Raw genomic sequence first — 144179 nt, 5'->3', positions numbered from 1 at the left:
GGCCTCAATCAAGAGATGGATGCATCAGGACAACACTTAAATCAAGGTCCATGTTGCCAGATTTTACCAAGAAATCACAATGCAAAGTTGGTGTTTGAGAGCTGGACACAAACAGATGAAAAAGAAATGTACGTATGTAAATAATGTAAAAACACACACTCATTGGTTGTGGTTGGTTGGAGAGAAGGGTGCGTGTGGAGCTAGAAGTGCAACCACCCCCTCGTTTTGAGATCTGGGTTGTTTAAATAGTGTCATACAATATCTAAACAAGCGAAGAGCTTCACAATGTAACAAAAAAATGAGATAACTAAATGTTTTTTAATTTTTTAAAATGATCAAAAATTTCAAATTTTTATAGATTTTGACTGACCTTGCGGAATCGGAAAATATCCGTTAAATGCGTAAAACAATTTTTTTTAGTACTCAACCATGCAAAGGGTAAATAAATTTTACTATAACGATAAATAAAACATACTCGAAGGATAAATAAAAATTTTTGAAAAAAGGTAAAATTTCATTTTTTTCATAATTTTTAGGTCCGTTGCGGGATCGGAAGATAGTGTCCGATTTGAATAATTATTTTTTTGTTTTTCTTGTAATTACCAATCGCAACTTTTTCGCACTATAGCGATACGGAATGATCAACTTGACTTTTTTCGCACCACCCTAATATACAACTACCCATGAAGACTTATTTATTGCTGTTGAATAGTGTTCAGTTAAAGTAAATTTAACTTGGAAAAAAATAGTAAGCATTTTACTACGAATGGTTGTCCTAGCTTAACAGGGAAAAATGCGGGCTTACTTAAAAGGAACGAGCGACGAAGTAAAAGAGTTGCAGCCAGAAAAAGATATATTATTTTTACACTGCATTGTGACAACAGTTGTGAATTTTATCCTGGGACGTGCCTAAAATCATCGACAGTTTGTTGAATTTTTGAGAGAAATTGAAAGTGACTTTTACGAAATTCCTTATTACACTGAAGTGAGATGGCTTAGCCCTTAGCATCGATAAAGTTTTGGACAGGTTTCAATATTAATTTGATTGATAAAATAGCATTCTTGTCAATAAAATAAAAACTACATAATTTTCCTGAATTGCAAAATGAGGCATGGCTAAACGATTTCTCATTTTCTGTAGATATCGTAAAATATTTGAATGAACTAAATAATCTACAAGGAAAAAACCAGTTCGCTTTTAATATGCACTCATACTCCAGGCTGTGGGTGAAAAAACGTGATATAATTCAGGAATTTTTGAAACCAATCAGGTGTTGTAAAGGACGACGCCAGGAATAATTTCTACTAAAATGTGACCAAAAATATTGTGAGCTTTTTTTTTATTGCGATTTTCATTTGTTAAATTTGCATGTTTTAAAGATTTTTAATTCTGCAGCTTAGGATATTGATTCTAGAGAAAAATTTTTTTATAAAAAATTGTAGTAAATTAAAAAACCTATAATTTGAGCTATGGTAAGTTTAATTTTGTTTATTGGTTATTGCAAAACAGCCTGCGAAATGTCCAAAATGGCCGTTTTTTACAATTGCGGTATTTATTGTACAAATAATTTTTTTTTAATTTTTAAAGCTTTTAAATGAAGAACTTTCAATTCCAAACATAAAAAAAAATTGTAAGGCCGGATTAACGAACTTGTTGCTTAGATATTATAAATTGTTTATCCCAAAAGGTCAAATGTCGAACGCTAAAACTTTTTGAAAAAAAATCGTAGGGAGTTAGTGAAATATCCAATCTCCTTCTAAAGAGTTATATTTTCATATTCTGATGTAAATAAATGCGTAAAACATTTTTAAACCTCTACTTTTTGGGTTTGAAAATAAGGGGGCAAATTTCGTTATAAACATTTAGAGCTGAAGCGGCCCTGTACATCCTATGAGTTTTTAACTTAAAGATTATTGTTGCTGAAGACGAAACAAAGATTTATAAAAAAATAAAAAATTTCTACGACCAACTGAAGCCGAGCTAAATGTTGGGCTTGAAAATAAGGGGCAAATTTCGTTAAAAACATTCAGAGCTGAAGCGGCCCTGTACATCCTATGAGTTTATAATTTACTGATTTTTGTTGCTGAAGACGAAACGAAGATTTATAAAAAATAAAAATTTTCTACAACCAACTGAAACCGAGATAATTGTTTCTTTTTTCTTAAATCGTAGTGCCTTTATTTGTAACAATTAAGAAATTATTTTACAGTCATTGACTAAAGAAAGACTTATATTATATTAAAATAAAAATTACTATAAAATATAGTTACATTTAATTGTTAAAAGTTATTTTTAAAATCGGTGCTTTTGCGAGCGGCCGAATTTTGCAAATCGCCCGGCTCGCTTCAAATCCGCGCGCTCGGAAAATTTTTACGTAACTTGTATTAAATTTTGACCGAAAACAATTTAATAATATTACCATTTTAATATACAGCCTATTTACCACTGTATTTGTTTTTCCTGATAAACTTTTATATGTGAAATCCCATTCCTGAAGAAATAATATTACAAAAATGATAGATATATATGAAATATATAACTATATTTTTAATTTTTTCATTGTTATATAAATATAATAATAATAATAATGTTACTTCTTATTATACAATATAAAACTTTTTCTTCTTGTAATGACTATCCGTTTTGGATGTTGACCACCATCATGGCAATTTGGCAAACCCCATTTGGAAACTGAGAACCAGGAAGGCGAAGGATTACCTTGCTAGAAAATTTACGTACGTCGTTCAACACAACAACTACAAATCTTAGAGCAGCAGTACCGATTTAGTGTGCAAGTAGAGATTGCCATGATGGTCGCCAACATCCAAAACGGATAGTCACTACAAGAAGAAAAAGTTTTATATTGCATAATAAGAAGTAACATTATTATTATTATATTTATATAACAATGAAAAAATTAAGAATATAATTATATATTTCATATATATGTATCATTTTTGTAATATTACTTCTTCAGAAATGAGATTTCACATATAAAAGTTCATCAAGAAAAACAAATACAGTGGTAAATAGACTGTATATTATAATGGTAATATTATTAAATTGTTTTCGGTCAAAATTTAATACAAGTTACGTGAACATTTTCCGAGCGCGCGGATTTGAAGCGAGCCGGGCGATTTGCAAAATTCGGCCGCTCGCAAGAGCACCGATTTTAAAAATAATTTTTAATATTTAAATGTAACTATATTTTATAATAATTTTTATTTTAAGATAATATAAGTCTTTCTTTAGTCAACGACTGTAAAATAATTTCTTAATTGTTATAAATAAAGGCACTACGATTTAAGAAAAAAGAAACAATTATCTCGGCTTCAGTTGGTTGTAGAAAATTTTTATTTTTTTATAAATCTTCGTTTAGTCTTCAGTAACAATAATCTGTAAGTTAGAAACTCATGGGATGTACAGGGCCGCTTCAGCTCTAAATGTTTATAACGAAATTTGCCCCCTTATTTTCAATCCCAACATTTAGCTCGGCTTCAGTTGGTCGTAGAAATTTTTTATTTTTTTATAAATCTTCGTTTCGTCTAATCTGTAAGTTAAAAACTCATAGGATGTACAGGGCCGTTTCAACTCTAAATGATTATAACGATATTTGCCCCCTTATTTTCAAACCCAAAAATTAGAGGTTTAAAAATGTTTTACGCATTTATTTACATCAGAATATGAAAATATAACTCTTTAGAAGGAGATTGGATGTTTCACCAACTTTCTACGATTTTTTTTCAAAAAGTTATAGCCTTCGACATTTGACCTCTTGGGATAAACAATTTATAATATCTAAGCAACAAATTCGCTTATCCGGCCTTACAATTTTTTTTATGTTAGGAATTGAAAGATCTTGAATTTAAAGCTTTAAAAAATAAAAAAAATTATTTGTACAATACATAACGCAATTGTAAAAAACGGCCATTTTGGACTTTTGGAAGGCTGTTTTGCAATAACCAGTAAACGTAATTAAACTTACCATAGCTCAAATTGTATGTGATTTAATTTACTACAACTTTCTATTAAAAAGTTTTTCTCTAGAATCAATATCCTAAGCTGCAAAATTAAAAATCTTTAAAAATTGTAAATTTAACAAATGAAAATCGTAATTAAAAAAAAAGCTCACAATATTTTTGGTCACATTTTAGTATAAGTTATTCCTGGCATCGTCCTTTACAACACCTGATAGGTTTCAAAAATTCCTGAATTATATCCTGAAATCGACCTATTTTTCACCCACAGCCTGGAGTATCAAACGTCAAACCATTTATGACAAAACTCAATTTATTTGCTGAAAACTTTAATAAGAAATTACTAAATAATTTTCCCCTCATTACAAACACTACGAGAATAATTGAAAAATACTGATTTTCTTAAATATAGTGCAATAATCAGCTGCACCAACTCGTACTTATCACTTCTAAGAATGTGCTCCAAATATGCTGTCTGTCTCCTTTTATGGTGGTCAAAAGTTCTCTTCCCATTCTGTGCAACACCATTTCGTTCGCAATATTATCGGTCAATGGTATTTTCAAAATTATCCTAAAACATCTCAAAATCTACCAGCTTTCTCATTTAGTCAACATTAACAGTATCCTTCGGCACCATAAAAAAGAATAGAGTGGATATAACATTTTACCATCTGATATCGGATTTGCAGATTGAGTCTTTGGTTATTCAAAAATTTCCTCATATTCAAAAAGACTGACATAATCGAATTTCTGATTTCGGATTTAGATCTTCCGTAATCCAGACTAGGGATGGGAAAACCTACCGGTTTAAACCTAAAACCGGTTTTTTTACTTCGCTATAACCGGTTTTACCGGTTGTTTTTTTGTCCAGGTTTTCCGGTTTTTCTTTTTAAAGTAAAAACCGGTTATTAGGTTTTCACGGTGATTAGGATTAGGTTAGGTATTATGTTGGATCCAAATCATAATTATTATTCTCAAGTAATTATTCCAAACAAAACCGTTCAAATTTTATTTTATTTTATAAATACAGAAGCACACTGAAAGTGCAATCTCACATCAGCCAGAAACAATTTATAAGTTTTATTATAATATTTTCTTGAAAAGGTATTTGTAATCATAATATTTACACATATTTGTACATAAGAAATGATCTGGTTGAAGACGCAGACATCATCTATTTTTCACACTTAACTCTTGACATTGAAAGTGGGTGAATTACTTTTTCTGATTACCAAAAATAATGCCCTGACTATGAATATCAAATTACTGATTACGAATACGAATCTAAAAGAATTTCCCTACGTTTTCAAAACGATACACCCATACAGGAAGTATTAAATGAGTTAAAATGTACCTATTCTACAAATATACAAACGTGTTAAAAGTAATACATGATCATTTTTTTTGATGGTAGTAAAAATAGAAGATAAATTGCATTATCCAATTTATTTTTAAGTAAAATATTTATGTTGATATTATTTTTTTAAATCCCATTTCAAAGAGTCTGGGAAATTTTTTATAAGTTGAAATGGTTGGGGATTTTTTTGGTTTGGGAGGAGAGGAAAATTGGTGGGTATTTTAGAGGATTATATTTTTAAATGGTAAATTAAATTTGCGTCATTAATTGAATACAATAATTGCATATTATATTCTACTCCCATAATATTCAATGACGATAGAACCTGAATTATTTCAGCGCTCTCTGTTGAGCAGTAGTATAATAATAATTTTGGTTTACTGTTCTCTACATCTGACTACTGAAATTCACAAATCTTTGGGATTCACACAAATCAAATTTTATTTCGATCCAATGTATATATTAATCCTACGCTATATTTTATTTAATAATATTCAATAAATATATAATAATAATAAAATAATTAATAAATATAATATTTAATAGAATAAACTGGTTTTATTAAAAATTGTGTTTTATTTTTATTAATATTTATGTTCTTTCGATAGTACTAATTTTGATCATATTGATATCGAGTCGAATGGAGTATCGCAAACTAAAGTGCATTATAAATATAACTTTGTGACCCATTGGATTAAAAAAACCGAAAACCGGTTTTTCCAAAAACCGGTTTTTGTGGCCGGTTAGAACCGCCAGGTTAAACCGTAAGCAAAAAAAACCGGTATAACCGAAAACCGGTGTTTTGTCAAAAACCGCCATCCCTAATCCAGACTCCTAAGTATTTAATTTTGTGCCCTTGTTCAATATCTCCATTTTTTATCCGGATCTTTGTTATGACTAAATAATATGATTGACCATATTTATTTAAAAATGACGTGACATATTTTTTACTGGGCACAAATTGTTTGCATGTACACCCAAGTAAGACAACTCTATTGTCCAAATGCTTTACAATGATACTTATAGTATTTTTGCCAAAAACATTTCTTGGGCAGAAAAAAAACTCCACCAAAAACGCGATACACGGTATAGTCCTCTGGCCCGGAAGACATTTTGAAATTTCATTTTGGCCCGCGCTTAAAAGTATTTGCCCACCCCTGCTTTAAACACTCGATGATTTGAATCGCCAAGAAATCTTCTTCTTCTTGCAGTTTCTATCCATTACGGATATTGGCGATCATCATGGCAACATATACTTTGAACATTGAGGCTATAAAAAGAATTTGTTTTTCTGTGGAACTATGGACGTAGATTTTTCAGCCAGGAAATCCTTCGCCTTCCTGGTCCTCGTTTTCCTTTTACTTTTTCCTGCAAGATTAGTTGCAGCAGTCCATATCTTTCGTTGTTCCTCATGATGTGACCGAGGTATTCGATTTTGGCTGTTTTTATTGTAGTTAATAGCTCTTTTTCTTTTTGAATGAACAAATTGGCCTCAGAAGTACAAAACATGGTAGGTTTGTTGCTTTTTAGTGATTCATTTCCTCGCCTAAAAATAGTGGTTCAAAAATTGAATTTAACGTGTGTAAAGCTGTTTAAAAAAAAACGAAAAACCCAATATCATTATATTATTCATTACTCGTCTATGCTTTTATGTGAATATAAAATTTTAATACAAAAATGGTTAACGGTTCAATAAAAACATAATATCAAAAATGAATAACCATTTTCAATTTCGTTGCAAAACGAAAATACAGCCGCGCCATATTCTAGTCCAATCAGAGAGTGCAGCAAGCACCTCTACCGGTTTCGAAACTTATTAGTCTCTCATCAGGAGGCACATATGCTGCTCTCTCTGACCCAAGTAGGACAAACCCCGGCTTGCAGTCACGGATTGCAACGAACGAAATGACAGGGATGCCCTAGCGGCAACTGCTTGCAAAAGACTAAGTTTTCAATCAAATGGCATATAAAACAATATAATGCTATTCTACATCCCACCAGACTGAAAACAATGGGAACCATCTCTGGTTACACCTACGAGGCTTCTACAATTTGCAATCCATAACGGATGCTGAGAGTAAGGAAGATGAGGGAATTTTACAATTTATATTTCACGTCCCATCTGCTCAGTGCAGTAAAGTTCCAACGAGAAAAACATAATAATAAAAACATAATGTTTGAAAATGCGTTTTTCATAATAAAGCTTAAGAGCTTTTATAAACTGAAAGTCCGACTAGTCAACGAGTGTATGTACCATACCAGAGAGTTTTACGATACATAATTAAAAACAGCCTCTAGTGAGTGTAAATTTCACGCATTTATTATACATGGAATTGAACTGCGCTAGGAGCAATAGACGTAGGTAACATTTTAGAGCAATATTATATTTCGACTGATTTTGAGTAAAAGTAACATAAAACTCCAGGATACGAGGTCCACTCTAGTCTCCAGGTAGCTCGAGGACTATCGTCATCGTCATTATCATATTCGTGTTCAGGCAGAGGCGGCTTTACCTATTGTGCAAGGTGTGCGGTGCACACGGGGGCCGGGATGTTGGGGGCGCCGAGCACCAAAGAGCGGGTCCTTTACTTTGTTTCAAAATAAAATACGCTTAAAAACGATTAATAAAAAATTACATTGGCACTTAAGCGCGATTTATAGATTGCCACCACCCGCCCGGATGTCCATCCAACGGGCGGGTGGTGGCAATCTTGGTTTGAAGACATACCAACTACCAACAGTTGATTCCGAAATCGTTTGTTGAACCATTAATGGTCAAATTGCTTGGGACTTGCCGGGCATTTTCAAAGGCGTTTGTACACATGTCGCGGGGTATTACCTATTGTATAGTATAGTTGATCTAAAAGATGGCATAACCCAGACATCCAAAGTGAAAGTTATCCTTCAACACTAAATTGTTCTATATGGTCCACACAATGTCCAGAAAAAAGTCACACCATTTTGAGCGTCGGGTTTGGGGGGAGAGGGGGGAGAAATCGGTAAATTCGTAGTTTTTTAAGTTTTTCGCCAATATTTCTAAAACTATGCGGTTTAACATGAACAACCTTCTATACAAAATTGTTCTACATTAAATTTGAAATCAAAAAGGCCCTATGCATAATCTTTCTAAAATGAATGGTTCCAAAGTTACGGAGGTAGTATAGTATAACTGGTCCAAAAAAAGGCCTAACCCAAACATCCAAAGTAAAAGTTTTCCTCCAACACCAAAATGTTCTATATGGTCCACATATTGTTCAGTAAAAAGTTACACCATTTTGAGCGTCCGGTTTGGGAGGGAGATGGGAGAGAAGCCGGTAAATTAGTAGCTTTTTTAAGTCTTTCGTCAATATTTCTAAAACTATGCTTTAGCGTAAACATTGTTATATACCAAAATATTCTACATGAAATTTAAAACAAAAAATGTTCACACAATACATAATTGTTATAAAATCAACGGTTCCAGAGTTACAGAGGGTGAAAAGTCGAGGTTTTCGATACTTTTTATATTTTTTGGGCAATATTTATGATATAACTATACCAAAAACCCAGACATCCAAAGTGAAAGTTATCCTTCAACACCAAATTGTTCTATATGGTCCACATAATGTTCAGAAAAAAGTCACACCATTTTGAGCGTCGGGTTTGGGGGGGAGAGGGGGGATAAATCGGTAAATATAAAAAGTACTCCACTTTTCACCCTCCGTAACTCTGGAACCGTTGATTTTATAACAATTATGTATAGAACCTTTTTTGTTTTAAATTTTATGTAGAACGTTTTTCTATAGAACATTCCTTACGCTACAGCATAGTTTTAGAAATATTGACGAAAAACCTAAAAAAAACTACTAATTTACCGAATTCTCCCCATCTACACCCCAAACCGGACGTTCAAAATGGTGTAACTTTTTACTGAACAATATGTGGACCATATAGAATAATTTGGTGTTGAAGGAAAACTTTTACTTTGGATGTCTGGGTTAGGCCTTTTTTTGGACCAATTCGCTCTTGCGCGTGCAAACGGAGTTAAGTCTGAAAATATACAAATGGAGATAACTTCATAAATGAACACGTTTTAGATCGAAATTTTATTGGGCAAAAGGATTTATCTCTGTTGTTTAATATTACGAGCAAAACTTATTAGTGGTACCGAAGATAACTCATTTTGAAATGTGTTCAAGGAATTTATGTCAAATAGACTCTGTTGACACTATAATGTCGGTCAGTGCCAGTGGAGTTAAGTCTATTTGTATTACCATTTGGGTTATAATAAAATGGTTGCTTATTGTTCAAGTCTTATTTTGAGACAGGAACAAAAGACAATGAAACTTAATTCATCAAAAACAAGAGCCTGTAGCTATCAGTATCACTTCAAGATCGCTGATGAGCTCGTTGAAGTTTGTAAACAGTGCTTTCAAAAAACATTTGATTTGTCGAATAAGTTTATAGAAAATGTTATTACAAAAACTAGCTTTTCCGGTATAACAAAAGAAGATAAAAGGGGAAGCCATCTACCTGCGAATAAAATAAGTTCAAACATAATTGACATGATAAAGCAACATACGTCTTATACCTATGTACATACAAAAGTCATTATTGTCGTGAAAAACTAGAGATAGACATTTTTTACCTTCTTTTTAGACATTCACCAGAATGTATATTGAATATAAAACCTGGATCCAACCTCAAAGTCCCGTAAGTAGAAAGATATATGAGACTACTTTTCATACAATGAACATTTCAATAAAAAATATAGTAAGGATACATGTCAAACTTGTGACAAGTTACATAACACTATAGTGCATGAAAAGAAAGAAGAACAAAAGGAAAAAATAAGAAGAGAACTAAATCGGCATCAAGAAGAAGCAGAAGCTGCATATGGAGCAAAAAGAAAAAAAAATAATTTGTCAAGATGACAAGACCCAGAGAGTTTTTTCTTTTGATTTGCAGCAGTGTTTACCCATACCCAGCCTAAACACTTCAGTAGGTTTTTATAAAAGGCAACTATGGACGTACAACCTTACAATTCATTATTGTGGTAATAACAAAACTACTTGTATGTGGTATGAAACCATTTCTGGTCGTGGAGCCAATCAAATAGCTTCTTGTTTATATAAAGAGCTCTTAGAAATCCCACCAGAAGTAAGAAAAATAACATTGTATTTGGACACTTGTGAAGGGCAGAATAAAAACTCACATCTCATTGCAATTTTTACGGTCTTAATGTTTAATTCTGGTCTCGATACATTGGATCATAAATTTTTAATTCCAGGACACACAAGAATGGAGTGTGATAGCGACCATTCGATAATTGAAAAAAAAAAGAAAAAATATGAAAGCCAAATTGAACATCCAAGAGACTGGTATCGACTTGTTCGTCTGTGTGGTAAAAGATATCCCTTTAAGGTTCAGAAATGACTAGAAATAATTTTATTGATTTTGCAAGTTTACTAAAGAGTTCATTACAAGTAAGAAAGGTAGATATGACGGTAACCGCTTTATTTGGAAAGATGTTAAATGGATTAGATATCAAAAAGAATTTGGACTGTTTTCATATAAAAATAGTTACAAAGAGGATGAACCATTTAAAACAATGAATTTTCTTAGAAGAGGTTTCTCATCTCCTCCATTAAATCTACCAAAATATAAATATATCTCCAAATCCAATTTCTTCAGAAAATATTCTAATGGATTTATTACCACACATAGATGACGTATTTCGCGATTTCTATAAAAACTTACCTGCACAGAACGATGAAGAACGATGTTGCAGACTACTCTACTGTTCAGAAGAGGAAGAAGATACACTAGATGAATATTAGTGCAGATAGGATTATGTACGCTAAAGTTTTGTGCATTTGGATATAATTATTTTTTTTCTCGTGTTATCATGATTTTCAAAATTACAGTTTAATATTTTCTTTTAGTTTGTAAAATTAAATAAAGTTTTTAATTCATCTTTAATTAGATTTAAGTTGTTTTATTTAAAATTTGCTTATAAATTCATAAAAATCTTTAAACGTTTATATCTCAAAATGGCAGTTTTGGACTTATCTCCCTTTGCACGCGCAAGGGCGAATTATACTATACTACCTCCGTAACTTTGGAACCGTTCATTTTAGAAGGGTTATGCATAGGGCCTTTTTTATTTCAAATTTAATGTAGAACAATTTTTTGTAGAGGGTTGTTTAAGCTAAACCGCTTAGTTTTAGAAATATTGACGAAAAACTTAAAAAACTAGGAATTTGCAGATTTCTCCCCCCTCTCCCCCCCCCCCCAAACCCGACGCTCAAAATGGTGTGACTGTTTTCTGAACATTATGTGGACCATATAGAACAATTTGATGTTGGAGGATAACTTTCACTTTGGATGTCTGGGTTTGGGTCTAACTATACCATACTACTATTAGATACTGCAATTACTAAGTTTGACGAACGCTTCGAAATTTTAAAGCAAAATAATGACACTTTTTCGTTTCTTCAAAAATTAACACACTGGAAGGATTTAGAGCTAGCTACAAAAGGAGAATATTGTTCTAATTTGGAAAATAAATTGTGTCATGTTGGCTCTTCAGACGTAGATAGGGTTGAGCTCTTTAATGAAATATAATTATTACCAATGTTTATTGATGATTCTACCATGGGCGCACATATAAAAATTTGTATGGGGGGGCAGACGTGAAGATGTTGCACATTACATTTTGTATACTTTGGATGACAATATATAGTTTAAAGCACCCGAAAAGCCATGGGGGCCGCGGCCCCCTCTGGTTGATTCTACTACACCTTTGGGTATTTTAAATTATTTGTATACAAATAAATTACTTTCAGTGTTCCCAAATTTGTTCACTGCTCTTAGAATTTACCTCACATTGCCAGTGACAGTAGCGCACAGTGAAAGATCATTTTCTAAATTAAAACTAATTAAAAATTATCTAAGGTCAACATTGTCCCAAAGTCGATTGACAAATTTATCACTAGTAACTATTGAACATGAAATAAAAATTGAAGTAAGTGATATTATTCAAGATTTTGCTAATGCAAAAGCACGAAAAGTATCTTTTTTATAATTATAATATGTTGTAGTATGTGCGTCCTGTAATAATTCGTTAATAAATTATTATTTTTTTTTTAAATAATCACGTTGTTCTTTTTTATTCATCTAACCAATTCCTTCATAAAAGTACTATTTACTCGTAGGTATACTCAAACCTGTCAAATTTCCTCAACCAGTTTTAAACCTTACCTCATAGATAAATAAAGTTCATTTTTAATTAAATATTTTTAACAGATTTGGGTAAGTTGTTCTGACGCCGTGAATCCCTATTGGCTCCCGACATCATTTAATATTGCACTATTGGCATCTGGTTTTTTGTTTACATTATAAGCGTACCTAATACCCTCTAATAACCTATGTATCTTCTAGTACTAGATAGGCACCTATTCGACTATTCCATTTTGACAGCGCGTCTACCAAAGGGCGCCAGAGCATCGACTGCACACGGGCGCTACATGGGCTAGAGCCGCCTTTGTGTTCAGGGACCTCAATAATCCCCGTGTAAAGACTTTCGACTTACTTTGAATGAAAATAACATAAAACTCTAGTAGACGAGGTTCACTTTGGGCATCAGGTAGCTGGAGGATAATCGTAGTTATCACATTTGTGTTCAGCTACCTCGAAAACCCCCGGAGTAATGACTAATCACCCTGTTGGGTATAGGTTGCTCGAAAACCACCGAGTGACAAAATTGAACACATTTTTATCGATATTTTGCAAGGTGGACTTTGTCTTCACTTTGGAGATGCTTTTTCCTTTTGAACCAAATTAAATTTGTGCAGAAAATTATGCGAAAAATTGGTAGGTTTGTTGCTTTTTAGTGATTCATTTCCTCGTCTAAAAATAGTGGTTCAAAAATTGAATTTACCGTATGTAAAGCTATTTAAAAAAAACAAAAAAACACAATATCATTATATTATTCATTACTCGTCTATGCTTTTATGTGAATATAAAATTTTAATATAAAAATGGTTAACGGTTCAATAAAAACATATGTTTGAAAATGCGTTTTTCATAATAAAGCTTAACAACTTTCATAAACTGAAAGCCCGACTAGTCAACGAATGCATGTACCTGAGAGTTTTACGATAAATTAAAAGCTGCCTCTAGGGAATGTAAATTCCACGTATTTATTATACATGAAATTGAACTGCGCTAGGAGCTTTAGACATAACATTTTATAGCAATATTATGAAAAAAGTTTGAGCTTTGTTCCGCTTTAAAACTCCCAGTAAAATCGAGTCAGGAACTAAACAATTGAGTGTAGATAGTGATATTTGAAAAACTTTTAATCACCTACTGAACATGTATCTCTTTAAATATGTATTTTATTATGTTACCAGACGTTACAAAAATTGCAGATAACAAAGAAATATTCCTGCAAAATATAACCTGTATACTAGACGGAGAACTAGAACCGAAAAATCATCGTCATAAGTAATATGGAGTTTTTCCTGTGAAATGTGTCCATTGTATATTGACAATTATGACCCCTTTCAGGCTGACACCTCAGTGGATACAGGAAGTAGCAATAAGGAAGGATGAAAGGGGAAAGTTAGTGCAATCATTAAAGGTTTTCACCTCCTATTTTGTTAAACCTCCATCGATTTGCATGAAAATTGGTGACTAGTTAGAGCATACCTCAAGAAACAAAACTGATTTGGTGCACTTGCACTTTTACCCTGATGGTGAATACCACCTCTTCCCGCGGGTGAAAACTATTTTATTAAAAATAACCCCACAAATCGATAGAGGGACAAATTTTAAGTAAAATTTATTACAGTCGAACCCGCTTATTAGAATAGCCTTAGTGCCAAGCAAAAATATTCTTATAAGCGGGATATTCTAATAACCGATCATTGGTGGCTAGGTGAAATAAATGTACCTACCAAATATACGTTATAATAGTACATACTATGTCAATATATATATGCATATGGTTTTAGGTCTATTTATATCAATAAAAATTTATAATCTATTTACAAAAATCATTACGAAACGATTAGACAATATATAAGGATCCCGCGTATGAAAAAAGTTGATTAATAGCAAGCTCAAAATTTGTTAATAGCTTAAGGGTGTCTAGTCGGACAAACTTTGATATATGGGAACACTGGAACAGGGGAAGTTTTAATTGTGGAACAGGTTAAAAATTTGGAACGGTCAGACCACGAAAACGGAACATGTATTTTTCCGACAAAACAAACTTAAACTCTCCGAACAGAGATTAAACTGTCATGCAAAAATCAGACTGCTATTTATCACCAAATGGGCGGTTTAATGAGTGGAACATGTAGAACATGTCAAATGACAGGAATTATGACAGGTGATAAATAGCAGTCTGAGTTTTGCATGAGTTTAATCTCTGTTCGGAGAGTTTAAGTCTGTTCTGTCGGACAAAATAAATGTGCTGTTTTCGTGGTCTGATCGTTCCAAATTTTTAACCTGTTCCACAATTAAAACTGCCCCTGTTCCAGTGTTCCCATATATCAAAGTTTATCCGACTAGACACCCTTAAGCTATTAACAAATTTTCAGCTTGCTATTAATCAACTTTTTTTTACGCGGGATCCAGACCTAATAAATTGGAATTGGGTTTTAGAGAAGACCTCCAAACAAACAATCAACTATTGGTAATAAATAATCTTATAGAAAAATGCTGTTTTTAAAAACATCCAAGTGTGTGGCAGTGTACCTATAGAAATTTGTAGACAAATGAAATTATTTTATGACCTTGTCGGCATACGATTGAATTTTCTGTGGGAGAGAAGCGTTTACTCATCATAGCACAGTAATAAAGTGTTTATTCGGTAGGTACCTGAGAAACCGTAATAATATACAAAACGACAAACCATTAGATCAGGCAAATTTAAAATTTCTAGGAAATTGTACAATTGTACGTAAAAAGTTATTTGTTGACTTGAAAAATTTATTCTAAAAAGCGGTATTAGGTTACTAAACCATATTACAATAAACGGATAAATTTATTAAAGGGTAAATGGAAACGTTTTGGGACCTCGAATTTATATTACATAAACCGGGATATTCCTATAACCGGTACTCTAATAAGCGGGTTCGACTGTATATCATGTTATTAAAATAAAGCAATACCTTTTGAGTTACTAAAGATCAAAGATTTGTGTATTTAAGAGCATATGCGGGAAGTTACGGATGATAAAAAGAACATGTTAATTAATTGTATGTTAGTAAAATATTATTTTTATATTATTTCGATATTTAATTAAATTGTTTTTTCATTATAAACTGAATATGTCCAAGAACTGGGGGTGTCCAATAACGGGTACATTTGACATATTCGAATACACTTTTGCTAAATTTATAATATCGAAATACTATAAAAATAATATTTTAGTAACATACAATTAATTATTATGTTCTTTTTATCATCTGGAACTACCCGCATGTGCTCTTAAACAGACAAATATTTGATCTTTAATAACTCAAAAAGTATTGATTTATTTTAATAACATGATATAACAAATTTTACTTATAATTTGTCCCTCTATCGATTTGTGGGGTTATTTTTAATAAAATCATTTTGACCCCCAGAAGGGGTGCTATCTACCCCCAGGATAAAAGTGCAAGTTAACACCAAATCATTTTTATTTCCTGAGGTATGTTCTAACTAGTCACCAATTTTCATGCCAATCGATGGAGGTTTAACAAAATAGGAGATGAAAACCTTTAAAGACTACACTAACTTTCCCCTTTCATTCCTTATTGCTACTTCCTGTATCCACTGAGGTGTCAGCCTGAAAGGGGTCATAATTATCAATATACAATAGACACATTTCACATGCCAAACTCCATATTACTTATGACGATTATTTTTCGGTTCTAGCTCTTAGACTATACCTACTGAGTAACCTACAATGGTAGGGAAGCAAAGTATGCTAAATATGCAGTCACTCGAGCGCTTTGGATACCTACCCTAATAACACAAAACATTCCAGGAATGTTCCTAGAAGGTACACACAGGACATTGAAAACATTCCTGGAATGTCCCCAAAAGCACACGAACATCCCTGGAAAGTCCCAGGAAAGTGCTGTGTCAGCATTTTAAACATTCCTTGAATGTCTTGTTGGAACATTCCATGAATGTCTACGAATGTTCTTTGAACATTCACAGTATATTGTTTAGACTGGATGTCTTGTTGAAACATTCCATGAATGTTCTTAGGACATTCAAAGTATATTTTTTAGACATTCTCTGAAATATATCGTCAGTGATGTGACAATACCTCCTATATGTTTTTTCATGAGTTTTGCAGGAGACGAAAAACATTTTTTACGGTCACCTCCTGTTTTCATACGTAAGTTTTGACTTGTTTTGTAGTAAATAGATAGTTGAATTTACTACAAAACAAATCAAAAAATATATGAAAACACGAGGTGGCCCAAACAAGTTTTTCATCTCCTACAAAATTCATGAAAAAGCAGATAGGAGGTATTGTCACATCACCGACGATATACCAGAAGTACAAAATGAAAGAATACCCATGAACAAACATATAAAACACGCTGTATTTTCCTGTCACCGTGTCACACAAAAAACTGGTCAGCACAAGTACATGTAATAATTATTGTTATTTGCACTGGACAATTTTCTTTGTGACACAGTGACAGGAAAATACAGCGTTTTTTATATGTTCATTCATGGGTATTCTTTCATTTTTCCGACTGTATATGTAGCCATACCAAATAATACATCCTTGATAAATATAAACATTTTTATTGCACAAAATCTTGTCATATATTTTTTTCCATAATCATCACTACGATGATGATTCATTGTATTGAATTGTTCATTAGAATTACAATCTGGTCATAACTCTGAGCAATGAGCAATTTTAATTTAACCTAAATTACTACTGTTCCTTAAAATGAAGAGCTTACCCATAGCGTCTCTTATCTAATCTAACAGGCACACAAGCACTATGCTCTGCTTTTCTAACCGCACTATTCTAACATACACATGCACACAAGCATTATGCTCTGCTTTTCACTATCACTCAAACTAGTTCAAAAGGCTTTGTCCTCTTCAATCTTCTAGTTTGCCCAGTAGTATCCAGGAGATGGATTTCCTCAATATTCTTGTAGGTACTTACGAAGTTGTTGCTTGTGACTTCCAACTTTACTCCAACTTTAAAAACAAATCCAGCTGTAAAATATTTATGTGCCTGAAGGTTTTTGTATGCTTTCATCTATAATAGTAATTTGGTGGAATGCACTTTATGGTAAAATCCAATTCTGACTGAATTGTACATGGATCTAAATCCCCAATTATTTTCAGCTTCAATAAATATCTAAAACAATAAAAGAAATAATGTTATTGCTTGCAAAATTCATCAATATTGATAAATATCAGAGAAAAATGAACATCGTGTGTGTGTGTGAAAAAATGGCTTGGATGCGGGTCCGTTAGCCACAGATTTTTATTTTATTTTTACCTCAATTTATTAGTTTTGTTATATTCCCACCTATCTGACTCAAATGACTATATTTGTTTCTTTCAAGTAGTTTATGAGTAATTTAAATATTTCCATTTTATGACAACTTAGTAGATATTCTATACTAATTGGAAAATGAACTTGTGTTTGTCGTAAATTGTAATACAATTGATTTATATATCTCTCGTTAATTTTGCATTCAAAGAAAATATGGTTCAAATCTCTAATCAAAACATTATCACAAAAACAGAATGATGAATTTACTATTCCTAATGTGTACAGATATGTCTCATATTTTCCGTGTTAAGTTTTAATCTGACGATAGTAGAAATATCTTGCTTTGGCAAGTTATACTTAAATATGTATTCAGGTGGCGGAGGAAGTTCTTGATGTAAAGAAAAATATAAATTTTTTGATATGCTTGAAATATTTTTCCATTGTTTTTTCCATATTTTATTTATTCTATCTTTGACGTCATTTATTGCATCTAAAAATGAACATTGATAAAAATTGTTTGCCCTACCTTTCTCCAAACATCTGGTGTCTCCAATAATAATTTCCTTAAATAATCACTTTGCAGTGTGGTAAAGTTTATAAAGTTCACAAAATACAGCAAACGAAATCCAAATGAATCCAAAATATGACGATAAACAGTGAAATGATGAAATGAAATGATATTACAAACATAACCTCTGTAACCTGTATGCCATGCCAACCCAGAAGTCACGTGGTTTGGATTGCCTAAATACATATACACGCGCAGCAAATTTGAAAATGAGTGCAAATTGAATAGTAAATGGCCTCTCTTAAAATATAGGACATTGGTAGTATGTTCATAGAATGTCTTGTGGTAACATTCCACGAATAACTTAATCAGATATTCACCGAATGTTCCTTGAATGTCCAGTGCATTCAAACATTAATAGAACTTTGATAGTACATTCCTGGATTGTTTTGTGTTGTTAGGATATTAGGTTGTGAAGAGTAGGTCCTAAAACCAAAAAAAGTTAAGTTTAAGTAAAGTTTTCCATTTTAATAGGAACTTTCCATTTTTAATTTAATTTTCCATTTCTAACAATCGTTTTTTTAGATTACAGCGCCATTTATCCATAATTCAAAAAAATATCTCGAATAAAATTTACTTATTTTTACGTAAGAAATCCAAATCTGCAATAAAAAATGGGGGCTCCCATTTAAGATTTTAAAGTAACCCCCACCCCACCTCCGTGGAGGGTAGTATTTGGTGCCATTCGATAGATTTTTCAAAAATATTGAATAAGTGTATTTTTCAGTTTTTCGATCTGATGATCATTTCGCGACATATCGCAGGATTCGTATTTAAAACATTAAATTTGCCCCCCACCCCTCTCCGTGGGAAGTCGTGTCTAGTATCATTCGATAGATCTGGCATTTATTTCACGAAATATTCGCTTTTTTCTTGTGAAACTTTGGGACTCACCCATTTCCTTGCGCCCCCCTCAAATCGTCAGATTTTTTAAATATACACTGTTTTGCATGTACTTAACTTACTTTATCTGACGATTTCGAGTTTTTCTAAGAATAGATTTTTTCTTCGCCCCCCCCCTTAATGAACTCCCCTGCATTAAGAGCCAATATATGCTAGAGGTACGTTTTCAGGATACAAGGTTTCTCCCCATGTAATTATCTGAGGCGTTCGAGTAACTGCAAAAATCCCCGCTTGGGCTCCCCTATCATTAAAAAAAATATAAAAAATAAAAATAAATATAAAAAAGCTCCTTTTGCATGCGTAGAAAAGTGCCCCATAGTCGATTTTAATTTTGACGTATTTTTAATCTACAAGTGATACTACAAGTATAAAGGCAAAAAATAGTTTTCTAGTTTAAATTTTAATTAGATTTTCTATTGAACACCGTGAAATATATAAGGCGTGTAGAGGCCAAGGGATACAAGTGCATTTTTAGCACTTTTGAGAAAATCAAGTAACACCTTTCCTAGATTCTACCGCTTGTTTTTTCAAAATAGTTAGTGATTGGCTGGTCTTTTTAACTTTAAAAACTTTTATGTAATAGCATTGTATAACTAGACCATAGTGTGATATCATAGTGTGATAATATATTTTGAGTGCAACAGTTAACAGTAATTAACTGTATATAAAAAAGTAACTTTTAATAGCAACATACAGTTAATTACTTTGGTCTACCACACATTTCACTCTTTGTTTCTTATTTATTTTTACGTTACCTTCTCCTGTTTCAGATTTCCTTTTTTGACTATACTTTAACAATAGGGTATTGCACACCTAAATTTATCAGCTTACATTCATTCACAGTTCTTTCATATCATATACCTATTTAAGATTATAATTTCATGTATCTCATTCCTTTTTCATTTTGCCACCTTCATATCAGGCAACCCCCATTACTCAGCTATCTTAATTTAATTGCATATTCCTTCTTTCTTACATCAGTCTTAATTCTTTTGGTCATCTCTGTCACGTAAGTTTGTTAACTGTTGCACTCAAAATATATCACACTTGTTTTAGTCTGTCCATTACACTACCAATCACAAAAAACTCATAGCTCGCTATCTCAGATATTTAGTAAATTTGGATTCTCCATTACATATTGACATTAACACACACTTAGACCTATATTGGTTAGCTTTCTTTCCATTATTTACTCATACAATAACCACTTCGTTTGGAAGCCTAGCATGTTATATTTCCTAGAATTTTTTTATTTCATCGAAAATCACATAAATTTTAATTAGATTTTGCTGCCACATATTTCATTTCCCCTTTTTCGTTATTAATTCCATTACATAATTTTATTCATTTCATTATTTAAAATTATTTCTTTAACATTATCATTCCCTTCCGGATCTTTATTTTATTTTAGTTAATTTAACTGCTTCACAAATACTACCCAATCTTAACAGACAGAATTTATTATTACAACAGTATGCAGCTAAATCTAAACACTTCCCATCTTGTTAGGCAACCAATAGCACATTTTCTTAAAACATATAAAAATAAAACTCCACGTCAGGTTATTAATTGTTTACTATGTACAGTCTGTCTAATTTACTTACCGTTGCACGTCATTATCTACAGAGATCTAAGTTGACATTGTTGCCCAATTACAAAAAATTCTTGAATTCATTTTAAAGCAAATACGTCACACAATTTTTGCGGAAGTGGATTATACAGCAAAACAAATTAATATTCAATGTAAATAAATAAAAACTTTAGAAATAGAAAACAAGAATTAAGTTTTAATCTTACATTAAATTACATCATAAAAACAGTAAATATAATGAAACAAATACTTATAGTAAAGAATATAAACAAATATGAAGTGTCATCGCCGCAACTGTCAAATAAATGTTACCAATTTATGCCAAAATATTACCTTCTTTCGATTATAGTTACAGTGTATTCCGAACAAATGTGCTTCATATAAACGCTTTATAATCCATTTATACAAATTAAATGAAACATAATATTAGGTTTGTTCCAACTCGATACAAAACCGTTCTTGAATCGTTACGCGCATGCGCAATAACGAATAATTATGCGCAGTAACACATTTTTCGTTACTGCGCGGTTCACGAACCGTTCAAGAACGGTTTTGTATCGAGTTGGAACAAACCTTATATTGTGTATTTCTTTAAGTTAACATTAATAGAAATCTTTAAATATTATGTCTACGCGTATATAATAAAATATGTCTAGTGGCTGTAATGCCAGTGTACTCGGCAAAGTGATTCTAAAAAAGAACACACGTACCGCCTAAATATTTCTTGTTGGTATCATGTGACGTCACGAGCTATGACGAGGATGACGTGCAACGGTAGGTAAATTAGATGGAGTATAGTATATATCTCTGTTTATTATACTAAATTAAAATGTCACCTTATCATTTTACAACCAATGACGTCACACTTTTAACCATGGATTATACCAACCTTAAATCCTACAATCCAAAAGTTTTTTCTGGAATAGAGAGTTGCTAATTTAGACTTTAAAATAGATTCTAATTTTTATACAAATTTAATTACATTTTCAAGAATTATTAACAATCATTACATTTTAATCAAAATCCGAACTTAAAACTACACTGTTTGAAGTTCTTAACCAAAAATTTACTTTGTCTTACTTTGTCATGTCATATCGAGGGTTTAGTGTCAAACAACGTTATCTACATTTTTTGTGAAATTGAGATATATCTATAATCGAGTTCACCGTTTTCGACTTAATTTAGTAACAAAAACCTGTATCTCTATCTGCAGCAGATTACAAAATACATTAAACGTTAACTACCAATAGGGCTTTTCATCGATTGTCATTTGTTTCGAGCTTCTGTCATGTGTCACATAATATTAATATATCTACATCATACGTCTTTGGTTTGTATCATGGATATATACCAATAAAGTACGACGTAGATATATTAATATTATGTGACACATGACAGAAGCTCGAAACAAATGACTGTGAATGAAAAGGCCATAGAGGTATATATTAACATACAGGGAGCCTACCTTCCGCGCTTCCTGAAGACAAGATCTCATGGACTGGTTTGCTACATCTCTTTCTAACACATTGTATCGAAAATCTATGATGACATTCAGTGTGAATATAGGCACGGAAGAGGAGGACAACTGTAGCAGCTTTCCCATGCGTAAGAGTGAAACAGCACTAATCCAAATAAAAAAGATGGTGTCGTCACTTCGCTCTGAATGACACTCTCTCTATGCTAATATATAACTCTATGGAAAAGGCCTATTGTGAAAAAATTGTTTATGTCAAAAACATCTAAGAGGTGATAACGTTATTTCACAGTGAATTTCGTGGTACATCAAAAACAGTTATCGACTGTTAACAGGGCCGGATTAAGGCACGGGCCAACTGGGCCGCGGCCCAGGGCGGCAAAATTTTGGGGCGGCGGATTTGAGAAAAAAAAAGTGTAATTATTTTTGATTGATTATAAAGCTTTATTATCGATTATCAAGACCAGTGAACCTGAGCATTAAATATTAAAAAACTATTTTATTGTTTATTATTTATTTATAACGCGACACTCTGCGCGGTGTAATGTGTCGCAGTACACTACGCTACGCCACTCTATCCAAGTGAGTCGAAGGGGCGAGGCGGCAGTCTGTATCGTACGCTACGCACGGGAAATTTAGTTGTGGGATCGTAGTAGTTGCTAGCATTGGCTGATGGCAGGCGTCTTGTCGCCTTGCCGCTTCCCTCCCCCCACCAACTCCATCACCGCCACGCGCCATTGTCATTCGGTTGTCTGGTCTCAACTCCACGTACTGCAGTCTGTCTAACTGTTTAGGTTTAACGTTTTTGTAATTTGTTTTGAGCGGAGTAACATTTTGAAATTGTAACTTGTGAGGTAAGAAATATTTATTTGTTTATAGTAATGGTAATGTAAGTTAATATAGACCGCGCTCTAGCGGTCGCAATTTTTGACCGATTTTCTTCAAATTCGGCACACGCACACACTTTCCTTTTTGCAATATCTCGGCTAAGTTATTTAGCCAAAAGAATCCCATAACATTTACCCCCTTTTTGGGGGGGTTTTACCCCAAAATTTTGGTTTTTGGGGCCCGTATGGGAAAAATTCTTCTTTATGTTTTAAATTCGTGTAGAGCATATTTTTCTGAAAATGTTAAGGCAAATTTCGATTTTCTAGCTAATTCCGTTCTCTATAAGGAAAAATGTAATTCGGCATGTTGCCATACGTATAGGTTTCACAATGAGTTGAATAAGTAATGGAAGGAAATTCGCTTCCCTCATTTTTTCGCTTCATTTTTCCTGTCGTATCGTACTACAGTTTTGAATTATACAGATATTCTTTTTTTTACAGTCAGACCTTTACTTCCGATGTCATTGATGCTATAACAAGCAGCTGTACAAATGGATGGACGCAAACGGCTCAGTGGGTGGCAATACAAAAAAGTAGCCGAAGAGAAGAAAAAAAAATTGACAGAAGTTGTAAATAAAACTGCGAAGCTTGATACATTTTTTACAAGAAGTAACCTACCAGTGCCACCAGAACCAGTGCTTTTAGAAAGTGTCAAAGAATTTTGTGAAGTAGAACTAGAAGTATGTTCCATATTAACGCCTTCAGCTTCAACAGCTTCAGCATCAGTGCCTTCAGCTTTAACATCAACCCCTCCAGCTTCAGCATCAGCCCCTTCAGCTTCAACATCAACCCCTTTAGCTTCAGCATCAGCCCCTCCGGTTTCAACAGCAACCCCTTCAGCTTCAGCATCAACCCCTTCAGCTTCACCCTCAACCCCTTCAGCATCAGCACCTTCAGCTTCGTCATGTGTTGATACTGACAAGATCAAACCAGCTATATCCGAATTAACTTTTGTTGTTGACGAGATTGAAGATCAATTAACAGTCTCTGAACCTGACTCTTCTGTCCATTTGAAACCAAATTATGATCCTGCTTTATGGATAGTGAATGAAGAGACGCGGGAATATTTTGTTAAAAATGGATGGAATCAAAATAAAGATTGCGATTTTAAAAAATCTGAAAGGCAATATCCAGACAGGAAAAGAGTGTTGGCTAAATGGCTATTCGACAGAAAACTTGCAAATGGCGAAATTGTAAATAGAGATTTCTTGATTTACTCACCAAGTTTAGGCTCTTTGTTCTGTGGTCCATGCAAATTGTTTAGTTCGACCTCTACTCAGTTTACTGAAAATGGGTTCAGTGATTGGAAACATGCATCAGCGAGAATAAAAGAGCATGAAAACTCGCACGTTCACTACAATAGTGTAATAGTATACAAACAAAGAGCAGAAGCAGCCGGGAGGATCGATAAGCTTCTACAAAACCAAGTGGAAGAAGAAATAAGGTATTGGAAGGCAGTTCTCCAGAGAGTGGTGGCCGTAATAAAAAAACTTGCCTCGCGTGGTCTTGCCTTTAGGGGGACTGACGAAAAATTTGGTTCTTTTTCAAATGGCAACTATATGATGTGCTTGGAGCTGATTGCCGAATTTGATCCATTTTTGAAAGCACACATTGAAAAATATGGGAAAGCGGGTAAAGGCAAACAGTCATACCTATCATCAACCATTTGTGAAGAACTCATCGAAATAATGGCAAAAACCGTTATTGATACAATTTTGAATGATGCTAAGAAAAGCAAGTACTATTCTATAATAGTAGATTCCACCCCTGATGTAACACACATTGATCAATTGTCTTTCATATTAAGGTATGTGAATGAATTGGGAATCCCTGAAGAACATTTTGTTGAATTTATGAAAAATCAAGGTCATACAGGTGAAGAACTAGTGAACTCAGTGCTTTCTTTCCTACAGTCGAAAGGATTGGACATACAAAACTGTAGGGGACAGTCCTATGACAACGCGTCAAATATGTCAGGAATGTACTCGGGGTTGCAGGCAAGACTTAAAGAAAAGAATCCCTTGATATTTTATGTGCCTTGTTCAGCGCATTCACTAAATTTAGTGGGATCAAGCGCAGCAGAATGCTGTTCTCTTGCAAAACATTTCTTTGATCTCTTGCAAGGATTGTACAATTTTTTCTCGTCTTCTACGCACAGGTGGAATCTTCTTCTGTCAAATTTCACGGCCACAGGAAAGGACAAGAACACGTCGTTGAAGTCTCTCAGTGTTACAAGATGGTCTGCAAGGGAAGAAGCTTGCAAAAGCCTTAATAAAGACTACAAACCCATGGTCAAGACGCTGATAGACATGACTTCAAGCAATCATGAAAACAAACAGACACAATCCAAAGCCAAAGGGTTGTTGCGAAAACTAATGTCTCTAGAAACATGTTTCATGGCAGCCCTTTGGGGAGATGTACTTCAAAAATTTAATTCAGTCAGTGAAAAGATCCAGGCTGAAAATATGACCGTGGACAGCGTTGTAATCCTGTACAACTCACTCACAGAGTATGTGATGAACATGAAAGACATGTTTACCCACTATAAGAAAGAGGGCGAAAAAAAACTGCAAATTGCGCAAGGTGAAATGAGACAGAACGATGAGCCAGAACTTCCACAAGAGACGCAGCCGCAGGTGCAGCAAGATTTTGATCGCCCAAAAAGAAAGGCGAAAAGAAAGAGGTTCTTTGATGAATCTTCAGAAGAAGATGAAGAAAGAACTTATGATGAGGATGATGACATTAGGGGAAATTGTCTTCAACAAAGTTATGACATCATCGTGGAAACACTTCAGTTTCAGTTAGACAAAAGGATCTCTGTGTACACAGACTTCGTTGCAAAGTTTTCATTTCTAACAAAATTAAAGACTCTAACTACCGAAGAAATTACTGCTAACGCGACGTCTTTGCAGAAAATCTATATTGAAGACATTGAAGAGTCAGAGTTTATATGCGAGTGCATCCATCTGAAAGGACTTCTGATCCGAGGAAACTACAAAGAAGCCGAAAAAGACTTTTCACTATCAAACTTGTACAGATTTTTGATAGAAAAAAATCTACAGGACTTGTTTCCCAACGTGGCTATTGGTTTGAAAATGTTTTTGACAACTCCTGCTACAAACTGTTCTGCTGAGAGATCGTTTTCGACCTTGAAAAGAGTAAAAAACTATCTGCGTTCAACAGTGACTCAAGAACGACTCGTCAGCCTGGCTGTTTTAGCCATAGAACATGAACTGACAACAAAACTCGATTTCAGTGCAGTTGTTGATGATTTTTCCAATGCACGTGCAAGAAAGAAGAAGTTTTAAGTTATATTTACTTTAACAAAGCTAATTTAGTGAGTAAGTTATTTGTTTGGATATGTGATTTGTATGCTCTGAACAGTTATATTTCGATGTTGTATATATTTGTTATTATCCTATATTCAATACAGAAATTATCATTTATTTTGCAGTCTTACTCTGTACACCTTTTACTAATTTTAGCCCCTTCCTAACTGTCCTGTTTTTGCCCATAAATCGACAGCAATGACCGATTATGGCTCAAAGCCTGCGGGCACATTCACAGGTGAGCCGTCGCCGAGTAACGAAGCCGAATTTTCACTTCACTCCAAATCAATCATTCTCAGCCAAAATAGTCATAAAACTATAAAAGAATTGTTGAGTTTGGGAATTACGAGCTGCATGATGTTTCACAAAATAATATCAACAACGATTTTATTTACTATTATTGTAATCTTAAGTAATGGAATATCACGGTTGTAGAAAATGGTTTCGTAATTAACGGAGTTTTGTCAAATAGTTTATTTTAATTAATAAAACGCAATTTTAGGACATAGTTTCTTGTTTTCATCATGAGAGGTACTAAAACCATTACAATATCAAGAGACAGTTGAGCGCTGGAAAATGTCCCAAAATGCGTTATTTTGCCTCTAAATTTCAATTTTTTTCGGGGGGGGGGCCCCGGACCCCCCCCCCCGGTGTTGCACCCCCGCTAGGGCGGCAGGCAGACCTCTGGCCCATGGGCGGCAAAAGTGTTAATCCGGCCCTGACTGTTAACCGTTTATTCGTTTATTGACACTAATATTTTAAGCTGTAGTGTAGACAGCGTTATTATTATAATTCGTATTTGTTTGAAAAACGCCATTTTGATACTGGATAGCTAAATACATTTGTTTATTTTCGATATGGTTCGATTCTACCATCTGATTACTCATTACATGATTACAATAATCTGATTACTCGTTAAATTTTTTAGTTTTGCCGAAGTTAAAAGAAAACATATATGATATTTTCTTATTGCCGGTTACGTATATATTTGTCGTAATTATTTAATATTTTGATTTTGTCAGTGTTTAACAGAAAAATGTCCAGTCGTAGCACAAAACTTTGTATGACACGAAGCAATAGCGGGTCGTGGATCTTCTGAGGTAGCCTCTTGCCTTACAAATACAATGAAAAGTGAAGTTCGGGCCAAAATGTTTCTGTTTGCTGTTGAAACACTAAATATTTCAAAAATCGACCAGTTATTTTTTGACCCCGAATATTCCCAAATGGAACGTGATATGGTCCATGCCCACATCGAAAACGCGAGTAAAGGCTTGGAAATTTATGATCCATCGGGATGGTATATGTACAGTGATTAAAATGGCTTTAAAGAAATCAAAATATGTACGAAGTAGTTGAAATAGATCAGGAAGACATTTTGAATTATAAAAAACTTCAAATTCAAATGATTAAAAATAAAAAAACTGACATTGAAGGAAATGTTGTCAAATGGTTGAACATAGTTTGGCTACAATATACATACTATAAAAGAAGACACTGCACACAGTTATTTCAAATATAATTTTAAATCAGACAACTTTAGGAAATTAAAAATACAGAGAAGGCAACTTCGAACATTTTCAATTAACAAACTTGTGCCAAGAAGAAAATACGACAAACCGTTAACGATTAATAATAAAAAGTTAAAAGGTTTAGTAGAACTCTGTGAGCAAAAATTAAAGACCAATATCACTTCTTTTACTAGAATCTTCAAGGAAGGGGTAATGATCATAATGAAAATGTTTCAGAAGATGAAGACGTTTAAAGATGGTACCTATAAGTATTTAGACATTTCATAAGTTTAATATTTGTATGTTATTATAAAAATAAAGTTTTTTATTTAAATACACTTATAACATTTTTTATAATACAGGGTTAGTGTGCTGCATTGGATATCCTGAAAATTTTGAAAATATCAGCGAATTTAAGTTAAAGGATATCCTGAAAAAAAAAGGGAAATATCAGTGAAATTTTCTCAACATTTTAGGGAAATTATATTTTTACATTTTTACCCAGCAGTGCTAACCCTGTAGTAAAACTATTATTATCAGGTGCGACGTTAACGGTTACAAAAAATATATATCGGTAATATCAAAAAGCGTTATCAGGTCATTATTAAAAAAAAATCTATTTTTTTCTCTGTAGAATAACAATAACCTGTAATATTTTTTACCATATGTCAAAGAAGCCATAATAATATTATATAAATTTACAAATTTCTATTGTAATGTATTTTGCCTCCGTAATCACAAATTTGTTGGCCGATATTACGTTTCAAAACAGTTTTTCGCATTTTCTGCTACTTTATGTTTTTGTAGTTAACGTTTTTTGATACTAAACCTCGATATTGCCCGTTTGTGCCCATTGAACTGGCAAATACCTAGTTTTTCGAGCAGGGAAGCATGTTGTCCTTTAAGCATGTACTATTTTAATCCTTCAACATCGACTGGTATTCACCTTATGTTATTTAAATATATCATGTAAACCATATATTATAATGTTACCACTCTAATTGGTGTGCAAGTTTCAACTACATACTCAGCAGAATGAAGTATTCTCCACATGTTTTTTTTCTAATTAACAGTCACAATTTTAACTTTTTGCCTTCAACTAACGTGGAAATACTTCATTCTAGGCACTGAAGATGCTCTGAATTAGAACGAAAACCTTTTGCACGACTTTTTAGGAAGTTTTTTAATAAACCATTTTATACCAGTATACAACTTGAAGTTTTTTGGTTTGAGGACCTACTCTTCACAACCCAATAGGTCCCCATAACGCTCGAGTGACTGCACATTTAGGATACTTTGCTCCCCTCTATTACAGTGTTCATCAGTATACCATTTTCAGTCGTAGTAACGTTAAAAATAGAGATCTAACTACAAAAAAATCCTCTCTAATACTGGAAAAATCGAGCTGCCTTAAATAAATAAAAGGTTGAAAAAATTAACGTAAAATATCAATATTTTCATAAAATGTATCTGAAACGAACAGAAAATACACAGCAGGGCGTATGAAATAAAAGATGTGTAAACATTAATTTATCCTGAAAACGACCGTTACTCAACTGCCTTGTTTCAGGAATTTTCAGCTGCTAAAGTGTCGGCTATTTATTTAATGAGTTTTAAAAAGCGCTTGTTAAATTTATGGCCAACAAAATTTTGCAGCCGTTATTTTGTTTCACGCCGAATGTGTTCAACAACGAGGGGTTATACGATAGCTTAAGATCAAACATTTTATCTGAATTTATGAATTCAACTGGAATCAACGTGGATTAAATTTGGTCAGTTAGTAACAGCATTGTAACAGTAATGATTTTGCAGTAAGTATCTCGAAGTATTTTAACATGTACATAATATTATATGAATGCACGTTTTTTGGTGTTTAAATTATACCTAGTTGAATTAATATTAGCCCAGTAAATGAACGGGAAACACGGCGATACCGTGTAATTTTCAGGGTCAACTCCGGGTAGGGATGTTCACAAAAAATTTAATAGTCATTTTACATGTAAAACGATTAAGAAACACCCTAGAAATAATTGTCTAAAATATTAAGAAAATTAAAAAAGCCTTTCTATGAACAAAACTTCATTAGAAATCTAGCATTATTTTAAATTTCAAGAAAACGCTTCTGACGTCACTAGTCGTACTCATATACTTCAGCGCGCGCCATGTCCACAGTATTCTTTCTCTTTTTTTTAACTAAGTTAATGGCACTGGCGTAGCCAAAAGGCCAGTCATGTTTTCTTATAGTTTTATCAACCATTGCTTACTTATACTTACATTTATATACGTGGTAAATTGAGTAACAATAATTTGTATACAATACAATAATGGTATGTTAGTAAATGCCTAATGATTTTGTTTACATATTTTTTTTATTATTTTTTTATGTATTTTTTTTGTTTTTTTTTTTTGTTTTTTTTTGTTTTTTTTTTAATTTTTTTATTTCTCTTTGTTTTATTAGGATTTATGTATATTTTTGTTTATTGTTTTGTTTTTTTATATTAGTATTATTTTTTTATTTTTTAGTACATATTTTATTTTGTTGTTTGTCTTTTTTATTTTTTTTAAATTATTTTTTCGGTTTAGGCTTACAATGAAAAATTTTTTTTGTCTGTCGCAATACTGCTTACAATGTAATGTTAGTAGATTTTACATACTGATATATAATATTATAAATACTATTATCCTCTAATGTCAATAGATTTGAAACATTTATTGGAAATTTCATATTGTAAGATATTAAATTTTGATAAATCTTGTCAATTTCTAATTTTTTTAAAGGACATTTTAAAATAATATGTTGTAAATCGGCAATTTCATCACAAAGACATTTTCCGCAAATCGCCAGGAAATTTTGACATTCCTGTCAAAATTTCTTGAAGAAAAAGTCAGGACTTCCTTACTGTAAGGAAATGTCATTTCCTTACTGTAAGGAAATGATATTTCCGTATTTTTATTATTTTACATCATCACTTATCATTTTACTTTCGAGAACACCAGCAATTAAATTTATAAGCGTCAAGTTTGACAATTCAACCTCAATACGTTTCCATAGTAACCGAAGTAATTTTATTAGGAATTTCAAAGCACCATTTATTTGGGAATAAAATTATCGCGTTTTTTTTAAATCAATCAATATCTGTCGAATTTTAAACGATTTGCGGAAAAATAGTATGTTTACCTCGTAGGAAAAGCCACATTCCTGGACTCTGTGTTGCTAAGTCTCGGCTTGCGCCTCGACTTAGCAATCTTCACAGTCGTCCAGGAATGTTAAGCTTTTCCTACCCGGTAAACAATGTACTATTATTATTATCTAACAAACCTATTTTACATTTATACACGGGAAATAAGGCATGATTACAGCGCATTCGACTTATAATCCGAATAATTGAACGATTACATATCTTCTCAAACCATGGTTTGTCCCTTATTTTTGGTTGTATATTCTTAAAAAACTGTCCCTTCTCTCCTAATTCATATTTTAGCTGCCAATTTTCCTTTAGTTCCTTTCGAAAAATTGTAATAAAGACAGACTCTGGTATTTTTGATCCGAGTATTCTTCCATTTTTCGCACCATTTTTTGCTAAAGAATCCACTTCTTCATTTTCTTCTATACCTGAATGGGCTTTGATCCATGAAATATAAATTTGTTTTCCCATACTTAATACATTGTGATACAATTCCAAAATATCAAGAAGTATATAATTTAAATTAGGATTTAAACAAAGGTTTTTAAGTTTTTCTACAGAACTTTTAGAGTCTGTGAATATAACAAATTTATCATCTTCTTGTTCTAAACACATACTAATTGCTAGTTTTATGGCAATAAGCTCTGCACTGAAAATTGACAACATTTCTGGTAGTTTGTATATTAACTTAATATTTTTAGAAGGGTAATAAACGGCACAACCAACTCCATGTTCCGATTTCGATCCATCAGTATAAATTTTTCCATACTCCTTCCACTTAACTGTACATTCCCGATAATGTTCTTTTTGTATAATATCACTGTTTTGACACAAGTATCTAACATTAATATGAGTCTTTACTGGATATAGAAACATTTCATAGGGATAATTCCATAAAGGGATACCATTGGATTGATAAAGTTGTTCATATCTGTGTACGTTGGTAATAAAACTTTCAACTAATATCGGTGTTTTTTTCTTCTCCCAATATTTAGATGTCAAAACCATATTGGCTAAACTGGATATTTTAGCCAACACCTTAGATTTCTGAGAACTTAACTTTAATACGAATTTGTCAGACAAAAATCTTCTACGCAGGTTCAGTGGTGGTTCACATGTTTCAGCTTCCATGACGTCTATAGGCGTACTTCCCAAGTATCCAATACTGAGTCGAAGACATTTGTTTTTCATTTGATCTATTTTTTTAAGATTTGATTCCGCTGCTGAATGGTAAAATAAAGAACCATAATCTAAAATAGATCTGACAAGTGTTTTATAAAACAGTAACATTATTTTTGGATCCCCTCCCCAGGAGGAATGACTGAAAGTTTTTAATAAATTTACACTATTTTCTGTTCTTTTAATTACATAATTTATGTGTTCTTTCCAATTTAATTTACAATCTAAAATTATTTCTTTCTCTTTGGATACCTGTTTGACGTTAGTTCAGGTCATTTTATTTTTTATTTTGTTGTCTTATTATTTTATCAGGACTAGCGTGGAGTTTTATGGTGAATTTGTTTCTAAGGACATATTTTGGGTGGTACAAATAAATAAATAAAATGAAAGGTTTTAAAATAGCTGATTTGCTTAACCTACGTACTGTACATGTAACAATGGTGTCTGATTTCTTGTCATCTTGTAAAGAAATAAATCAACCACAGAGTAGCGGAATGTTTATTTTAATGTTGTTCTGAAGCTATTTTCTTGTGGCATTTTTACAATTTTAACTATTTATAATGGGAAATAAGCCACAATATTATTTTAGAAAGGTACAGGGGTAAAAAAAAGAGAAAATTTAGTGTGATTTTTAATTTCAAATATTTCATTCAAATGAAACTTTTTGTTTATTATAATAGACTTTCGGCCCTCCGTAATGATGTAATCTTAATTCTGCGTTCAAAGTTTTCAAGAATATTTATTAGTTTTCTCAGGATTCGAAAAAATTAATGTATTTAAATAGCATTTGCATAGATTTTGCCCTACTAATTTAAATGATGTCTAGTTTATAGGATCTGTCGGTAATAAATAGGTACCTGCTTTATTACTATATTATGGACACCAAGTCTTTTAAACCTCCAGACAAATTGAAAGATCATAAACTATATAGGTACTTTTTATTTTTGTAAAAATTTTCTTGCTAACCCATTTCGTTGCCTGGATATTTAGAAACAGATTTTTAGAAGCCAAAATACGAAGTTTTCGACTGTAGGTAGATATTAAGAATTTTTATAATTTATTTTTTTATAACCAAGCTAACTTAAATCTAAAACATATCATAGAATTGGGTAAAAATAAGTACTTAATTTAAAAACCCATTTGTTTAGGAAACGATCCATAACTTACAAAAAAGAAGTGATCTTCGCAAGAGAAAAGTTTAGTTTTTATTGATATAATATATACTTCTTTTTTACGTTTCTTTTTACGATTTAAATTAGCTGGAACTGTAATAATAATCTTGTCAGAATTGTTTTTAGAGGTATTTACATACCAATGAACAAAACACCACTTATTTGGTTTCATTTTTACTAATAAATACGTCAAGAACTGCACACAATCAAATACACTTCGTAAATAAGTATACAAAACTAGTCATCGATAAAAGACGATACGACTGCTGACGTCACAGACCGTAGCCTCGCTGCAGGGTACCGTTTTTTCTAGCCTCCAAGAAAATCAACATTAGGAACTCATTTATCTTAAAAAATATACATTTTTAAACAGTTTTATGATTGTTACGTTTTTATATACCTTATAATCTATTGAATTTAACTACATATATTTAAAAACTAGTGAACATCCCTATTGCATGAAAATTTAACGTTAGGTTCTACTTATCCTCTACTTCAAAGTTTAATTTGTGCCGTTAGTTGCTTTAACTTGGGGGGTTACAGTCACTCCTTCTCAGGGGTGAAAAAACGCGCCTTTAAAATAAGTCCGGAAATGGATAAATTCACTGACTCTAAATAACTTTCGTTCTGAAGACTTTTTTAAGTAATTCAATACTTTGAGTTATTTGCGATTGAAAATGTTTATTTGTCGAAAAAAAAAACACATTTTCAGGCGGTTTTTCGGAAATAACTCAAAAACTAAGTATTTTATCGAAAAAAAAAATTTCTTAGCATAAACGAATGTTGCGTATTCATAAGTCTATACTTCCAACAAAAGCAAAGTTGAAGCTCACGGAAAATACGTTCTTATTCGTTAAATTCCAAATCGGATATTTCAACGTGAAATAACCAAAAAATTTAGCAAGTTTGGGAAAACCCCAAAGTTTTAAAAAAATGTTTAATATGTTTTTCCCTTTAATTGGTAAAAAACCTTTGTTTTTATTTTTTACAAAAGTTGCTAGCATCAAAACTAAGCGAGTTACGCTCAAAATAAAGTAAGCCTCCCTTCCGCCCTTTTTTGGCAAAAAAAAATCGTGAAAATATCCCCCTATTTAGCACCCCAAATGAAATTAATCCTTACCGCTTTACAAACAGTTTACTTTACTTATATAATTTTTTATATGATCTGTAAATTTCACCGAAGGGGAAAGGAAGGAAATGCAAAATTTTGACGCCTGTCAAAATTTTCAATGTATTTGAAAACAATGAAAACTAATAAGTATTTTTGAAAAATTTAAACGCCGAATGAATGATTACTTTATTACCGAGGGCCGAAAGTCCCTTAGAATGAATAAAAAGTTTCTTTTGAATGAGATATTTGAAATTGAAAATCACACTAAATTTTCTCTTAGTTTTTCACCCTTGTAATTTATTAAAATAAACATTATAGAAGTTTTCACGGACTTTCGGCCCTCGGTAATAACGTAATTTTAACAGGATTCGAAAAAAATTAATCCAATTTAAATAGCATTAAAGCCGAAAGTTCGTACCCATCCCCTTAAAATGCTTATTTTTGAAAGAGTTATAGTTGAAAGGGCTTGAACGAGTCAGTAATCACGAGTGTATGCTAACTTTGAACAGCCATATCTTAACTAATTTTTATCTTACAGAAAAACAAAATGAAACTAGCACATTTATAAAATAGGAAATAAGCCACAATATTATTAAAAAATGATTTTTATTAACGTTTCGGCTTATTTCCCATTCTAAATAGTTAAAATTGTAAAAATGCCACAAGAAAATAGCTTCAGAACAACATTTATAAAATACTCTGGGCTAATTAGCAAAATTCATGGAAAAGTTATTTACCAGCAATTTTATTGCTGGAATCGAATTATAAGACTCTATGTATTAATAATATAGGTATGCAAAGTCCGCAGATAGTGTGCTACTTTTTTATAAACAAAATGGCGCCGACAAATCGTATTTTTTTCAATTATTGCTCTATAACTCCGAAGATTTTAATTTTACAACAAAAAGACTCAAATAAAAATTCACCGCAATTAAATTCTGCATAGAGATATGTTTTTCACGATTGGCTCCGACGAAAATTTTCCTCGGAAAATGCGAATTTTCCTAACAAAAGCTATAATTTTCAAATAAAGTTTTAGGTAAGTAATTATTAATCAATAATTAAATAACTTAGTGACATCAAAGATTTCTTGGTATAGATTGTAATTCCAGAAGCCGGTGAAAATTAAACGAATATTTTAGCAACAATTCAATTGTTAATTAATAATTTACGATCGCAATAATAACCAAAATAATCATGATACATTGATCAAACTTATAAAGATTATAATAAAGATGAGATGCTTGTTTAATATTTTATCGACAAAATATAATTTTTTCTTTTTTTTTGCATAATCTTTAAATTTTGAAAAAAAATAGTTATAATACGTTGGTCTAATTAGTAAAGTACAAAGAAAGGTCATTTACCAGCAATTTTATTGCTTTAATCGAATTATAAGATCTTATATATTATTAATATAGGTATGCAAAGTCCACAGATAGTGTGCTACTTTTTTTATAAACAAAATGGCGCCGACAAATCGTATTTTTTTCAATTATTGCTCTATAACTCCGAAGATTTTAACTTTACACCAAAAATACTCAAATAAAAATTCACCCCAATTTAATTCTACATAGAGGCATGTTTTCCCGATTTGCTCAGACGAAAATTTTCCTCGGAAAATGTGGGTTTTCCCAACAAAATCTCGAATTTCCAAATAAATTTTTTGGGACAGTATTTATTTATCAATAATTATATAGCTTGGTGAAATAAAAGCTTCCTTGGTATAGATTATAAATTCAGAAGCCTGTTAAAATGAAACGAATATTTTAGCAACAATTCAATTGTTAATTAACAATTTACAGTCGCAATAACAACCAAAATAATCATGAGACATTGATCAAACTTAGAAAGATTATAAAGGTGTGATGCCTATTTAATATTTTGTCGACAAAATATAAACTTTTCATTTTTTGGCATAATCTTTAAATGTTTAAAAAAATTGTTATAAACAAATTAACATTTCTTAGAAATTGTTTATTATATTCTAATTTTAAAAAATACTTAAAATGCGTATTTCATAGGTCTTGAAAATGAATGCTTTAAAAAAATTTTCCAACCATTTGCAAAAAAGTTAGGAAACAGCAAAATAAATATACGATTTCTCCATTGTTTATAATTTGTTTTAATTGTTTCAAAGCTTAAAAGTGAGTCTATGGTACAATCTAATTACTCACAAAGAATGTCAAAAATTAGTGCAAAGGTTATATTTTAATCCAAGATTAAACATACTTTTTTTTGTAATTTTTAGCGCGAAGTAGGCTTGATACAGAGCCGGAGATAAAATGTTCACTCGAAGCGACTGACACGCTTAAACTCGCGCGAGTTGTGTATGTGAGCGGGTAGCTACGGTACTGTATTATTCTACTTTCGCGCGTGTAAATTACAAAAAAATATATTTATAACCTGTAATTAAAATATAACCATTAAGCTGATAATCGGTATTGTTTTATAAATAATTATCTTGTACTTTAAACTCACTTCTACGCTTTGAAAGGATTAAAAAAAATTATTACCACCATAGTAATAGTATGTTTACTTTGCTGTTTCATAACTTTTTTGCAAATGGTTGCAAAAAAGTTTTAAAGCATTCATTTTCAAGATATTTGAAATGTGCATTTTAGCTATTTTTAAAATTATAATATAATAAAAACTTTCTGAGAAACGTTAATTTGTTTATAACTATTTTTTTTTAACATTTAAAGATTATGCAAAAAAATAAAAAAATTTTATTTTGTCGACAAAATGTTAAATAGGCATCTCATCTTTATAAGATTTCAAAGTTTGATCAGTGCATCATAATTATTTTGGTTCTAATTGCGACCGTAAATTATTAATTAACAATTGAATTGTTGCTAAAATATTCGTTTAATTTTCACCAGCTTCTGGAACTATAATCTAAACCAAGAAATCTTTTAAGTCACCAAATTATTTAATTATTGGTAAATAATTACTTATCTAAAACTTTATTTGAAAATTAAAGATTTTGTTGGGAAACCCGCATTTTCCGAGGAAAATTTTCGTCGGAGCAGATCGGGAAAAACACGTCTCTATGCAGAATTTAATCACGGTGAATTTTTATTTGAGTGTTTTTGTTGTAAAGTTAAAATCTTCGGAGTTCTAGAGCAATAATTGAAAAAAACATGATTTTCGGGCGCCATTTTGTTTATAAAAAAAGTAGCACACCATCTGAAAACTTTGTATACCTATATTATTAATAAATAGGATCTTATAATTCGATTCCAGCAATAAAATTGCTGGTAAATAACTTTTCCCAAAAATGGCCTATTCTCCGATAATCAGCCCAGACTAAAAAGCAAAACCTACATTTTTTTATTCTTTGTGATTTTTCGTATCACTAATACTTTAAGTTATTTAAAAAAAAAAGGTATTTTTCCTAACTTTTTAGAAAACATTTTTTTTTAAAACTAATTGTTTTCAAAAGTAAGTAGTTCGAACAGGTCAAACCTACAGATTGTGTAAACAATACACATACATATAAACAAAATGGTACAGCGGTAAAGATTAATTTTATTAAGTGTCCTAATAGGGGGAGACTTTCACAATTTCTTTTACCGAAAAAAATGGTCCTACTTTATTTTGAGTGTAACTAGCTTAGTTTTGATGCTAAATAAAATTAAAATAAAGCGTTTTTTAAAAACTTTTAAAAAATTTAAGAGGCTGTTCCCAGAAGTTACTTAATTTTGTGGATATGTCACGTTGAAATATTAGATTTGGAATTTGACGAATAAGAATGTATTTTTCATGAACTAAAACTTTGCTTTTACTGCGTTTATAGACTTCGTTAATATACACCATTTTTCGCTTTTTTATAAGCTACTTTTTTGCTAAAAATATTTTTCCCATAAAATCCTTTCTTTTTGAGTTATCTGCGAAAAATCGCCTAAAAACTTAATTTTTTTTTTGTTGAAAAATAAACATCTTCACTCACAAATCACTCGAAAATCTTGACTTACTTAAAAAAACTCTATAGAACGAAAGTCGCTTAGAATTAGTCAATTTATCCATTTCCGGACTTATTTTAAACGCGCGTTTTTTTTACCCTCGAGAGAGAGAGAGAGAGAGAGAGAGAGAGAGAGAGAGAGAGTAACTGTCAGCCCAAGTAAAAACAAATAACAGCACAAGTTCAACTATAGTGTGGAGGGTAAGTAGAACTTAAACCCAAATTTCTATGCAACTCCCGAAATGACCCCGAAAATTACACTCCAAAACGGTCTTTTACTGGGCTAGATAGAAGGTACGGGCATTGTATAACTAGACCATTGTGTAGATAAACAATGGTACGGGTTAGTTTCAGAACTAGTTCAGGTATGTATGTCCTCAGTAACGAATCTTGGCTGTATAGCCCTGGTAACTAAGATTACCAAACGAAAAAGGAAGAAGAAGATAAATCTAAATAATGTGACATTGTCAGTAATATCATTAAGTCTAATTTTCAATACACTATACCTTTTATATTTCGTTAATTTAAAATGTACAAAATTTATCATTGTAGTGCTACTCAAACCTTAACACACTTTTTCAAAAATTTGCCGGAAAAGATACCCGTTTCAAAAGGCTTTTTCAGAAAACTAAATAATGTATCCACAGAGTTCAGGAAGACTAAATATGAACGGATATTCTGCACGTTCAATATCTAATAGAGCGTTTAGTGATGAATACGAAGAACCGGTAAGAGACTCTAGTAGATATAGAAGGGGGGCTATTAATTCACTAGACTATTGTTTCTGCTCAGAAGAAGCAATAGAACTTCCCGCACCAATACCCGTTAAAAGTGATGTTGGCTCTTATGCATCCTCCAGATTTTTTGATGGCAATGGACCTAGCCAATATTCTAGATCACAAGTCATTCCGACAGAAGAAATGGACGATAGTAGTGATAATTTAACTGCAAGAAGCACAAATATTTCTTCTCTTGGACCTTATACAAGCGGTAATCTAAGGAATGGTAGTGGCAAATTTAAAAGGAACCAAAGTGATGTTTTTCGTCTTGGTTCTCAACGAAAACCGGTAGTAAGGCTCAAAGTACATGCTTCGGTACAAACTAGCGAAACTTACCTTAGCACGTGTGTTGGTGTTGAATACTATTCACAACGAAATGGGCAAACTAGGGCAGTCGATACCGGAAGAAGCCAAAGGAAGGTAGTCAGACCTAAAGTCGACAGATCTCTTAGAGAAATAGAAATACCAAGTGATAGAAGCGAAATGAAAAGCCATGTGTGGTTACCTGAAAATGGTAAGTCTATGGCAAGTAATGGTACTAATACAGAGTCGATGGTAAAGCGTCAGGCGTCACTTGGAAGAAAACTATCAAAACTGCGTTCACGGGACCCACTAAGAAAGTCATCCCATTTTACATCACTATCAAAACCTGCACTACGAAATATATCCACTGGTTATATTGATCCCGACAAGTCGTTCATGAGCAGTCGTTCAAGAGATCCAATAAGAAAGTCATCCCAATTTCCAGCAGCATCAAGATCTGTAGTAAGGGATGCATCCACTAGTTATCTTGAATCTGATGATTCATTTGCGCCAAGTTATTCACGAGATCCAGTAAAAATGTCCTCTATCCATTTCGGACCACAACCAAGATCTTCAGTGAGAACTGTACCAAGTAGTTACCCCAGTTATACTTCTCCCAGTTATGTTTCTCCCAGTTTTATTTCCCCTAGCGAATCCAAGCCGTATTACACACCACAAACCAGCAAATTATGTAAAGCTAGAGCAAATATATGTGCGCAAAGATTTAAAATAGCATCCCATGCATCCGTTCACACAATGGAGAACAAGTCTACTATATATTCTTCCTCCGAACTTGTTGGAGGACGTAAATCAAGAGTTTATGAAAACTCAAAATGTAAATGTTTCAACACAAGATGTTTACAAAAAGCAATAAGAAAGTTTGTGAGAGAAGCCATAGAAGAATCTTTAAGGGAATCGGGAATGTCGCAGCTAGATCTAGACGCTTCCATGTTAGATCAAAGAACTCCTTCAAGGCAACAAGGCGTTCAAGTAGTTCCAAGTACAACAGATGGTATAATGATGTATAGGTCAGAAGGAACAAGTGGTTACTTACCTGTTATTACAGACCCTGTGCCCAACGCCTGTGGATGCTTATGTATATGTAACCCTGATCCAGCAAGATCTCTGAGAAACGTTAATAGATCAGATAGGGCAGTAGGCGGTAATTTAGACATGTTATCAGAAATGAGGATCTCTAGGCCAACTGTGTCAATAATAGATCCGAAGATAGCTTCTGCTGTGGCGATGAAAGACCAATATACTGAACATCAAGTTGGGGCAGGTTGTAACTGCTGTCAGACCTCGTCGAAGACTCGGTTATTGTGTTCTCAGAGAAGTAAGTATTTATAATGCCGGATTTATGTTAGGACGGGGCGTGTACGACACGGGCCATGGAACAATAGACGGCACACGTGCCCGCTGTCGCTCCGCCCCGTTGTTCTATAGACTAGCAAATGTCTTTCATATCACACGATTCTTCAACGTGCAACCCGCAACTCAGCCGTGTCATCCACGTCCCGTTCTACGATAAATTATTAGCCTTAAGGGTGCATAAATATTATTGCTCCGCTCTTGATATACATAGATACAGGATTTAGTCGGGAAGAAATTTATTAAATTTTTATTTATATTATATGACTTGTATATATAACTTTTTAACTATTTAAAAGCTTTAAAAGGAAATCCGTTATAAATTGAATTGTAGAGGTTTTAACATTAAACATGTCTTTCGTGTCATACTAGTTCATCATTGTATGTTTATTGCTTACTTACCAACTACTTTATGCTCATGTGGGCATCTTCTTCTACTTCATGTGCCATCTCTTCTAAGAAGCTCGGCAACCATCATGGCAATTCGCACTTTCGATACCGCTGCTCTAAAGAGATCAGCAGAAGTGTAGTTAAACCAAGCTCTCAAATTGTTTTACCAAGCTGGAGATGCATCTTCTTCCACATCTTCTTCCTTCTACCCTCTATTATTCGTTGTAATACTAACTGCAACAAGTTATAACGCTCGCCCCTCATCATATGTCCCAAATATTCCAGTTTTATAACTTTAATTCTATTTAAAACCTCTCTTTCTTTTCCCATTCTTCTCAACACCTCGACATCCGTGACTTTATCCACCCAACTCATTATTCATATCCTTTTGTAGGCCCATAACTCGAAGGCTTCTAACTTTTCCGAAACATCTTTCTTTAATGTCCAAATAAAATGATACGGAGAACACTTAGCATCTCATAAGTCTTATCTTTAAATAAATTGTAATATCCTTGCTACAGAATCCTTTTTTTAGTTTTAGGCCTGGATCCCGCGTATACCAAAAAAAAAAGTTGATTAATAGCAAGCTGAAAATTTTTTAATAGCTTAACGGTGTCCAGTCGGACAAACTTTGATGAAGGGAAACACTGGAACAGGGAAAGTTTTAATTGTGGAACAGGTTACAGGTTTCGAACGTCAGTTTACGAAAACGTCCCATGTATTTTATCGGACAGAACTTCCAATTGATTTGTTAGTTTCATTAAATTCTCATGCAAAAATGAGACTGCTATTTATCGGGCGACTACGAACTCCCCCACGCTACCTAGGTACTTAGATAATAAGGCGCGTTTACATGTATCCAGTAACTGGCGCCAGTCGCACTGGAACGACAGTGCTGGCATCATGTAAACGCTTTTTTGTTCCAGTCCAGCGCTGTCTGCCAGCGCTGTCTCGAATAGAAGGCTGGTCTATTTTTCGTGCCAGTGGTACTCGTCCGCGTCCCCTCTAACCCCGTGCCAGTGGTTGTAGACACGTGTAAACACAGCGTTCCAGTCGCTGGCGCTGTCGTACCTGTGGTTTCAGTGGCCGTATTAGGATTTTTTTTAATAAGAGTGCCAGTGAGCTTGGCGCCAGTTACTGGATACGTGTAAACGAACCTATCCAGCGCTGTCTTAGTCAAGCACTCGCATTTCAGTGAGACTGGCGCCAGTTACTGGATACGTGTAAACGTTACTATATTTTTGTGAACAAATATATGGTTTTTATTTTACTTTATTGTATTCAAAAAGGAACTCAATTCCCAAAGCATGAGCGAAAAATTTAAATGATTAAATAATGAAACTATAACATAATAATCGAATAAAGTTTGTTTATAAATCTACATTAACTTACATACCATAACAAAAACTACAGTTAAACAATAACAATGCTTAATTCTAATGTCTGATTATTGATTAAAATATGTAAGAGTGAACACTATATTTTAGATTTTAAAAGATAGCTGCATAATAATTGCAAACTGACTTAATGAAGTCTAATTTGGTAATGTTTTGATTAACGTGATATTCATTTAGCCTATTTTCAATAAAATCAACTTTTCTTTTTGCCGTTTTATCAAGTTTTTTTGTCTGTAAATGTCTGTAAACGTTAAATGTCTGTAAATTTAAATATGTCAGGATGTGATTTATCAAAACATTCGTTAAATTTCAAGTGAAATGATTCACATGCGTTTGTAGTAAATATAAGAGATGATGAATTTGAAGTCCACATTTAAGATGGAAATCTTCCGTTGAATCTTCCGTTAAATAATTATCACCTAGGTAATCACAAAATTGCAAAACTCTTATCATCTTCTGGCATAATATTAAAAAGTTTCATCAGAAAAAAGTCACCAACATCATTTGGATCTAAATAAGGAATGCCGAAAAACAATTTTAAACGTTGTTCTGAAGCTATTTCCTTGTGGCATTTTTATGATTAATTATTTATATGGGAAATAAGCCACAATTATTATTTATTTATTGTGGCTTATTTCCCATATAAATAATTAATCACAATTTTAAACATTTTCCAATAACAGTTTGATTTTTATATTCCGAGGACAAACCTAAATTTTGAATTTTTCGGTACCAATTTTGTGTTAAATGAAATTTGCAACAAAAATAATATTGTCGGGCCACACTAACTTGGCTGCATTTTGAATTGCTATTTCAAAATCAGAAATTATTCGCTTCGGTTTGAAATTTAAATTCAAATCTATACATATTGTTATTAATGTATCAAAAGTACTTTTGTACGATTGCTGTGATTTATTTGGTAACAAACAAAATACTAGAGGGATATAAAAACCATTTTTGTAGCCATGTCTAAACATCTGACAAAAATATTTAGAACAGTATTGAAAAGTTCCATCTACATACAAAGAATCTACATTACACAAAAAGTAAAGATTTGTGAAACAATTAAAAATTGCGGAATTATTTTTCGTAGATAATAAAAAGTTTTCACCTGTATTTGTTTTTAAATTTAAGTTCTCTAACACTTGTAGAACTTCTTCCTGTGACTTGGGCAATGATGGTGTGGATTTTTGTCTTGCAGCATAGATATTTCTTCGAACGCAAGAAATGTCTTTCGTCGTCAGCGGTAAATTGCTGAAATTTCCCTTCCTCAATTCCTTGTGGAAAATCTTTAAAGGTTTTTCACATATATCTTCTACAGCTTTCCTCTTTGTAGAATTACTAAAAATTGGTCAACGTGGATATCTGGAGCATGATTATGCTCCACCGATGCTTTTTCAAGAATAACTTAATTTTCATCACCTTCCTTTGTGTACACTTTTTGTTGGCACCCTTTTTTGATGCATCGCCATCTAACTTTTCCGTCTTTGTAGACATGAGCCTTTGAATATTTATATTCATTAATTATTAATAAAAGTTCTCCCCTTTGACTAAACATAGTCGTTGGATTCGCCATTTAAAAGTTAAACACTAACGGGCAAAACCGGACACTATACCGTAATACTTGCAACTGAAGTGAATAACTGAAAATATTTATATTCTTACTTTCAACTATAATCAGTTTTGGAATTTCCGGTCATTAAGACTTAATCCCAACTTTGTCGGCGATGGGGCAGCAGGTACTTGGGATTAATGGGCCCAGGTAGTTCGTGGGGCAGTTAGATAACGCCGTATTTATCACCAACATAATTTCTGTCATTTGAAATGTTCTGCGTGTCGGACTTATTAAAACGCCCAATATTATTTTCGGAAAAACATTTTTTCATATATTATATAAAGGTTGTGAAGCTATTGAATAAACTTAAAAACAACCTGCTAGTTTTCACAATCATAAACTTGTCAGGATTTTCAGCTTGCTATTAATCAACTTTTTTGGTACGCGGGATCCAGGCCTATTTCTTGAAAGCATATCTTTCCTGTCCTGTTCTTGTTTTAATCTCTTCTGTGTAGTTATTATTTTCATTAATTATTGTACCTAGATATTTATATTTTTCAACTTTTTTTAAAGTGCACTTAAAGTCAAAAAAATGTTGATAACTTAATAACATTTATATGGTATATGGAATATAGAAAGGAGAAATCCAGAAGCTGTTATCAAGAAAATTACCAAATGGAGACCTGTATCAGGCAGACCATGAGAAAGACCAAAGACCAGATGGGAGAACCAGATAGTGGAGAACTTTAAGAAGATAGGAGTTAGAGAAGGGACAACCATAAGCAAAAACAGGAACAAATGGAGAACTATTGTAGAAAACGCCAAGTCACACAACCAATTGTAAAACCAAAATGTTAATGCGGATTGATTCAAACAAGTTTTTGATCAAATTTTAGTGTAGAAAACGTTAAAATACCGTTTTTTACATTTTCCTCCATTTCCAAAAGACATGTCTTTCGATTTGACTAAAAATTTGCTTAAAGGTAGCCAAAACACAGGACTTTAAGTGGTTAAAAGAATTTGTATCGTTTTACAATACAATAAAATACGTGGAATAATATCAGAGTCAAAAATATAGGCGTCTGCTATAAGTACAATTACTTCGGAAAATATCGACCATGCAAAAAAATGGTTAAGAAAATTATAGTAATTATTGTAAACACAATTTATTTGGATCAATTTCAGTTCCTACCATTTTTGTCGAAAAGTTGATAATTGCGGAGATATTGAACAAAAACCACTGCTATCAAATCAATCAGGGCTTATGCTCGCGCCTTTACTGCATACGTACTACCTGAAATATTGATTTTAGCAAAAACATGAAAGAGATCAAAATTGTATAAAATTTAATTCTCTCCATTTTTGTATAGGTACATTTTTGTTATAAAACTAATAATAAACGGGATAATTCAATAATTATTCTGTAACTGTCACTCTTTCCCCCATAACTCGGAAAATATCGACGGCACAAAAAAATTTATAATAGAATAAATTATACGAAATCATATTTTCCACAACTTCAGTCCTTACACTTGTCGAAAAGTTAAATATGGCGAAGATATTGAGCAAAAACGGTTCTCCATATTCGCGATTTTAAATTTACACTACTATTGACCCCCTTAAGATTAGAAAAATAGAATCTTTCTTGGGTAGCTCGGCATGCAAGATCAAATGCTAACCCGATTGTACTATATAATTTTGACTCTTTATTGCATGTAACTTTTCTTGTATTGTAAAACTATACAAATTCTTTTAACCATTAAATTCCTCTGTTTTGGTTATCGGTGGGCAAATTTTCAGCCAAATAGAAGAACATGTATTTAGGGAATGAAGGAAAATGGAAAAAAAGTATTTTATCGTTTTCTACGCTAAAGTTTGATCAGCAACTTGTTTTAAAACAAAAAACTTGTTTTACTGTAAAATCGCTTAAAATGATATTTTGAGAAAAGAAAAGAAGACGAAACAGACCTTCAATGTCTTATTTCTACCTCCCCCCCCCCCATGTTTTTCATTGGAAGTATGGTAGCAGCAGGGGGTCCACAGAAACCACTATATTTTTTAAAGTGGTCTACGAGAAAAAATAGTTTGGGAACCTCTGATCTAGACTGATCCTTAAAATTACCAATAATGGTTGAGCTATCAAAATACCTACGTAGTTAAAATTGTTTGTGCGATTAACAATTAAGCACAAATTAAAGCAGTTAGGTATAGGGAATTCTTAAGAAATAAAAAAGTACCATAAAATATCATTTCATTACAATACTAAAATACAGGATGTTCCATTTAAGAAAACTCAGAAAATACTAATTTTGAGTTTCGATCAACCCTGTATACTAAAATTAAACATTTAACTATACCAATAATTTTTAACAATAGTAGACTATATTAAAAATTAAACCTCGACACCGTAAGGTACAAGAGGACGGCTTAAGTAAGTAAGTAAGTAAGTATTAAAAATTAATTTGAACAAAAATATAGTTTTTGATGTCAGACTACTACAATTCTACAGGGTGTGAAATTTGCTACGAAATTAATAAAAGAAAACGTAATTATATTTTAAACTACCCTATAAAATATTACAAAACCTTATATTTTAAGAAAGAATTAATCGAGGAGACTCCAAAAATGTAAAAATATATGGGGTGTCCCATTTAAAAAAACTAAGTTACAAGCAACTTCCGGTATAACCAGAAGTAACAAATAGATGAAAATGTTTTCATTAAATAGATCACTCTTCAAAGCCCCTTCATTCAAATTTTCATGATTCTGTTGCTTTTAGTTCTCGAGATATTTCTAATAGGCCGTTTATCTGCCTCACCCTATATTGATCAGCGTAAAGGCGTAAAGGGATTGCAAAGGAGATGTAAAGAATGTGTCAGCATGAATTAAAATGTATAGATATACTAAACCCATTAACATGGGTTTAGTATATCTATTTTTGTTCTTTCTTAATAACCATATAGTGCAGTCAATGAATGTTTTCACCTCCGATTTCGTTGAACCTCCATCGATTTTCATGAAAATTGGTGAGTCGTTAGAGGATATCTCAATGAACAAAGGTGACATGATGCCAACTTGCGCTTTTACCCTGGGAGTGGATGCCACCTCTTCTCGGGGGTGAAAATTATTTCATTAAAAATAATACCATAAATCGATAGAGGGACAAACTATAAGCTAAATTTGTTATATAAAGTTATTAATGTAAATCAATACTTTTTGAGTTATTAAAGATCAAGGATTTTATTTTTTCTTAAAAAATGCATGTTTTAAAGATTTTTTCACGTATAACTCAAAAACTATAAGCTTTTACAAAAAAGTTATAATTACCAAAATTAAAGATAATAAAACATTGAATGCACTTCTCATTTAAAGAACTACACTTATGTTAATTCCAAGTGAGTTATGGGTAATTGAAGGTATATTTTGTTCGAAGAGTACGCAAATCTAAGTATTCAAGCTTAAATAACGGGAAAACGATGCATTTTATAAATTTAATACTTGTCAAAGCACTTTGGAATACCCATCAAATGAGCTCCAGTAGAAGTTAATAGCATCAAAATTAAGCAAGTTATGATGAAAATAAGAGAACCCTTTGGAATTTTTTTGGAAAAAGTGAAAAAGAAAACATACGCCATTTCCACAAAAACTAAAATTTATAGAAATCCTTAAAATAGTTTCTTGATATTAGCATAAGTAATGATTTCAACAATTTTGACCGGTTTAGAACGCATGTTTTTGAAAAAATATGAAATTTTATAAAATCTGAATTTTTCAAATTATCGTAGTTTTCATTTTCTTTTAATAATAACTCCAACAATACTCAATATACGAAAAAAATTATATATAACCAAATTTTAGTTTTTTCTGTAACAAATATTTTTCCGTTTTTACTATTTCTCTTGGGTACAGAATAACCGAGACAGAAACGTTTAAAGCTTAAATTGTACTGCGAAAACCATGTAACCGGGACAATTTAACCTTTTATTTTTAAAAAAAGTAAGGAGTTTAAAAGATCATGTTCAACGTGGTTTAAAATCCCTTAGTTTTAGCTTTCAAGTGGTTTTTAATCGAAACTGATGTCTCAAAATTAACGGAAGTATTAAAAAAAAACAATAACATTTTTTGGAAAAAAATTTTAAAAGATAACTTTTGAAAAAATTTTGGAGCATAAATTTTAATACTATCAACTTGTTCGCAGGCTCATCTGATAGATATTTTTAAATACTTTGACAAATGTTTAATAAGTTTATGTTATAAAATGCATAATTTTCCCGTTATTTAAACTTGAACGCTTAGATTTGGGTAGTCGCCGAAAGAAGTATACATTCAATTACCTATAACTCACTTTTAGTTAATACTAACAGATTTTTCTAATAAGGAATTTATTTCATTTTTTATTAGTTTCAATTTTGGTAATAATAACTTTTTTGTAAAAACTTAGTTTTTGAATTATTTATAAAAAATCGGTTAAAAACATGCATTTTTCTCACTAAAAATTAAAATCTTTTTTCTTTAATAACTCAAAAAGATGATTTATTTCAATAACTTTATATAACAAATTTTGCTTAGACTTATTCCCTCTATCGAATCATGGGGTTATTTTTAATAAAATCATTTTCACCTGCGATGTCACCTTTGTTCCTTGAGATATCCTCTAACCACTCGCCAATTTTCATGCAAATCGATGGAGGTTCAACGAAATCGGAGGTAATAGCTCATATCCACCTTCAGTGACTGCACTGATATTGTTACGGCTATGGGTACATAATTCGCAAATATTTTACGTGTATCCCTACTTTTTCTGTCTTTACACGGCAAATTACGTGTAGTAAAATTCACACTGGTATGGATATGTAAACATTACTAGAATGTCATTCTATTTGAAAATGTCATCATTAATTTAAAGAGATGGCTTTTGAATGTTCTTGGATAAATGTTATTTTTATAATTGCAAATTATTAATTCAGTTAATAAATATGATAATTTTTTTACTAACTATGTATTCAGTGATTGTAATAATTTATATGTACAACAAAAACTAATACTCAATCGAGAAAAGAGGAAAAGTGTTAAAGTAATTTTTTAATAGTATATTGTTATGGAACGCTTACAATTTTGAACATCTTTAACAACAAAATACTTGGATCACAGAATATATTATCCTGATGTATTCTCTGCTTGGATCTTCCACAAATAATACACAATAAATAACTTTTTATTAAGTTGTCACTGATTGTCAGTGTCTGACTGACAATATTATATTCGGCTGAGTGCGTTGTAAGACAAAGATAGATTTGGAAAATATTACCACGGTATTATGTTTATTTTTTTCAAATCCTGAAAAAACCAATAAATATTTTTGAAAAATTTAAACGCAGAATGAAAGACTAAATTATTACCGAGGGCCGAAAGTCCCTTAGAATAAATAAAAAGTTTATTTTGAATGAGATATTTGAAATTAAAAATCACACTAAATTTTCTCTTAGTTTTTCACCCCTGTAACTTATTAAAATAAACATTATAGAAGTTCTAAGGGACTTTCAGCCCTCGCTAATAACGTAATCTTTCATTCTGCGTTTAAATTTTTCAAAAATACTTATTAGTTTTCTCAGGATTCGAAAAAAATGAATCCCCATTTGAATAGCATTGCAGCCGAAAATACGTACCGATCCTCTTAATTTATAAAATGATCGTATATACAGTAATCTTCTTCTTATTCTTAAAGCGCCCTCTCCTAAATGAAGATTGGCTACTACAATTGCAAAGTAACCCTTCAGCTGTTCTTATTAGCTGGTCAAAATTTAGCCGTGTCCATTGTGGAATGTTTCTTAGCCACGACAGTCTTTTTTTCCTGCAATAATAATATAACTATATTCAAATTCTTTTCATAGGAGCAAGAGATATTGAATCACACACAGACGAATCTGCTAAAGTATCCTTCGTTGAGGAGAGCATTCTAAGTGGATCTCTCCAAGATGGAAGGCATGGGATTTTTCATAAGGCAGCTGACGATCGGTTTCCAGATCCATCGATTACCAGATTTCCAAGTCACGGAGCCGTCTCGCATAAAGACGAGCAAAAGGTGAGGAATATTGATCTTCTTCTTCTTTTTGTGTAGACATGACTCTGTCTTCCCACTGATCGTCTTCCTATTGGGGAACCGTCTCTCCATTCTACTATTCTGTTTTTCACCCAGTTATTAATGTTATCCACCTTGCATCTCCGTCAGATATCTGCACTTCTAGCTCTATACCATAGTGTTTTACGATCGATTTTTCAAAGTGTTTGCATCTCTGCTGTTTCTAGCATTCCTTTTGTCCTTTCTGTATCAGGTCGTGTTTCTACCGCGTATGTTATTATTGGTCTGATGACTGTTTTGTAAATTCTGCCTTTCACTTCTTTTCCGATATTATTTCTCCATATTGTTTCGTTCAGGCAACCTGCAACTCTGTTTGCTTTATTCACCTGATCTTCCACTTCTGTTTCGAGCTTTCCGTAGCTAGATAGTATGATGCCTAGTTATTTAAACTTCTTAATTACAGTCGGAAAAATGAAAGAATAGCCATGAACGATCACATCAATCAGATATTTTGTATTATAAATAAAATAAATTTCGACCAAGAGTCAGGATTCTGTTAACCGAGATACGATAGTATCAAGCGGCGCCGCTAGGAGGAGCTTCTCCAACAATGCGTCTCAGAATACCTTAAGAACACTTGGTCATTTTGTACTCTAAACCGAGTAAAGCATGAAAAAGAAAAAGAAAATAATCGTTTTCGTTTTGATTCAATTCGAGTCTCTTGCCATCCTCTGACACAGTGTTTCTGGGTCTCTACCCTTTATCGAAGAGGCTATTGCAAGTAGACTGAATTGAATCAACTCGAGACGAAGAAGAACTGCATCTATTAAAATATCTGCAGTATATTGTGGTTAGACTGTCCTCTAACGGGGAATGACAAAATAAATAAAATAAATTTCGACCAAGAGTCAGGATTCTGTTAACCGAGATACGATAGTATCAAGCAATTATTTTATTTATTTTGTCATTCCCCATTAGAGGACAGTCTAACCACAATATACTGCAGATATTTTAATAGATGCAGTTCTTCTTCGTCTCGAGTTGATTCAATTCAGTCTACTTGCAATAGCCTCTTCGATAAAGGGTAGAGACCCAGAAACACTGTGTCAGAGGATGGCAAGAGACTCGAATTGAATCAAAACGAAAACGATTATTTTCTTTTTCGTTTTCATGCTTTACTCGGTTTAGAGTACAAAATGACCAAGTGTTCTTAAAGTATTCTGAGACGCATTGTTGGAGAAGCTCCTCCTAGCGGCGCCGCTTGATACTATCGTATCTCGGTTAACAGAATCCTGACTCTTGGTCGAAATTTATTTTATTTATTTTGTCATTCCCCGTTAGAGGACAGTCTAACCACAATATACTGCAGATATTTTAATAGATGCAGTTCTTCTTCGTCTCGAGTTGATTCAATTCAGTCTACTTGCAATAGCCTCTTCGATAAAGGGTAGAGACCCAGAAACACTGTGTCAGAGGATGGCAAGAGACTCGAATTGAATCAAAACGAAAACGATTATTTTCTTTTTCTTTTTCATGCTTTACTCGGTTTAGAGTACAAAATGACCAAGTGTTCTTAAGGTATTCTGAGACGCATTGTTGGAGAAGCTCCTCCTAGCGGCGCCGCTTGATACTATCGTATCTCGGTTAACAGAATCCTGACTCTTGGTCGAAATTTATTTTATTTATTTTGTCATTCCCCGTTAGAGGACAGTCTAACCACAATATACTGCAGATATTTTAATAGATGCAGTTCTTCTTCGTCTCGAGTTGATTCAATTCAGTCTACTTGCAATAGCCTCTTCGATAAAGGGTAGAGACCCAGAAACACTGTGTCAGAGGATGGCAAGAGACTCGAATTGAATCAAAACGAAAACGATTATTTTCTTTTTCTTTTTCATGCTTTACTCGGTTTAGAGTACAAAATGACCAAGTGTTCTTAAGGTATTCTGAGACGCATTGTTGGAGAAGCTCCTCCTAGCGGCGCCGCTTGATACTATCGTATCTCGGTTAACAGAATCCTGACTCTTGGTCGAAATTTATTTTATTTATTTTGTCATTCCCCGTTAGAGGACAGTCTAACCACAATATACTGCAGATATTTTAATAGATGCAGTTCTTCTTCGTCTCGAGTTGATTCAATTCAGTCTACTTGCAATAGCCTCTTCGATAAAGGGTAGAGACTCAGAAACACTGTGTCAGAGGATGGCAAGAGACTCGAATTGAATCAAAACGAAAACGATTATTTTCTTTTTCTTTTTCATGCTTTACTCGGTTTAGAGTACAAAATGACCAAGTGTTCTTAAGGTATTCTGAGACGCATTGTTGGAGAAGCTCCTCCTAGCGGCGCCGCTTGATACTATCGTATCTCGGTTAACAGAATCCTGACTCTTGGTCGAAATTTATTTTATTTATTTTGTCATTCCCCGTTAGAGGACAGTCTAACCACAATATACTGCAGATATTTTAATAGATGCAGTTCTTCTTCGTCTCGAGTTGATTCAATTCAGTCTACTTGCAATAGCCTCTTCGATAAAGGGTAGAGACCCAGAAACACTGTGTCAGAGGATGGCAAGAGACTCGAATTGAATCAAAACGAAAACGATTATTTTCTTTTTCTTATTTTGTATTAGCTATCTTTTTCTATAACAAACGTTTGTTATTTATAGAAAAAGACAGCAAATACAAAATAAGTGATTGATGTGATTGTTCATGGGTATTCTTTCATTTTTCCGACTGTAGGCACTTTTAAATACAGTGATGAGCGCGGTAATAACCGGCAAAATAGCTCAAAAGATGGAAAACGTAATACATTGCGAAACAAAAAGAGATGAAACTAGTGGAGGTAGAAATTATCGTTATAAACGTATTAATTAACATTACATTACATAGTTTCCCACCTTTAAACGTATTAGAGGAGTATGACATCTGTCAATGTGACAGTAGATTTGTATATAAAATACTCCTGTCACACACGTCTAAAGGTGGGAAACTATGTAATGTAATTAATACGTTTATAACGATAATTTCCACCTCCACTAATTTCATCTCTTTTTGTTTCGCAATGTATTATGTTTTCCATATTTTGAGCTATTTTGGCGGTTGTTAGTGCGCTCATCACTGTATACATTTTACAAAGGATCTAGTATTTTTGTTTTTGGTACTTTTCCATGAATTTAAAAATTTTTAGGTAACGGTATTTAATATTTAATGACGATTCAGAGACCACTACCATCTCTCTATGGACCATTTCAACCTCTTGGTATCTTCAGGAGAGCCTGTAGTGATGCTCTGACTCGGAATTAAATATTTTCGCGCCGTGTGCCAATTATAATGAAATAATTAACATTTAGACGAAGTAGCGACCTCTATTAAATAAAACGTGAAACCCAAGCGACTCTAGCTTTAAATAAATAAATATTCAAAAATCTTTTGGAATTCTTAAGTCGGAAACAAATTCTCTCTTATACCTATACCCTATCCTTCTAAAATTTGCAAGGAAATGGGTGACGAATTTAGAGACATGGGGAATCTAAAATATGCATTCCACAACACATCAATTTGTCAAGACAAAGATCAACAAATTAGTTTCCTAGTACTCAATACGTGAGTAAAAACGCAGGTAGGTAAGGCATTTAATATTTAATTACGATTCAGAGACCACAACCATCTCTCTATAGACATTTCAACCTCTTGGTATCTTCAGTGGATAAAGTCCCACATGGAAAACTAATCGATATCCTCGTTTGAAACTTATATCTCCAACAAAAAGCAACAGTTCGACTCGAAAATGAACTGTCCGAAATTTTCACAGTCGAAAAAGGAGTCAGACAGGGTTGCATACTGTCACCAGCATTATTTAGCATATACTCTGAAAACATCTTTAGAGAGGCCTTGGACGAATCAGAAGATTGTATTGCAGTAAATGGACCACTTATAAATAATATTAGATATGCAGACGATACAGTATTGCTGGCAGATAGTGCGCAGGGGCTCCAAAGGATCATGGATAATGTAGAATGTAGAAGCATGTAACAAATACAGCCTAAAACTAAACTGTAAGAAGACAAAAATAATGATCATTAGTAAAAACACCAACATAAACGCCCAAATTACGGTAAACAATACACCCCTAGAGAGAGTACAGAAAATATGCTATCTGGGCTGCAACATTAAGGATACTTGGGATCATAGCTACGAAATAAAAACTCGTATTGAAAAAGCCAGAAGCTCTTTTAACAGTCTTAGGAAAATTATGTGCAACTTGTCTTTAAGTATCAATATACGCATAAGAATTCTTAGATGTTACGTCTTTAATGTCCTATACGGAGTTGAAAGCTGGAGCCTGACAGAAGATGCCATAAAACGGTTAGAGGCGTTTGAAATGTGGTGCTACCGACGTATGTTGAGGGTCTCATATATACACCACACAACTAATATAACTATTCTCCAGAGGCTAAGAAAAGACAAAGAAATAATAAGCACCGTAAAGAACAGAAAATTGGATTACTTCGGCCACATTATGCGTAATGAAAAATACCGACTGCTACAGTTGATTCTACAAGGCAAGATTGAGGGCAGGAGAGGCCCTGGACGTAGACGTATATCCTGGCTGGCCAATCTTTGGAAGTGGACTGGTCTAACGTCAACTGATCTATTTCGAGATAGGTACTTTTAGATTCTAAAAGAATAGGCACTTTTAGATTCTTGAAGAAGGTATCTTCAGGGGAGCCTGTAGTAATGTTCTGACTCGAAATTAAATATTTTCGCGCCGTACCTATGCCAATTATATTGAAATAATTAACATTTAGACGCAAATAAAATTAATACGAGGCGAAAATATTTAATTTCGCGTCAGAGCATCACTACAGGCTCTCCTGAAGATACCAAGAGGTTGAAATGGTCCATAGAGAGATGGTAGTGGTCTCTGAATCGTATTTAAATATTAAATGCCTTTACCTACCTGCGTTTTTACTCACGTATTGAGTACTAGGAAACAAATTTGTTGATCTTTGCCTTGATGAATTGATGTGTTGTGGAATGCACATTTTAGATTTGTTTGAAGAGATAATTTGTTTCCGACTTAAGAAATCCAAAAGATTTTATTTTTGAATATTTATTTGTTTAAATAGAGCAAGAGCCCGTGGCCGCTAGGCATTCCATATTTAATAAAAGCTGAAAGTTTCTCTGCGCATGTCCCCAACACAGATAAAAACGATCAGCAAGTACGGACTTTGGATCGTAGTTACTTGACTTTGAGCAGATAACAGGTAGCAATATACATAAGGTGTGTAAATATTATATTACTTTCCTTAAGGTATAAAAGCTCAATTTTATATACCGACGGCTGAAAGGCAAACATGACCAAGCGACATTTGGCTAACTTTACAGTAGATCATTTCAAAAACTCTAGATATTGTTTGTAAAAAATCACTACTCGCCCAAACATTTAAAATGCAATCTAACAAAAATTTACTATAGTATTTTTACTACAAAAACGTTATTACGTAGGACAAAATTTTTGACGTAAGAGAACTGTCAAAACATTAGAATGTGACTTTTCATTATTGCTATGTTTATTATAAACACGGCAATAATGAAAAGTCACATTCTAACGTTTTGACAGTTCTTTTACGTCAAAAATTTTGACCTACGTAATAACGTTTTTGTAGTAAAAATACTATAACTGTAAAGGAGTAAAATGGAATAGGTACCAAATGAAAGTTGTTCTTAAATTTACAAAATTCTAGTCGCTTGGTCTCCGAAAATTGTTAAAAATGTCAATTATTTTAAATTACCAAGCGACAAAAAATTCATCGTAGCTACATGAGGATACAATCAATCGACGCAGAAAAATTTTCTGATTTCAGTGATATATATAACTCTTCTTCTTCTTCTTCTTCTTGTTCTTCTTCTTCTTCTTCTTCTTATTCTTCTTTACGTGCCATCTTCGCGACGAAGGTTGGCAATCATCATTGCTATTCTCACTTTTGACACTACAGCCCGAAAGAGTTCAGTTGAGCTGCATCCAAACCGTTCTCTGAGATTTCTCAGCCAGGACATTTTTCTCCTAAATATGCTGCGCCTTCCTTGAATCTTTCCCTGCATAATTAATTTTAGGAGTTCATATCTGTCACCACGTGTTATATGACCCAAGTATTGAAGTTTTCTTATTTTGATGGAATCCAGTATCTCCCTGCTGTTCTGTATTCTCCTTAGTACGTCCTCATTGGTTATTCTGTCTGTCCAGGAGCATAGGCGTAACCAGGGGGGGGGTTTTGGGGGTTGTAACCCCCCCCCATTGGGATGTACTTTGAGCTCTATACGCTTAACACCATAGCCCTCAGAGACCTTCCAGTAGTTGTAACCCCCCCCTTCAGGTAGTTGTAACCCCCCCTTAGGATCATCCTGGTTACGCCTATGTCCAGGAGATTCTCAGCATTCTTCAATACGTCCACATCTTAAATGCTTCCAATCTATTGAGGCATTGTTTATTGAGAGTCCATGTCTCCACACCATACAAAAGAACTGAAAATACATAACATTTTAGTACTCGCTTTCTAAGATTTAGGCTGAGGTCTCTACTACATAATATTTGTTTCATATTAGTGCATGCACTTCTAGCCTTTTCTATTCTGATTCGGATTTCTTTGGTATAATCTTTTGTTTCACTAATGTTTGTCCCTAAATAGTTATAATTCTGAAGTCGTTCTATCGTTTTATTATTTAGTGTAGATTTATGTTTCTAATATTTTTCTTTGATATAACCATGAATTTCGTTTTCTTTATGTTTAGTGACAGACCAAATTCTTCACTCGTTGCAACAACCTTTTCTAAAATTCTTTGTAGATCTGTAATAGTTTCTGCTATTAGTATTGTGTCATCGGCGTATATAATTTCACATATGGGTAGGCCATTTATTTTTATGCCTGCTACTTCATCTTCTAATGTTTTTTTGAATATTTCTTCGGAGTATGCATTAAACAGTGATGGCGACAAGACGCAGTCCTGTCTAACGCCTCTTTTGATTTTTATTTTATTGGTGTTTAAATTATTTATTCTTATGACAGCTTCTTGTTCATAATACAGATTATTTATTATTCTTATATCCCGTGTGTCGATGTTCTTTGTTCTCACTAGTTTTATTAACAGATTATGTTTCACCGTATCGAATGCCTTGTTATAATCTAGGAAGCAGACATAGATGCCCTGGTTTACATCTAATCTAATATACAGGGTGAGTCATGAGGAACTGTACATACTCCTATCTCGTATAGAGGCCCCTATGGGGAATAACAAATGACCATTAAAAAGTGTCTGCTCCCATTGTTTAATAATATACAGGGCGAGTTTCGCAATTTGACAGAAATTTGTATTCGTCATAATTTTTGAACGGTCAGATCGATGTGTCTCTTATTTTGGTCAATCGTTACACTATTACCACCTAATCAACTGATTTATTCAAACTAGAAAAAAATCAGGTCTGGCTTTAAAAAAACTAGTTCGTTTGGGTCTTAGAAAAAATTTCACCCTGTATAAGCTGTTTGAAAACTCTAATATGAATTTTACAAATTAGACAAGTAGGCAATTAAAATAACGTATTAATTTTTTTCCGCACACGATTGCTTAATTTTTTATAAAAAAATCAAATTTGATTATGAATTAAAAGTTTGGTAAAGTGAACCATAGATTTAACAAAATTAATTTTTATTACCAAAATTAATTTTTTTTAACAAATATTTAATTTATGTTACCATCAATCAACTGATTTATTCAAACAAGAAAAAAATCAGGCCCGGATTTAAAAAATAAGTTCGTTTTGGTCTTAGAAAAAATTTCACCCTGTATAAGCTTTTTGAAAACTCTAATATGATTTTTACAAATTAGACAAATAGGCAATTAAAATGGCATATTTATTTTTTCCCCACACGATTACTTAATTTTTTATTAAAAAATCAAATTTTACTATGAATAATTAAAAGTTGGGTAAAGTGAACCATAGATTTAAAAAAAATAACTTTTATTGCAAAAATGAATTTTTTTTACAAATATTTAATTTATGTTACCACCCAATCAACTGATTTATTCCAACTAGAAAAAAATCAGGCCCGGATTTAAAAAATTAGTTTGTTTGGGTCTTAGAAAAAATTTCAACTTGTATACGTTTTTTGAAAACTCTAATATGAATTTTACAAATAAGACAAATAGGCAATTAAAATGGCATATTTATTTTTTCCCCACACGATTACTTACTTTTTTATTAAAAAATCAAATTTTACTATGCATAAAAAGTTTGGCAAAGTTTTTGCATAGATTTAAAAAAATTAACTTTTTTTACAAAAATTAATTTACAAAAACAACGTTTTTCTTAAAATGAAAAGTTTTACCATTTTTTTTTTTTTTTCTATAATAGGTCTAGATCTAAAACTTCCCATAACACTTCTTTTGGACTCTATAGTTTAACATAGACGTGATCAAATTGATAAATTTTAAATTTTTCCACCTAATTTTTGCGATTTACAAATTTGCAACTTTTACAAGAAGAAGACTGAAAGTCTACAATAATTGTCATAGTCTTCACAATGGTAAGAGGTATGTGCTGTAAAAATTTCAGAAAAAAAAATATTAAAATGGAACAGAGTTGTAGCGAGTTAAACCGTGAGTTCATTTTTTTTTTTTTCATTTTTAGGTTAAAATTCCGATTTTGACAAATTTGATTTTTTAATAAAAAAATAAGTAATCGTGTGGGGAAAAAAATAAATATGTCATTTTAATTGCCTATTTGTCTTATTTGTAAAATTCATATTAGAGTTTTCAAAAAGCATATACAGGGTGAAATTTTTTCTAAGACCAAAACGAACTAATTTTTTAAATCCGGACCTGATTTTTCTCTAGTTTGAATAAATCAGTTGATTGGATGGTAACATAAATTACTTATTTGTGCAAAAAAAAAATAAATTTTTGTAATAAAAGTTATTTTTTTTTAATCTATGGTTCACTTTACTAAACTTTTAATTCATAGTGAAATTTGATTTTTTTATAAAAAATTAAGTAATCGTGTGCGGAAAAAAATAAATATGCCATTTTAATTGCGTATTTGTCTAATTTGTAAAATTCATATTAGAGTTTTTAAAAAGCATATACAGGGTGAAATTTGTTTTAAGACCAAAACGAACTAATTTTTTTAAAGCCGGACCTGATTTTTTTTAGTTTGAATAAATTAGTTGATTAGTTGGTAATAGTGTAACGATTGACCAAAATAAGAGACACATCTATCTGACCGTTCAAAAATTATGACGAATACAAATTTCTGTCAAAATGCGAAACTCGCCCTGTATATTATTAAACAATGGTAGCAGACACTTTTTAATGGTCATTTGTTATTCCCCATAGGAGCCTCTAGACGAGGTAGGAGTATGTACAGTTCCTCATGACTCACCCTGTATAACTCAATATCGCCCAAATTAGCGTTTGGTAACTTTTGCCTTGCAACCGTCGATATGTTATCAAATGATAATATCCCAGTAGCTGGACAGATTCAATGATTTCTTCACCTTGCCGGACGCATTTAAAGTCTACTGCTACTGTAGGTACAAGCGCGAGACAATATTATGGACTCTAGTGTATACGAACGAGTGAGATCGAGATTTCCATCTACTAATTAGACCGTCCGCACATGGGGCGACGCTCGAACTACTCGACTCGATTCCAGTCATGTAGGTCTCTCCCCGCCAATAAAGTTTCTTCGTTGTGGCATTGAGCTCCGTACACGGAGCGTTTAGAATTGCAAATCTCCTCGTCTTGTACGGCTCTCGTCGCTTGCGATCCGTAGTGCACGAGAAAGTTCGAGTGAGACGCACGTTTTTAGTCATAATAGGTAGTTTATTTTATTTGTTTCCTTCGTTTTTTGTTGTTTTTTGAGCTGAATAAAATTTTACATTTATTTAAAAATCGGTGCATGTTATGTTCGTTGATTGTAATACTATTATTAGCTTTGTGGAAATATATATATATATATATATATATATATATATATATATATATATATATATATATATATATATATATATATATTGTTAAGATATGTAAAATTTGAATTAATATGGTTTCGATCTTAATATTTTAGAAAAGTTAAAACATATAATAAAAATATACCAAAATTCATTTCGAAGAAATGAAAGTCAATTATCTTTGGATGGCCGTAGGTAAACAAAATTTAAATAGGGATTAAGTATTTTCTTTGTACAGTTAGTATGATAAGGAAGTGGTTATGTGTTTGGACAATGAGATCGGGTTAGGGAACAAATGTATTTAGAAAATTAAATGAATGTAATCTCCTTAAAAACCGATTGGCATGTAATTAGTTTTAAGAAATTTCTAATGGTAGGAAAAGTTGGTGTTGAATCTGACATTGACAATTTGGAATTTAATTCTTTGGAATCGTTGTCAGTGGACTTTCATAATTTTTTTTTACATAATTTAATTTTACGGTAGAATAATTTTTTTAACGTTACTGTTTAGTGCTGGCCTTTAAACGAATGTGATTCTAGACGATAGTTGTTAAATGATCGTCAAGTCGAATAGTGGTGATCTCTGAGAGTCTCCTGAAGTAGTAAGGCAGATAAATGAATAGCTGTGAGTTTGTTGAAATAAGTGTCCTGACGGAGGCTCATCACGTAAAGCATTGTAAGTTATATTGTTCTACTTATATTCCAAGAGTCACCGTTGCATGCCGGAACGAGAAATAGATTCAGTTTATTGAGAGGAGAAAAGGCTAGCATTGTTTTTTGAAAGATACGTGCATCTGTAGGGGGTCATTGATGACAATAGGCTTGCAATAGTTTGTTGCGAGATTGCTGACTACATAGGGGGCTGCTAAGAGTAAATTGTAGGCGACCAGAGACAAGAATTTGGACAACTCATCATCCGAGAGACAGTTTTATTTTTTTTTGTAGAATTATTCATAACGCAAATTTCAATAAGTACTTTAGATAGTGGTAGGAGTATTTCAATAATCAGAATAGGAGATATTATTTTTAGAGGATATTTTGAGGGTGAATTTATTTCAATAGATGTTTTTGTACCATATATGTGTTTTATTCCGTTAGTCTTTGACCTTATTTATCATATGTAAAGCAAAGGAGATATTGAAGCACGAGAATATAAAACCCTGAGATTAGAGCATTAAATAGTGTGATTAAATCATAAGTGCATCATTAAAATTAAATTTAATTAATTAATTAATTATCTAATCAATTGCTTTGAGCACACCGATCTTTGAATATCACATTAACTGGCGCCCAACGTGGGGCTTAAAAAAATATCGCAGCTTTGCATTTGATGGTAGGGAAAGAGATAAGGAATAACTACAGGTGATCCAGAGATAATTTGACAATTTTTCCAGGTGTAAAAATATTTTGATTTATGGATTGATCGTAGGTAGTTGATATTTACTGCTATTGAATTATTTAATATTTTTACCAATCGTACATTTGATATTTATTTTGAAATTTACTGATTGCATATTTGATATTTGTGGCGAAAATTTATTAAATTTAGGGAGAAATATTTGTCGTGTTCTGCAACTTATAGAGTGTTGTAAAATTTCACATTTGGCGGGGACAAAGAAAACAGTAACAAAAAGAAACAACATGTCGACCACAAGGAGGCAAAGCAAAATGCAAGAAAGCAGAGAGAATAACAGAGAAGAGGAAAAAATTGTTGAAGAAGGATTGGGTAATGAAGGAGATACAACGATTATGGAGAGAAAAGAACAGGAATTAACAGGAATAGAGAAACTATTGCAACTGATGCAACTCCAATCACAACAAATGGATAGAAATCAACAGGAAACAAAAAGGACAATGCAAGAAAATCAACAGGAATCAAAACGAGCCATGGAAGAAACACAACAAAAAATAGAGAAAAATCAACAGGAAGCAAAACGAGCCATGGAAATAACACAACAAAAAATGGAAGAAACACAAAGAGAAATATCACAGAGAATAGAACAGAAATTGGAAGAGAATGATGGCAAATTGGAAAAGCGTTTGGAAAAATATGAAAATGAAGTGAAAGCCTGTTTAGAAAAAGTTAGAGAAGAAACAGAAAGGAAACTGAAGATGCAACGAGAAGAAATAGAAACTAAAATGAAGGATATTAAGACTGTGCAGAAGATGGAATTAGAACAGTTAGAAAGCAAATTTGAAAATGCAATACAAGAAGACAGGCGAGAAATAGAAGAAAAATTTAAGCAAAACGAAAAACAAATTGCGGAACTCAAGAATCAACAGAATTGTGGAGAAAGAAGGGAAATGATTATCCATGGTACAAGCGTCGCGAAAATACAATTTGGCGGGGATATTAGAAAAACACACCCAGTACCATTTGTTAAAAATTTGAAAACCAAATTGCAACATATTAGATATTTTGACGACTGCAAAGAAACAATTAGAAACCATCTGAAAGAAGGAGCAGCGTTATGGTATGAAAGTAAAGAAGATGAGTTTGAAAATTGGACAGATTTCGAAAATAAATTTCTCAACTATTTCTGGGGGAAAGTTAAACAGAGGGAAATCAACCAAGAGCTACAGAATGGAAGATATCACGAGAAAATGGGAATATCGGAAGAAAGATATGCTTTGCAGATATATAACAATTCCAAATATCTAGACTACAAATACTCTACCGAACAACTGGTAGAAATGATAAGCAGACATTTCGAAGAAACGCTGGAGGACCACGTGATTTTGAGAAACTATCAAGATATTGATAGTTTGTGCCAATTCCTTCAAGTAAGGGAAGCAAAAAGAAGAGAAATGCGAAACAGAAGACAACATGAACAATATAATGGACCGGCAAGAAGGTATCAATCAAATTATGACCAGAGAAACCGACATGCCCAATCAACAAACGAAGATAGGCCGAGAGAATACCAAAATTACAATAGACAACAAAATTATGATAACAGGAATCACGCAAAAAATAGAACATATGAAAATCACAACAGAAACAGAGATGCACAAAATCCTCCGACTAGGAATACGAACGAACAAAGGGACGGTAGAAACAATCAGAATTTTCAACGAAGATTGAGACGAAGTGGAGAGAAATATCTCCAAAGGCAAGAGAGGACCCGAAGAAGAAGGCCGGTTACATTCCAGAAAGGGGATAAAGTTTTAGTGAGGGCACTAAGGGTGTCCAATTTACAAAATGGTATTTGTGCTAAATTGATGCCGGTATTTGAAGGTCCATATAGGGTCAATACGGAAAATGGGGTAAATAGTTATGAATTAGCGCATATAGAGACAGGCAAGATACGGGGTATTTTTAACATTCACGACATTTATAAGTATCATGAGTAGAGTTTGGTAACATAATGGAATAATTTGATCCTAAAAAAAACTTGTGTCATTTAAATAAATAACAGAGTTTTTCGGCAAATCAAATGGCGGGGAGTTGTTAAGATATGTAAAATTTGAATTAATATGGTTTCGATCTTAATATTTTAGAAAAGTTAAAACATATAATAAAAATATATCAAAATTCATTTCGAAGAAATGAAAGTCAATTATCTTTGGATGGCCGTAGGTAAACAAAATTTAAATAGGGATTAAGTATTTTCTTTGTACAGTTAGTATGATAAGGAAGTGGTTATGTGTTTGGACAATGAGACCGGGTTAGGGAACAATTGTATTTAGAAAATTAAATGAATGTAATCTCCTTAAAAACCGATTGGCATGTAATTAGTTTTAGGAAATTTCTAATGGTAGGAAAAGTTGGTGTTGAATCTGACATTGACAATTTGGAATTTAATTCTTTGGAATCGTTGTCAGTGGACTTTCATAATTTTTTTTTACATAATTTAATTTTACGGTAGAATAATTTTTTTAACGTTACTGTTTAGTGCTGGCCTTTAAACGAATGTGATTCTAGACGATAGTTGTTAAATGATCGTCAAGTCGAATAGTGGTGATCTCTGAGAGTCTCCTGAAGTAGTAAGGCAGATAAATGAATAGCTGTGAGTTTGTTGAAATAAGTGTCCTGACGGAGGCTCATCACGTAAAGCATTGTAAGTTATATTGTTCTACTTATATTCCAAGAGTCACCGTTGCATGCCGGAACGAGAAATAGATTCAGTTTATTGAGAGGAGAAAAGGCTAGCATTGTTTTTTGAAAGATACGTGCATCTGTAGGGGGTCATTGATGACAATAGGCTTGCAATAGTTTGTTGCGAGATTGCTGACTACATAGGGGGCTGCTAAGAGTAAATTGTAGGCGACCAGAGACAAGAATTTGGACAACTCATCATCCGAGAGACAGTTTTATTTTTTTTTGTAGAATTATTCATAACGCAAATTTCAATAAGTACTTTAGATAGTGGTAGGAGTATTTCAATAATCAGAATAGGAGATATTATTTTTAGAGGATCTTTTGAGGGTGAATTTATTTCAATAGATGTTTTTGTACCATATATGTGTTTTATTCCGTTAGTCTTTGACCTTATTTATCATATGTAAAGCAAAGGAGATATTGAAGCACGAGAATATAAAACCCTGAGATTAGAGCATTAAATAGTGTGATTAAATCATAAGTGCATCATTAAAATTAAATTTAATTAATTAATTAATTATCTAATCAATTGCTTTGAGCACACCGATCTTTGAATATCACATTAATATATATATATATATATATATATATATATATATATATAAAAGATGAAGATCTTTGAAACACACTCAGTGATCAAAAGATCCACAGGTACTGGTTTGGACGACCACTCGTACGAAAACAAACAAATGAAATAGAGAATGCGGAAAAATCCCCTTACGAACAAATAATTGAATTAGTGGATGTGTGAATTGTTCGTAAGGGGATTTTTCCGCATTCTCTATTTCATTTGTTTATATATATATATATATATATATATATATATATATATATATATATATATATATATATATATATATATATATTGTTTTTAATGTAAAATTCTGAAAAGATTGAACTTCTGTTTCTAGGTGTTTAATATAAAATTCGTTGGGGAACTACAAAAATACCCTCAATTGTATAATGCTTATTGTATACAAATTATACTAAAAATGTAACAATTAGTCCAGTCGGGTTAGACGAATAAGAGGCCTAACCTTGCATTAGGAGCTGCCCCAAATTTTATTTTTCTAATCTTTAGGGAGGGTCAATATTAGTATAAATTTAAAATCTCGACTGAATTCCACCGTTGCGTTAGCCGCCATCTTGATTTAAAACGAGATCCGTTTTTGCTCAATATCTCCGCCATTTTCAATTTTTTGACAAAAAGTGTAGAAACTGAAATTGTTGAAAATATGATTTTCTATCATTTCATTTATTATAATTTTTTTCGTGCGGTCGATATTTTCCGAGTTATGAGGGGAGAATAGTGACAGTTGGAGCATAATTATTGAATTATCTCGTTTATTATTAGTTTTACAACAAATATGTACCTGTACAAAAATAAAGAGAATTAAATTCTACACAATTTTGATTTCTTTCATTTTTTTGCTAAAATTAATATTTAAGGAAGTACGTATGCGGTAATGGCGCGAGCGTAAGACCGGATTGATTTTATAGCAATTGTTTTTGTTCAATATCTACGCCATTTTCAACTAAAATTTTTCAAAATATAATTTCCTACAATTTCTTTTTAACAATTTTTTTCATGCGGTTGATATTTTCCGAGTTACATGGGAAAATAGTAAAAAGTGGTGGGGGGAGCATAATTATTGAATTGAATTTTGTATCCGAGCTGCCCCAAATTTTATAATTATATCCTTTAGGAGAGATCAATAGTAGTGTAAATTTAAAATCTCTAAATAAAAACTGTTGTTGCTTAATATCTCCGCCATTTTCAACTTTTCGACATAAATGGTGGGAAAGAAAATTGTTGGAAATGCAATTTCCTACAATTTTTTTGGCACAATTTTTTTATACGATCAATATTCTCCGAGTTAAGGGGGAAAATAATGGAAGCGGAGGGGAAGCATAATTATTGAATTGTCTCATTTATTATTAACTTTACGACATAATTGTACATAAACAAAAATAAAGAGAATTATATTTTATACAATTTTTAAAACTTCCAATGACACATCAACCAAACTAAGTATATAAAAGACATAAAAAGACATTATATACATTAGGTTCACTTAATTTTATTAACTAGCGGGTTTTATTGGTTGAATTTGTCTGTCGATATTTTAAGTTTTATGTCAGCTAATATATTGTGGTGTTCCACCATTTTTTTTTTTAATTTTGGACCCTGTTGGGGGGAATTTTTCCATTTTCCCCCCTTGTAGACCCGCCACTGGTTCTCTCGAAAAATTGTAGTAAATCGTAATTGCAACAATTTCAGTTCTTACACTTTTTGTCGAAAAGTTGAAAATGGCGGAGATATTGAACAAGAACAATTGCTACAAAATCAATCAGGTCTTACGCTCGCACCTTTACCACATACGTACTACCTTAAATATTGATGTTATCAAAAAATGAACGGCATCAAAATTGTACAAAATTTAATTCTCTTCATTTTTGTATAGGTAAATATTTGTTGTAGAACTAATAATAAACGAGATAATTCAATAATTATGCTACAACTGTCACTATTTTCCCCTCATAACTCGGAAAATATCGACAGCACGAAAAAAATTATAATAAATGAAATTATAGAAAATCGCGTTTTCAACAATTTCAGTTTTTACACTTTTTGTCAAAAAATTGAAAATGGCGGAGATATTGAGCAAAAACGGTTCTCGTTTAAAATCATGATGGCGGCTAACGCAACGGTGGAATTCAGTCGAGATTTTAAATTTATACTAATATTGACCCTCCCTAAAGATTAGAAAAATAAAATTTGGGGCAGCTCCTAATGCAAGGTCAAATGCTATCCCGACTGGGCTAAATACCGTACTTTTTACAGATCGAAATAGTCGTTTTGGTTAATATATAAAAAAGGCGTTCTTTCTGGTTGGAAGATATGAGCAAACTGAATCGACAAGTGTACGGAGAGCAATCGCTTGTGCCGCAGGGTTCGTACAAGACGAGCAAGACGCGCGAACTTAGAGACGTGTCTTCGATCGACCCATGTGCGGACGGCCTTATCTACCTACTGCATTCTTTTACTGCGCATCATCAGTTATTTTATATTTATACAGGGTGTAACAAAAATACAGGTCATAAATGTAATCACATATTTTGGGACCAAAAATAGTTCGATTGAACCTAACTTACCTTAGTACAAATGTGCACATAAAAAAAGTTACAGCCCTTTGAAGTTACAAAATGAAAATCGATTTTTTCCAATATATTGAAAACTATTAGAGATTTTTTATTGAAAATGGGCATATGGCATTGTTATGGTAGTAGTATCTTAAGTAAAAATTATAGTGAAATTTGGACACCCCATAAAAATTTTATGGGGGTTTTGTTCCTTTAAACCTCCCCCCCCCCCCCTCCAAACTTTTGTGTACGTTCTAATATAATTATTATTGTAGTACCATTAGTTAAACACCATATTTTAAAAACTTTTTTGCCTCTTAGTACTTTTACGAAAAGTCAGTTTTTATCGAGATATTTAGAATATTTGTCAAACCCACCACATATTTGTATATGGTTAAGTACGATTATGGAGACTTGGTAATAATATGAAAATTTATTTATGATTTATATTTTTAGGTAGATTTTGAACCATATTGAAAAAGAAGCCACATCTCGATAAATGATGCCTTATCGAAAAAATACAAAGAGGCAAAAAAGTTTTAAAAACACTGTGTTTAACTAATGGTATTGCAGTAATAGTTCAATTGGAACGTACACAAACATTTGGGGGGTTTAAAGGAACAAAACCCCCATAAATTTTTTATGTAAGCATATTAAAAAAGAAGCCGCAACTCGATAAAAACTGCCTTATTGAAAAAATACCAAGAGGCAAAAAAGTTTTAGTAATATTGAATGTAACTAATGGTACCACAATAATAATTTAATTGGAACGTCTACAAAAGTTTGGGGGGGTTTAAGGGAACAAAACCCCATAAAATTTTTATGGGGTGCACAAATTTCACTATAATTTTTCTTTAAGATGCTCCTGCCATAAGAATGCCACGTGTCCATTTTCAATAAAAAAATCTCTACTAGTTTCCGATATATTCGAAAAAATCGATTTTCATTTTTTAATTTCAAAGGGCTGTAACTTTTTTTATGCGCATATTTGTAGTAAGGTAAGTTAGGTTCAATCGAACTATTTTTATTTCCAGAATATGCGATCTCATTTATGACCTGTATTTTTGTTACACCCTGTATATTAGATGCGTTCGCGGGTACCTGACAGCAAATCGCATGCGCACTTTAAAATAATATAAATAATACCGTTAATAGATAAATATATAATATACAATTAATTATTAATATTAATTAAGAGCAAATATACCTTGTATATTTATCTATTAACGGTATTATTTATATTAGGTGAGATTAGGAATTGCCGGCGACAAATTGTCCAGGGTACCCGCGAACGCAACTATAATATATGATTGTACAGGGTGTCCCAAAAGTAGCGGGACGGTCGATTACTTCGCGAAATGAACATCAGATCGATAAACTGAAAAATAAGTGTTCAATATGTTTCAAAAGTCTATCGAATGATACCAAACACGCACCTCCGGTATATGGAGTGGGGGTAACTTTAAAATCTTAAATATGAACCCCCGTTTTTTATTGCAGATTTGAATTGCTCATGAAAAAATAAGGAATAATTATTATTCAAGACATTTTTTAGAATTTATAGATGGCGCTGTACTTGGAAAATACGATTTATTAGCGCCATCTATCAACAAATTTACTTACTTTTTTATGAGGTATTTTTAAGATTTTAAAGTTACCCCCACCCCACCTCCAGGGTGTGGAGGAGAGTGTCGTGTTTGGTGTCATTCGATAAATTTTTGAAAAATATTGAACACGGATTTTTCAATTTTTCGACCGGATGTTCATTTCGCGAAATATTCGACCGTCCCGCTACTTTTGGGATACCCTGTATAAAAATATATAACATATAAATATGAATAATACGACTAAGTGCATATTGTCTCGCGCTCGTACCTACAGTCGTACCTACAGCACTTTATTTATTTATCGTATGGCAATTACAACACATTTAGAACAAAATTACAAACACTAGTAATATACTGCCGTGCTAGGCCCAAAAGCGGTAACTAACATTTCACAACCTGGTGGCAAAATCGATTTCAAAATTGAGTGCTAAAATTTTGGCCCGTAAGGGATTTATGGACTAGCTAATAGTTTTTATGCATGGATATATGCCCCAGTTTATTAAGGGAACTATTAATTATGTTTTAAAACAAAGTTTTATATAAAAAGAGGTAGATACCGCTAAAACGTTTTATCAAAACTTACTATAAAACTAAGCCTATTAGCGGTATGTGGTTTACAGTTGTGATTGATATGAAATAAAAAGCTTTTCTGTGTATTACAGTTTATTAAATTGAAAGAATTAAAGTACTATTAAATGTTATTATTTTGTTGAGCTACAATATGACAACAACAAATTGACAATATTTAGTTGTAGTTATATCTGTTTCTTTCAAGAGTCAATAAATACATATTGGTTCATTAATATTAATGTTCTATTTGTGATTCAATAATTTAATAGACCACCAAACAACATAATTTGTGTCTGGTACATATACAAAACCTATTTAGTATTACAATACAATGGTATTACCTCATAATTAACATTTTTTATAAAATCTTTTATAGTGCGTCTAATAATTTGGGCAGAACTGTACTTATACTAAACAGAATTCGTTCAGATTGTTATAGATGTTTAAACATCTGCTGAAGCGTTTTAAAGAATTCTTCAACTGTGAATGTGATTGTAAACCATACTTTTGACTTTCTGAGCTATTTTTATTTTGTTTCTTAGCGACAAAGGTTTGCTATTTTACGACAGGCCTGAGTTATTATAGAGTTTCAAGATTTTTATGATCGCCGACACCTGCCCTAATATTATTATGTATTGTTATATTATTGGGTATTTCACAATATTTTATTTGGGAAAACACCATAATTTACAGTAATTAGGGCAAATTTTAACATTTTATTAGTTGTATTGTACAAACTAGTTATAATATGTTATGATTAAAATATGATGACCATTGTCTTTTAGACCAAAAAATACCTAATTATGGGATATATAAGATTTTTAAAATATGCAAACAAATTTTTGGATTATTATCCAGGTACCTGATGCATTCTTAGAAAATTTATAAAGGAATAAAACCAGCATTTTTGTATAAAACTTACGTAAAGAATTCTCAAAAGATTAAATAAAGATATCCCAAATCTACAATCCCGTATCTATAATAGTATTGTATAATTAGACTACTAGACATTATCTAGTTAAACAATGATATTAGCTTGTATTTAAACAAAAAAAACTGCAATCAATGGGCCTGCTAATTCTAATCCCATGTACGACCAACAAAGGGTTTAAACATACAGAAAACTGAAACAAACCTTGAAACAAAGTATGAAATAAACCTTGCGCCTGTATAGGCTGAACATAGTTTTTTTCACCTCTTGTAATTGCTTTACAATAAATTTTTCTCTTTCTACAATATTGTCTTCAGTGGTATCACCTCGTGGTTCACAACTCTTACTCGACTCTACTTGATTTTCTAAAAAAACATAATACCTATTTTAAGTCTCTTTTTCTAAAAATGTTTGTGGACAGGATGTGGATATAATATTAAGTTTTTAAAACCTAATTTAAAAAAAGACATATTTTTTAAATATGAAAATCTCTTACTGCCTAATTCAAGATATAAAAAATCATCCACTTGGGGCAGATTCATATTGTTTAGGACAACATAATTTGGTTAATTCTTGAAATATTATAAACAAAAATGAAAATACATTTCAATAGATATAATAAACTCGAAAATTTCTTACCATCCTCGCTAATTATTTCTTTTACTAACTATCTAATGCCATCCCCTCTTTGTGAACACACACAACTCTTTAAACTAACACAATAATTTATTGTAAAGTTAGGCCGAATTTACTTTGTAATACTAAGGCGATTTGGCGGTTTCTAAATGTAGGCGTAGCATTCTTGAAAGTACATTAGCGGTAAGTGCAATATGCTAAGGTATATGGACGGCAACTGTAGCAGATACCGTCAAAACGCCATAGTATTTAACATTTGCCGCCAAATGGCTTAGTATTTTAACTGAAAAGTGTAGATACAGCTAACAAAATTGCAATTTTATTTAAAATATAATGCTTCTACAACTCCAAAAACTTTATAAATATATACTAAATACCCTATTTTACTTAAAAATACAAAAATCTCATTTTCGATAAAAAATCAGTTGCCGCCTTTGGGCTTAGCACGGCAGTATAGGTATATGACAAACTTTAAATAGTTACAAACAAACATCAAGTGTATTAATATAATCAATTGACTCTGAAGTTGCAAACAGGAAGTCTTGTAGGAACTTGAGGGATACTCTTCAATACTGTGGTCAATGGTTTGGTTCTCCCCACAGTCACATTGAGGAGACGGGTTCTTTCCCCATTTATGTAGCATGTATGCACATCTGTTAAGTCTGGTTCGGATCCTATTTAGAGTGGACTATGTTTTACGTGGAAAATCAAAACCTGGTCGCTTGTGGGTAATGCGTGTTATTTTGCCATGCGTTCCATTCTTGGGACCATGCATTCGTGATGTTGAACTCCTCATGTATCATTCTTGCCGTTTTTATTGGTGATTTTCTAGAGCGGAGACGGGTATTTCGTGCATCCTCGGTATCTTGGTGGATTGGCAGATTTATATTGTTCATGATCTTTTTGTATTCACGTGTAAGTGCGTCAACTCGTCGTAAATATGGAGGTGGGATGTGACTTAATACTGGAAGTCATTGGGTGGGAGTTGATTTAATTGTACCAGCTATCATCTTCATAGTGCTGTGCAGCTGATTGTCGACCTTTTTTACGTGTGGGCTGTGTAGCCAAAAAATGTTGCCCACTAAAATATTCGTTGTCGCGATAATCTAAAGCAGTCGTATATTCGTGGTATGGACCATATAATATTTTACACACCTTTGCTACCTGTTACCTGCTCAACTAATCACGAACCAAAGTCCGTACTTGCTGATAGTTTTTATCTGTGTTGGAGACATGCGCAGAGAAACTTTCAGCTTTTATTAAGTATGGAATGCCTAGCGGCCACGGGTTCTTGGGCTAAAAGATGGAGTAGCTTGGGTTTCGCGTTTCCTTAAATTTTTTTAATTTCAGGTTATTCCTTTGGGGAAAGATCCTTCATTGTGTGTATTACAACAAGGCAACTTTAAAACATATTTGATGAGGAAATCAGCCGGAATTGAATTGCCCAAGGTTACTGAAGAGGAATTACAGCTTATTAATGAATATATGAAATCATCTCCAATGAAGTCAACCTCCTCAGTGACAATTAACGATAAGCATGATAGACATCATTATCCAACAGAGTCAGACCATAAATTTGATTATAATAGACTGGAAAACATTAGTCACAGATTATCAGACGATACGTTAGACTATCGTTTGTTGAGACAAGAGCTGCCAAAAAAAACTGAAAGTCAAATTATAAGAGAAAGACCACCGACAAGAAAACGGGCTTCTATAGCACCAGATGAAGCATCAGAAGTAAGCTATCTCTCTGTTCTATAGTCTAAAATATATTTAACGAATTTGAGACGGTCTTGGATTATAGCTAGATACTTGACAGCCAATATTTCACTCTACTGTACAGCATAAGAAATCTTCTTCTTCAGCCTGTTTGCATCCACTCCTGGACAAAGGCCTCCCCATAAGTTTTCCACTGTTCTCTGTTTTGTGCTATTTGGTGCCACTTTCTTCCTACTATTGCTTTGATGTCATCTAGCCATGGTTTTTGTGGTCTTCCTCTACTACGACTTTGGTCGCGTGATCTCCAATATACAATGATTCTTGTCCACCTTTCGTTGTTTTTCCGTGCCACGTCTCCTACCCAGTTCCATTTCATTTACGCAATTCTTCCAATTAACATCTTCCATCTTCGTCCTGCTTCACACGTTTTCATATCGTTACACATGTTTTCGCCACATTATGTTCTCTCAGAGATACTCCTAACATAGTTCGTTAGATAGCCCTCTATCTTGTTCTTAATCTATTGGCTGATAACTCTGTATCACAGTGTCCATTAGGCCGGGCCGAAAAAACTTTCTTTTAATTTTTCTACACGGCTAGTTGCCAAAAGTTGGAACTAGTATTTATATAATCCTATACCAAATTTGGGCCGATTTAAAAAAATATTTAACCGGGCCCCCTGGCCCTTAAATTTTTTTGTGGGTTAATTTTTTTTGTTTAATTCTTGTACAAGGCTAGTTGTTAAAAGTTGGAACTAGTATTTATATTATCCTATACTAAATTTGGGCCGGTTTTAAAAGTAATTAACCGGGCCCCCCTGCCCTTAAAGAATTTTTATTTGGTTAAAAAAAACGTTTGAAGCTATTATAAAAGCTTTTGTTGTCATATTCTATTGTTAAGCGAAAGAAAGATAATACAGTCGACAGGAAAAAATACTTAAGCTTTTAAATGCCGTTTTAGAGGATCTAAACTAAATTTCCAAAAATAATGGTGCGCTGGTCATCGGCAGACGGCAACAGACGGCAATTCTAGCATGAGAATAAAAATTTAAACGAGTCAACTGAAGGGCTATACTTTGATGAAAGAAAAGATTAAACCATGGTCTTCGAAAACGCGAGATGAATTATGAAAACTGAAATACACCTAGCTTAAATTGAAGGACCCGGTAGTTTATATTTTGGGTACTTAGCTCTTAGCCGGTCTCGTTTCATAGATATTGTCGAAGGAATATTAGACTACTTACAAAGCCATAATATAGATCTAAGCAAATTAAGTGTTATGGGATGTGATGATACAAATGTCAATACGGGCTGAAAGGTGGAATGATTCGAATTATAGAAAGGAGAGTAAATAAACCATTACAGTGGAGTGTAACCCCGTTGCACGGTAATGAACTTCCCTTGCGATATTTTCTGCAAAAACTAGATGATCACAAAAGAGGTCCCTATTCATATTCTGAGCCGATTTGATCCCTTCTTCCCAATTGCGACAAAATGCCTGTTATTAAATTTAAACCCATAGAAGTTGTCCTGCGTCTTGCAAATGAAAATGATCCAAGATTGGAATATGGTGCCAGGCATCTATGGAAATTAATGCAGGCTTCGAAATATTTTCTGAATACTGTCTCATCAATTCTTATCGATAAAGTTATTCAAGACAATTCTTAATTTGCTCACCCGGAAATCGTTCAAATTTGTATATTAACAGATTCACGTCAACGTATTAGAGAGGCTGCTGTCAGAAGAATTTTAAAATGTAGAAAGGCTGGTATAAAAATTGAGTATTCATATTATCCCAAATCCCTAAATCAATTTCGATGAATAGACTGGATGAATAGTACTGTAACAGGTCCTCCTTTAATAGAGAATTTGACCGACGAGGAATTGTGGGACATGGAGAAACAAGTTCCAAAGTTTGACAATTTTTGTTGCCATACTCAAGCGGTGGAGAGATGTGTGAAGATAATTACTGATGCGTCAATAAAAGTGTGTGGTGAAGAATCTAGAGATGGTTACATCCGAGCTAAGCTTGATGCCAGAAAAAATTAGCCGATATTTGAAAGTACATAAATACATTTATTTCACAGCGCAAAAGTAGTAAATAAATATGCAATGCTTACCCCTCTTTTATATTTTTAGTCCTTGGGCCGGTTAAATATTTTTAGATCATGATGAAAATGTTTTAACGAGATAGTAGCATCGATATTAATATTTTAGACACTAGCTCACCCAAAAAATAATGCAAAAAAAATAATATTTTTTAGGCCCCCGGGGGGCCGGTCAAAAATAATTTAATTCGGCCTATGTTTGGGACACCGTATTAGGACTACCATACACAACTTTTTTTACTAGCCCGTTTAATATTTCCCAAAAAACAATTTTTTGTCCTTTTTCGGCCCGGCCTAGTGTCCATTACATAGGTCAGAACTGGTAGAATACAACTGTTGAATACTCCTTTTTTTAGATTTATTGGCATATTTTTGTTTTTAAACAGATCACTGAGTTCCTACTGCTGCTCAAGTCATTCGGATTCTTCTAGTTATCTCTAGTTTCTGTTTGCCTCACTACTAGGGAACTTGCACATTTTTGTTTTATATTATATAGGGTGTCCCAAAAGTAGTGGAACGGTCGAATATTTCGCGAACTAAACATCGGATCGAAAAACTGAAAAATACGTGTTCAATCATTTTTAAAAATCTATCCAATGACACCAAACACCAACCACCTCTACACCCCCCGGAGGTGGAGTGGGGGGTAACTTTAAAATCTTAAATGGAAACCCCCAGTTTTTCTTGCAGATTTTAATTCGTTACGTAAAAGTGAGCAACTTTTATTCAAGACATTTTTTCGAACTGTGGATAGATGGCGCTATAATTGGGAAAAACAATTTATCCTGGTACCATAGGTAAATTATAGAAACGGTCTAATATCTCACGAAATACACTTCCAAATGAGAAACCAAAAAACAGATTTTTAATCTTTTTCGAAAACCTATCGAATAACACCAAACATGACCCTCCAACCCACCCCCTGGAGGTGGGGGAAGGGGGCAATTTTAAAACCTTAAATAGCAACCCCCACTTTTTATTGCAGATTCGGATTCGCCATAAAAAATTAAGCAACATTTATTCGAAACATTTTTTAAAATTTCTGATAGATGGCGCTAATAAATCGTATTTTTCCAATTAAAGCGCCATCTATTAACCATTCTAAAAAATATTTCGAATAAATGTTGCTTAATTTTTCGTGACGGATCCGAATCTGTAATAAAAAGTGGGGGTTGCTATTTAAGATTTTAAAGTTACCCCCCACCCCACCCCCAGGGGGTGGGTTGGTGGGTCACGTTTGACGTTATTCGAAAGGCTTTCGAAAAAGATTAAAAATCTGTTTTTTAGTTTCGCAGTTGGAAGTGTATTTCGTGAGATATTAGACCGTTTCTATAATTTACCTATGGTATCAGGATAAATCGTTTTTCCCAATTATAGCGCCATCTATCCACAGTTCGAAAAAATGTCTTGAATAAAAGTTGCTTACTTTTACGTAACGAATTAAAATCTGCAAGAAAAACTGGGGTTTTCCATTTAAGATTTTAAAGTTACCCCCCACCCCACCTCCGGGGGGTGTAGAGGGGGTTGGTGTTTGGTGTCATTGGATAGATTTTTGAAAATGATTGAACACGTATTTTTCAGTTTTTCGATCCGATGTTTAGTTCGCGAAATATTCGACCGTTCCACTACTTTTGGGACACCTTGTATATTATAGTATATTATAAAACTATTATAAAACACGTATTTAAAACATAAAACATTATAATAATAATGTTCAGTTTCGTTTAAAATAATATTTGAGGAGCAGACTTTCAAACCGCACTTTGTCCTTATTTTGACATTTTGACTTAGAGGTGGCATTGGATTCGTCAAAACATCATTTATTAATGTATAAACATTTTCAATTTCTTTGCAACACGAAAATGCAGCAGCTGCATTCATAATGCTCTGGTTAAATCGGAGAGTGCAGGAAGGGTCTATACCGGTTTCGGACGTCTTTTCCCCTTCATCAGTAGTCCCATATCCTCTTCTCTCCGATTTCCCCAGGCATCACACTTTGGGCCCTTCCGTATTGCAAAGAAAGAAATGTCACGGATGAACTAGAGCCATCTACCGAAAAACAAAGTAAGTTATCAATCGAAGTAGCACAGAAAACGATAATAAATATCGTTCCTATACCACCAGATTGACAACAGGTGGAATCCTTTTTTGGTTACACCTGAGATTTTCAAAATTTATAAATCGTACAGGATGCCGAGAAAATTAAGATGAGAGAATTTTAGATAATTCACAACTCATCTGCTCAGCGTGGTAAATGTTCCAACAAGAAAGATTCCTTAATACTCCTACAAAAGAGTAAATGAATTAAAAATGTATAAACATTATTGTATAAATGCATAAACAAAACCATTAATAAGACCCGCTATAAACAGCTTCAAAACCAAATAAGAAGAAAAATTAGGGAGGCTAAAGAAACCTACTTCTCTGAAAAATGTAAAGAAATAGAAGAACTGCAAAACACATATGACAACTTCAACCTACATAAAAAAGTCAAAGAACTAGCCGGAATAGGAAATAGAAGAACCTCAAATATATTGCTCGACAAAAATGGAAATATTATAATGGAGACAAAACGAAAACTACGACGATGGAAAGAGTATATCGAGGAACTATTTCATGACCAGAGAGAAGCTAGTACATCCGTAGATAGCCAAACGGGAGATGTAGGCCCAGACATAACCAAATCAGAGGTTAGTCAGGCAATAAACTCTATGAAAACCAATAAATCTGCTGGTCCAGATGAATTGCCTAGCGAGCTGATAAAGTTGGTCAACGAGAAAAACCTGGACATAATAGTAGAACTGTTCAACGCTATCTATACTACAGGAATCATCCCTAGAGAAATGTTGACATCAGCCTTTGTGTGTTTGCCAAAGAAGGTGAATGCAAAAGAATGCAGTGACTACCGAACCATAAGCTTAATGTCACATACCTTGAAAATTCTATTGAAAATTATCCACGCCAGAATACACTCTAAACTGGAGCTGGATATTAGTGACACTCAATATGGGTTCCGCAATGGTATGGGTACCAGAGAGGCATTATTCTCCTTCAACGTGCTGACACAGAGATGTTTGGATGTTAACCATCCTCTTTACGTCTGCTTTATAGACTACAATAAGGCGTTTGATAAAGTAAAACATGATCGACTCATGGAAATCCTAAAAAATAAAAACCTAGATGAAAGAGATTTAAGACTAATAACACACCTCTATTACAATCAGAGAGCAATAGTAAGAATTGAAAAAGAAACATCTGAAGAAATGGAAATAAAGAGAGGAATCAGGCAAGGCTGCATACTATCACCTCTATTATTTAACGCTTTAGTCAGAATCGAAAAAGCACGTTCTAATTTTATAAAAATGAAAAAGGTCCTATGTAGCAAAGATTTAACATTAGCTCTTAAAGTACGCCTAACAAAATGTTACGTCTACAGTGTTCTATACTATGGAGTGGAATCATGGACGTTAAATGTAGAGACAATGAGACGACTTAACGCCTTTGAAATGTGGACCTATAGAAAAATTATGAGGGTTTCCTGGGTAGATAGAGTTACAAACAATGAAGTACTGAGAAGAATAGGTAAAAAAAAGGAAGTTGAACTTACAATTAAAGAAAAGAAGCTACAGTATCTCGGACATGTGATGCGGGGCGAGAAGTATGGTATCCTACGACTCATAATGCAGGGAAAGATAGATGGCAGAAGAAGCATCGGAAGAAGACGAATTTCATGGTTGAAGAACCTGAGAGAGTGGTTTGGATGCAGCTCGCAACAACTATTTAGAGCTACTGCCCCAAAAATTAAAATAGCTATGATGATTGCCAACCTCCGTAGCGGAGATGTCACCTGAAGAAGAAGAAACATTATTTTCAATTTCTTTGCAGTACGAAAATGCAGCAGATGCATAATACTCTGGTTAATTAAAGCGGAGAGTGTAGGAAGAGTCTATACCGGTTTCGGAGGTCTTTTCCCCCTCATTAATAGTCCCATGTCTATGGGACAATTGAATATTGGAATTGGATATGGGACTGCTGATGAGGAGGAAAAGACCTCCGAAACCGGTATATATTCTTCTTGCACTCTTAGATTTAACCAGAGCATTATGTAGCTGCTGCATTTTCGTGTTGCAAGGAAACTGAAAATGTTTATACTTTTTTAATTAATTTACTCCTTTGTAGGAGTACTAAGGAATCTTTCTTGTTGGAACTTTTACCACGCTGAGTTGTGAATTATTTAAAAGTTTGTCTTACAATGCTATTTTACTATGTAACGACCTTATTTTGCATTTAGTGTAGCAGATATTTTAACAAAAACTCCTATTTTTTATACATGGCTTGAGCATGAAGCAAGAAGAGGTGACGTAGAAATAAGTTCCGCTTTGACTGACTTTCTAAAAAAGACTAATTTAAGAAAGGACAAGTGTGCAAGCTAGGCTCTGATTGGACTTTGTTGAGAAAAAGCCTGCAGCACTTTCACTCAAAAAAGTTATATCAGTAAAACCAAAAGAATAATCGTAAAATGCGTTTCTTGGCATTTTTCGGATTTTAAATCGCTTATAACTTTAAAACGATTAACTTTTGAGAAAAATGTCAAGAAACTTATTTTATTTAGAATATCCCAAAGAATCCAAAAAAAATATTTTTCTGAGAAAAATAGGAGATTTTTAAAATAATGCTCGCCGCACCGGCAAAAAAATCGGATAAACACGCATATTTAACAATTAAAAAACAGCGGTATAAATTAAGGTTAGACGCGATTACTCTTCAGAATCTTTGAGCTGAATGTTCCGTCTTCAATTTAAGTATCTGGCAACCTCAAAAATACTAATCTAAATATGAGGTTTTAAGCCTCGAAAATGTGTATTTTCGCATTTTTCAGATTTTAAGTCGCCTATAACTCGAAAACTATCAATTTTTAAGAAAAATTAAAAGATACCTTTCTTGTTTAAAATAACCCACAAAATCTATAAATATATATTCCAGGGCAAAAAAACGTGATCTTTTGTATTTGTTTAAAAAAATTCCCTTGAGATTTGTTTAAAGGGGACATTTTTGAATATGAATCCACAAAGAAATCGAATCAGAATTTTTTCAGACGGGAGCGGTCTCACCACATGGACTAATATGAAAGTGTGCCAAAAAACAGTGCGAAAAAGTAAATCCCATTTAAAATACATTGTTACTTCACGCACAGTTTAAACTCTTCACGCACTGCTATCTATAATGACAGTTTTCACAAACTAAAAGCTTATACATAATAATATGACATATAGTAGATAAAAGTACATTTTTTCATGTTTTGTGTGTTTTTTAACTTTATTAATAACGGAGTGGCAGTTTTTCTCATTTCCTGAAAAATGTAAAAAATGGACAAGTGCGATTTGAAAGTCTGCTCCTCATTTACAAAATTTCACGCCTAAAAAACTCATAACTAATACAAATTAATAAATCAAGTGTATTTTGAACAAAGAGAAAAGAACTTTTGGTATATTTTGGTAGATGTGCATTAGAGATTGAATGATATTTACCTATATAATATTTTTCTGGAACTGTTTTTACTATAAAATTAAAATAAACTAATCATAATTAGTAATAAAATTTTATATTTATAATGGGTAAGTTATCAGACTGCCCTTTAGAAAAACCATCGGTCAATTTTAAAAAATTGTCTTAACAAAAATACTCAAATATGTATTATGAAATATATAGTTCACAGCAACTGTTTAAAGATTTATAAAACTGAGGTATACGCTCTGAGCTTCGCTGGTGTCGCTCCTGGCGGATTACTAATTCAACTTTCACCGGTAATTTTTAAATTTATTATTTAATTACAAGTAAAATTTAATAAAAAATTTTGGTCTTGGTAAAAGGTATATTATTTTTTTTTTTTTATATAATATACCTTTACCAAGACCAAAATTTTTTATTAAATTTTACTTGTAATTAATGGTATACAGCCAGCTACAGGAAATTCTTCCTAGTGGATTATTATTTAATTGTTATCGCTTAATATTTACAACGCTAAAAAGTAATTAAATTGTAATAGATTTTTTTAAGATTTTGCTAATCATTTTGACGTTCAATTGATGAAATATTAATTTCTTACTTCGGATACTTTCACAATTATCGTGTAGATGGCGCTAAGATTAATTTATAATTACATATTACGGAACATTAAAAAAACGTAAATTCAGTATTTAAAACGTAAGTATATTTAAGGTAAAAATATATACCACAGCTTTGACCAACTAATATTTTTTATAATTAATGTTTTTAATTTTAATTTTAAATTAATCACTTTGACATTTATGTCAAATTTCCGGTAAACGTTTACAGACTTGCCACTACTGGCGCTCGCGAATTTATAAATATCCCCTCTACGTACGAGCTCACAGCGTATACCATAAAATGACTATAACAAGTAAACGAATATCAAACGTAATCATTTAATGCGCTGACCTTGTACATTTTTAACTTTATGACGTCACGACCAATGAGGGTGCCTTTTGGACTGGCTGCTATAATATGAATTTTCTCTCGATTTGATTCGTTTTTAGGGGCCAAACGAAAGACAAAAACAACTTTTTTATAGCAGGCAAAGTTTTCAACCTAATGGAAACATTAATAATATTGAAAAATATTAAAAATATTACTAAAAGATTTTTAATTGAAAACTTATTGGTCCATTTCCTTGGTAACACCTCCATGGCTTCTAAAAATTGCAAGCCAGATGGATGCTGAAGCGAAGAAGACAAGAGGGAATTCAAAAACTTACAATTCACGACCCCGTCTGTTCAGCTGGTAAATTCGAACGGAAAATGGACCTAGTTACTCAAGGGAGTAAAGACCAATATAAAAATAAAATAAAAATCCATTTTTATTCAGTTGCAATGCGAAGGCAAAACTATCTTATTTTACACTTAAAACAGGGAGCGCAAACCAGCCCTCTAAATCAACGATTTTCGACTCTATTTGGAGTCATCATCAGAGAGGCGTAGGTTTGCTACTCTCTACTCTCTGCCCGAAGTGACAAAACTACGAAAGCTTATCACCGCATTGCAACTGGCATTTATGGAGTAGGTGACTAGCGTCATCTGGCAACTGAAAGGCAAAGTTTTCAACCTAATAGAAACATTAATAATATTGGAAAATATGACTAAAAGATTTTTAATTGAAAAGTTATTGGTCCATTTCCCTGGTAACACCTCCATGGCTTCTAAAAATTGCAAGCCAGATGGATGCTGAAGCGATCTTCAGCATCCATCTGGCTTCAGCATCCATCTGGCTTCAGCATCCATCTGGCTTCAGCATCCATCTGGCTTGCAATTTTTAGAAGCCATGGAGGTGTTACCATGGAAATGGACCAATAACTTTTCAATTAAAAATCTTTTAGTAATATTTTTAATATTTTCCAATATTATTAATGTTTCTATTAGGTTGAAAACTTTGCCTTGCAGTTGCCAGATGACGCTAGTCACCTACTCCATAAACGTCAGTTGCAATGCAGGGATAAGCTTTCGAAGTTTTGTCACTTCGGGCAGAGAGCAGCAGACCTACGCCTCTCTGATGATGACTCCAAATATAGTCGAAAATCGTCGATTAAGAGTGCTGGTTTGCGTTTCACTGGTTCGAAGTGAAAAATAAGATAGTTTTACCTTCGCATTGCACACACACACACACACACACATGCTCGTATCAACCCCAGCCCCGGGGGACATGTGTGTTCCAATGGAAAAGTGGAACCCACATGTCCGAAGATCAAACCGGTCACACCCCGTAATAGAGTGGTACCTATCTGACCCCCAAGCTATACCTCCACCCCTCCCCATCGAAGGACATACCGAATGGGGAGGCGTTGACTTTAACGTTACTTTGGATGCCCTGGGTAATGGGACATCCTTTGTATTACTTCATGTGGTTAAGCCACCTAGTTTTAGGGGTAGCTAAAAGAGCTTTTCTCCCTATTAATGACTAAATTAATTTTTTACTTTACTTTGGACTTGTGTCGTAAAAAAAATGTGTTCCAGACATCAAGGCACCGATCTAAATCGGTGTCTCGCTGTCCAGACCGTGTGTGCTCGGTCACTCAGCCGGCGAATTGGCAAAATAAATTTTGTTCTCCTCGACGGCTGAGCGCCCGAAAGGTGTGGCCATCAAGCCCACGTCTGTCGGTACGTGACCTCGATGCTCACATTCCGCGGCTATAGTCCATTTGACCTACCTGAAGGGTACTTAGTGCCTGAAGGGCGACATTTGTCTCTCGATATCATGTGGCTATCTCAATTTTTCGTTCTTAAGGGTTTCCTCTATATCCAGTTAATTGCTGTCTAGGCCGTCTATGTACCGTTCTTTGGTTTTCGTCGTAATTAGTCAATTCTCTTAATAATCTGCTAGGATGGTTCCTGATATTGTTAAATATTTCATGTGCTCTTTCGTCTATTATTCTCAGTACTTTCTTTTGTTGCGTATGTCCAAATACGTATCTTAATGGGACATATCTAGGTATATTCAGAGCTTCCCTGATCATGTGGTTTTGGATGGTTTGTATTTTTTTCTTGTTGGTATTACACGTGTGTCCCCATGCGGCTGAGGCGTATGTTAGTGTTGGCAAAATTATACTATTTGCCATCCTAATCTTTGTCTTAAATCTCAGTTTACTCTTTCGACCTATTGGCGATGAGAGTTGACTCCTAAGGGCTTTAGCTTTGTTGATTGTTTGTTTTACGTGTTCTGTAAAGGTCAGCCTTTTGTCCAACATTACGCCTAAGTATTTGGCTTGATTTGACCATTCAGTTTGGGTATCAAATAGGGATAGTACCTCATTTGACCTGCCTCTTCTTTTTTGGTACATGAGGGCCTGTGTTTTGTCAGGATTGATAGCTATTTTCCACTGCACACACCATTCTTGTAGTTCATCAAGAGCTCTTTGTAGATGTCTTGTTGCAAAATCTGGGTGGGTACTGCTAAAAGCTATCGCTGTATCATCTGCGTATAGACTTAGCAACGATCTGGGTTCAGTTGGGGTGTCTGCCGTATATATGGTATATAGATATGGCGACAACACTGCCCCCTGTGGTACACCAGCGCCAGCCTCCATGTTCCCAACTTCGGACAGGGTTGGCCCTATCCGAACTCTGAACCTCCTGTTGGCTAGGTATGACGAGAGAAGACACGTCATCGCCTCACTATAACCATATTGGTTCATTTTATACAGCAGGCCGTCGTGCCAGACCCTGTCGAATGCTTTACTGACGTCTAGAAAGGCGGCCGCTGTATATTTCTTTTCGTTGAACCCTTTCGTGATATTATATTCTGTTAACCTCAGCACTTGAAGTTCACACGAGTGCTCGGATCTGAATCCGAACTGTGCTTCAGGTATTGTTCCGATTGCTTCAGATTCTTCTTTTAGCCTAGCTAATATGACCCGCTCTGCGATTTTGCTTAATGCTGGTATTGCAACTAAATAAAAATGGAATTTTTATTTTACCTTTTTTTTATATTTAAATTATGTTCTGTTCTGATTTATAGCATTTTTATCGAATTTAAAATTTTATTCAAGTTCCCTTTTGTAGGACGAGGGTGGCCCAAGACTCCCTTATGAAACCATGTGGATCCCAAAACATTAGAAGTTCGCCATAACATACCTGCTAGAACGTCCGAAGGAGTCAATTTGGCCCTGAAATTTTGAAGCAATAAAAGCGAAGTTTTAAACAATTAATCATTACAGTATATTATGATCAAATCTGATATTATTTCATTGTTTAGACAATTAAAAAACTATAATTTTGGCTCTTTGCTATTTTCAATTCGATTCAATCACGTAACAGTCCATATACATAGACTCTGTACAAGTGGGCAGATATATATGAAACCACCAAGGTCAGACAGATCGAAAACTTTAGTTACGCGACGTTGCCAGATCAATCGAGTTTCAAAGGTTCTTCGGATTTTCATTTCTTACCTGTTTTGCGCTAAAATTTCCTTTTTAACATTGTGTATAAATTTTAAAACGTTGTGTATGGGTGATTCCATTTCAAATCACTCAATTTTGGATCAAAAAACTTTTGGATCTCCGATTTGTCTGAAAAGTGGTATATAGCATCTGCGGGATGTAGAAATAAAACATTTAAGGTCGAATTGTCTTCTTCTTTTTCTTGTTCTTTTTTTTTTCAAAATGTTATTTTAAGCGATGTTACAGCGATTTGGTATTTATTTAAACAAATTTGCATTTTCTATCATCCTGAAGTACCAATAGAAAATATAATATTTTAATAGAAGGGACTCAAAAATGTCATTATATGGCATTATAACAAGTTATTTTGATTCAAAACTTGTTTTTCATCAAATCTTATAGCGTAGAAAACGTTAAAATGCCGTTTTTTACATTTTCCTCCATTCCCAAAATACATCATAATCGGTTTGGCTGAAAATTTGCCCACAGATATCCAAAACACAGGACTTTAAGTGGTTAGAAGGATTTGAATTATATTACAATACCAAAAAAGTTACATGCAACATCATAGTCAAAAATATAGGCGTCTATTGTAAGTACAATTAACTCGGAAAATATCGACCTGACGACAAAAATTGTTAAAAAGAAATTGTAATAACTGTAAACACGATTTATTTGGAACAATTTCAGTTTCTACCATATTTGTAGAAAAGTTAAAAATGGCGGAGATATTGAGCAAAAACGGTTCTCCTTTAAAATCAAGATGGCGGCTAACGTAACGGAGGAATTCATTCGCGATTTTAAATTTAGGCTACTATTGACTCCCTAAAGATTACAAAAATAAAATTTTGGGCAGCTTGGCATGCAAGATCAAATGCTATCCCGACTGGACTAATATACTTTTGAGTCTGATATTATTGCATGTAACTTTTTTGGTATTGTAATATAATTCAAATCCTTCTAACCACTTAAATTCCTGTTTTGGCTATCTGTGGGCAAATTTTCAGCCAAATCGATTATGATGTATTTTGGGAATGGAGGAAAATGTAAAAAAACGGTATTTTAACGTTTTCTACACTATAAAATTTGATCAAAAACTTGTTTTGAATCAAAATAACTTGAATTTTGAGTCCCTTCTTTTGAGTCCCTTCTATAAAAATAAACTGCTCGTCAAAAGTTAGGGATATAGAAAATTCTGCTGAATTTTTATAGTAGATTTTTTCGTGAACAGATTAACGGATACCGCTATTTTTTTATTATTTTAGACTTTTCTTTAGTATTTGCACAGTTATGCAAAGGTTTACTCAAACTTTTTTTTGTACTTATACCGGGTGGAAGAAAAGAATAGTTTTTCTTGTGTTAAGTTTGAGACGCCCTGTAGGGAGGACGAGGTACAAATGGGAGTATATATCGAAATCATATTGTAGTCTTATGTTTTGTGAACATTTTGTTTTTTGAATGTCCCTGATATCTTTAGAAATAAAAAAATAGACGGTTTTGTAATTTAACATGTATTTTAACTGAAACAAAAGTTTGAGACACCTTGTGGGGAGAAAAAGGCACAAAGGTGAGTATATCTCGATATTTTGTTGTAGTCTCATATTTTGTGAATATTTAATTTTTTTTAATTTCTCTGATATCTTAAATAACAAAGAAACTAGACGATATTACTCTTTAATATGTGTTTTAACTGACGACATGCGTCACATCACACATGTGAAACATAGAAAAACATATTAAAGAGTAATACCGTCTAGTTACTTTGTTATTAAAAATATCAGATAAATTAAAAAAATAAAATATTCAAAATATATGAGACTACAACATAATATCGGGGTATACTCACCTTTGTGCTTTTTTCTCCCTACAAGGTGTCTCAAACTTTTGTTTCGGTTAAAACACATGTTAAATTACAAAACCGTCTTATTTTTTTGTTTCTAAAGATATCAGGGACATTCAAACAACACCATGTTCACACAATAGAAGACTACAATATTATTCTGATGTATACTCACATTTGTACCTCGTTGTCCCTACAGGGTGTCTCAAACTTAACAAAAGAAAAACATTTTATTCTTCCACCCGGTATAAGTACAAAAAATAAGTTTGAGTAAACCTTTGCACAACTGTAAATACTAAAGAAAAGGCTAAAATAAAAAAAAATAGCGGAATCCGTCTGTTCGCGAAAAAATCAACTATGAAAATCAGCAAAATTTTCTATATCTCTAACTTTTGACGAGGAGTTTATTATTTTTTCCATTGATACTTTACGATAGAAAATGCAAATTTGTTTAAATAAACACCAAATCACTGTAAAATTGCATAAAATAACATTTTGAGAAAAAAGAAGAAGAAGATTTTTTGATCTTAAATATCTTGTTTTTGCATCCCGCAGAGGCTATACACCAAGTTTCAGAAAAATCGAAGATCTAAAAGTTTTGCCCGAGTGATTTGACATGGAATGTACCGTAAAATTTCACGGGATTGTGCACATCTCTCTCACTTCAATCCCGCGAAAGGGGAGTAGTGGCCGATGTGATGCGTATATTGTTCGTCTCCAAAGATATCTGTCTCTTTTTATTTCTTTTAACTCATGCATAGGCCTTTTGTATATTCCTGTAATTTGATCGATCCATCTTGTTGAGGATCTTCCTCGTGATCTTCGGCCTTCCACCTCTCCTTGTATAATTAGTCTTTCCATGTTTTCTGTGTTTGCCCTCACAACATGTCCAAAGCATTTTTAATTGTTGGAGATGGACTTAACTGGAGAGTCGTTGGCTAACTTTTAGCTCTCTTAAAAGTGAATTATTTGTTCTATGATCGGTCCATCGAATTCGTAGCATTCGTCTCCAACAGAACATTTCAGTGGCGTCAATCTTTCTTCTTTTCGATTGTCTCAGGGCCTAAGATTCACATCCGTAGGACAGCATTAGGAATATTAAGCAGTTGATCTACCTCATCTTTATAGCGCTATTGAAATTTTTACATTCTTTCCATTATTGTGGTCATTTTTGCTATGGCAACTTTTGCTAGATCACTTATACGTTTAATTTGTTCCTTTAGTGACCCTGTGTTTGTGATTAATGATTCCAGATATAACTATAAGCTCACAACCTCAATCCAGTAAATTGTGGTTATGTGTTGATGATTGTTATGTAGTCTATCCACTATCATGATCTTTGTCTTTGATATGGTTAATAATTGCAGACCAAATATTTGACTTTCGTTTTCGACCAGTAGTATAAGATCAATCAACTCTGCTGGACTATTTGCAGAAAGGGCTTTGTCATCTGCGAAACGTAGGTTGTTTATTTTATGACCATTTATTGAGATGCCCTTTTCTCATCTTTCAAGTACTCTTCTCATAATATGCTCTCGTTTAAATTCGTTTGAAAGTGTGTCAAGCACTTTAACTGATCCTGCACGTAGTGTCAAATTTTTCATGGCACTTGTAATATTCATTTTTATTTAAAAAATATTAAATGTATTCTGAATAAACAACTATTCGACGATTTTATCTGACAATGTCGTAAAACCACTGATTTCATGCACAATGCATTTTAAATGAACGTTTTGCACCAACGCGTTCAACTGAAGTCCCTCTCCTTGATTTGCTACCTGAGTGACCTACGTGATTTCAAATATTTCTGTACAATTGTAACTACATATAAGATATGGTTGAATGCTCGAATATGTGAATTTTAGATATGAAAGGCAGATATTGAGCACTGTAATTTATTAAATCTTTCACAAGTATCCCTTTCGCTCTCAGAGCATGATCAGGAGCATTTCGTCAGAAACAGAAGATATCCCAGAATGTCGTAGAAATGTGCTCAAAACAAATTTAAATATTTGAATGAGGCTACATTGTTGGAAGTTTGGAGGAACAATAATTGTTCATCTAGAAAAACATGAAAACAACCTCAGGGCCAATTTGACCCCTTCGGACGTGTACAGTAGTTCTCTTACTAAAATCAGTTAATATTTTAACAGTAATTTATTAGTACATTCTTTCACGGTTTTTGCTCTAAATTTTAAAGAACTGCTTGGATTGACATGAAATTTGGCATACGCATAGCTTACGTGTCAAAGAAAAAAAGTGATATTGTGCCGATGTGTGCTTTTACCCTGGGGGTGACTTACACCCCCTATTGGGGGTGAAAAAATATATGTCCAAAATAAGCCCAAAAATGGATAAACTGACTAATTTTAAATAACTTTTGTTCTATAGAGCTTTTTGGCCAAGTCAACACTTTTCGAGTTATTTGCGAGTGAATATGTTCATTTTTCAACAAAATAACCACATTTTTAGACGGTTTTTCGCAAATAACTCAAAAAGTAAGTATTTCGTCGAAAAAAACGTTCTTAGCAAAAATATAGCCTGTAAAAAAGTAAAAAAAATGGTGTACGCGTTAGGTCTCTGGACCTCGTAGAACCAGAGTTATAGCCAATGAAAAATAGATTCATATTCACCAAATTTCAAATAGAATATTTCGACGTGAAATATCCAACAAATTAAGTCATTTTTGGGGAAAACCATAACTTTTTTAAAGTGTTTAAAAAAAGATTTATTTCTGTTTTTACAGAAAGTTGGTCCCTTTTGTTTTGGCAAAAAAACCGGGAAGACCACCCCTAATTAGCAACTTAAATGAAATTAATCGTTACCGCTCCACAAATTATTTTACTTATGTTAATATGATCTGTAAGTTTCATCGATTCAAAGTGCTTATTTTTAAAAAAATTGGATTTTAAATTAAAATTTTTAAAAATTTTAATTTTGAAAAATATTCTTTTTTCAAAATAACTTAAAAATTGTTAGAGATACCAAAAATCTCGAAAAACAAAAAAAGTCAGCATTGCTTTTCTGAATATCACGTATTTTTTTGTTTTTCTGTTAGACAAAAATTGATTAAGATTTGATGTTTCTAAATTTGCATACATTCGTGATCACTGACTCGTTCAACCCCTTTTAACTACAGCCCTTTCAAAAATAAGGACTTTGAACCGATGAAATTTACAGATCATATAAACAATACATACACAAGTCAAGAAACTTGTGAAGTCGTAACGATTAAGTTCATTTGAGATACTAATTAGGGGATGATTTTCCCGATTCTTTTACCAAAGAAAACGAGACTAACTTTATTTTGAGCGTAACTTGTTTACTTTTGATGCTATAAATTTTTTTTATAAAACAAAAATGAAGTTTAAATAAGTTGTAAATATGAACACTTTAAATAAGTTGTAATGAGTTTTCCCCGAAATGTGCTTCATTTTTGGTTATTTCACGTTAAAGTATTCCATTTGGAATTTGACGAGTGTGAACCTAATTTTCATTAGCTACAACTCTGCGTCTACTAGGTATAGAGACGTGATATATACACCATTTTTTTAAATTTTTTACAGGCTATAATTTTGCTAAGAATGTTTTTTTGACAAAATACTTACTATTTGAGTTATTTGCGAAAAACCGTCTAAAAGCGTGGTTATTTTGTTGAAAAAATGAACATATTCACTGGCAAATAACTCGAAAATATTGACTTAGTGAAAAAACTCTATAGAACAAAAGTTACTTAAAATTAGTCAGTTTATCCAGTTCCGGACTTACTTTGGACGAAAACCGCCCCCAGGGCAAAAGCACATATCGGCACAATATCACTTTTCTTCTTTGACTTGTTAGCTATGTTTATGCCAAATTTCATGTCAATCCAAGCGGTTCTTTAAAATTTAGAGGTTTTGCAATATTTTACCGCTAAAGAACGTACTATATGATGACAGTAATTTAACAATAGTTTCAAATAGTAACAGGGGTCAAATTGACTCTTCGGACTTCTAGTGTTAAATACCGTATGCGGCAAAATAAACAGTACTGAAATGAATATTGAAATGTTTGTGTAAATTTTTATATTTAGCATACATGATACAGCCTTGCAAACATTATTCATGACGATGTTCCCGGTAAAACAGATGTTAAAGATGCCTTTTGGCACGAAAAACTCGTTAATGCTAGTCCGCAATTCCGGAATGTCAGAGGTGGATCGGTTTGCTTTCTTCAGCATTCCCCGTATGTACGCATCAGTTGGCGTTAGGTCTGGTGAGTGCGATGGGTATGGGAAATTACTGCCACGCGAAATAAGACGACCCTCAAAATGATCGCGCAGTATTCGAAGAGTCTCCCTGGCCGTGTGACAGGTTGCCCCGTCCTGCTGAAACCATTGTCGATTTTAAGCTTTTACCGTTTTTGCGCCTTTTTCCGTATGACCGAAAATAGTACTCCGCGATAAAAATTTTTCTGCAAAACTGTGAACCTTCTTGAAGTACTTAACATTATCACGACATTCACATACGTTATAACGACGTTCGGAAACCACTTAGTACGTTTCGGCGCATGACACATACATGTTTAAGGTATAGGTACGCACTTCAGTACTGTTTATTTTGCCGCATACCGTATTTAGATAAACTATACCTCGTTTTTTTTTAAATAGGGGGAGTAATTCAAACTTACCACGCCGTAATGCTTGTTTATAATTGGTCCAACCACAGGCAAGTTTACTCCACTAATAGTCCAGTCGGGTTAGACGAATAACAGGCCTAACCTTGCATTAGGAGCTGCCCCAAATTTTATTTTTCTAATCTTTAGGGAGGGTCAATATTAGTATAATTTAAAATCTCGACTGAATTCCACCGTTGCGTTAGCCGCCATCTTGATTTTAAACGAGAACCGTTGTTGCTCAATATCTCCGCCATTTTCAATTTTTTGACAAAAAGTGTACAAACTGAAATTGTTTAAAAGACGATTTTCTATAATTTCATTTATTATAATTTTTTTCGTGCGGTCGATATTTTCCGAGTTATGAGGGGAAAATAGTGACAGTTGGAGCATCATTATTGAATCATTGAATTATCTCGTTTATTATTAGTTTTACAAGTATGTACCTGTACAAAAATGAAGAGAATTAAATTCTACACAATTTTGATCTCCTTCATTTTTTTGCTAAAATTAATATTTAAGGTAGTACGTATGCGGTAATGGCTCGAGCGTAAGACCGGATTGATTTTATAGCAATTGTTTTTGTTCAATATCTACGCCATTTTCAACTAAAATTGTTCAAAATATAATTTCCTACAATTTCTTTTTAACAATTTTTTTCATGCAGTTGATATTTTCCGAGTTACATGGGAAAATAGTAAAAGTGGTGGGGGGAGCATAATTATTGAATTGAATTTTGTATCCGAGCTGCCCCAAATTTTATAGTTATTGGAGAACTCAATGGTAGTGTAAATTTAAAATCTCGACTGAATTCCGAGGTTGCATTAGCCGCCATATTGATTTTAAATGAGAACTGTTGTTGCTTAATATCTCCGCCATTTTCAACTTTTCGACATAAATGGTGGGAAAGAAAATTGTTGGAAATACAATTTCCTACAATTTCTTTGGCACAATTTTTTTATACGATCAATATTCTCCGAGTTAAGGGGGAAAATAATGGAAGCGGAGGGGAAGCATAATTATTGAATTGTCTCATTTATTATTAACTTTACGACATAATTGTAAATAAACAAAAATAAAGAGAATTATATTTTATACAATTTTTGAAACCTCCAATGAAATATCAACCAAACTAAGTATATAAAAGACATAAAAAGACATTATATACATTAAGTTCACTTAATTTTATTAACTAGCGGGTTTTATTGGTTGAATTTGTCTGTCGATATTTTAAGTTTTATGTCAGCTAATATATCGTGATGTTCCAACAATTTTTTTTTAAATTTTGGACCCTGTTGGGGGGAATTTTCCCATTTCCCCCCCTTGTAGACACGCCACTGGTTCTCTCGAAAAATTGTAGTAAATCGTAATTGTAACAAATTCAGTTCTTACACTTTTTGTCGAAAAGTTGAAAATGGCGGAGATATTGAACAAAAACAATTGCTACAAAATCAATCAGGTCTTACGCTCGCACATTTACCACATACGTACTACCTTAAATATTTATTTTATCAAAAAAATGAACGGCATCAAAACTGTACAAAATTTAATTATCTTCATTTTTGTATAGGTAAATATTTGTTGTAAAACTAATAATAAACGAGATAATTCAATAATTTAATAATTATGCTACAACTGTCACTATTTTCCCCTCATAACTCGGAAAATATCGACCGCACGAAAAAAATTATAATAAATGGAATTATAGAAAATCGTATTTTCAACAATTTCAGTTTCCACACTTTTTGTCAAAAAATTGAAAATGGCGGAGATATTGAGCAAAAACGGTTCTCGTTTAAAATCAAGATGGCGGCTAACGCAACGGTGGAATTCAGTCAAGATTTTAAATTTATACTAATATTGACCCTCCCTAAAGATTAGAAAAATAAAATTTGGGGCAACTCCTAATGCAAGGTCAAATGCTATTCCGACTGGGCTATAAATTATAAAATTTTGACACTTTTAACATGTATCAGTGCAAAAGGTGGACCTCAAGCAGATATTAAACAGAGAGTACGAAAAGCACAACAAGCTTTTGGAACCCTTGCAAATATATGGAGATCAACACGAATTAGCCAAAATACTAAAATAAGGATATTTAATAGTAACGTGAAAACTGTGCTGCTTTATAAGAGTGAAACGTGGGCAATAACTGACGAAAATGTAATTAAAATCCAAGTGTTCGTAAATAGATGTCTACGTAAAATTTTAAACGTATATTGGCCCAATACCATAACAAATGTAGCATTATGGAGGAAAACCAAACAAGAACCCATCAGAACAACAATAAAGAGGAAAGGGCGGAACTGGCTGAGACACACCCTGAAGAAAGAAAATACAGATGTAACAAAACAAGCACTCAAATGGAGTGCAGTAAAACGAAGAAGCAGAGGACGCCCGACCAAAACATGGAGGAGTACCGTTGAAGAGGACCACAAAAGTATGAAGAAAACCTGTTGAGAAATAGCAACCATGGCCAGAAATAGAGGGGAATGGAGAAGCTTCCTGGATGCCCTATGCTCCTTCACAGAGTAACAGGATTGTATATATCGCACACCTAGTTCAATTGTGCCACAACTGCAAAAAATTCGAATTTTGGGTTAAGGCTGTAAAATATTGCCTATATAATGGCCCATCTAATGCAATACAGCCTGAACTAAAATATTGTTCTGGATAATTATAAATTAAGTTACTTCGGTATTTCACTGTAGGGTTTTTGGAGGTTTTGAAAATGCAATACGGCCATAACTGGGAGATGTGGCGATAATATACACTGCCACAATACAACCGATGTAATTCAATACGTTCAATACGGCCACAACTGCAAAAATCAAGAGAGATGTGGCGATAATATACACTGCCACAATACAACCGGTATAATTCAATACGGCCACAACTGCAAAAATCAATTGATTTTTTCATTATATTGCCGCCGTATCTCCTAAGTATTGTTTTATAAATGACTTTCTTCACAACTCAATATCGCCATAACTATCAAAACAATAATAACGTTTTATTTTTAATAAATTATAATAAGATCCAGCCAATAAGTGTATAATTTACTACCTAAATTGTAATTTTAAAGCCAGTCACTCTCAAAATAAATTACTTACAGGGCATAACGCATTTACTACAGAACGTTTTGCTCATTTCTCGAGAATATTGTGTTTTGCACGTGTGGCACTATTGAACTAGGTGTGCGATATAATAACATTTATTAAATTTTGACACTAATGGCATTTAAAATTCGTCGGTTAATTAAGTTATTATATATCGTCGATTTTTTGTGTTTTCTGTCATGTTCCTTTAATTTTTAGATACCTAGTCTACATTTATATAAAAACAGTTGTTTTTAAAACTCTTTAGCGACGTATTAGTCTAAATATAGTATTTATGGATTACCGTTGAAGCCCGAAATAATCAACCAAAAAAGAGGATGAATCTGGTTATTTTTCTAGTGACATTATTGGGTGTAAATCTGTCTTTTGAGTTTACTCCTCCTATTTAAAAAATGAACCATAGGCTTGTTCAATTGAAACGTATCTTTGATGCCGAAAAAATTTATCTGTAAACATATCTAAAAATAATAATTATCACAATACTAAAATTAAGGGGAGGGTATGGTTTGAGATCAACATTATTTCTAGCACATTTTAGTGAATTTTTTTGAAACTATGGTACAACTAATTTATTATTAAAAATCCACAAGGAAAACGTTTTCCTGTAGTTGGCTGTATACCATGTAATACAAAAAACAATAAAATCCTTTATAAAAGGTATATTGAATATATACAACCCACCACCATATTTCTACATATATGACTATTCTCACCCTATCTATTCAATCTGTCATTACCAACATATAACACTCATCTACATATATTAAAACCAAATCAAAAAGTCTTATTTTCTTTCTGGGTTCCGTTCATGTTCCATTCTCATTAATTTCCTGACAGACATTTCACACCCATCCCCTCCTCCCCCTACTGTCATCTTCATCTTATGACGGTTTGGTTTTTAAACCCTTAGGGATCCGGGCAGCCTGCGGGGTCTTTAGGAATTAGTTGCCTAAGTCTGAGCTTGTGTTTTCTTAATGATTCATCACCCTAGATTATTTAAGACATTTTTACACCTCAGTTACCCCTACTGCCCTACTGTGATCTCTTTTTTCTTCTTCTTCAGGTGCCGTCCTCGTTCCGAAGTTTGGCTATCATCAAGGCTATGCGTATTTTTGATACCGTAGATCTAAATAATTGGCAGCTGCTGCACTTGTACCAATCTCTTAAATTCTTTAACCATGAATGTTTTCTTCTGCCAATGGATCTTTTACCTATTATTTTTCCCTGAATAATTAATTGTAGTAGCTGGTACTTTTGTCCCCTCATTATATGTCCCAAGTATTGCAGTTTGCGCTTTTTAATAGTAAGCGCAAGTTCTTTTTCTTTCTGCATCCTTCGCAACACTTCCATGTTTGTCACTCTCTCTGTCCACGATATTCTCAGTATCCTGCGGTACATCCACATCTCGAATGCTTCTATTTTCCTTGTATCGATCTTTTTCAGTGTCCAAGCTTCCATTCCATAGAAAAGAACTGACAGCACGTAACATCTCATGAGGCGAATTTTAAGATTTAAACTTAGCTCTCTTCCGCATAAAACTGTTTTCATTTTGGTAAAAGTAGCTCTAGCTTTTTCTATTCTGATCTTGATTTCTTCAGAGTTGTCGTTGTTTTCATTAATAACAGTTCCCAGGTAATTATATTTTCTAACACGCTCAATTCTTTGATCATGTACGGTTATGTCAGAAAAATTTTGTGGAGATTTCGACACCATCATTATTTTTGTTTTTTTGATGTTAAGTGATAAACCGAACTTTTCGCTGCACTCTACTATTCTGTTTATCAGTGTTTGGAGATCTTCCGGGGTGTCTGCTATTAATACTGTGTCATCAGCGTATCTCAAATTGTTTATTAAAGTGCCATTTATTTTAACCCCTATATCTTGGTCAGCAAGGGCTCTGTTTATAATATCTTCTGAATATAAGTTAAACAAGGTTGGTGAAAGTATGCATCCCTGCCTTACGCCTTTTTTGATCTCGAGTTCCTCGGTTGTTTCCCGTTCTACTCTAATATTCGCCTTCTGGTTATAGTAAATATTGAAGATAATTTTGACGTCCCTTTTATCCAAGTTTTTCTCTACCAACAGTCTCATCAGGTGTTCGTGGCGAACTTTATCGAACGCCTTGTTGTAGTCAATAAAGCACATATATATATCCTGGTTAACATCCAGGCATCTTTGGCACATGATATTAAGTGCAAATAGTGCTTCCCTTGTTCCAAGCCGGTTTCGAAACCCGAACTGAGTATCACTGATGTCAGCGTCTAGTTTTTTGTGAATTCTTGTATGTATCACTTTAAGAAATACTTTTAGTGTGTGTCCCATTAAGCTTATTGTGCGATGGTCGGTGCACAGTTTTGCGTTTGTTTTCTTTGGAATAGTTACAAAAGTTGACAGAAGCCATTCCTTAGGTATTTCTCCTGTTTTATAAATGCAGTTAAAGAGGTCAACCAAAACATTTACTGTTTCATCTTCCACAAGCTTAAGAAGTTCCGATGGAAGTCCATCTGGACCCGGTGATTTGCCATTTTTCATTGTTTTTATAGCATATAGTATTTCTTCTTTAGAGATTTTTGGTCCTTCCTCACCTTGTATGTTACCAATATCATGATCCTCTCTTTCATCGGCAAAGAGTTCTTCTATATAATTCTTCCAGGTTGTAAGCTTTTCTTGTACGTCAGTTATTATTTGTCCATTTGCGTTGTATAGCACCTTGGGATGCTTCCTTTTTTGTATACCTGCCAATTCTTTTACCTTTTTATGTAGGTTAAACGTGTCATGTTTTAATTGCAGTTCTTCAATTTCTTCACATTTTCTTTTGTAAAAGTTTTCTTTCGCTGACCTTATTTCATCTCTAATTTGCTTGTGTATCTCGTTGTATTTTTGTTTGCATTTTCCCTTAAACTGTCTTCGTTCCTCCATGAGACTTAAAATTTTCTCTGTCATCCATTCTTGTCTTTTTGTCGTATTTCCTCTGCTAAGGATATTCTGAGCGGGTTTTATTAGGGCTTCTTTTAAGTCTTGCCACTTGTTTTCTACGTGCGTGTTTGGTTCCTTTGTAGACAACATTCTTAGGTTACCGTTTATCTGTTGCTTTAATTCTTCTTTGATTTTTGAGTTCTGTAAGCGGCTGGTATCTATGTAATCTGGTTTTACCCTTTGTGAAGGTTTCTTAAGTTTAATGCTTACACGCGCTATCAAGGGATTGTGGTCCGAGGAAACATCTGCGCCTGGGTACGCCTTAACCGATTTTATGCCGTTTTTGTATCTTTCATTTATCAACACAAAGTCTATTTGATTTCTAACTATTTTCTGTGCGTATCTCTTTTTTAAACTTACACAAATTTCAACAGCTACCAATAAGTTAAATAAATTCGATAACTTTATATCAACACAAAATTTCTTTTCTAAATCTTGGGTCTATTAACAATGATATTTGATTACTGATTTTAGTTTTCGAATAAAAATTTTTGTAATGTGGTTTGCCTAACCACCTCCATTGACAATATACGTGAATACATTTGTATATCTACAACATCTAGTTTATTTTATTGTAATTGATTATTTTTCACAGTGGAGTGAGTGTTGTTACATTTCATATTTTAACAAGCTATACACCATAGTCTTTAAATATGACAGGTTAATTTTTCAACTTCCTGTGGAACTGTCGCTTCTGTCATGTCATCGTTCAGGAGTCCCCATCCATTTCATTGTCACTTGCTGCCATACTGTCATCATGTGAACAAGTCAAATCATAGATCAGATGTTACCTAGGTCGGATTAAATGGAATATTTTAAACATCCATGCTTAAGTTAGCAATTTTAATCGATGTTTCCTTGACGGACTACTTTTAAAGGATTTTTACCCACATATTTTTGTATTACTATATCTTGCTGGTTAGCATGTAAATTTCACGTGAGTATAACCTACAACTTAATCGTAGTCAAAATTTCAAAATCTTTGCATTATTTTACCAGGTTATATTCATTTTAGGTAAGCACTGATGATGATTGGTCAACCTATCGAAAACTAGTTCTGAGATGTAGCCCTTTTTAGGGATGTTAAATATATACCTTTTATAAAGGATTTTATTGTTTTTTTTTATTTATTATTAAGTTAAATCAGCATATTAAGTGCAATTTAAAGAATATTCAAAAAAAATCCAAGCAAAAATATTGAAAAATAAGCCAACGGTGGCAAATTTTTACAGACACCTCCAAAAAAAATGGATTTTGCGGTGGACATCAGAATTCGTCACTGGATGTGAAATAAAAAATTCAAAAATAGTTACCTTATGAGTTTCTCGAGGTAACACTGTAGAGTTTTTTATTTTTATTTTTAACGATTTTTGAGTTCTTGGCATCACTCGGAAGTCAAAAAAGCGAAATTCTTTGTAAAGAAAATGGTGAAAATCAACGTATTTATTATTATTAAACAAAAAATAAGCATAAAATCAAATATATCTTGACAGCTTTACCTCACGAACTGTCCAAAGAAAATTTATGCAAAATTTCAAGTGAATTGGCAGAGTAACTTCTGAGTTACAATGTCCACCGCCTTTGAAAGAGCAGTTTTGAGAAAAACGCGATTAAAATTTTGACTTTTATTTTCAATTTTTTTTTTGTCTGTGAAATCGTAAAGTGATGCACACCGGAAAATGTTTTTGCACATAAAAAAACTTTTATCTTGGTCACTCAGCTGTCTATGTCTATCCCTATCCTACAGTCCGAGTAATGAAGCTTCAAATAGGACAAAACCTCGCAATTTTTACAGAATGGATCGATTTGCTTGAAAATTTGAGAATAAGTAGTGGATAGTCCAAGGATCAAAATCTATACGATGCCGAAAGACGCTTATACCATGGGGGCGGTTGCCACCCCATCTGGTGGGTGGAAAATTTTTATTATATTTTGACCACAAAAGTTGGTAAAAACATTCATTCTAAGCAAAACACGTTCTATATATTTTTGTGATAAAATTAATAGTTTTCGATTTATTCGCTATCGAAAGTGTTAGTTTTATATCGAAAAAAAGAATGTGTGTGTACTTTGTACGCACGTAAGAAGTTATATTTCTATTATATGATTTAAATGAAATTAATATACTTTTTATTTGTATTTTATTTTAATATTAAACTAATTTATACTTACTCCTTCTCAAACATTTTTATTAAAACAGTGCCAAAAATTAAAATAATACAAGAATAAAACACACAGAAACACATTAAAAATAACACAAATGATTTCGGAACATTAATTGTCGGAAATTTTTTTAACTTAATACGTATTTTCTGAAAATAAAATTATATAATAAATATACTTACAATCATAAAATGTATAAAAAAAATAAAAAATATAAAAGTTTCCATTGGGATTCGAACCAGCTTTTATCAGTGCGGTTGGTATTGGGGTTCATTCGCCTTGAACGCTTCGCCACGGAGGCAATGCGTCATTATTTGCCAAGATCGACTAACTAAACGGATTAAACTTTTGACATTTTGAATTAGGTAAATTAAATTATTTTGATTTTGAATTGAAATGATTTAGAATTGAAAAAATACAACAAAACATAGAGTAAGAAAACAATATATTAGGTGAATATTGATAAAACTTTTGATGGTAATCAAATTATGTAAATAAAAGTATTACATACTAATCATAGATACTATGTATTTTGGTAGGTTCAAATAGGTATAGGTACCTACCTATGGAATTTTTTATTAGGATACTGATACATTTAACAATTATTATTACGTATCTGTTGCTTTTAAAAACTATTTAAAAGTCACTACAGTTATAAAACTTTTTTGTTTCTGTCCTCACAACAATAAAACTAATATATTATACAACATTTGTTTACCTCCATATTTGAACAATTATTTATTATTGACAGATCATTTCAACATCCAATCAGAGCCCGTATAACGCCTAATACAATACCATACTGTCGGTGTGCGCATGCGCGCGGATCAACAATAAATTCACCCTCAATCTCAATCGCGCCTAAAGAAGTATAACTTCAAAAATCAATGTTTTTAATAAGTTTTCTGCTAATAACTCCAAAAGTTTTCGTTTTATCAAAACAACTTTACTTAACAAAAATGTACCTTTTAAAAAAATAAACAAAACCGTTTTTTTTTAATTTTCTTTAAGACCAATAGTAATAGTAATCAAGCTATACTTTATTAAATGTTAACTCTTCTTCGTCAAATGCTAAATATTGTAGTTTCAATGTCAAAAGACGGGAATGCTATGCATTTTTCGAGGATAACTTCTTGAAACTAATTTAAATTATTTAAAAAGATCTATCTCCAGAAATAGAAAAAAGTCTCTAGCTCAAAAATTAAGTGACTTATATTGAAAAGAATGTCAGTCCCTATTTTTTTCAGCGAAAAAGTGATCGGAAGCAACCGCCCTAATCACCACCCTAATTAAAATTAGCCATTGACCTTATTTGGTCTTCTTTATTTATCTATTATTAATAGGTCCTAGAAGTTTGACCGGCCTAGAGTGATTGGTTTTAAAAAAAATGGAGTTAAATGCAAATAACGAATATTTGTAGTTTGGAAAAAAATGGCTTCTTTTTGGAAAAAAATATTCTTCAGAATATAAAGATTAGCATCAGAGATACGAAACAATGTTTAATAATGAAATTGTAGCTTATTTAATTCCCAAGAGCCTGGTTTGCAAAAAATTTTTCTACGGCAAAAATTCAGTAAACTATACAAAATTCTTTTTTTCCAAACTTTCTAAGATAAAAAATAAAAAAGTTGCGGTTAAAAAATCAAAATATTTTTTTGAAAAAAAAAAGGAGAAATCCAATTGGAAACATAATAATGTAAGTTAGCGGTGTTTTTAGTCATTGGCCTTATTTGTTCTTCTTTATTTATGTATTTTTAAGAGATTCTACAAGTTTGAGTGGCTTAAAATTATTAGTTTTCAAAAAACTAGAGTTAAAAGCGAATAACGAATTTTTGTAGTTTGGTAAAATTGCCATTTTCTTCAGAATAGAAAGATTAGCGTCAGAGATACGAAAAAATGTTTAAATATGAAATTGTAGGTTATTTAATTCCCAAGAACTTGATTTGAAAAAATTTTTTCTACGGCAAAAATTGAGTGAATCGTAGATGAGTACAATTGATAAAACATTGATTTTTTCGATATAAAACTAACACTTTCGATAGCGAATAAATCGAAAACTATTCATTTTATCAAAAAAATGTATAGAACATTTTTTGCTTAGAATGAACGTTTTTATCAACTTTTGCGGCCAAACTATAATAAAAAATTTCCACCCTCGAGATGGGGTGGCAACCACCCCCATCCACTACTTATTCTCAAATTTTCAAGCTGATCGATTCATTCTGTAAAAATTGCGAGGTGAAAAGCTTCGGTTCCTGGACTACTAGGCCCAAATGGTTGGGTGATACACCCACAACATGGAAAAAGTTTTTTATGCACATAAACCATAGGTTGTCGAATGGTGTTGAGGTACTGCTGAGCTGTAAGGAAACGATTTGGAAAAACGAGGTCCGTTCTGCCACCGACCATTGTTCCACTCTATACCATTACTGTACCACTTCTGTATGTGTAAACGTCCTGGACATATTTTAAGCGTTCTACATTTCCAGATCGAGTCCATACTCTTACTCGACCAGAATCTAGATGAAATCCAAATCTAGTTTCGTCGGGGAATAAAACTGTAGCCCAATCTATTGCATCCCACTTTTGATACTATTGACACCATTGTAATCTTGCAACGCGATTTCCTCTGGAGATAGGTGGATATCTCAATGGCCTCCGACTGTGGAGATTGGCTTCATGGAGAGGATTTCTTACAGTATCATGGCCTGTGGTCACCTGGTGTGCACGCTGCAAGTCGCTAACCAATTCAGATGCTGTAACTGTTGGTTATCTTCTAGCGATTAACACTAAAAATTGGTCTTGAGCTGCAGTTGCAGCGCGCTGACGTCCTAGGTGACGTTCGGCTATACTTCCAGTGTCACAAAAACGCCCACCAAAATTGAGTTATAACACTTTGGGGGACTCCCATGCGCTCAGCTACATTAGTTTGCGGCATGCCATATTGAAGAAAACCTACAGACCTATTTATCTCATTCAAAGTTAAGTTAAAGAACGTCGTTCTATGATAAAAAACAATATTTTCAATGCACTAAATAAACAACTTTATAGCATAAACAAAATCGAAAAAATTACTGCAATAATAAAACCTACAGGCTTTTCCTTTCCTATAAAAAGCTTTGTCAAATATTCGTTATCATCTAACAATAAAACACTGAAAACGTTTGTTCTCTATACTTTCACAAAATTTATTATAACTATGTGACTACAGCTGTTTCGGCAGAGTGCCTTTCTTAAGTGATTTAGTTTACTATGGGTTTGCCGCAGAGTGGTGTCTACAAACTAACTTGTGGTGACTGGCCGAAAACTTACATCGGTCAAACTGGCAGAACCTTTGACAAACGGATAGCAGAACACAAAAGGGCTTTCAACGATAGAAAAACTACATACGTACTTCACCTTCTAGATCATAATCATTCTTTTAATGAAGAGTTTCAAATTCTGCATATTCAAAATAAAGGACTTAAGCTATCTTTATTAGAATCTATGGAAATTAATAAATTAAAAAATACAGATATAATTCTGAATGACCAACTCGAGACAAACAGCTCCCCACTCCTCAACCTCTTCAGTTGAAGACTTTAAAAGGCAAGCCCATAGTAAACTAAATCACTTGAGAAAGGCACTCTGCCGAAACAGCTGTAGTCACATAGTTATAATACATTTTGTGGCAGTATAGAAAACAAACGTTTTCAGTGTTTTATTGTTAGATAAAATGAACTTCCATCAAGTAACGGTCGAATCCATCAATTATTTGTTATCATGTTTGCCGTTATGTTTTACTCATAAAAATCTACAGGATGAGCAACTGTACAAGGTCAATTGAAATTAAACGATCACGTAAATTTAAGTTTATTCAAAATTGAAAAATGTTATTTTATTTTTTTATTTTTATCTATTTTATTATGTTATAAAAATATCCTTACTTTTTTATGTGCGTATTTACATAATAGCAATTTGTATGATTCAGACTCGTTCTTATTAAGTTTTAAAGTTTGTTTAGTAGTAAACGGTTGACTTCAATTAAAACATCCTGGGTTAACCGATAATAGTATAAAAGGCCAGATTTCAGGTAAAATTTAAATATGTTTCAATTACATATTTCAGGTAAAAATTTTGTGGATCATTTGCTTTATTATAGGAGTACCGTCTAGTCAGTGTTAATTGTCAAAAGACCAACTCTGTCTACCTAGTTCGCTTATCGTTCCGAACCGGTCTTAACAATGGGCCAAATCAGATAAATTTAATAATATTTACGACCGAACTAATTGAAGTCAACCATTTTCTGCTAAACAAACTTTACTAAACAAAGCTACTTTTGCAGGATCGCGAACGTCACAAACTACACTCTATTGGGGATGAAGAAAGAAGGATAATCGAAGAAGTTCGGTCAGAACATGAGAAAAAACTAATAGACAGTAAGTAACACAAAGATTCCTAGGAAAGTGATTGCTTTTTAAGTCTATATTTGTCCACTGTCGAACGTAGACCTCCCGTAAACTATTCTAGTTGTTCCCATCTCGAGCTCTTATTATCATTATCTTTTTCTTCTCGTCAACTCTATTGTCATCGAAACTTTAAATAAAGATATAGTTCCTCTAATCGGCTTAGCTTACGCTGGGTTAAGCTGTTATCAAAAGCGACTAGACTAGGTAATAGTATTTATCAATGACAGTTTTATGGATTTCAAGAATGTGATTTCCATAAACTTTAATTACAATTTACGCCGTTATTAATCAAAATTTGGAGTTGGAATAATTATATGAAATGATCGATGTAATGTAATTTCGAGACCAATTCATTCATGTAAATTTTATTGTATTTGAGTGACATTATACAGGGTGTCCAGAAACTCTACCGACAAACGAAGACAGGAGATTCCTCAGATAATTTTAGGACAATTTAACCAAATTCACCTAGTCCGAAAATGCTTCTTAAGGGAGCTAGAGCTCTTTGAAGATGGCGTCATGAAATTAGTTTTTCTTAAATACCTCCAGAACGCTTCTATTTAGAAACACGAAAATTGGTACGCATATTTACTTTTCAGATATGAATCGATTCCATCCATTGAAAATTTCTAGTACCGGTCATAGGCGTCCGTTTTGGGTAGAGCAACGGGTATTTTATCGCATAATTTTTTTGTCCTTAACTTTTATGCATTTTTGACACCAGATTATTAAATTGTGAGGTATTCTAGTACTAAAAGGTACTCTTGCTTTAAGTCGGTAGGACACACCGTTTTCTAGAAAAATTGATTTGAAAATTTTTCGTTTTTGGAATTTGAAAAAAAATTGAAAGAACTTTTCAACAAAAAACGAAGTATTTTACCAACATAAAGTAAAAGTAACTTTTAGTACTCGAATACCTCATAATTTAATAGTCTATTGTCAAAAATGCTCAAAAAATCAAGACAAAAAAGTTATGCTATAAAATAACTGTTGACCTACCCAAAAAGGATGCCCATGACCAGTACTAGAAATTCGCAATTAATGAAATCGATTTATCTCTGGAATATAAATAAATGTACCAGTTTTCGTCTTTCTAAACAGTTTTTTTTTGAAATTTTTTTTTTAATTCAAAAAGCGAAAAATTTTCATATCGATTTTTCTAGAAAACGGTGTATCCTACCTACCTTTTAGTACTACTACGGAGTACCTTTTAGTACTAGAATACTTTACAATTTAATAGTCCAGTGTCAGAAATGCATAAAAATTGAAGATAAAAAAGTTATGCTATAAAATAACCGTTGCCCTACCCAAAACGGACGCTTATGATCGGTACTAGAAATTTGCAATGGATGGATTAGATTTATATCTTGAAGATAAATACGCGTACCAATTTTTGTTTTCCTAAATAGAAGCGTTCTGGAGCTATTTCAGAAAAACTAATTACAAGACGCCATCTTCAAAGAGCCCTAGCTCCCTTAGGAAGCATTTTTGGACTAAGTGAATTGGGTTAAATTATCTTAAAATTATCTTAAGAATCTCCTGTCTTCGTTTGTCGGTAGAGTTTCTGGACACCCCGTATAATAATAAATAATTGAGAGCTAGATCAAGAAATCTGATACAGGACGAAAAAAGCAAATAAGATCTACACTATGCACCAAATGGAAGAAAAAGAAATGGAAATAAAGAGAGGAGTCCGGCAAGGCTGCATACTGTTACCTGTATTATTTAACGCTTATTCTGAAGAGGTAATGCGAGAAACGCTGGAAGATGAAACCGTGTCATAAGAGTAAACGGAGTCTTAGTTAACAACATCAGATATGCAGATGATACAGTAATAATAGCCGATAGTTTACAAGACCTGCAAAGACTCATGAGTAAAATAGTAAGGTGTAGTAGGGAGTACGGACTCTCTCTCAATATCAAAAAGACGAAGTTTATGAAAATTAGTAAAAACAACCATAATACTAACGAAATCTTGATAATAGAGGGCCAGCAGATCGAAAGACTAAAAAAGTACACTTACCTAGGAACACTTATAACAGAAAATAATGACTACACTGCAGAAATCAAAGTCAGAATCGGAAAAGCTCGTTCTAATTTTATGAAAATGAAAAGGTCCTATGTAGCAAAGATTTAACATTAGCTCTTAACGTACGCCTAACAAAATGTTACGTATGCAGTGTACTATACTATGGAATGGAATCATGGACGTTAAATGTAGAGACAATGAGACGACTTAACGCCTTTGAAATGTGGACCTATAGAAGAATTATGAGGGTTTCCTGGGTAGATATAGTTACGAACAACGAAGTACTAAGAAGAATAGATAAAGAGAAGGAAGTTGAACTTACAATTAAAGAAAGAAAACTACAGTATCTCGGACATGTGCTGCGGGGCGAGAAGTATGGCATCCTGCGACTCATAATGCAAGGAAAGATAGATGGCAGAAGAAGCATCGGAAGAAGACGAATATCATACGAATATATCACGAATATGGCTGAAGAACCTGCGATGCAGCTCAAAACAACTATTTAGAGCTACTGCCTCAAAAATTAAAATAGCCATGATGATTGCTAACCTCCGTAGCGGAGATGGCACCTGAAGAAGAAGAATGCACTAAATAAAACAATATTTGGAAAGAGTACGTTCTTTAACGGTAAAATATTGCAAAACCTCTAAATTTTAAAGAACCGCTTAGATTGACATGAAATTTGGCATACACATAGCTAATAAGTCAAAGAAAAAAAGTGATATTGTGCCGATATGTGCTTTTGCCCTGGGGGTGGTTTTCACCCCCTCTTGGGGGTGAAAAATACTTGTCCAAAGTAAGTCCGGAAATGGATAAACTGACTAATTTTAAATAACTTTTGTTCTATAGAGTTTTTTCACTAAGTCAATACTTTTCGAGTTATTTGCCAGTGAATTCATTTTTTTAACAAAATAACCAAGCTTTTAGACGGTTTTTCGCAAATAACTCAAAAAGTAAGTATTTTGTCAAAAAAAGTATTCTTAGCAAAAATATAGCCTGTAAAAAATTTTAAAAAATGGTGTATATATCACGTCTCTATACCTAGCAGAAGCAGATTTATAGCTAATGAAAAATAGATTCATATTCGTCAAATTCCAAATGGAATACTTTAACGTGAAATAACCAAAAATGAAGCACATTTCGGGGACAATTCATCACAACTTGTTTAAAGTGTTTAAAAAAAGCTTTATTTTTGTTTTATAAAAAAAAATTGTAGCATCAAGAGTAAACAAGTTACGCTCAAAATAAAGTTAGTTCCTTTTTTTTTTGGTAAAAAAATCGTGAAAATCACCCCCTAATTAATATCTCAAATGAACTAAATCGTTACGACTTCAAAAGTTTCTTGACTCGTATATGTATTGTTTATATGATCTGTAAGCTTCATCGGTTCAAAGTCCTTATTTTTAAAAGGGCTGTAGTTAAAAGGGGTTGAACGAGTCACTGATTACGAATGTATGCAAATTTAGGAACATCAAATCTTAATCAATTTTTGTGTAATAGAAAAACCAAAAAATATATTCAGAAAAGTAATGCTAACTTTTTTTGTTTTTCGAGATTTTTGGTATCTCTAAGGATTTTAAGTTTAAGGAAGTTATTTTGAGAAAAAGCATATTTTTCAAAATTAAAATTTTTAAAAATTTTACTTTAAAACCAAATTTTTTCAAAAATAATCACATTGAATCGATGAAACTTACAGATCATATAAACACAACATAAGTAAAATAATTTGTGGAGCGGTAACGATTAATTTCATTTAAGTTGCTAATTAGAGGATGGTCTTCCCGATTTTTTTGCCAAAACAAAAGGGACCAATTTTATTTTGAGCGTAACTTGCTCAAATTTAATGCTAGAAACTTTTTATCAAAACAGAAATAAAGCTTTTTTTAAACACTTTAAACAAGTTATAATGGGTTTTCCCCAAAAAGTGCTTAATTTTTTGGATATTTTACGTCGAAATATTCTATTTGAAATTTTTTGGATATGAATCTATTTTTCATTGGCTATAACTCTGGTTCTACGAAGTCCAGAGACCTAACGCGTTCACTTTTTTTTTACTTTTTACAGGCTATATTTTCTTACTTTTTGAGTTATTTGCGAAAAACCGTCTAAAATTGTGCTTATTTTGTTGAAAAATGAACATACATGTTCACTCGCAAATAACTCGAAAAGTGTTGACTTGGCGAAAAAGCTCTATAGAACAAAATTTACTTAAAATTAGTCAGTTTACCCATTTCCGGACTTATTTTGGACATTATATTTTTTCACCCACAAGAGGGGGTGAAAGTCACCCCCAGGGCAAAAGCACACATCGGCACAATATCACTTTTTTTCTTTGATATGTAAGCTATGCGTATGCCAAATTTCATGTCAATCCAAGCAGTTCTTTAAAATTTAGAGCAAAAACCGTGAAAGAATGCACTAAAAGGAGGAAATAGATAAAGAAATAAAACGGAAGGTATACAATGCAATATCTGTACCAACTTTAATATATGCAAGTGAAACATGGGTAAACAATGCAAAACTAGACAGTACAATAAACGCAGCGGAGATGAAGCAGCTGAGAAAAATAGCAGGAAAAACGAAATTGGACAGAATAAAATGGAAAAAGGTACGAAGGAATATGGTAAAAGAAGGAAAGGGAGGCCAAGGAAAAGATGAATCGCTCAGATTATATAAATTGGACAGGAAAAAGGAAAAACACGTCAACAAATGAAAGAGTTAGCAAAGGACCGCAAGAAATGGAAGATATGGATAGAGGATGAATAAAACCTCCGACGAGGGGCATAACGAGTTTCGAGAACGAAGAAAAAAAGTGACATTATATTTTCCATAAGATATGTGCGGTGTCCTTTGACATAAAAATTACTTTAAATTATTATTTTTGTATTATTGTGTAGGTTTAAAAGGCGACGAAGAAAAGGAACTCCAAGTCACAGAGGCAACTAGTTGGCTGAAAGAGCCAGGCGAAACTGAAGCGGAAAATTTTGAGCCATCCGATAGTCTCGAGAAAGAGGCTGCCAGCTATGAAGCAGCGTATGTATTAGAATAGCTTCTTATTTATTTTTCTTTTGAATTTAACTAATAGGATCATTCGTAAAATAAGGTTTCCTATGCCGCTGAGAAAGAGTGCGACGTGCTGAGAGAAATCTGACAACACTGCCTTACACACCAACTCTCACTCCCACACTTTCGCCTCGCTCCATTGCTCAGTGTCGGCCTAGCAGCCTTCTAAGATGGATGTCACGGTGGCTCTTTGGTCGGTGAAATGCTAGTTGAAATTGGCCATACCCCATTTTCATTTGTGACTAGTGTGACCAACTAGCCCGAAAAATCCGGGACATGGCCCGAATTACGAAGTCGTGTCCCGCCGTCCCGGGCAATGGTTCCGGGCCATCCGAATTTTAAACGTTTTGGCAAAATTCTCTTTTGAAATTTCGAATACATTATTTTTTAAGAATTCACATCAAATTGAATTCTTCTCATTTTTACTTAAATTCCATCTAGTGTAGGAAACAGAGGTTGAACCTTGCAAAATGGACACAAGTCCGGTTGTATTTTTTTTCTGTTATATCAAGGGGTGCTTATTATAAGACTAACTTTTTCTGAAAAAATTTCGCCTCGGAACCCCCCTTTTCACCCCTTTAAAGGGGGTAATTTGTGGTTTTTGCCGAACGTAACCCTTCCTGTACCTTTTACAAAAAAATTTTTTACAGAAATATATTTTCTACGATTTATTTCCCGAAAGCATATATCTATCATCCACCGTTTAGCGGGGGTGGCGCCCCAAAGTTGACAAGTTTTTAAAAAAGTTGTTTTAAAAAAAATATATTTTTCCCTAACTGTAACGGAAATTAAGAAGAAATCCTGCGACAATTATTCACAAATAAGTGACTGATTTTTTGGTATAGGTTTGACTTAAGGGTAATTGCCCTATTTTTAATTACAGGGTGTTACATTTTAAAAAACCCCTTTTTATACCATCTGAACCGTTTATGCTAGAGTAAAAAGACTTTCAGCGATTACCCATGTACTGGTGCTATTTACAAATTTGTATAATGCACCCCATTTTTCCCCGGAACCACCCAAAAAAAAAGAAGAATTAATAAATAAAGTGATTTTCTTGCAATCCTTCACACACAATGCCCTTTATTAATATGCTTCATATATCATTTTGTGCACGTTATTATTACCCATGCATGGACACCAAAAGCGATTTCCTAGTGCAACCCCTGTAGCCAAAAAAAAATAAATAAAATGGGGGGTTGAATTTTTTTTTGTTTTTTTTGCTTTTTGATCCATATGGGCATATGCTTCATCAATAGTGCAACATCCTGCGGAAACCACCCCTATCCTTGAAAATATACTGCAGAAACTACCCCTATCTCTTGGCGAGCATGTTTTTACGATTTTCTCATTACCTATGCATTATTTTTAAACAAAACTTATACAAGGTAAAGACCACTATTTACTCTAAAATTAGGTCCTATTCATTTTTTTCGTATAAGCAACCGTTACGGCACAGTGGCGCCGTAAACCTAAGATATGCTTTGGCGGGCTCCAGTTTATGTTTTTTTTTCGTCACCTGTTCGTTTTATTAATAAAGTACTTATGTAAAATAAAACAACACAGTGTAACCTACAAATTATGTCCTATGCACACTTTACATTCTTTGCGCCCCAAAGCCACAGTGGTGGCCCAAAATCAATTTTTGCATCTTTTCGCCACCTACACGCATTTTATTGCATTAATGCTGCCTTAATAGCACACTATTCACCCTTAAGTGGTCGCTAAGCAGTGGCGGATCCAGGGAGGGGTGATCGAGGCGATCACCCCCCCCCTCTCAAACCAAGTGATATTCTATTTAAAGATTTTAAAAATATTCATTTATTTTTATAGAAATACTTATATTATTATTTTTATAAGAATGGCGTACTTTTTATGCTTCAGCGACAGTGGCGGATCCAGCATCGTTAAGAGGGGAGTGCCAATTGGCTAAATTTTTATAAAAATAAATGAATATTTTTATAATCTTTAAATATAATATCACTTGGTTTAAGAGGGGGGTGATCGCCCCCATCAAACCTCCCTGGATCCACCACTGCTTAGTGACCACTTAAGGGTGAATATTGTGCTATTAAAGTAGCATTCATGCAATAAAATGCGTGTAGGTGGCGAAAATATGCAAAAATTGATTTTGGGCCACCACTGTGGCTTTGGGGCGCAAAGAATGTAAAATGTGAATAGGTCATAATTTGTAGGTTACACTGTGTTGTTTTATCTTACATAAGCACTTTATCAATAAAACAAACAGATGACGAAATAAAAAACAAAAACTGGAGCCCGCCAAAGCATATATGAGGTTTACGGCGCCACTGTGCCGTAACGGTTGCTTATACGAAAAAAATGAATCGGACCTAATTTTTAGAGTAAATAGTGGTCTTTAACTTTGTATAAGTTTTGTTTAAAAAGAATGCATAGGTAATGAGAAAATCGTAAAAACATGCTCGCCAAGGGCTAGGGGTAGTTTCTGCAGTATATTTTCAAGGATAGGGGTGGTTTCCGCAGGGATGTTGCAATAACCATATATATTTTTGAAAAGCACTATTGATGAAGCATATGCCCATATGGATTAAAAAGCAAAAAACAAAAAAAAATTTCAACTCCCCATTTTATTTATTTTCTTTTGGCTACAGGGGTTGCGCTAGGAAATCGCTTTTGGTGTCCATGCATGGGTAATAATAACGTGCACAAAATGATATATATGAAGCATATTAATAAAGGGCATTGTGTGTGAAGGATTCCAAGAAAATCACTTTATTTTTTAATTCTTCTTTTTTCTGGGGTGGTTCCGGGGAAAAATGGGGGTGAATTAAACAAATTTGTAAATAGCACAAGTACATGGGTAATCGCTGAAAGTTTTTTTACTCTAGCATAAATGGTTCAGATGGTATAAAAAGGGGTTTTTTAAAATGTAACACCCTGTAATTAAAAAAAGGGCTATTACCCTTAAGTGAAACCTATACCAAAAAATCAATCAATTATTTGTGAATAATCACCGCAGGACTTCTTCTTAATTTCCGTTACAGTTAGGGAAAAATATATTTTTTTTAAAAACATCTTTTTTAAAAACTTGTCAACTTTGGGTCGCCACCCCCGCTAAACGGTGGATGATAGACAGATGCTGTCGGGAAATAAATCGTAGAAAATATAGTCCTCTTCATATTTCTATAAAAAATTTTTTTGTAAAAGGTACAGGAAGGGCTACGTTCCGCAAAAACCACAAATTACCCCCTTTAAAGGGGTGAAAATGAGGGTTTCGGGGCGAAATTTTTTCAGAAAAAGTTAGTCTTATAATAAGCACCCCTTGATATACCAGAAAAAAAATAAAACCGGACTTGTGTCCATTTTGCAAGGTTCAACCTTTGTTTCCTACACTAATCGGTCGACAAATAATATGATAGTAGGAAGTAATTAACATAAAAATGTTCAGAAACTGTTTTCTTGTTGTATGTTTGACAATTACATTTTTGATAGGATTAACCCACAATTGGTTGTAATAATATTTACATTTTTATATTAACCTATGGTTATATGCTTTTTCTCATGAGCATCTTTCAGTGCGTCACAGTTTTTCGATTTCATTCTAACGCATTAAATTGTATGTGACAGAAAAACGCACGTCGGTGATTACATTTCATCGGTGACATTTATAACATTTATTCTAGTTGTCAATAGATGGCGCAATAATCGAAAAAAAAATGATTTACGAATTATATTATATATCTACGAATATAATCTGTACAATTTATAAGACTATACAAATCAAAGAAAACACCATTTTATAAAGGCAATAAACACAATTGATTTGTTTTTATGACAAATTTCAAATAAAATGTGACAACTGTCAGATTTAACTAAAATATCATGTCACTAAAATGTATATTATCACTGACTTACCTTTTTTTTCTATCATTTGTGACGCGCTGAAAAATGCTCATGAAAAGAAGCATATTTGCATGGAAATCCAACATCAGTTGATTTTCTAATTTTTTGTTTTTGAGGACGATTTTCGGATTTGAAGTCGAAACGTCAAAAACTAACAAAAGTATAATTATCATTAGAAACAATTGTAACTTAATGCGCTTAATCCCATCAAAATATCATTTTCAACATAAAAATGTTAAATAATCAATTAAAAGATGTTATTAAACTTGTATTTAAAAAATCGCCCGATTTTCATTCAAAAGTCCCGGATTTTAGGAACTTTTTTCAGCCTTGTCCCGAATTCGACTGAATTGGGGTTGGTCACACTATTTATGACCCCAAAAATCTTTTTAACCCTTAAGTTTTAACACCCCGTCTCTCAGACGGCATCCCTTGTAAAAAGTGGGATATTTCCCTTCCTAGAAAATTTTGAAGGTCACTCGTTTATGACTTTTCAAGTTGGGTTGTTCTTTAGTAGTATTGAATTCGGCAATTTGCGGCAGGTTGTTATTCGAAAGATATTTAGGCTCAAAGTGTGATTTCCGTCTAATAGACGGGGTGTTATAGTGTTTGTGCCCACTTCGTCATTACACATAATGTGCCCCAGTTCGTCAAAAAACATCAAATAAGGGAATAAAGACCATGAGGAAACTCTTTTGAAATGGTTTGATGAGGTAGAAGACGACATAAGCGAAGTGGAATCAATTTATGATGAAAATGTTGCCACTGACTACCATTGCTATACTGTACTAACTATAGTACCTGTCAGTTTTTTTTTTGTTTTAACCTCTTTTAAAAACCTTTTTATTTTCATTTTTCTTATTCTCTGTTTAACTCGATTGTAAATTTTTATTAAGATTCTTTAATTTGTTTAATTTTTATCACACTTTTTTTCAGGAGTGAAAAGGTACACAAACAATCCTTCCATTCTTGTTATGTTTTTTATTTCAATAAATACAGAAAAACTAGATTAATTACTGTGTTTTTTAGATAATTAGTTCTTTCAGTAAGTCATCGAGATATTTTTTGCATTAAAATATTTAACAAAAACAAAAATTACCACTAAAATGTTAAACCCGTCTGTCAGGCGGTTAGTTAGTGTTTACGTCATTCATTTAAGATGTTAGTACTTAAGGGTTAAGAATTTTTCTCTCAAAAATACCAAGGTCTTTCATCATTTTGAGATAAGGTCCACGTTTTAGCCGCAGATATCAAAACCGGTCTTATTAAGGTCTTTTATACAATTGAGCTTTACTGCACGTTTTATATTTTCACTTATTAAATGTTTCTGGAGACCGTGGACAGTTCTGCTTGCTATTGCTATGCGTCTTTTTATTTCATCGCTTGTCTTGTCGTGTTTGTTGCGTTTACTAGCGATCCAAGCTATGTGAATTCTTTGACTTGCTCAAAGGTATGGTTTTCGATTTGAATTATTTATCTATTTGATATTTCGGGAGTTTTTAGAAACCAACATACAGTGTGGGGCATTAGTGTGACAAAGTCGAATTACTCGTTTGTCGTAAGAGATACGATAAAAAGTTATTTAGGTAAAAGTTGGGGCACAGATAGTATCATAATTTAAAAATATTTTCAAATATACAGGGGCGTCCGTATTGGCAGCGTGACACAAACTTATGTTTAAATGAAGCACCCTGTGTATTTTTACATTTATGGATTCTCCTTAATATTTCCTTTTGTAAAATAGAAGATTTTGTATTATTATACGGGGTAGTTTAAAAGATAATTACGTTTTTTTGTTAATTTTGTAGCAATATTTACACCCTGTAGAATTGTAGTGATTTGACACTCTATTTACGTTCAAACGATTTTTAATATAGTCTACTATTGTTAAACATTAACAGTATAGCGAACTGTGTAATTTTTGTATACAGAGTGGGTCGAAACTCGGAATGAGTATTTTCTGAGTTTTCTTAAATGGAACACCCTATATTTTAGTATTGTAATAAAATTATATTTTATGGTACTTTTTTATTTCTTGAGCATTCCCTATACATAAGTGATTTAATTTGTGAGTTCTTTGTGATTCTTGAGCCAAACAATAATTGCAACAAAAATTACGTGAAATTTTATTACGTGGCCGTGAAAATATTCAATCAAAAATAATTTTTTGAAAAGACATACATCAGAATCTAGCCTGATCATTAATTTACTAATATTGGATGAGATATCCAAATAAATTCGTAGTTAAGATTGTTGGTGCGCAAAATATTAATAAAAACAAACAATATTCTACCTAGTCGGCTATGACACTAAATTTGCTTAAAAATTTGACATTATACTATTTTTATAGTTACAGTTGCTTTGTTACCAGTACTAATATGAATTTTTCTAATGAGGAACTGATTAATAAGTTTCCGTGCTAGTGCAGTACAACCAAAATGTGCTACTAGCAATAAGAAATTCATATCAGAAATACCCTGATAGACGACAACCAAGAAGAGAAACGTTTGAAAATATACTAGAACGGTTTCAACGGACTGGACACTTAGATTATGATAAATCTGATCGAACAAAAACTGTTTTAAATGAAGAAAACAGGAATTAAATGTAATCGTTAGTGTCACTGAGGATCTGCGTATTAGTACAACCGTTCTTGCACTCTAAGTATATAGTCTATTGAGACCGTTTTAGTATACTTTCAAAAGTTTCTCTTCTTGGTTGTAGTCTCTCAGGGAATTGCTGATTATAAATTTTTATTGCAAGTAGCGTATTGCAAGCTCATTTTTGTTTTACTCTCCTAGCACAAAGCCATTTTAGTCAGTTCCGCATTACAAAAGCTCATATTAGTAATGGTAACAAATCAACTGGACCTATATAAATAGTATAATGTCAAACGTTTAAGCAAATTTTTTGTCATAGCCAACTAGGGAGAATTTTGTATGTTTGATTAATATTTTACGCCCCAACAACCTCAACTACGATTGTAATATCTCATCCAATAGTATTAAATTAAGGATCAGTCTAGATTATTATGTATTTTTTTTTAATTATTTTTGATTGGATATTTTTTGTAGTAATTAATGTTTGGCTTAAAGAATCACGAATAACTTACAAATTAAAGCACTTAGATATAGGGAATGCTTAAGAAATAAAAAAGTGCCATAAAATATAATTTTATTACAATACTAAAATACAGGGTGTTCTATTTAAGAAAACTCAGAAAATACTCATTCCGAGTTTCGATCCACTCTGTATACTAAAATTAAACATTTCGCTATACTGTTAATGTTTAACAATAGTAAACTATATTAAAAATAGTTTGAACGTAACTAGAAAATTTGATGTCAAATCACAACCATTCTACGGGGTGTAAATATTGCTACGAACTTAACAAAAAAACATAATAATCTTTTAAACTACCCCGATAATATCACAAAATCCTATATTTTAAGAAAGGAAACATTGAGAAGAATCCAAAAATGTAAAAATGTACAGGGTGTTCCATTTAAAAAAACAAAAGTTTGTGTCACCCTGTCAATACGGACGCCCCTGTATATTTAAAAATATTTTTAGATTATGGTACTATATGTGCCCCAACTTTTACCTAAATAACTTTTTTTGTATCTCTTACGATAAACGAGTAATTGGACTTTGTCACACTAATGCCCCACCCTGTATATGTATATTTGATTTTTTCCTCAGAACATTATCCAAACCGTATAAAAACTAATCATTATTGATTTAAGGCAACATACTCGTTATAATGCAGAACCTGCAACTGTGTTTGAAAGTATTATCCAAGAGGAAAAAAAGAAGCTTCGACGACACTCTAAAAGATCAAGTATCCCTAGTGATCAGTCTGAATTTGAACAAGAGAAGGTAAGATATTTTTTATACACTTCTCCAAGAAATTAACGCACCACCTTCAAAATTGGTCATTTTTAATGTCTCGAATTTCCTAAACCTGTTGTCCAATTTAAGGGATTTAATATGTTATAGTCTTATTCTTTAGCAATATCGCTGTAATAATATTGTTGCTAGACAGGTAAATTGTCATTGTATACAGGGTATACCAATCAAACTGTGTTTTTTCTCAAAGTTCGCAACGCCCTATGGAATATTCTAGCATTTATAAAATACTGAAATTAAAACCCAACTATAGCCTCATGTTTTCTTAACATTTCTTTTTTCATTCATTCGCTTATGTTGGACCATAAAAAAGTTAGGTACTTTAACAAGTAGCCACGTTTTTCATCAATGCAGGGTGTTTTTAAATAAGAATGGTAAACTTTAAGGGGTAATTATGCATGATAAAATAATGACAATTTGCTTTATAAAATGTATGTCCGCAAATGCTTCATTTTCGAGATAAGGGGTGTTGAAATATTTCTTACAAACGGACGATTTATTTATTGCTTTAAAACCAATTGAGATATGCAAATGAAATTTGGTGGGTTTTAAGACGTAGTTATTGCACATTTTTCGACATACAATTAAGAATTTTATATTTACCATTGGCGCGCGTACGGGTTATATTACCCACTATATAACAACTAGGTGTATGGCGACAATACATTATAATACAATACAAGAGCAACTTAATACTGTATTTTACTCTTCCGTCTTCTGTTAGAACCCAAGACTCGCAACCAAAGGTTAATACATACCTACCTATCTTCTTCTTCTTCAAATGCAAATCCACTAATGGATGTTGGCGATCACATTTTCCATTAACTCTCTGTTTCTTGCAATGTGTATTAGAGATTGTATGTCGTTAATCCCTGTCCATTGCCTTATGTTTCGGATCCAGGACATTTTCTTGCGTCCTATTCCTCTCTTGCTTTCAATTTTACCCTGGATTATAAGTTGAAGGAACTGGTATTTTTCGTTTCGCATGATGTGACCCAAATACGCCGTTTTTCTTTTCTTGATGTTTTCGAAAAGCTGACGTTCTTGGTTGATTCTTTTAAGGACATCCACATTTGTGACTTTCGCCGTCCATGGTATCTTTAGGATACGGCGATAAAGCCACATTTCGAAGGCTTCTAATCTGTTTATATCTCTCATTTTGAGTGTCCAGCCCTCTATGCCATATAGCAGCACCGACCACACGTAGCATTTAGTAAACCTTAGTCTCAGTGTAAGGTTGAACTCTGAGCAGGTCAGTACTTCCTGAATTTTACGAAAGCTTGTCGAGCTTGCTCAATGCGACATTTTACTTCCCTGTCCGATGCCCAGTCTTCAAAAAGCCGCGTTCCTAGGTATTTGAATTTGCTCACTCTCTCAATGGACTTAGTATTCAGTGTTATGGTGGAGTTTTCAAATGCATCCAAGTTTCCGGAGATGATCATGAATTTGGTCTTTTTGGTATTAATCTCTAATCCCATTCACTTACTGTATTCTCCGATTATATTGGCAAGTTGTTGAAGTTCTGCTATGTTGTCGCAAATTAAGACAGCATCATCAGCATATCGTATGTTGTTGATCAATACTCCATTCACTTTGATTCCCATCTCTGCATCTTCCACAGACTCTTGAAATATGTATTGATTTAATTGCAATAGCAATAATATGACGTAATTACAATAAAACAATTAATAGACATTAATTGTTGTTTCTATTAGTAGGGGCCATGGTCCCCTCCGAGAATTTAAGAAAATATAAATTTAAATATTTGCAGTTCAAATGTTTTTAGTTTAAAACACATATGTACAATACAGGGGATAAATATATTTTCTGGACTAGAATTGAACAAAAGGAGTAACGGAAGCTTCAAGAATGACATAGGATATTTTGTAAATCAAAATTTTGATAATTTTACAAATTGCCAATTGTTAGAACGACCTTACCAGCCATCAAAATCGTATCAATTTCAATACTTTGTACACACAAATAATCAAAAAGAAATGGAGGGATACTTGGGTTACCAGCACTTACAACAAAGGTGTTGGTTGGTACTTTCGCACAGTCAAAAGGGATTGTTGTACAAGTATGTATTGCGTTTTATTTTTCTAATAAAAAATATGGACGCAATAAAAGGATAACAGCCCAATACTTTGTCACGAAACCTTTAACATCTTTCGCCAAACTCATGGGCAAAGATGGAGCCATATCAACCCATGAAAAATCATCATACTACAAGGAGTGAGTTCAGGTTGGACTGGATTTTCTACAAAGTTATCGCAACACACAAAAGTCAGTCATTAACCAGATAGACTCTCGGAGGTATGGTGGTTCCTGTTTATCTGAACCATCTCAGATAGTTAAGGGGTGGTTACCCCCTACTATAGGGGTTGATGAAGTAACACTACTCACAGTATATTTATTTATTTATAAGTTGAAGTAACTACGGTAAAGAGTTGGTGGCTAAATATTTATCCGCTGTGATGTTTACCCGTTGGGATCTCAAATACCCATGACTAATCTTTACGCAATGAATTTAGAACTAAGAATGTGGAATCGCCTGTTTATGTTTTGGTATATATAAAAGTGAAAGTGTTTGTATTATAAATGCTGAGTCAACTTGATTATAAATAAAAATTAATATTTGCTGCTGCAAGCTGACCTTGTATCGAAAACTGATACACTGGTGTGGTAATATGGGTCAATCATGTTTATGATAAACAACGCGTATTCGTTTACCAAGGACATTTAAATATTAAAAGAATTAGTCTTGCACTTAATAAGATGGTTACTAAGAGATGCTGTGAATCCCAATACAGAGGTCTAAACAGATACAAAAAAACAGAGCAAGACTACGACCAATAGAAGAGTCTATAGTGTTCTTAGGTCGACAAAATATTCCTCTAAGAGGCCATCGTAACAATGAGGGGAATTGTTAAGGTTTAAAATCACATCAGGAAATAAGACTCTTAAGCAACACCTATCCACAGCATCTTCCCAAGCAACTTACATTAGTAGCACTAGTCAAAATAAATTATTGATAACATGTTGTGGTAAAAAAATAATTGAACAAATAATGAATCAGCTTCAACCTGCAAATTATTACTCTGTCATATTTGACGAAACGACCGACGTATCCCACGTGGAACAACTTTCTCTAAATTTGAAATACATGCACAGTTCGTCACACACATTCGTCTAGACTTTGTCAAGTTCATTGACGAGAACATAAAAATGGAAGGACAAGGCCTGACAGAAGAAGCATTGGGAAAAATGGTATTAAACTTGTTGAAAGAACTACTCTTCTATCCGAAGGAATGTGTAGGAATCGGTGTTGACTTTAATAATACTTTAAGAACGATACGTTTTGAGTGTCTTTATGGTTACTCAAGAGTGTGTGAAAAGTACCTTACAATTCACCATTGTAACCCTAATTTTTAAAAATTATCACCAGACCCCGGTAACCCGCCCCAAAAAAAGTTCATGGCCCCTCCCGAAAATCGGTCCTGGATCCGACCTTGGGGCGCTTGCCATTTTTTAATTTAATTTTCCATTTCCAACAATCGTTTTTTCCGATTATAACGCCATCTATCCATAATTCGAAAAAATGTTTTGAATAAAAGTTACTTAGTTACTTATTTTTACGTAAGGAATCCAAATCTGCAATAAAAAATGGGGGCTCCTATTCAAGATTTTAAAGTAACCCCCCACCCCACCTCCGTGGGGAGTCGTGTTTGGTGCCATTCGATAGACTTTTTAAAAATATTGAATAAGTGTATTTTACAGTTTTTCGATTATATGTTCATTTAAATATCGCGGGATTCGTATTTAAAATATTAAATTTACCACCCACCCCTCTCCGTGGGAAATCGTGTTTGGTATCATTCGATAGATTTTTGAAAATATTGGGAACGTATTTTTTAGTTTTTCAATCTGTCATTTATTTCGCGAAATATTCGCTTTTTTCTTGTGAAACTTTGGGACTCACCCATTTCTTTACGCCCGGCCCAAATCGTCAGATTTTTGAAATATACTCTCTCTTGCATGTACTTAACTTACATTATCTTAATCTGACAATTTTGAGTTTTTTTAAGGATAGATTTTTTTTTCGGGCGCCCCTTAACGAACTCCCCTGTGTTTAGAGCCAATATATGGTAGAGAAACATCTGCAGGGTACCAGGTTTCTCCCCATATGATAATCTGATGGGCTCGAGTAACTGCAAAAATCCCCGCTTGGGCTCCTCTACCATATTGTTATTTATTTTTTATTTATAAATTTATTGCTCATTGCATCTCACGTTTTTATTATTAATTTCTGTTTCCTGTCTTCCGTTGGCTTCTAATTCTTCTCCTAAGTGTTGAACGGTTCGTGGTTGTTCTATATTTAGTTGTACTATTTTTATGTTTTTCTTTTCTTCTTCATTTTCTCCCATGGCTGTAACTTTTGTTTTATGGTTATTAATTGGCATTCCATATTTCTATATTTATTTGTAGTTGTTTCTCATTTTCGATCAAATTGACGACGTCGTTAGCAAATGCTCCTTCTGAAATGTCTACTCTCCTGAAATTTGTATAACCCACATGCATTTTTTTACTTTATTTAATTATCTCATCAATGTAAATTATAAATAGTGTTGGAATAATTCTCCTCCTTGTCTCAAACCATCGTTTGTAGTAAATAGTTTTGATGTCCTGTTTTGACTGATGACATAATTTACATTGTTGTAAATGTTCTTAATTACCCTTATAATTTTGTTACTAATACGTCTTTTCTCTAATATTTCCCATAATTTTTGCCTTGGTACCGTGTCAAAAGCCTTTTCAAGGTCTCTGAATATACATATACATCTTTTTCCTGCTGCTGATATGTTTATATTATTTGTTTGATTGTAAATACATGATCATGGGTGCTTCTGCCTTTTCTGAATTCGCTTTGTGATTCCTCGATTGTGCTGTCAATTTTTCTGATTATTCTTTTGTTCAGTATTTTTTCGTATATTTTCATAGTACTGAAAATAAAACAAAATAAATCAGATAATAACAACACTAACAGACTGCAAGAAAAGAAACAAGAATATGAAACTATTAGGTCTTATAATTGAGAAATAAACAGAATACTAGGAAGTACCAGATGATCTCAAATCAAAAACTAGAAAATATTAACAAAAATAGAGAGGGTCAAAAGTTGAACAATTATCGAACTACTTCAAAGAGATAACAATAAATTCAGCGATAGAAGTATGTGCAACAAGTACAAGGAGCAATAAAAGAAAGCAAACTGCATGGTGAAATGAAGAAATAAAACAACAATTAAAACAAAGAAAATTACTTGGAAAATATACTTACAAAACAAAACACCAGAAAACTAAGAATAAAATAAAAACACAGAAGATTAGTAAAAGAATTTGTTACAAAAGCAAAAAAGTACAAATGGGCAGAATTTGGGGAAAAGATTGAAACAAACAGTAAAGAGAATCAGAAACTGTTCTATGGAGTTTTAAAATCAATGAGAGAAGAAAAAATGCAAGACATAGAAAACATAAAATTAAAACTGGCAGAGGAAAATGAAATGATAAACAGATGGAGAGAATATTTCCAAGAGATGCTACAAACACTGATATCATGAAGAAAAGAAAGTGGTGAACCAAAGAATTGAAATGAAAAGAAATGAAGATTATAATGTAGATTCTATAACCATAAAATGAACTGCAAGAAGCTGTTGCAGAAATTAAAAAGGGAAAAGCACCAGTGTATGACAGAATAACCAGTGAAATGATAAAAAAACGGGACAAAATGCAACAGAGTTTTTACTAAAGATATTTAATGGTATATGGAGAGAAGAAAGATGCCAATAGAGTGGCAGAAGGCTCAGATAGTACCCATTTATAAAAAGGGCGATGGAATGGATTGCAACAACTACAGAGGAATAACAAACTTAAGCACTGTCATGAAAATATACGAAAATAATACCATTTGTACGTTTGCTAATATCCACAAAAGGAGACCTACCATGAAAGCTATTTAAAAACGAAAGAATTGTAACTGGTAAACTATCTTCTTTTAGGAAGATGGTGTGAAGAAATTAGAATTTGTGGTAACACCGGAAACCAGCAAAACTTTTATGGAACAAGCTGAAATGCTGGCCCAAAGAGAAGAATCTCTAAAAAAAATTAGTGAAATAAAAATCTGAAAGTAAGCTATTTATTAATTAACATTATAACTAATTCTTAAGTATTTCACAGTTTGTTTTGTAGATAGAACTATTGTATATAGTGATGAACCTTGCAAACGGTTGGAATGATGATGGACAAAATGTGTGCTTAAAATCTAAACATCTATCTAAATACCGGAAGAATGGAGAATGAGTTAACTAATTCTTCTATTCAAAAAGGAGATAAAAAGCAGCCAGAAAACTACAGACTTTTTATATACTAAAGACTAAACTTGTTAAACACTACCCTAAAACTTACAATTAAAATTCTACAAGAACTAGTGAATCAGAGGATAAGTTTAGCAGATAAACAACAGATGCAACAGGATGCAATATTCGTCATAAAGCAAATTACTGAGAATTCACTAGAGTATAATAGACCAGCATTTTTATGTCTGATTAACTTAAAAAAAGCATTTGACAGAGTTAGGTTCAAAGATGTAATCCATGATATTATAAAAACTATTGAAAACATTACCATAGGCAGCAGAATAAGACAGGGAGGCTGTCATCAAGTCCTTTGCTTTTAATTTTAAACATGGATGAATTCATCAAAAACGTCAATAAAGGAAGAGGATATATGTAGAATGGAAAACAAAGAAGTAAAAACACTCTGTTACGCCGACGACACAATAAGACACTTATTCAAAGATTAAGATAGTCTACAAAGATTAGTCCACAGATTTAACAGAATAGCAAAAGAATTCAATATTACAATTTCGTCTCAGAAAACTAAAACAATAATCATTAGTAAAGAAAAAATCAGATGTAAAATATAAATTGATGGTAACAGGATTGAACAAGTAATAGAAATAAAATACTTTAGAATTACATTTTCAAGCTACGGAGACCTGGACAAGGAAGTGAGAAATCGAGTACAAAAAGCAAATAGACTGGTAGGATGCCTTAATAAAACTATATGGCGAAACCGACATCTTAACACTGAGATGAAATCAAGAATTTATAAAGCCACTATAAGACCAATAATGGCATATGCATTATACATCAGAAACAAGACCCGATACAGCCACAACACAAAGACGGCTTCTGGAAACGGCAGAGATGATAGTACCGAGAAGAATTACAGGAAATAAGCTGAGAGGTCGAAAGAGGAGTGAAGATATTAGAAGACAGTGTAACGTACAGTGTAACGTACAGTGTATAAACGAATGAACACTAAATAAAAAAAATAATTAAATAACCACATATGCAGAATGAGGAGACAAGTGTGGTCAAAATAGCAAGAGATAAATCAATCACCAGAATTATACAAAATGGTTGAAAGACAAACTTCTTCCCAATTGAACTCCCAATTCAGTTTTAGTAATATCATCATCATCATCAATGACGTTACAACTCTTCGTGGGTCTTTACCGTGTTTACTATTGTCTTCCATGTTTGTCGGTCCTGTGCCGCTAATTGTCTTACTCCTATTTTCTCCAGGTTTTTTTGATTGCATCTTTCCACCTTTTTCTAGGCCGTCTTACAGACCTTCTTCCATCTGGCCTTTTCCAGAACATATTGTTTATAACAGTGTTTTTCAAGTGTTTTCAAGCTCTCAGTTCCAGTGTTTTTCAATTTGTAGGTCGCAACCCCTAGGGGCGTCGCGAAGCCTTACTCAGGGGGTCGCCGACTGAAAGAAACAGTTGAGGTGAGGATCTTACACAAAAAAAACAATTTTAGTTGGAAGGATGTCCTTATTTGTTTTTAAAAAGTTTATCAAATTGTGGTGCTATTTTTGAAACGTTAATAATCGAATCATTTTCTAATTGCAGTGTATTTTTCTGTTTAGTTTTAATGTTTACCATTGAAGAAAATGCCAGTTCACACACGTGTAAAGTAGCGAATTGCACTAATAATTTAAGAACTTCCATTACCAGCTACGGATATTGGTGTTTTCGTTTCATCCAAATACGTCGAAACTTTGCGAATAAAATTCCATTTTAAGCATGCCATCAGCACCTAAATCTAGAAAACATTCTTTTATTTTTGTGGTGACACCAGCCAGATCTATTGATTTCTCCAAAAAAGGTTTTAACATCCATCTACGCCCATTATCAGCTTCGGAGTGCAAGTCTGGAAAGTATGTCAAAAGTTGCTCTTGTAAATTATGCAAGTATCATGCAAGGAATGTGAGCCGATACTGCAAAACTTTGGTCTGTTGCATTGTATTCAACAATCTTCCGAACACATGGAAAAGACTAATCTTTTGTTTTGCAGAGAAGTTGACCACAAGCGCAATTTTTCGTAAAAAGCTTTTACTTTATCTTCAGCTGTTAAAATATTCCATTTCTCTTCCTTGAAGGTTCTTGTTCAAATTGTTAATGAGATTAAAATGATCTGCCAAAAATGCTAATTTTAAGAGCCAATAGGGTCAGAAAAACGATAAGCATATTTAGATTTTGCATAGTGTAAAAACAATAACAATTCAGCTCTCAGTTCCAGAACTCTTGTCAATACCTTTCCTTCGGATAGCCACCTGACCTCTGTGTAATAAAGAAGATTTTGATGAAGCGAGCCCATATCTTCACAAACGATTCTGAATAGCCGGGTTTGCAAAGCTTTACCTTTTGAGAGAATTCACAATTTTTATTACGTCCTTGCGCACGTCATGTAAAGTCAAGCGTCCACAGACCCGCATCGTACGCATCGTACGCAACGGATTTTAGTTTGACAATCGATAATGTGATCCGTACGATGCGGATCAGTGGACGCGGTTACATAAGTTTCTGTACAAGGCAAGCTAAAATCCGTTGCGTACGATGCGTCCGATGCGTACGATGCGGGTCTGTGGACGCTTGCCTTAAATCAGAAGGTACTAACTTAGCAGCTAGAGCCTGTCGATAAAGAAAACAGTATGTCGTATGTCGAAAGGAATATATATCGTTATTCGAAAGTATTCTGTGTAGGAATGAATATCTGGATTAGGTCGATTTTTCATGAATTTATTCACTCTTGGAATACATAAATCTATATTCAAATTTTCTAGACATGGCATTATTTCTTTAAGCAAAGCATTGAAATTTGTTTCTGCATTGTTGCGTTTGTCTTTCAAAACAAGCAGCGTATTTAGAACAGCATTCTGTGTAGAGCTTATAGCCAAATTTTTTGTTTGCAATAATTTGCTCAGAGGTAACGTTATTGCGAGTACTTCATTTAGACAAAACAAAGTGATAATAAAGCTGCAATTTGATGAGATCGCAAGTATATGCGTCCTAGCTTTACTGGAAGATTCTCTTTCGTTCCATTCGGAAATCAAATTCAAAGCTTGCAAAATTTTTTCAATCGATGCTTTAAACTGCAGAACGGAGTCGTGCCGTTCTACCCATCGCGTTTCACACAATCCAGAGAGCTGATCACCCAATGTTTGTTTGAGGACATAATTGCGTTTAGAAGAGGCTTTGAAAAAAGATATTATTTCCTTCATTAACCCTACAGCATTTCTCACACATTGAACGTTTGATGATTTCGACAAACTCAAATTTAAAGCATGATTGAAACATGGACATCGTACAGCTATATTCATTTCTTTTTGAATTTCTTGGACGGCTCCTTGTTGTTTTGATGTCATTACGCTGCATCCGTCTGTACAAACTCCTACACAATTTTCCAATGGTAAACGAAATTTTTGAACTTGTTTTATTACTGATTTTTCTAAAATAGTACCATTCAAAACCGGTTCCAACGTATCGGGACTGAGCTCATAGTTCTCAGAATGACAATCTATGAATGACACAAAATCCTTCCGCACGTTGTTACCTTCTAAGTATCTAATAACAATCGACATTTGGGAAACATGTGCTATGTCAGTAGTTTCGTCAAACATAATGCTGTATTATTTAGCATCACCAATTTTTTTCACGATAACAGACAAAATTTCGTCTTTACAACATTCAATCAACTAACTCATTTTGCGTTCTTTTGCTAATATATGTGGCACGTGACGACGTGTTTCTTAAATGCTCTTCTAAAGTTTTGTCTCCTGCTTCGATTCTGAATCGAAGAAGCTCTCGGAAGTTTCCCTCATTATTTGTCACATTGCTTTCTTCTAACAATGGCCCGTCATCTCCATGGCCACGGAAAGGTATACATTGTTTGGCTAAAAAAATTATAGATCGAATGATTGGTTTGAGCCGATTTCGATTATCCTCTATCTGCCTGGCTCGAGCACTATCTATCAAATTTCTTATATCTAAAGATCGGTTTTCGTAACATTTTATAAAATTATCGCTCGATAAAACCGCTTCAATGTGATATCGATTTGTATTATGTTTATCTAGCACACCATCCATTCCAAATAATTTTGCAAATTTTGTAACTGGTGTGGTAACCAAACTTTGCAAACTTGTTGCTTTATTTTTACCACCTGAATTTGCGAAGATAGCACAGTACTTACAAAAAAGTCCTTTCTTCAAGTCCGAAAACGCAATCCAGTTATATTTTTGGAGATGATCGTATCTCAAGTACCGCTTAACTAACTTGTTATTTTTGTTATGTTCAGAAAATGGAAATGAGTAGTTTTTTTCCGGAACCCACGTATTTTTCAAATAATTATATTTTTGAAAGTCTCCCAAACCACTCAAACCATCAACAACTCGACCAATGTCGTAGTTACTAACTTCATTGGACTTTTCTACAGCGACTTGCTTTAGAGTATTTTCATTATTAACTGATGTTTGTAATGTTGATACTGTTGTAAGTCGTTCTGGCACTACGAGATTCTGTTGAGAAGACGATGAGGAAGATGACCGGGATGACCCATTATCACCCACATCTTTAATTACTTTCTTCGGAACAACAGAAAAATACGAATTCAACGTATTCGTATTGTTTACCCTCTTCATTTTCTGAAAAAAAATAACATTTGTGATTCCGGCCAAACGAGAGATGGATATGCCCAGGTTTTTTAATTTGAGCCTAATAATAATTTGCAGTCACTTTTCGTTCAAATCGGAATCTATTAACTTTTGTATTTCGAAATAGCATCCTATATAGCGAACATCTGCGCTGGACGAGAGAAAACTGCAGAGTATTATTTACTCATTGCTGATGTATTCGTTCCGTTAGCAAACAGAAAATTATTCCTAACCTATCTATGGATTTTTACTCACCTGTCACCCTGGAATAAAATGATGATTACAATCCGGCAATATATATAGTGCACTGCACCTATGTCACCTCTATAACTACGATACGATAGTGTATATCGGGTAGACGATAGATACTTCAGAACGTTCAAATTTCTACACAATACACAACGATATAACTTCCATAAAAAAATATGTACATAGGCATTCTTATGTTTCTGTTTCTACACTGGACGTCGCCGGTGTCGGGATTCGCGCGGGAGGCGATGCACTTGCATTGGCGTAACCAGAGTTGAAGAGACAGGCATTATGATTAACTATCATTATTACAGATTGCAGTATCTAGGTATTTCAAAATCCGTATGTGAATCCATTCAAAATAATTAATTTACAGAGTAAATAATTTAAAATATATTAACATAACATTATCCTGTGTTGCTAGACAAGTTTATTTAAGGTGCATTGCCACCTTTGGGGGCCCCCATGCCCCCCCTTATGACCGCCCTTGTGTCCAGGATATGTTTGGCATTATCGATCTTATTTTGCAATGAGTTCCCTACTTTTGCCAGTAATAGCTTTAGCACCATTGCTACAAATAGCGATACAATTTTTGAAATGAATATTGTAGTCACAAGTGTTTTCCAAAAACATATCCTACAAACACTTGTCACTAGTGTTTGCAGGAATTGCTTTGCAAAATAAGATTGCTTCAGTGATACTGGCATCCGCTTCAAAGCGCGCACATACTACAAACTGTGCACAGTCGGAAACATTAATAGATTCGTCAAACTGCAAAACAAAATGTTTCTTTAATTTTTTTTCCTGCGTGAGTAACAGGTAAATGTACCAAAATAGGAAAAATAATTACTTAACGTATGTAGTCTTTTAATTATTACATTATTTCTTTGGTTTCCTATGACACAAGGGGGTCGTGAGAATATTTCAACCTGTAAAGGGGTCGCGAAATCAAAAATATTGAAAAACGCTGGTTTATTTACATATAAGTACACGAGCAGGACACCCTCAAAAAAGCGCTTAGTTTTCGAGATACTGACCACGGAGGGTCGAAGGGTTAAGTTTATTGATACTTTATATTTTCGAGGGTGCTGAAAACGAAAATGAGGTTTATTTTGAATTTTATGTGAGGGAACATTGTCAAAATCGCAATTTTAACCTAAAAATAAAAAAAAAATCACGTTTTTTTGCGTTTACCTCGCTACAACTATGTTCCGTTTTAATATTTTTTTTCTGAAATTGTTACAGTATGTAGCTCTAATATTTCTGAAGACAACGGTATCTGTCTCAAGCTTTTATTCTTATCCTGATAAAGGTTATGAATTTTTCAAAGGAAAAGGTGCGGATTTGTGCATTGCAAAGTTTAATTGCAAAAGTTGTGTGACGAAGTTTAAAATTTAGCTTTTTAATTACATTTATGTTAAAATAAAGAGTACAAAGAAGTTTTCTGGAAAGTTTTAGATCAAAATGTTTTATAGAAAAAAAAATGGTGCAACTTTTAATGTCGACATTAGAAATGCCCAATATAACGCTTATTTTTCGAGGTACTGACCATGGGTGGAGAATGGCTAATTTTGGTCTTAGATTATGTTTTTGACCGTGACGAAAACGAAAATAAAATTTATTTTAAATTTTAGGTGGGGGAATATTGTCAAAATTGTAATTGTACCCTAAAAATAAAAAAAAATCACATTTTTTGCGTTTAGCTCGCTACAACTCCGTTTTAATATTTTTTTCTAAAGTTTCTACACTATATATCACTCACTTTTTTTGAAGACAATGGTTTCTGCTTTAAGATTTTAGTCTTATTCTAGTAAAAGTTATGAATCTTTTAAAGTACAAGGTGCAGATTCGTGAATTGCAAAGTTTAATCGCAAAATTTGACTGACAAAATTAGAAATATAGATTTTAAATCAAATTCAAAAATAAAACATAAGTACAAAAAAGTTTCCTGGAAAGTTTTGGATCAAAATGTTTTATAGAAAACAAATGGTGCAACGTTTAACATCTACATTATAAATCCCCAAAATAACGCTAATTTTTCGAGATACTAATCATTGGTGGTGAATGGCTAATTTTAGTCTTACTTTATGTTTTTGATGGTGCCGAAAACGAAAATCAAGTTTATTTTGAGTTTTAGTTGGGAAAAAATTGTCAAAATCGCAATTTTGCCCTAAAAATAAAAAAAAAGTTAAACCACGTTTTTCTTAAAATTAAAAGTTGCAACATATTTTTTCTATAACACATCTAGACCTAAAACTCCCCATAAAACTTCTTTGTACTCTATGTTTCAACATAAACGTAATTATTAAGATAAATTTTAAATTTTGCCTCTTAACTTTTGCGATTAAACTTTGCAATTCAAGAATCTGTACCTTGTACTTTAAAAAATTCATAACGTTTACTAGAATTAGACTAAAATCTTAAAGCAGGTACCAAAAAAGTGAGCAACATATAGTGTACAAATCTTAGATAAAAATATTAAAATCGACCAGAGTTATAGCGAGTTAAACGCAAAAAACGTGATTTCACTTTTTTTTATTTCTATGGTAAAATTGCGATTTTGACAATATCCCCCCGCCCCCCCCCCCCCCATAAAATTTAAAATAAATTTCATTTTCGTTTTCAGCACCATCAAAAACAAAATCTAAGACCAAAATTAGCCATTCACCACACATAGTCAGTATCTCGAAAAATAACCGTTATATCGGGATTTCTAATGTCGATAATAAAAGTTACACTATTTTTTTTCTATAAAACATTTTGACCAAAATTTTCCGGAAAACTTCTTTGTACTCTCTACTTTAACATAAACGTGATTAAAAGGCTAAATTTTAAATTTCGTCACTCAACTTTTGCGATTAAACTTTGCAATGCACAAATCCGTACCTTTCCCTTTGAAAAATTCATAACCTTTATTAGAATAAGAATTAAAGCTTAAAAGAAGTATCGTTGTCTTTAGAAATGTTAGAGCTATATACTGTAAAAATTTCAGAAAAAAATATTAAAATTGAACAGAGTTGTAGCGAGGTAAACGCAAAAAAACGTGATTTATTTTTAGGTTAAAATTGCGATTTTGACAATGTTCCCCCACATAAAATTTAAAATAAACTTCATTTTCGTTTTCAGCACCCTCGAAAATATAAAGCATGAATAAAATTAGCCCTTCGGCCCTCCGTGGTCAGTACCTGGTCATTTTAGGGGTATCTCCCGCTCGCCTAAAGGCGATTGTGGTTTAGGCCGCGTTCAGAGTGGACGAGCAAAGAGCAAAGAGCAAAGAGCAAAGCGGAGAAATCAAACTCATACTGGGAAATGGAGGTACACAGAGTGCTAGCAAAGAGCAAAGCGGCGAAACCAAAAAAGTTTGATTTCTCCGCTTGCACTTTTTGGTCCATTTTGTGCGACCGCTCCCGTCTGAAAAAAATTTTGATTCGGTTTCTTTGTCAATTCCTATTCAAAAATGTCCCCTTTAAACAAATCTGAAAAGTACCGGGCGGAATTTTTGGGCAGAAATTGTTTAAACAATTTTATCTACTCTATGTTATGTTATGTGTAAGTTTTTAATTTGTGAAAACTGTCATTATAGATAGCAGTGCGTGAAGTGTTTAAAGTGAGCGTGAAGTAACAATGTATTTTAAATGGGACTTACTTTTTCGCACTGTTTTTAACACACTTTCATATAATCAAATATCCTTAACTTTGGCGTTGTCATGGTGATGACATAATGAGCAATAAATTACGACAAAAGTTTTTACAGTTTTGTGGTTTGAAAGAAGTTAGAATTTTTAAATGTCAAAGTTCTAAAAATTGTAGAATAGAAATGAATTCCAGTGACGAAGAGTTACAGTTTTTTTATTTATTTATGGTAGAGTAGATAAAATATTGTATGAAACTGTGCACGAAGTACTTTTTGCGAACTTACGCGATATATAGCACTCGCTCCGCTGTCGCTAGTGCTCTAAATATCGCGTGCGTTCGCAAAAAGCATACTTCACGAACTGTTTCATAAATAACTATTTTTAAACAAATACAAAAGATCACGTTTTTTGCTCCGGAACATATATTTTTAGGTTTTTTGGGTTATTCTAAACAAAAAAGGTATCTTGTAATTTTTCCCAAAAATTAATAGTGTTCGAGTTATAGGCGATTTAAAATCTGAAAAATGCGAAAATACGCATTTTCGTGGCTTAAAAAATCATATTTCAATTAGTATTTTTGAGGTTACCAGATACTTAAATTGATGATTAAACATTCAGCTTCGATTCTGAAGAGTGATCGCGTCTAACCTTAATTTATACCGTTGTTTTTTAATTGTTAAATATGCGTGTTTATCAGATTTTTTTGCCGGTGCGGCGCGCTCTGTTTCAAAAATCTCCTATTTCCTCCGAAAATTATTTTTTCTAGATTTTTTGGGATATTCTAAATAAAATAAGTTTCTTGACATTTTTCTCAAAAGTTAATAGTTTTAAAGTTATAAGTTAATAAAAAACTCATTTTTGGATTTTAAATCGCTTATAACTTTAAAACTCTTAACTTTTGAGAAAAATGTCAAGAAACTTATTTTATTTAGAAAATCCCAAAAAATCTAGAAAAAATAATTTTCGGAGGAAAATAGGAGATTTTTGAAATAGAGCGCGCCGCACCGGCAAAAAAATCGCATATTTAACAATTAAAAAACAACGGTATAAATTAAGGTTAGATGCGATCACTCTTCAGAGTCTTGAAGCTCAATGTTTAAACTTCAATTTAAGTATCTGGCAACCTCAAAAATACTAATTTAAATATGAGTTTTTAGGCCTCGAAAATGCGTATTTTCGCATTTTTCAGATTTTAAATTGCCTATAACTCGAAAACTATCAATTTTTGAGAACATTTACAAGATACCTTTGTTGTTTAGAATGACCCACAAAACTTAAAAATATATGTTCCAGAGCAAAAAACGTGATCTTTTGTATTTGTTTAAAAAAATTGTTTAAACAATTTCTGCCCAAAAATTCCGCCCGGCACCCTTCAGATTTGTTTAAAGGAAATTTTAAAATATTTTTAAATAGGAATCCACAAAGAGACCGAATCGGAAATTTTTTCAGACGGGAGCGGTCTCACTACATGGACTACTGTGAGAGTAAAGAGCAAATATCCTACCGCTCCTATCCATACTGCCGAGTGGAAAAGAACTAAACTCTCGTCTAGCGTAACTACCCGCTATTAGCACTTCTTTGCTCTTTGCTCTTTGCTCTTTGCTCGTCCACTCTGAACGTGCACTTTTTGATCTTTGCTCTTTGCTCGTTGCTCGTTGCTCTTTGCTCTTTGCTCTTTGCTCTTTGCTCGTCCACTCTGAACGCGGCGTTAGGGAGCGGAGCGTTCACAAGACGAAACACAACTGTTAGTACCGCTCTATCAAGAACTGTTCCCTCACTTTTTCGTCTCCTAAATCGTGAAGACGTGAATTTTTATGTATTTCATTTTACGTATTATTCATTGTTGTAGCTATTATGATTTACAAGAAATAACTTTATTTAAATTTTTTAGGACCATGGAGGGAAATCTGGTAAGGGATTCTTTAGTTTCTTTAAGAACTGGAGGAAAAACGGCAAAAGTGGCTCAAAACGGAAAGAACCAAAACGGAAAGTGGGTTTGTCGAATGACATCGAAGATGATATATCTGAATCCATAAGGTAAAACCATTTTCTCGCATACAATACCTTAAAATAACACAAAGACCCATTTTTATTTCATGAAAAAGTGTTTCAAGTTTAATAGGTGTCCTATAGTAAATGGGGTGTGCTGTTCACGAATCTGTCCTTCGCTTTTTTTCAGCACGTCAGGTTTTCAGGGAAAGTATGTTTCAAAATTTTCATAGAAACTACCAAAAATTCTTCAGTTATTGTAGTTCCAAGATACTTAAATTCTCTAACGTGCTCAAAGTTAAAGTTATTGATGGTGATGTTCTGGCCGATGCTGTCTCTGCTTTGGTTATTGAGGCTCGTATTACATATATTTCGTTTTACTTTCATTGATTAGGAGCCCCATCAGTAAAAGGGCTAGGACAGTTCGGCGTATTTTCCCATGTAAAATCCCATAAGAAATCGCTGAGGTCCATTCTGCTCATTTTTGTCTCATTTTGCGCAAAGCTGACTACAGGCTGACTCGACCTGACTACAGGCTGACTCGACACCGACGTACCACTGACTCGACTCTGACTCGACTCCGAGTCGAGTCAGCCTGTAGTCAGGTCGAGTCAGCGTCGAGTCAGGTCGAGTCAGGTAGAGTCAGCGTCAAGTCAGGTCGAATCAGCCTGTAGTCAGCTTTGCGCAAAATGAGACAAAAATGAGCAGAATGGGCCTTAGCGATTTCTTATGGGATTTTACATGGGAAAATACGCCGAACTGTCCTAGCCCTTTTACTCCAATCTTCTCTGCTTCATTCTCGAACCTGACGAAAGTCTCCTTCATCCTTAATCTGTTGCCTATGAGATCGATATCGTCTGCAAATGCCAACAGTAAATTTGGTGTTTTCGATGAAATTCTGTAGTCGGCTTTTAGAATCTTGGACTTCTGATTACGTGTTCCAGAGCTAAGTTGAAGAGTTGTGGTGAAAGTGCATCTCCCTGCTTTAGTCCATTGTTTATTTCAAATGTCTCCGAGTATTGTTGTCCAACTCTCACCTTACATCGTAACCGTTCCATACACATTCGTATCAAATTGACTAGTTTTTTTGGAAAGTCAAGTTCCTGCATCGCTGTCCACAGGCACGTAGCCAAGGAAGGGGTCCATGGGGTCTGGACCCCTCCCAAAACTGTCTCGGCTTTGGTACCAAGGCAACAAGTTTATCCCCAAGTCATTATTATTTTTTTGGAAAAGTGAACGAAATTATTATTTTTTACTAGGATTATTTCTATTTTTATTAGTCAGTGTACGGATCAATTTATACATCAGATTTACCAAAAACGAAAGGATTCTATCAGGATTTCAAATTCTTTTACCTTTTACTTTTTATAGAAGACCAGGTGTATCTACTCTTTTCTATGGAATCCTATATTTCGTTAGTAGTCACTAACATCGCCAGAGACGCTAAAATGATATTAAAGATACAATGATGAAATTAGGCATTAAAAACAACTTACTAGGGTGAGATTATCGTCATATATGTAGATGTTATATCTTACCCTAGTAAGTTTTTTTTAATACCTAATGTCACGATTGTAGCTTTAATATCATTTTAGCGTCCCTGATGATGTTAGTGACTACTAACAAAATATAGGATTCCGTTCTACATTCCGATTCCGATTCCGTACATTCTATCTTGCACTTAGTAAAAGTACAGTAAAACCTGCCATATCCGGATCAATGTGGCGACAGACCGATCCGGATATGAAAAAATCCGGATATCAAGACCGCTTCTGTGACCACTTCTTTTATAGTCTCTGAAGCGTTTTCTCCTTCATACATTCCAGTAATCAACGCCGTCAATAACTTTCGTCGATAGACACGTTTTATAGATTCTATAATACATTAATTAGCCATCTTTTAGTTCTTTTAGGTCGGGATGAGAGGGTGCTTTGTCCAACAGCAGGACTGCCTTTCTCGGTAGATCCGGACGGCAGAACCGTCCGGATATGGGGAGGTCCGGATATGACAGGTCCGGATATGGCAGGTTCTACTGTAATTTGAAAAATTTTAAAAATGTAAGTTTTGCATGGTTAAAATATTTTAAATTTAGAAATATTTGTCCGCAGATTGCTCCTTTACACCAGTGGCGGCTCGTATAACTTTAGGAAGGTAGTGCCAGAATACGGGCAGCTGCCTAAATTTTTAGTGACGGTTTCACGATATTGTCAAAAAGGATATAAAATAGAAATTAAAAAAAAAATAGGTGCAGATATTTTTATCTTATATTACTATTTTTGGGATGACAAGAAATTGACCAAAATGTATCAAAACAGTTCCGTAAATTAAGTAATTAACAATAAAAAAACTCAACTTACCACCAGTATTTACTGCTGATGTACTTTTTTTTTCATCACTAGGTGGGGAATCTGCAAACAGACGTCGGAAGTAAACATTTCCAACAGTGCTGGGTTCCTGAGCTGAAACCTTCTCAGCTGAAACTGAATCAGTGTCACGTCGACCAGTTTGGCCCTAAATCGGACCTCCCTGCCCTCCGTAACTCCGATGTGGCCGGGAAAAGCTAAACCCCACCCCTCTCATACTAGGGCATCAGGGTGGAATCGCCCGTTAGGGTATGATTTCTCCCCGATGTCCTTCTTTTGCCCGATTCTCAGTCGCTCGTCATCACGCATCAGCTTCCGTCTCTCGCACTCATCCGACCACCACGTCCTTTAATCCTATGCTGTCAATCTTTCATTCTTCCTACCACTGCTGATGTACTTGAAGTTTGTTGTTACGATTTGGTCTCTAGAGCCTATTTAGAAAATTATAAAAATAACACTATTTTATTATTTACACACACGCACAAAGTTATTTAATATCACTGTTAAAGTTTACGATATGTGAAGTCCATCCTTCTTTATTTTTTGGTGGCAAAGTTTTCAATGACTTTATTATTAAAATTGTCAATGCCATTTACAAAATGTCTTTCTGCAGACAGCATACCTAAAGCACTTAGTCGTTCTTCCTTCATGGTATTTCTGAGGAATGTCTTTTTAGCATTGAAAAACAACGTTCTGCTTCAGATGTTGACATGGGAATGGTTATTAATATACTTAAAAGTTTAACAGTTTCTTCAAATGTACATTTTAAACCTTCATCATTTAATAAAACTGATAACGGAACAGCCCCAGAGGTAGACTTAATTCGTCTCGCTGATACAATACTTGTAATTAAGTTTTAAGCCGAGTTTTGCTTAAAAATAAAAATTGTGTGCATGTTTCATTAAGAAATGATTCGGGGAACTTATCCTTATAAGCAGAAAACTTCTCTGACATAAATAAATGAGAAGCAACTAAATGTCCGGAGAAGGTAAACCTTGTTTTTATTCGCAACAAAACTGCATCGCATATCTCGTCACCTCCAAACAAAACGCATACAAAACAGAAAAGTTTATTAGTTTGTTCGCAACCACACAACCAGCTATTTTTATCATAAATAGTTTTATTAAACTTACGACAGCGAAGTTTTTGTCCATTTCCACTTTGTTTTTCAATTTTTAAATCGGGTAATGTCCGACCGAGTTCTTTATTTTGAAGTTTTTTTCCTAACGAAAAACCACCAAAAGAGTTTTTTAATATACTAATTTGATTCATTGTCAATAAATAAATTAAACGTAGAAAATAATCAAAATATTATTTATATACCTACGACACCCACGACCACGACGCACTAATAATTACAAATTAAAAAATATAGTAGAGTATAAACACAAATATACAATACAGTAGTAGTATTGTAGATAATAAACACAATAGCGTCAAGCGAACGCGTAAAGAAACTAGAAATAGATCTAAAACATTGTATCTTAAGATCTACTTTTCGAGATTTCGAGCCTGGCACGGAGAGTCCAATTTAAACGTATATTAAAAGTGCAATACCGCTCTATATCTGTCACTTACATAGGATGCTCATACAATCTTTCTCTTTTCTGGCGTGCCACTATAGCTTTCGGCACCGGGATTTTCATGATCTCCATCCCTTATCCGGTCAGCTGTGGGTGGCCAGAGTCGGTGGTTAGATGTGCATTGCGCTACACAGAAATAATCACAAAAAAAATTAACAGGCATTAAGATGTTTTTAAGATAAAAAATATGTTTCTGCATAGTTAGCAAGGTAGTGCCATGGCTCTATGGCACTACCTCACGGGCCGCCACTGATTTACACTGTACACAAAAGTTTATTGTCATTGTTCTTAGACGGCTAGGGCATAAGTAGCACACTGTCCGTTTTCTTTCGATAGGATTATTCGGTTCAGAAACTGATTGTATATTTAGGATTTCGTTTATATTTATGTCCTGTCGGATATTGCACCGTAAATTTAATATGTTTAATCTTTTGCACATCTATGACTCAGCAAGGCTTTTGCCCAAATCAAACATAAACTGAGAGTGGAAAACTGGCTTCCTATTTGTTTTGCGCGAATTATCGAAATATATCACATATGATTGATAGTACTTATGTTTATTATCCCTTAAAAAACACACAGTATCCATGGTAATGTTACGGTTGCTACCATGGACCGATTTTGTCAAATCCTTCACATAAAAATTTGTAAGAGGTAATCCTCCGGTATCGAAGTTTTTGCCAAGATAGGGACTGGCATCAATCATAATATTTGGAGAATGAATCGCAAAGCATAGCAATATTTATGCTTGTACATAGACGTGCTATGTTACTATCGTTAACACTAAAGCGTCGTAATATTTACGACAGGATACCTAATTCACACACTTCTGCACATAGGCTATTGATTATATTCAAAATAAGATAGCTAAAAGGAACTACAACGTTAACGGGGTTTTATTATTTTATATGGTCAATGGACATCTATATATGAAAAAACGGCGGAGTGCTACCATTTAAAGGGGCGCGTTTTTGAGAAATGGGTGAATTAGTCCCTGGGCACAGGTTACATTAGGGTGAGTTCTATGCACTTTTGGTACAAACATAACTACATAAAAATTGTTCCTGGTTAAATTTCCTATCTAATTATCACTTTTTAAAGTCAAGGATACTTTTTTTTATAAAAATATATTCAAAAGAAAAAGCACAAAGAAACCCAAAAGAAAGAAATTTTGTTTATTGTCCCATAACTTTTGTCCACGAGGATATAGGTATAGATATTGCTTCACAGAAAAAAAACATACATATTTCTTCTTTAAAATGTTGTTTAGTAGAGGTAATTAGGATTTACAGTTTTCGAAATATGATTTTTCAAAGTTCGCCACTCACAGCAATTTTGGGCAATTTTTCTTGTTATTTCGCAAATATTGTTCTGTAACTTTTTTCTACGTAACTTTAGGTATATGCAATGGTACACTTAATAGAAATAAAAACCAAATACCTTTAAAATGGTCTACTGTATAACGTTGTACGACTTTTTTAAAGAGGTTATGGTTTTTCAAGATTTTATACTTTTGATTTTTTATAATATTATATAAAATTCAAATAATATTATTATATAATATATTATATATTATATATTATATATTACCTAATATAAAAAAAATATTTTTTATATTTTGTACGATTATTTTTGAATAAGATATTATTTTTCAAAATGTAATAAGTACTTGCAATGATTTTTGATTTTAGGATTATTTTTTAAATATCTCATTATAACTTTTTTTTTCTTGTACATGAATATACTATAATATAATATATTATATTGCTCAATAAAGAGGGCTTACTTTCTGTTCTTTAAAATGGTGTATCATATATATTTAAATAATGGAAACCGAGTGATTCTTTGATATTTTTTTACCTGTATTATTTAAAATTATTTCTTTTACAAAAATTACATAAACATTAGTCTTAGAAAACATCACTTTAGTTAAAATTATTTAAACGTTGACATTTAAAAATTTTCAAAATCAAAGTCCATCTCTTCGTTAGCATTAGCTTTAATATCTTCCTCTGACACCTCAGTTATCTTAGAGTTCCCACAATTAGTATCCATGCACATGCACCCTTTGCAGAATATTGAACAACTAATTCCTATCTTTCTACAACCGCAGTTTTTTGTACATCCTTTGGTACATTTACATGCTATTTTTTCAAGCAAAGCTTGTGGTGTAGGAGCTTTGACAGTAAATATTGGAATTAATCCATATTTTAAAGTTTGCCCGGCCTAGTCAAGTGGATCCAATGTATTGCCTATAAAAAAATAAGATTCAATCATAACACACAATCACATAAAAAAGTTATAATGAGAAATTTAAAAAATAATCCTAAAATCAAAAATCGTTGTAAGTAGGTACTTACATATTACATTTTGAAAAAGCATATCTTATTCAAAAATAATCCTAGAATTTTTTGTAATACACCATTTTAAAGTAAACAGAATAATATTTCTTTTTTATTATATAATATGTACCTAAATGTAGAAAAAAAAGTTATAATGGGAAATTTAAAAAGAAATCGTAAAAAATATAAAAACTCATTAAAAGTATAAAATCTTGAAAAAGATAACCTCTTTAAAAGAAGTCATACAACATTATACAGTAGAACATTTGAAAGGTAATTGATTTCTATTTCTCTTACATGTACCATTGTATATGCCTAAAGTTACGTAGAAAAAAGTTACAGAACAATATTTGCGAAATAAAAAGGAAAATTGCCCAAAATTGCTGTGAGTGGCGAACTTTGAAAAATCATATTTCGAAAACTGTAAATCCTAATAACCACTACCAAACATCAATTTAAAGAGAAAATATGTAAGTTTTTTTCTGTGACGCAATGTATATACCTATATCCCAGTGGACAAAAGTTATGGGACAAAAAACAAAATTTCTTTATTTTTGGTTTCTTTGTGCTTTTTCTTTTGAATATATTTTTATAAAAAAAAGTATCTTTGACTTTAAAAAGTTATATTTAGATAGAAAATTTAACCAGGAACAATTTGTATGTAGACGTGTTTGTACAAAAAGTGCATAGAACTCACCCTAACCTGTGCCCAGGGACTAATTCACCCATTTCTCAAAAACGCACCCCTTTAAATGGTAGCACTCCGCGGTTTTTTCATATATAGAGATTCATTAACCATATGAAATAATAAAATTCCGTTAACGTTGTAGTTCCTTTCTATAGTACATAATCAATAGCCTAACAAAAGTTAACTGACATTTATACACCAACGTTACTCTAGTACTAAAGAACTCTGGAACCCTAGTTCTTGGGATTTTCCGTTGCTCAGAAATTTCGCAGAAAGAGTATTAGTATTCTAGGGTTAAAATAGTTTTTTCAAATATTGCATATGGATCTTAAAATTTATTCTGAATATTTTTTCAATACCTTACCGCTCAATCGAACGAAAATTTTGAGTTGTGTTTGGATCCCCCTCAAGCACATTTCCTGGCTACGTGCCTGGCTGTCCACAGTGTGTGTAGCCCTGCAAACTCTATCTAATGCATGTTTAAAATCTACATAATATGATCATCTAATGAAGCTCACTGTCCGGTTTAAATCCTCATTGATAATCCCCAACGATTTCTTCTATGTATGTTTTGGTTCCTTCTAGCAGGACTTTTGCAAGGACTTGACAATGAAAATATGGAAGAAATTAGTTATTAGTAGACGTACGAAAATATAGGAAAATCAGTTTTTAATTGTACGAAAAGGTCTATTGTATAATTTCAGATGAAAGTTAAATCTACATCTGGTATTACTATGTCGACTAAAAATTATTATTTTCTATTTTAGCGGGGTGTCGGGAACTGAAACAGAAGAACACAGAAGATCAAGAAGATCAAGTATGAGCTCTTACAAGGACCGTCCTCTTCCCAGTCATTTTCGTCAAAACATTTACAAATTTAACTGACATGATCAAAACATTTTTTTTATAACATACATGTATTTACATTTGTCTGTCCTATTGTGTACACTGATTAAAGTTGGGCTTAATAAAAAACAGTATTATAAATGGTTAGAAATTAAAAAAGTAAGAAATTATCTAAGGGAAAGTCACCTACGATCAACATTTCTATTCCACTTTAATCTATTTCGCGCTTTGCTTTCCAAATTTTTTATTTTTTATAAAATTGCAATATCTTGTTCTATTAATAATAATAATATCTTGTTGAAATTTTGTCACTTCCTTTATCAGGCGAGGCCCCCTGCGAATTAAGAATGTTATCTTGGCATTCTTAGCTCCGATGCTCATAGGGTAACAGAGATACCTGCTGTGGAACAAATACTGACACCTGGAGATATTAGACACTAGGGTGGGTCGAAAAAAATATATATTGTTTCATTTTTATAATGTTTCATTGCTATTCGCGGTGTGCAAGTACTTGGAAAGGGAAACGAGAAACGACCCTGCGCGAGTCGCGGAGAAATATTGCAACTATCTTAAATAATTCATATTGTCAATTGAAATTGTCAAATTGACGTATATTTCATACCTTCTGTCAATGAAGCAGAAAAATTATATATTGCTCCACAATATTGATATGATATGCAATTATTATATAAAGGTAAATTTAATTAATTGTATTTTGCTTGCAGTACTGCATTTTAATAACTAATTTTATTTACTACATACAATTGTTGATGTTTTCATAACATAACCTGAATCTTATTTTTTCTTCTTATTATTTTTTTTGGACTATGGCCTTGACAATTATCCAGTAACCAGGACTAATATAATTGGCCAATATAATTAAAAGTGCGAATAATAGTACAGAGCGTAGAAATAGGGGTCGCTTTGCCGAACTTGCACGGTCCCAATACCGCGGAAAACTTTTGGGGTATATAATGCAAAGTAAAATAAAGTTATATATTGAACCTCCAGCTAGCGCATCATATCTAGGTACTTAAAATTTAGTTTTTTTCAGAAATCAAGACATTTTTCAATTATTTTTACAATCTTCAGCCAATAATATTTGAATGTGCTATAGTGAAAACTGTTTAGTTAATAGTTTAAAAAATAGGAAATAAATTTGAAACAGACATCTTTGAAACAAACAGTATCTTTTAATTTGCGGTAGCGCAAAATACTCAACAATTGGTAAAATTCACATATTAGTACCTTAAAAGAAGTGTGTATCTTTTAGACATAAGCTGTGCGATAAAGTCAGGCAACTGACCTGTGGACTTATCTGTTCGAGAACCGTGTCCACTTTACCACTCTCGACGGTTGACTACAGCTAACAGAGTTTTGGTTTTGAGCATGATATAATGAAACCGAGACTGTACGGTTTTGAGACTGTATGTACGTGAGGAAACGCCTTCAGTTGAACAATATTGTTTGTTAGTATCATTCATTCTTAAATCATACATGCCTGTATGGTTCAAAATAAAGAACAGAAAATAGATAACAGATGGACCTGAACACGTTTTTGAGGCTATCAAATCAACCAGATTTCTACCAGAGAATTTGATTAAAGTAGTTGATCAGTAATCGAAAGAAATGCATTTTTTTCCACCCAGAAAATTTGCTACTGAGGATTATTTATTACTGCAACTATAATAGTTGATGAAAGGGCGCACATAATAGAATTAGGAATCCGAAGAATAATCAAAGCAAGGATGTTAGCTACAAAAACAGAAACAATTAGGATTTTCCGACCTCCAAAAACCAACTTTTACGCTACTGACTATACTGAATTAATTGACTGTAACACCACTGAAATTACACCACCACCACTGTTACGGAGAGTATCTGGTGATGAGGTTTGGGCTAAAATCACTGCTGTTAAAACACCCGAGGATTGGAACTTTGGAAAATTTCCATGTCATACTCA

General features: G+C 33.1%; 2 protein-coding genes across 4 annotated transcripts; both read left to right on the top strand.

The window, feature by feature from the left end:
* Positions 1-22920: 22920 nt before the first annotated feature.
* On the top strand, positions 22921-27042 carry LOC126883822 (putative protein TPRXL). The gene is made up of 3 exons (XM_050649493.1): positions 22921-23245; positions 23720-24321; positions 26764-27042. The coding sequence occupies exons 2-3, from the start codon at positions 23770-23772 to the stop codon at positions 27040-27042; spliced, it is 831 nt and encodes a 276-aa protein (XP_050505450.1). The 5' UTR covers positions 22921-23245; positions 23720-23769.
* A 12168-nt stretch (positions 27043-39210) lies between these two features.
* On the top strand, positions 39211-142345 carry LOC114338882 (uncharacterized). Of its 3 annotated transcripts, none has more exons than XM_028289514.2 (8): positions 39211-41144; positions 50413-50603; positions 72948-73337; positions 104454-104547; positions 109504-109639; positions 117298-117430; positions 134297-134442; positions 142138-142345. In XM_028289514.2, the coding sequence occupies exons 1-8, from the start codon at positions 39362-39364 to the stop codon at positions 142253-142255; spliced, it is 2991 nt and encodes a 996-aa protein (XP_028145315.2). In that variant the 5' UTR covers positions 39211-39361; the 3' UTR covers positions 142256-142345. The 3 variants fall into 3 exon arrangements, with proteins under 3 accessions (XP_028145315.2, XP_028145321.2, XP_028145328.2); XM_028289520.2 differs by lacking the exon at positions 142138-142345 and adding an exon at positions 123519-123646 and having other exon boundaries at positions 134297-134440; XM_028289527.2 differs by lacking the exons at positions 104454-104547; positions 109504-109639; positions 117298-117430; positions 134297-134442; positions 142138-142345 and adding an exon at positions 84999-85204.
* Positions 142346-144179: the final 1834 nt, after the last annotated feature.

This window comes from Diabrotica virgifera, chromosome 4 (genome assembly GCF_917563875.1).
Source record: "Diabrotica virgifera virgifera chromosome 4, PGI_DIABVI_V3a".
Lineage (NCBI taxonomy): Eukaryota > Metazoa > Arthropoda > Insecta > Coleoptera > Chrysomelidae > Diabrotica > Diabrotica virgifera.
The sequence above is the reverse complement of the archived record's forward strand: the minus strand, read 5'-3'. Positions and strand labels throughout refer to the sequence as shown.

Coding starts and splice junctions, on each gene's coding strand:
- LOC126883822 (XM_050649493.1), top strand. CDS start 23,770: ATGGATGGACGCAAACGGCTCAGTGGGTGGCAATACAAAAAAGTAGCC. Junction 24,322..26,763: donor ATGATCCTGCTTTATGGATA/GTGAATGAAGAG, acceptor TACTAATTTTAG/CCCCTTCCTAACTGTCCTGT.
- LOC114338882 (XM_028289514.2), top strand. CDS start 39,362: ATGTATCCACAGAGTTCAGGAAGACTAAATATGAACGGATATTCTGCA. Junction 109,640..117,297: donor GCTGCCAGCTATGAAGCAGC/GTATGTATTAGA, acceptor TATTGATTTAAG/GCAACATACTCGTTATAATG. Junction 134,443..142,137: donor GATATATCTGAATCCATAAG/GTAAAACCATTT, acceptor TTTCTATTTTAG/CGGGGTGTCGGGAACTGAAA.